Below are 144,179 nucleotides of genomic sequence, written 5' to 3'. Positions count from 1 at the left end.
ACCCTGATTGGTCCATCAGAGTCATTTTGAGTATTTAACATAGCCCTGTTTTAGCTCCATGACACAGTCATGACACAGTTACATGTGTGCAAGTTCCTGATGCTGAACTCTCTTCTGGACTAAAGGTGAAGTATAAATAAATAGATGGATAGATAGATGGATAGATGGATAGATGGATAGATAGATAGATAGATAGATAGATAGATAGATAGATAGATAGATAGTAGGTTGATGCACCAATTGATGCAGGTTAGAGTTGTCCTATCTAAAAAAGAAGGTAACATTTGAATTCCCCATCAAAAAATACATACAATAGACATCCAATTTGTTTTTGAGATGGATAGGGTACAATTGGCAATTATAAAATACCAATTGATGCAGGTTAGAGTTGTCCTATCCCAAAAAGAAGGTAATATTTGAATTCTCCATCAAAAAATACATACAATAGACATCCAATTTGTTTTTCAGATGGATAGGGTACAATTGGCAATTATAAAATACCAATTGATGCAGGTTAGAGTTGTCCTATGCAAAAAAGAAGGTCATATTTGAATTCTCCATCAAAAAATACATACAATAGACACCTTTTTTTTCTTTTTTCGCTGCCTTTTTTTCGCGGCCTCGTCCATGGACTCGTCCACGGCCGGCCGTTTGCGTCCACGTCCGCGGCCTCGTCCACGGCCGCGTCCCCGGCCGTCTGCGTCCACGGCCTCGTCCACGGCCGCGTCCACGGCCGGGACGGCCGGCCGTTTGCGTCCGTGGACGCGGCCTCGCGTCCACGGACGTTTTTTTCGCGTCCGCGTCCATGGACGCGTCCACGGCCGCGTCCATGGACGTGGACGCGGCGGCCAACGGCTCTTGCTGACTTGACTATTGTAACTCTCTCCTCACTGGTCTCCCGGCATGTGCACTTAAACCTCTCCAACTGATCCAAAATGCCGCGGCACGACTGGTCTTCAACCAGCCTAAGTTCTCACATGTCTCTCCCCTTCTCCTTAGCCTCCACTGGCTCCCGGTTGCGGCCCGCACCGAATACAAAAGACTGATGCTGACCTTCAAAGCAGCCAAAGGTATGGCTCCTCCATACCTCCAAAACCTGATGAACCCCTACACCCCCACCCGTTCACTTAGATCAGCCAACACAGGGATGCTGACAGAACCCTCGCTAAAAACTCCAGGGCAAAAATCCACTCGTCCGAGACAGTTTGCCCTCCTAGCTCCCAAGTTGTGGAATAAACTCCCTGTCGCAACAACTGACTCACTCGCTAGCTTTCGCCGTGGACTGAAGACTCACCTTTTCAGACTCCACCTAAACCCTTAGCACTACTGGAAAATCAATGACCATACATGAAGCTAGTTAGCATTTGTTTTTTTAGTTTTTTTTTTAAACTTTGATTATATTGTGTTTTTCTCTAGATAGATATCCATTTACATTGTTATATTGCTGTTAATGTACTGACATATTATCTTGTTTATTATTGTGATGTTTTTTATCTGCTTATTGTAAGTCGCTTTGGATTAAAATCGTCTGCTAAATGCCTAAACTGTAAACTGTAAACTGTAACTGTACCTACTGTAACTGTACCTTACTGTACTGTACTGTACTGTACTGTACTGTACCGTACTGTACTGTACTGTACCTTACTGTACTGTACCTAACTACCTTACTGTACTGTACTGTACCCAGTGGCGTAACAACATTGTGATAGGCCCTGGTGCAGATATTTGTTGTGGGCCCCCCAACCCACCCCACCCACCCCTATATACACAAGCGCAAGTGACATTTGAAATGTTTATTTATGTCCACATAAGCAGAAGTACAAGAATGTACAAAGGACATAAACAATATCATTGCAGTAAGCACTGGTGCCTAACTCTGTCCCCACTAGGGGGAGCACAAAGCTAGGAGACATTTGGCCGAAAAATTGTGTATTTCCGGTTATAAGGTCGGCCAAAATGGGTATTTTTGGGTATAATGTCAACTAAAGCGGGTTTCCTTTATTAAGTCATTTTCGGGTGTCTTTGGGGCTTCAGGGGAGGACCTGGATATGTTGCTTGGTGCGCACCTTTTTTTTAAATAGGCCTATAAACATGACCAGGGCTCTGACATGACCAAATAAATAGAACACTAGGTCTACAATGCAAGCCTTTCAGTGCTGCACATTAAATAGACACGACCCATCCTGACTGATTGACACACAGCTGACAGGTCTCAAAGGCTGATTGGACAAATTATCATTCACTCGGCACTCCACCAGCTAGGGCCTAGCCTAGGCAGCTACTCAGCACCTAAACCCATTACCGTAATACTTGTTGCGGCCGCGCAGATGCATTCCACCGCCGAACGTCATTACCGTATTACCAAGTGTGGTCGCGCAGACAGATTTTTTTTTCTTTTTTTTTCCTCTTCCTTCATGGGCCCCTGTGTGTGTGGGCCCTGGTGCGGCTGTACCAGCTGCACCTCCATATTGTGTGACCAGTGTGGGAAAAGATTTGTTCAAAAGGGGATTTTAAAAGAACACCAGAGAATTCACACTAGAGAGAAGCCCTATTGCTGTGACCAGTGTGGGAAAAGCTTTACTCGATTGTCTTATCTCAAAATACATGAACGAATTCACACAGGAGAGAAACCATACAGCTGTGTCCAATGTGGGGAAAAGTTCAGTTTAATGGCTGCTCTGAAAGTACACCAGAGATTTCACACCGAAGAAAAGCCTTACTGCTGTGAACACTGTGGCAAACGTTTCACTGTAAAATCTAGCCTCGTACAACACAAGAAGATTCACACTTGAGAGAGACCTTACTGCTGTCACCAATGTGGGAAAAGGTTCACTCTGAAGACGGCTCTGAAAAGACACCTGAAAATCCACACTGGTGAGAAGCCATATACTGCTGTGTCCAGTGTGAGAAAAGGTTCAGTGATATGCATCATCTCAAAGCACACCAGAAAAATCACACTGGAAAGAAACCTTATTGCTGTGACCAGTGTGGAAAGAGCTTTCCTAGACTGGAACATATCAAAATACACCAACAAATTCACACCGGAGAGAAACCTTATATCTGTAACCAATGTGGGGAAAGCTCTGTCAGGTACACGTCTACCGTTAGAGGACACTGGCATGAGTGCCTCTTTAGCTCCGGTGGGGCTTTGTGAATGTACTCTCTGTTGTTGTTTTTTTAAATTATTATCTTTGTAATGTATTGTCTTCTTACCCTGTGGGCCTTGAGCCTGTAATAAAGTTTATATATTGCTGTGCAGTGTGAGTGTCTGATTGCATGTGATCAGATAAAGACACAACAGAGGCCTTTTTTGCTCTGTCCTGTTATTTTACTATTTATAATGAATGTCACTAATACAATACAGGAGAAGGCAGATTTCTGTATGTATGTAATGTATTTATTTTTAATTGGACATGATAGAAGCAATGCATCCAAACTAATCATTGTAGTATTTAGGACCACAATAACAAGGAGTAGTCAGGACTTTATGTTATCATTCTAGCCGAGATGTGATTGTACATTTGTGCTGTTTACATTTTTGTCTCATAAATTATTATACTTGAACCTTGAACCAAACTAACCTGACATGATTTAACATAGGTGAATCCACTGAGCCTACTAAGTTTTATACTGTGTGATGTGGTGGACATTTCTGTAGATTACGAGTTGATTGGGCAATATCCATGTCTAGGCCACATATATTGTTATGTTAATATGGTTAACTACTTAGAAACTGGCACCCATTGGTCATTATCAATTGAATAGGCTGATATAATGCTCTATTTCCCATAGAGCAGCTACATAGTCTCAAATAGATAAAACAAATGATAATTGTCTGTTCTGTGAAAGATAAGAGTAGGCCTATGTTGTAACTGTCTGTCCAATGGCAGCGAGTTAGGTCATGTTTTGTGTTCCTTTAACTTAACTCTTTGAATTAGCTTGGCTCTCTTTTTAACTCATGAATGCAAAAGCAGTCTTCTAAAGTAACCATAACAATGAATTTGCCTTTTAAATCATGTTAAACCACAAAGCAATAAAACACTTAGCTTCAACTCAAAATAGTAACCTTGACTTAATGTCTAGTGAACAAATGGACTCTTTAGCTACAAGAAAAGGCACACAATAACTCCACACAACTGAGTTTTATATAGAAATAAATATTTATAGAAAATGTAAACAGTAAGTATAAATAAATAGATGGATAGATGGATAGATAGATAGATAGATAGATAGATAGATAGATAGATAGATAGAGTCACTTAATGACAATTATAATAATTTGTGAGCCTACACACTCACACACAGACCCTAAAAGCCAGCAAAATGAAATACTACCTAAGTTAACCTTAACTTGTGTCAGACTTGAATTCAAATGCAAGAGCAGCTTTATATAAATGTAGTAGTAGTGTTATGAGAGGGAAGGTGATGTTTGTTCAGACTAGCAGGGACTTAGGTGGGACAGTTAACAAAGCATTATCCAGTTTCTGTCTATTGTTGATCCCTCCCCCCACCACCACCCTGATTGGTCCATCAGAGTCATTTTGAGTATTTAACATAGCCCTGTTTTAGCTCCATGACACAGTCATGACACAGTTACATGTGTGCAAGTTCCTGATGCTGAACTCTCTTCTGGACTAAAGGTGAAGTATAAATAAATAGATGGATAGATAGATGGATAGATGGATAGATGGATAGATAGATAGATAGATAGATAGATAGATAGATAGATAGATAGTAGGTTGATGCACCAATTGATGCAGGTTAGAGTTGTCCTATCTAAAAAAGAAGGTAACATTTGAATTCCCCATCAAAAAATACATACAATAGACATCCAATTTGTTTTTGAGATGGATAGGGTACAATTGGCAATTATAAAATACCAATTGATGCAGGTTAGAGTTGTCCTATCCCAAAAAGAAGGTAATATTTGAATTCTCCATCAAAAAATACATACAATAGACATCCAATTTGTTTTTCAGATGGATAGGGTACAATTGGCAATTATAAAATACCAATTGATGCAGGTTAGAGTTGTCCTATGCAAAAAAGAAGGTCATATTTGAATTCTCCATCAAAAAATACATACAATAGACACCTTTTTTTTCTTTTTTCGCTGCCTTTTTTTCGCGGCCTCGTCCATGGACTCGTCCACGGCCGGCCGTTTGCGTCCACGTCCGCGGCCTCGTCCACGGCCGCGTCCCCGGCCGTCTGCGTCCACGGCCTCGTCCACGGCCGCGTCCACGGCCGGGACGGCCGGCCGTTTGCGTCCGTGGACGCGGCCTCGCGTCCACGGACGTTTTTTTCGCGTCCGCGTCCATGGACGCGTCCACGGCCGCGTCCATGGACGTGGACGCGGCGGCCAACGGCTCTTGCTGACTTGACTATTGTAACTCTCTCCTCACTGGTCTCCCGGCATGTGCACTTAAACCTCTCCAACTGATCCAAAATGCCGCGGCACGACTGGTCTTCAACCAGCCTAAGTTCTCACATGTCTCTCCCCTTCTCCTTAGCCTCCACTGGCTCCCGGTTGCGGCCCGCACCGAATACAAAAGACTGATGCTGACCTTCAAAGCAGCCAAAGGTATGGCTCCTCCATACCTCCAAAACCTGATGAACCCCTACACCCCCACCCGTTCACTTAGATCAGCCAACACAGGGATGCTGACAGAACCCTCGCTAAAAACTCCAGGGCAAAAATCCACTCGTCCGAGACAGTTTGCCCTCCTAGCTCCCAAGTTGTGGAATAAACTCCCTGTCGCAACAACTGACTCACTCGCTAGCTTTCGCCGTGGACTGAAGACTCACCTTTTCAGACTCCACCTAAACCCTTAGCACTACTGGAAAATCAATGACCATACATGAAGCTAGTTAGCATTTGTTTTTTTAGTTTTTTTTTTAAACTTTGATTATATTGTGTTTTTCTCTAGATAGATATCCATTTACATTGTTATATTGCTGTTAATGTACTGACATATTATCTTGTTTATTATTGTGATGTTTTTTATCTGCTTATTGTAAGTCGCTTTGGATTAAAATCGTCTGCTAAATGCCTAAACTGTAAACTGTAAACTGTAACTGTACCTACTGTAACTGTACCTTACTGTACTGTACTGTACTGTACTGTACCGTACTGTACTGTACTGTACCTTACTGTACTGTACCTAACTACCTTACTGTACTGTACTGTACCCAGTGGCGTAACAACATTGTGATAGGCCCTGGTGCAGATATTTGTTGTGGGCCCCCCAACCCACCCCACCCACCCCTATATACACAAGCGCAAGTGACATTTGAAATGTTTATTTATGTCCACATAAGCAGAAGTACAAGAATGTACAAAGGACATAAACAATATCATTGCAGTAAGCACTGGTGCCTAACTCTGTCCCCACTAGGGGGAGCACAAAGCTAGGAGACATTTGGCCGAAAAATTGTGTATTTCCGGTTATAAGGTCGGCCAAAATGGGTATTTTTGGGTATAATGTCAACTAAAGCGGGTTTCCTTTATTAAGTCATTTTCGGGTGTCTTTGGGGCTTCAGGGGAGGACCTGGATATGTTGCTTGGTGCGCACCTTTTTTTTAAATAGGCCTATAAACATGACCAGGGCTCTGACATGACCAAATAAATAGAACACTAGGTCTACAATGCAAGCCTTTCAGTGCTGCACATTAAATAGACACGACCCATCCTGACTGATTGACACACAGCTGACAGGTCTCAAAGGCTGATTGGACAAATTATCATTCACTCGGCACTCCACCAGCTAGGGCCTAGCCTAGGCAGCTACTCAGCACCTAAACCCATTACCGTAATACTTGTTGCGGCCGCGCAGATGCATTCCACCGCCGAACGTCATTACCGTATTACCAAGTGTGGTCGCGCAGACAGATTTTTTTTTCTTTTTTTTTCCTCTTCCTTCATGGGCCCCTGTGTGTGTGGGCCCTGGTGCGGCTGTACCAGCTGCACCTCCATATTTACGCCACTGACTGTACCTTACTGTACTGTACTGTACTGTACCTTACTGCACTGTACTGCACTGTACCTAACTACCTTACTGTACTGTACCTTACTGTACTGTACCTTACTGTACTGTACCTTGACTCACTTGCTCTGACTCTTTGCTGACAGGAGATACATTAGGAAGATACAGACAATGTCACAGATTAAAACATATATATATATATCTGTGACAGATATCTTTTTTATCTGTATCTTATCATCCACTTGAATGGAGAAAGAGATGTTTTTATCTGTTATCTGGCCCAGTGGGAATGGGCCTTTACGGTTTGTTTCAGTTTCACTATGAACAGCATGCTGCTCATAGTGAAACTGAAACTGAAATATCCCATATATAAAAGGGTGTAGCCCTGAAATGTAGCCAGAGGGGATTTTGCCTTGCTTGTGAGACAGCAGCAGCAGCTTTCATTATTAAAGGTAGGGCTATTTTTGGGGGGGTAACCACTTAAACCACATGCATTTGTAGCTTACAACGTGTCGCATTGCAACACATTGTACGTTTGTAGATCAGCTATTCTCAGCAAAGATATTTATTGTTGAGTGAAAACAGAAAATCATTATTTAGTTTAACCTGCATGTATCCCGACTGCATTTTATGTTTAATAAAGAGCTGGAGAGACAGGGAGACTACTATCATCAGACTACATGGCTACTATCAGAATATAGGGCTACTGTATTTCATTCTTACTTTAACAAAGCATCACTTTCCTTATTACCTTGTCCTTTAATTGTTTTGTTTAACTTACAGTATGTCCATTCTCTTGTCATTGAGGAAGGAGTGGCTGAGCGGAGAGCAGAGACAGACCACAGACAGCAGGAGTGCACAGTCATCAGACTCAGTAGAGGATCCTCATGGCGAGGTATTGAGGATTATCATTATTGTTGTTATAAAATAATGTATTATTATTATTATTATTATTATATCATCTAAGTCAGTGTTTCTCAACCTGTGTGCCGCGGACCTTTGGTGTGCTGATGAAAAGAGACGGGTCTGTCTGCAGACCACAGATTAGGGGGCGGATTGTGGGGGGGATGCTATTGGATAGTATGAGAATGAATCAATCCGCCCCCTGGAATCTCAATCCACCCCCTATGACGTTGCACGGACGAGTCCAGCTGGACTTAGAAGAAAAAACGACAAGCCGTTTTTTCTTCTAAGTCCAGTTGGACTTAGAAGAAAAAGTGGTCCCCAGGCCGGTTTTTGGGGCCTGCGGCCGGCCCTGGGGGTCCGCGGGGGTCCCTAGTGGTGGTCCCCGGGCGGCGGTGCTCGGAGGCCCGCCAGGGACCTCCGGGGACCCCCGCTGGTGGTCCCCGGTGGTCCCTGGAGGTCGCCAGGCCCGGTTTTCGGGGCCTGGCGTCGGCCCTGGGGGTCCGCGGGTGTCCGCGATGGCACCATCGTGTGCGGGGCGGCGAGCCGGTTCCAACGGTACCAGGCTCGAGCGCGAGGCCCAAAGGGCGGTAGAATAGGAGCCTAAAGCGTTTGGCGAGCTTGGGTATCCGCTATGGATTTCTTTTTTTTCGGGCTCCAGGGGGTCCGTGGGTGGTCCCTCGGCCGAGGCCGAGGCCCCCAGGTCGGCCTCGAGCAGTGAGGGGCCGGCCCCTGGGCCCTGGAGCTCCGAGCTCCAGGCTCCCAGGCTCTCTCCCCCCTTCCTTCCTTTGTAAAACTCTCCTGAGCAAAGTGGGAACTTCCTCCATCACGGAGGTATAGAGGCCGGCTCTGGGTGGAAAGTGGCCGAGGAGGGAGCCCCGAGTCGGGCTAGAGGGTGTGGAGAGTCGGCCCTGGTGCTCTGGAGGTACCAGAGCCTGGGCAAATCTCCCCTGCCCCTGTCCTTTGAAAAATCCTCCCGCACAAAGTGAGCACACCCTCCATCACGGAGGTGAAGAGGGTGGTGCTGGGTGGAAAGTGGCCCAGATGGGTGTCTTAACTCGGGTTTGGGGTGGGGAGGGTGGTCCCTGGTTCTCTTGGGGGTCCGGGGACCCCCTGGGCTCATTTCCGCCCCGTCCGTGCAACGTCATAGGGGGTGGATTGAGATTCCAGGGGGCGGATTGATTCAGGGGGCGGATTGATTCATTCTCATACTATCCAATAGCATCCCCCCCACAATCCGCCCCCTAATCTTTGGTCTGCAGACACACCCACTTGGATGAAAAGGCTGTTGTGTGCCGATTGAAACTGCATTGAAAGCAACCCCCTTCGTCCCTCCCCTGACAGAACAAGCGATACGTGTGCCGTGAGCCATTTGCCCATCATGCACACTGCAGCGAACCTTGCCATAGAAATGTGTCTCCACCTCAGCGGCACGATCCCTGCTGAGCAACCGCTGTCCGTCTGTCGGGCTCTCTCTCTCTCTGTCGCCAGCATGACTTGTGTGTTGTGTAGATGGGGAGAGAGGGGAGGGGCTGCATTCACTGCGCTGAGAAAAAGGTTGAGTAACACTGATCTAAGTCTGCAACGTTACTGGTAACAAATTTATTGTAAATAACTTTCTCCATAATACCTCCTCTGAGGTAACATAATAGTCTACCTCCTCTGAGGTATTATAGAGAAAATCGACTTTGATGCTTTCCTCCACTGTCACTCACCATGGCATACTTGATTACAAATAAACACACCTTAATATCGTCACTGTCGGGCAGAAACATCGTAGGCCTATCTCCAAGTTTCAAATGTGTATGTTTTTTTTCGCGAAGTAAAGCCCTGCTTCATCATACAAGGCTGTCGCACAAAAGTAGTGAACACAGCTGATCTAGATCAGCTGTTTTCACTAGTTTAGTTTCTTTTTATAATTATAAATACAAAACGGTTTGGACATACAAAACGGTTTTGGACATACAAGGTTTCCACCCGACAACGACGATATACTTCTTCAAGCTCATTTGCATATCAGTGGCTCATTGTGTAATTATTTTGTCTTTTTGTCTTTTGTCTTTTTTCAGAGGAGAAGATATTAGAAATATCGTCCGGGTGGTAGCTGAATGTACAAATAGTCAAGAAGCCCTTGAGCTGCTTGAGAGCTGCAGCACCTCCTGCATAGCTTCAGGTGCTATTTTCCAGGATCTAATGGAACCTGTGTCAATCAGAGTGCAGACTCAGTTTAGCTCATATGAGTCTGTCTTTGAACAGATCGAACAGGATTTAAGGGCAGGTAAACATGTCATTGTAGAAGCCGCACTTCCACTGCAGAGCGCACAGCATGTGTTTACTGTCGAGCCCATGCCCGTAGGAAACTCTCAGAAAGCACGCATTGTACATAGTTGGCAAGATCGCCACCCTCTCCGAGCTGAAAATGAGATGTTTATGGATGAGATGTCAGAACTTTTGAAAAAGGTTTTTACATTGGATTGGGTTACTGCAAGACATGAGCTTAAAGATGTCTTTCACAAACTCTTTGGAGCAGATAATGCGGAGCACATAATGGCAGGGATCAGTGAAATTGAGGTGTCGGCAGGTAGAAGAAGAAAGGCCATTTTTAAAATGGTTGTCAGTGGCAAGCAAAAAAACCCATTGGGTAACAACACTTGGTGCCAGTGGCTAGAAGGTTTCATCGGTGATGTACATAGTGGCGTTTCTGCCGGAGCTGCTCTGGGGCTTTTGTTTGGGTTAGGTGGCGTACTGATATCTGGAGAGAGAGACCCCATAGAAGCAGCATTGGCTGTAGCTAAGTCAACAACGGTCTTTGGGGCTGAAGCGGCCGCAATGAAATTCATGACGACAAACTGGGAAAGTTCTATAGTTCGTGACAATGCTGTGTCAGGATTAGCATTTTTTGCTGTATTTGCAATTTGGGACGTGACTGAATGGGAACTGGATAGAATCACTGGAGTAGAGCTGCGTCACCGTGCGATAGAAGGTTTGGCGGGGACGACGGGTGGTGTTGCAGGTGGTGTTGCAGGCGGTGCAGCTTATGGGGAAGTCATGGGTGCAGGACCTGTTGGTGCTTTACTAGGAGCATTGGCAGGAGGTCTTGTGGGTGCAGTTTTAGGGGCATGGGCTGGCCAGGCAATTGAGGCAAAGATATGGGATAAAAGTGAAGATTCGGTAATGAACAGCTACGAATTCTTTGGATGGCACGATGTAGAGCGAAATACGCGACCAGTGAAAACTGCTGATGAATGGGAGAAAGCATACGATAAGAAGCTGGAACGAAAGCCGTCCGACATAAAGGAGGAGGACTGGGCTAAAGTCTGCATGGTAAACCTCATGGTGCTGTTGCCAGAAATGTATCCTGTGTTCATCGAGATCATGAGAATGGCTAATCGCCTGCGCGTGAACAGAAGTGTTGGAGCGTCTGTCATCGCAACAATGATGTATAACTCAGTAGTACTTGGTGAAGAGTCCCGCTGGAACTGGGTTCCAATTGTGTCACCCGTCGTGTGGTGTGGAGAATTGTGTGGTGAGGAGAAGGATGATGATGATCATCATTACCCTTTGCTAGCACACCGCCGTGCATGGGATGATGATGATGATTTGTAAAAAGGAATCTTGTTTTATTTGTCATGCTCATACAAGTGATTTTCAATATATTCTTCTTTATAGTTTTTATGTTCTTACCGGTATGTGCAAAAATAAAGTGTCTGTGATTGAATTTATATCAAGTAGACATTCCGATGTGGTGATAATTAAAATATGAGAAGTTCTAGGTCTTTATTTGTAAATAACACAAGATGATTGTGTACATTATTATTTATTTGTTTCTTTTTCTTTTCACATAATACATTTAATTAACATTTTAGACGCTTGTTTTATAGTTGATCATAAACAAATATTTAAATATTTATAATATTTATGTCCTGTTTCATATTTAACACTTTATTTCAGTTTAGTTCAAGTGGTATTGTTGTAGCTCAAACTCTCTGGGCCATATGGAATGATGTATGTATGTATTCACTGTAAGATTAATACTGTTCCAATCATATGTACTACAGTACTAGCCTGAATGACATCAATCAGTCAGTCAGTGAGGTTGCATTAATCCTTGGCCTGATCTATGCTGATAATCTAAATTGCTGGCCATTGGGAAACGCGGGACAACTCAGGGTTGTCAACATTGGACTGTCAGAATCCAGGAGATTTATTTTTTTGGGGGTGCGCGGAACTCCCCAACCAGGGTTTGGGGGGTGCTCTCCCCAAAACGTATTAATAGATATATTTTCCTGTGTTCTGTTGAATTTTGTGCATGTTTGATACATTTATCAGGATTACTTTACTAGCATGGGTACAATTTCAGCCTAAAATGCCAAATGTAGGTGTACAGATTTGATGACTGCAGCAAAGTAAGACATCTTTAATAATGATGTCTCATCTGTAAGTCATTACTTAAGTGAATATCTGTATGATCTTTCTTGCATGCATTGCCCCCACCCCTAAAGCGGGGGGTCTGGGGGTCCTCCCCCATAAAAAAATAACATAGTAGATGTAATTTACTGTGTTCTGGTGAATTTTGGGAGTTTGATACAAAATCCAGGAGAAATCCAGGAGATTTGCCAATCCAGGAGCATGCCAGGAGATGGGGTCAAAATCCAGGAGACTCCTGGGAGATCCAGGAGAGTTGACAAGCCTGGGGACAACTCCCAAAAGGCCGGTCGATTCCTGGCCGGTCCAGTCCGGCCATTAAAAGAAATGGCCGGCCCACAAAGTAAATATAACTCATGTAATTGGCCCACTGGCTTGTCTCTCATGATCTGAAATGGCCAATCTTTGAGTAGCAGCAGCGCTATAGAGAGGTGCTGAGTAGCAGCAGCGTTATAGACAGAGATCTCTCTCTATAGCGCTGAGTAGCAGCAGCCCCCACAGAGCCATCACATTGGCCCCACTGGCTTGTCTACCATCTTTATCAGTTAGTATTTGGGGCCTCGCGGTGTGTCCGGAAGGTTGAAACAATCTGGTGCGCGGCCAATGCCCGCGCGCAATGAAGGCCTCTCCAACTCCTTTTCCCGGGCTGAATCCCAGTACGTCCCTGGAATAAATAATCATAAACTTCAGGCTAGCCTGGTATTTATTACATACATAGACCTTGTGAGTGACTATGACACATCGTCTGGTTTCTCTTTTGAAAGAATCCCTCATGACAACTAGGGTTGGGTATCGTTAGGATTTTTACGGTTCCGGTTCCGGTTCCGGTTCTGCTTATCGGTACCGGTTCCTAACGGTTCTTTTTTCGGTTCCATAATTGTAAAAATAAGAGGTTAACATTTTTTTTTTTAAACACAAGTTACTTTATTCTTTTTAACTTGTACTGAATAGAGTAACATGACAATGATGACATCCTCTCTCCTTTATGCCAACAGTATTCCATTTGTGGATAATACAGTGTACTCAGCTTCTCCTTTTTTAAAGATATAGGCCTACTACCCAGGGCAACTGTGTTGTTGTACTTCTTTCCACAACAATTGACAATGACAATAACAACACATGTAAAAGCCTGACTGAGCAGCATTGGGCCAAATAATACTAAACTGTAAACTGCATGACAGCAAATAATAAAATTCCCTTAAATTAACAATTCAAGGAGGATAAATAAAACAAAGTGCGGTAGGTACTAGGTGCATAAGAAAGATAACAGCTGCTTACTGTACATTCAAATAAACATCCCTGAGAGAAGAGAAACAGAATAAATAACTAAATAAAGTACACTCTTGAACAAGTCAATGTCATGTCTGTGCAGCAATAAGTGTAGATGCATCTTGTGCATTCAGTGCATACTGTAACAGGTAGCTCACTGCAACAACAAAAGACAACATAAAACTCAAGTTTTAATTGGACAGTTCTTTTTGAGAAAAATCAGCATATCAGCCTTTTCTGGTAGTATGCGTGATCTTTCTGTGGAAATAGTGTCTCCAGCTGTGGAGAAGACTCTCTCACTAGGGGTTGAGGAGGCCTGCACGGACAAATAAGAAAAGGCCACCTCCGATAGTGCAGGATATGTGGTTCTGTTTTCCCACCACCATTTAGCAGGGTTGTCAGACGACAGCAGTGGTCCCATCTGTTTGTACATCTTAAGCTCTGCCTCAATTTGCTGTTTGGGGGAAGTGGTTCTGTTTTGTTGGACTTTAATTTTCTGTTTGTCTTCATCAGCAAAAAGCTCCTCTAGTGGAGACAAGGCAGCCTTCTTGCAGGGAGGTGGCCGATTCTCCTCTTCCTCACTCTGCTCTCCTTCCTCTTCACTCTCTCTTTCTTCCTCCTCCTCTGGCTCTGACTGTGGCACACCATATTCTCCCTGGTCATCTGCTGGCTGCTCAGACTCCATCTGCTTTCCTTCCATCATCTTCTCCTTGACCCGATCCCATACAGCGCTGCTCTCCTCCACAGTGTTTTTAAAACGAGGGTCTAATGCAGTGGCCTCTTCAAGAAAGCTTCTGATGTCAGCAAAGGTGTTGACATCAGAACCTTTAGCACTTTGGTACCGCTTTGACAAGTTTCCCCATACAGCCTGCTTAACATTAATTGCAAAGAGTGTGTCTCCCTCTTGAACAGTGTAAAGCTCCTCCAGCTTGCTAAGAATTGGCAAGATCTGACCACACGTAGGGCTCTTTTCTGAGGACACACAGAGTGTGGAAGTGTACAGCTTTCTCATCAGATGAATGAACTGCTCTGCCTTTTGGAAATCATCGTCTGTCAGCCTAGCAAGCCGGTCCCTCTCCATTGGCTTTCTCACACGAGGATCAAAGCTGGCTGCCTGAATGGCCGGATACTGCTCGACAAATCGTTCCACCATCAGGTAGAGGGAATTCCAGCGGGTCCTCACGTCAAGGATGAGAGCGTGGTCAGGCAGATCTACAGTATGACAAGACAACAACAAAAATAACAGGAAATTAGAATGCACATGTGTATTGTCAAAGCTCAAAGGTGAACTTCTTTAGCTTTCTTTACAGACTCGGTTTAGTGTAGTTTTGTACAGTACTGTACTGTACAGTTTTGTACAGTACATGACATGTACTGTATGTAGCAACACATTTGTTTTTGTAATTTTTTAATAATGAAAAATGTCAGAAAACCTACGTCAGGCCTAAATGGCTTAAGTAATTCAATAATAAATATAAGATCAACTTTTTATATTCTGTAAAAGTTTTTAACCCCTGGGGAGTATGAGATGTTATATTATTGTATTTATTATATTTATATTTTTATTTATTGCATTTATTATTTATTATAGTATTGAGATAGAGAGAGAAAGATTCATTTGTGCATACATTTTATGAAGTAAATTGAGCATAACACATTATTTAGTTGAAGTTGACTGACTGAGGGAATCGGGATACTTACTTAGGATTTTCTGTTTCTCCTTAAGCACCACTTTTGCCATAGATGACCTCTTCATCCACACGACTATTTCCCTGATCCTGGATGTCCATTTGGCCACTTGGCCAACAGCATAGACACTCTGTGCGCCGAGATTAAGAGTGTGTGCAAAGCAACCTAGCTTTGTGAATTCTAGTTTTTTTATGGCTACATCCATATTTGCTGCATTATCTACAGTGACAGCAACAACCTTATCATCACTGATGCCGAATTCTTGCAAAATGTCACCAATCTCTTCCGCCACTACTGGTCCAGTTTGTGCCTCATAGACAGCTTTTGTTTTCAGTACTTTTTGTTGCATCTCACCCTCTTTCACATAATGTCCTGTCACTGTAATATAATGGTCTTGGGTCAAGCCTGTCCACCCATCACTGGTTAAGGACACTTTTGGGACTTCACTGAGCTCAGATATGAGGTTTGACTTCTCAACATTGTACCAGGCTGGAATCAGATGGTTTGACAGCAGATCTCTGGAGGGAGGTGTGTAGCTGGGATTTAGGGCCTTGCACATATCCCTGAAAATAAAGATAAAACAACATGAGTATGATTGATTAAATACTTTATTAGTAGTTTCCATAGGAAAAAACAAAGGTCTACACAATTAATATAACAGGATTTAAACCCAAGAAAGCACTATGGCTTGTATTAAATTGGGTTCCTTTGTACTGAATTCATTGAGATTAAATTACAGACACATCTACAACAATGCTATGCAACTATATAACAGTCAGAAAAGTACATTAAACAGGTCGGGAGGGGGGGACGTTTTATTTATATTTAGGATGGAAAACGACGTGTCTTTTACATACCTGAATGCCTTAGACTCAACAATTGAGAAGGGTAGTAATTCAGTGACCACAAACTTCGTGACCGCTCTGTGGCATTCCTCCGTTTGTTCTTTTGTAATGGTAATTTTGTTCTTTTTCGCTAATGTGAACGGCGTCTCCACCTCACGTCTCTCAGCCGCGGTGTCATGCTCTGCTGTGGGCTTGGCTGCTACTGGTGGTGGGGACCGTGGGCTGCTAATGTTGCTACTTGTAGCAGCATTTACGGCCGGCGTTGTTGACTGGCGGGCCGCAGTAGCAGTGCTTGGAGACCGGAGCGAATCAAACACAGTGCATTCCTTCACCCGAACTCCATGCTGCAGTAAATGTTTCGCCAAACCAGACGTACAACCTTTCTTAGCGCCAATTAACTTTCCACACGTATTACACTTTGCCGTGTCATTGGGTCCTCTGCTAAAATGAAGCCACACTTTAGAACGTTTTCCTCTGTCCATTTTGCATGTCTGCCTGGCTGTTGTTCGCATCAATGTGTCGCTCGCCCCAACAACACAACACACGTGGGTGGGTGTGTCTCACTCATCATCTGTCGTGTCGTGTGTGTGTGTGTGTGTGTGCCGGGGGGAGGCACGACAGGTCCTGACAGATAGTCAAATACATCTTTGAAGATCTATTATGTAATTTAATCATGACGCATTTTCCCCGTAGCGCGTCTAGGAACCGATAAGCAGTACCGAAATTAAACATTTTTTTTGGGTACCCAAGAACCGTCATGTCCTTATCGGTTCTGTCCCGGTACCGAATTTCGGTACCCAACCCTAATGACAACTGACTAATGTGATTCTTGTGGATGGAAATGAGGTCCATGTTAATAAGCCATGGTATCATCTTCAGTTGATTGTTTTTAAGTTCATGTATTGAATATTCATTAACATGCATGGCCCTCATTGTACAAATAAAATAAAAGTCCTCCTCCAGTGAATTATTGCAATGAACTTTCATCTTAGACTCACTCAAGGCTATCTTTGTATTATTAACCCCAATGGGGGTGGGTGTCCATTCAGAAACACCCTCATTTAGAAACAAAGAATAGCAGATCAACGAGTAAAACAAACTGGGGCACATTGGGAGCTTTTACATCTGCTATTTTAAAAAATCAGCTATGGATTATGGTGTTAAGCCAAGTCACATGAGCATGCAGAGTTTGTTTTACTCTTTGACTTGCTATTCTTTGCCATTTTCGTTGTTTTTTTGAAGCCATGAGAGCCTCAGGGCCACCTTAGCGATGCTGCCAGGCCAGCTTCTGTGTTCAAGATTTGTTTTTAGGCTTTTATGCCTTTATAGGACAGTAGAGACAACCCCTTGCAAACGCGAGGTGTTGTGTAGATCTGCTATTTTCACAATTCCTGCCTCCATTGACAATTTGTCCAATGTTTAATCTTTCATTTTAGAGGCATTGAAAAGAAATTTGCAGTTACCCCCTATACACTTAAACGTTATGTTGGTTTGTTTACTGTTGAGTGAGAAAACAATGTTGCACATTAAGTTAATCATCTGGGGACCACTCAAAATAATTTGGGGACCCCAAATCCAGTGGTTGAGAACCACTGGATTAGAGCACTTTGCCGAATTATAAAAAATCATATAATCAAATTAAAGTTGGCCCTGTCCTGTATTGCCACAGGGAGCATTATGTGAGAAGCATTATGCTTCTGCTCTTCAGACTTCAGTATTATACTAGGGCTCTATTTTCACCCATGCCTTACACCTTTACTCATTTGAAAAAACGTTTAAATTAGTGCTGTCCAACGATTAAATATTTTAATCGTGATTAGTTAATCTAGTTAATCGTGGAATTAATCACAAATAAGTCATATGTTTTTATCTGTTCACAATGTACCTTAGAGGGATATTTCTCAAGTCTTGTATAACCCTATTAACATGAGCGTGGAAAAATATGCTGGCTTTATGCAAAAGTATGTTAATCTTTTATTGGAAATCAATTAAAACCCCAATTCTACCACTTTCGGTGGTAAATCAGCCAACAACCCACTCCCTCTCATGGTAAATGGCTTACATAAATCATAATGGTACTGCATCAAACAGGCGGCAGATGGGTATAACCATCTGTTAAATTTACTTAGTAATATGAGTACTGTAGTGAACATTTTTAAAGTATAGTTTGTTGATTATCATTTGGGGACCTCCCAAAGTAATTGCTGTAATAATAATAATGTTGAGAACCACTGTCCTAAACCACGGGTAGGCCAAATGGCTAAAATAAATAAATATGTGATTAATTGCGATTAAAATAATGAATCGTGATTAACATAACGGTGAGTTAACTTCGATTAAATGAGTTGAGAACAGCTCTTGTTTAAATATTTCAAATAGCTGATCTTCAAACTCACAACGTGTCAGCTATTTGAAGTATTTTAAAATGTTTTTTTGAAATAGTAAAACAAAGGCAAAGAAGTGTATGGTGTATAACACAGCATGTAATAGGTCCTACGCATACTCATGGGCATACATTGGACTTAGTTTTTACCTTGGGCCTAAACCTCAGTGCCATATGTACCCATGAACTGTTTGTGTCAGATCATAAAGCCATCATTTTTGATATAGTTTTTAATGTTAACTTACAATCCACAAAACGCTCAATCAGATCCCGTTCTATCAATAGCCACTCTGCAGAAGAATTTAGCAACATGTTTACTCAATTTATTACTGCTGTGACACTGCCCACTCAGACAAATGATTTAGTTGTTGGTTTTAATCAGGTGTGTTCAGCGGCCATTGATTTAGTTGCTCCATTTAAAATCAAATCTATGTCTGCATTCAATACATCCCCCTGGATGAATGAAAGTATACGTGGCCTGAAAAGAGACTGCAGGAGGATAGAGCGGCTGTGGAAGAAAAATAGACTTGAGGTTCATCATGCACACATGAAAGAACTTCTTTTAATGTATAATCAGACAGTCAAAGAAGCAAGAGATGCTTATTTCTCTGACCTTATTTATAGAAATAGGAACAATGCACGAGCTCTGTTCTCTACAATAGATAGACTTGTTAACCCTGCCCCTGTCCCGGTTCCAGTTGCATCTAACGATGACTGTGAAATGTTTTTATCGTTCTTTTTAGACAAGATAACTAATATACGTAACACAATTCTCCCTCCTTCTACTCCTACAGTTACTTGTCCCAGCCTTTTACCCCTTTTAACTGAGTTTAATCTAATCTCCCTTGAACACCTTAGTGAAATTGTTTCTAAAATGCAGACGTCTTCCAGCCCACTCGATTTTATTCCAACCACTATTTTTAAAGATGCTTTTAACTCTATAGGTCCACACGTTTTAGCGATTTTAAATAGCTCCCTTGCGTCTGGATGTGTCCCCGATTATTTTAAACATGCCGTTATCCAGCCACTTTTAAAAAAACCTAACCTTGATCCATTACTTCCCATTAATTATAGACCTATATCCAAACTGCCCTTTATTTCTAAAATTCTAGAGAAAGTGGTCTGTGAACAGTTGCTTGGAATAATAGAAAACAATGAGATCTTTGATAAGTTCCAATCTGGTTTCCGTCCTAAGCACAGCACCGAAACAGCACTCCTCAGGGTCTCAAATGACATCCTGATGCGTGCAGACTCTGGGGAGTGCTCGGTGCTGTTGCTCCTGGACCTAAGTGCCGCGTTCGACACGATAGATCACGCTATTTTAATCGATAGGCTTGAACATTGGGTGGGTATACGTGGAACCGCTCTACAGTGGTTTGTCTCCTACTTAGCAAATAGGACTGTTGCTGTGGCCATTAATGACCACGTCTCCACCTCTGCCCCTTTAAATTGTGGTGTCCCCCAGGGCTCAATTCTTGGCCCTATTTTATTCTCACTTTATATGCTACCTCTTGGTGTTTTAATTCGTCGTTTTAATTTAGTTTCTTATCATTGTTATGCTGACGACACCCAGCTGTATGTTTCTTTTAAATCATCTGACCATAATAAATTGTCTGTTTTAAAAGAATGCTTAGCATGCATCAAGGATTGGATGTCCCAAAATTTCCTTCAACTGAACCCTGACAAGACCGAAGTCCTAATCATAGGTCCTGAAAACATTCAGGAGGACATACGTCAGTTTATGGGTACATCCACTGCAAATTTTACTAAGAAGTCAAAAAACCTAGGAGTGCTATTTGATCAGCAATTGAACTTTGAACTCCATGTCAAGAAAGTAGTGCAGACATGCTTCTTTCAACTAAGAAACATTGCCAAAATAAAATCACTTCTATCATTACAGGATTTAGAAAAACTTATACACGCTTTTATTTCATCCCGCGTGGACTATTGCAATTCCCTCTTCACCACTCTGAGTTGCTCCTCCATACACCGTCTCCAACTGGTACAAAACGCAGCAGCTAGACTATTAACAAATACACATAGAAGGTCTCACATTACTCCGGTGCTTAAAGCACTACACTGGCTGCCAATAGACTGTAGAATTGTTTTTAAGATTTTACTAATTACTTTTAAAGCCCTTCGTGGACTGAGTCCAAGATACATTTCAGAACTATTGCACCCAAAGGTTAATAGAAGAGCACTCAGGTCATCCAACAAAGGCCTCCTTGACATCCCTGTTACCAAGCTGATAACAAAGGGTGATCGTGCGTTTAAAAAAGTTGCACCTACTCTATGGAATGACCTACCACTATCTTTAAAAAATGCAGAGTCTGTTGATGCCTTCAAAAAGCTGCTAAAAACGCATTTGTTCCGCAAACATTTTTGTTGTTAGTAACCACTGCTGATTTGTTTGTGTTTATTTATATGTACATTTGTGTATTCTATATTTATTTGAATTGTGGTTTTAGTTCACTGTGTCATGTTTTATTATTGCTTGTTTATTGTACAGCACTTTGTAACAGTTGTTTTGAAAAGTGCTCTATAAATAAAGTTACCTTACCTTACCTATGGATAAGGTGTAAGTAAGGCATGGACGAAAATATAGCCTTTAGTCTTCCAGCCTGAGCTAATGTGACCCTCCAACTAGACTGACCAATTCTGGGTCTGGCCTGTTGCTCCAGGGCTAGAGTATTCTTTACATTTGAGTTGGGTGTCTTGCTGTTTGATCAAGAGGACCAGGGTTGTCGCACCAAATTCTGGGCCCTGGGTACTTTAACTATTGAAAAATAGCAGATATACAAGCTCACAGCGCGGCACCGAGTGCCGCGCTGCGAGCTTGTAGATCTGCTATTTTTGAAAAATCTTGAAAATGTGTGCAAATCTTTGAATGTTTCAAATCTTTCTAAGGTTTTTTGAAAAAACTGTTTCTATGTCAGTGGTGCTCAATCCTTTTCATGTGAAGGACCCCCAAAATGATGTATTTAGCCACGGACCCCCATCTCAAAATATTTAGTTCCAGGGACCCCTCCAGAAGCAAAATTTGAGTTACAAATGTTCGCTTAAAAAATAGGCTATATTCAAAGATTTGCAAGATTTTGACTTTTCAATAGTACCTTTCAATAGTTACTCAGTCCCACTCCCCCCCCCCCCCCTTGTGACATCCCTGAAGAGGACACGCACGCACGCACGCACGCACGCACGCACATGCACGCACGCACACACACACACACACACACACACACACACACACACACACACACACACACACACACACACACACACACACACACACACACACACACACACATCCGTGCGCCCCAACACTAATACACACATCACATACCTGTCTGTGGCAGCAGTCGTTCAGGAGGACCTATGCTCATGTAAATGGACATTAAAATAACTAAATGCATATTAAACTAAATAAATAAATTGACACAAAAAACACAGGCCCACAAGACAAGGACCTGATATAAGATTGCAATGGGCTGATAACAAATCATATCTCTGCCCCTTTCAATACTTTTACTTCTACTCCAACACATCTCAGAGGCAAATATTGAACTTTTATTCCACTACAATTATTTGAAATAATTTAATTTCCAGTTTGTAGATCTTAATTATTATTACAAAACATTGACCTCTTCAGCTCCATTTACACTTTGGCTATTTGAAAATAGTCGATCTACAAGTGCTTGTAGATCTGCTATTTTCAAAAGATATCTGAAGAGTGGTAGATGTTTGGTATCCCATGGGAGTATGGTTCAAAACGTACCCCAAATAGGATATCAAACTTAATGGAGATATGACTTCAAAGTGTAGTTTCATGCTGTTCCCACTGGAGGGCGCAGTACTCTTCCTATATATTCAGATACTGCATCCAGCTCTGTAAAGTGCTGTGTGTTCACTTCCTGTGAGGTTGTCTTGCTGAGGAAAAAGCTGTGAAGAACTACTGGTATGAAAGATATCACATAATACTCTTATATGGTTGGTTATTTCCATAGTACATATATATACTTCTTATTGGAGTGCTGACCAAAGAGAATTCAGTCAAGTTTAGTGTTGTTGTGAAACCACAATAGGCCCAAACAAAGCCTGTCATGTCATGTCATGTCATGTCATGTCATGTCATGTCATGTCATGTCATGTCATGTCATAACATAACATAGGCCTACTTGGGACAGGGAATGGCAGAATGCTACTTTATTTGTGTGCCTTTGGGGAGAAAGGGGTAAAAGATATGAGCCTTTGGGTAAGTTGAACCACGTATCTTTAAAACTATACACAGGAGTTGGCATATAAACTTGGTTAAAATAAGGACACAAATCATCTCCACCTGGCTGTGAAGTTGAGACACATGGGCAAAGTGGCAAGCATATTTCTACACTTTATTTCTTTAACTTTTCAAAGAGAATTCAGTCAAGTTTAGTGTTGTTGTGACACCAGACTAGGCCCAAACAAAGCCAGTTGCTAATGCTATAGGCCTACTGCTAAAATGTGCACTACCTACCAAAGGCCTTAAAGGAGTGTAAATCCCTAACCTCCTTTAAAACCGCTCTGAAAATCCACTTGCTACTCAAAACTGTAAACTTAGCCTGACCTTACCTCTCCATGACCTTTCTATTTTATATACCATTTATTTTTGCATTGTGTTTTTCACTTTTTTTTCCTGCATAGTAGGCCTACTGTGAATGTCTGTCATTCATTGATACAAGTTAAAAAGGGATCTCAATGTGCTTTCCTGAGTGTGTCCTTTTAGCTGACTTTGTACAAGTGAACTGTACTGTCATGAAACTCTACCTTTTGGAATTTTTACTCCATTGAACTGTACTGTCATGAAACTGTACCTTTTGGGATTTTTACCCCGGTGAACTGTACTGTCATGAAACTGTAGCTTTTGGGATTTTTTACTCCAGTTGTGACCCATAAACATTGGTCTGTGAACCACAAATGGGTCCCGACCCAGTGTTTGGGAACCAGTGTTCTAGAGCAGGGGTCTTCAACGGGGTTGGGAACCCCTACGGGGTCCTCAGAGTTACTACAGGGGGGGGGGGGGGGGGGGGCGCCAAATCTTTGTGTGATAGGATAGATATTTTAAATTAACAACTTGGACCCTCGCATCCCTATACTCTGAGGAGAACTTTAGACAAAATTAGCAGATCTACAAGCTCTCATCGCCTCGCACTGCGAGGCGTTGAGAACTTGTAGAGAACTCGTTGAGAACTTGTAGAACTTGTACAATTCAAAAGAAGCAACGATGCAAATCTTTGTGTGATAGGATAGATATTTTAAATTAACAACTTGGACCCTCGCATCCCTATACTCTGAGGAGAACTTTAGACAAAATTAGCAGATCTACAAGCTCTCATCGCCTCGCACTGCGAGGCGTTGAGAACTTGTAGATCGGCTATTTTTGGCAAATAGATTTGGTGTTGAGGTAAAAAGTTTTATCAACAAGTTAACATTTTTAAGTGGTTAAGTGTCAAACAAGTCTATGAATTTATCTATGAAATCGATGAGAATCTGCATCACACATTTATACAAAATGTGGTCCCTGGGTTAATACCGGAATACTAATATATTATTGATTTCAGCTGTTACAATTCCAAACATGACCTGCTTTAATTCCGTCAGTCTATCTTAGTTGCTTAATGACTAGTATAGTATAGTAGAGTAGAGTATGTATGTGTGTATATATACCGGTATATATATATATATATATATATATATATATATATATATATATATATATATATATATATATATATATACCTGTGTGTGTGTGTGTGTGTATGTATGTGTATATATATATATATATATATATATATATATATATATATATATATATATATATATATATATATACATATATATATATACACACACATATACATATACATATATATATATATATATATATATATATATATATATATATATATGTATATTAAAATGTATTTTCTATGTCCAAAGTATTTGTATTTAGGTTCATAAAGTTAACATGAGTATATAACTAAATGCGTTTGAAATTAAATCAAAATGTTATGTTCAGGATTACAATTCAAAAGAAGCAAAAATAGCCGATCTACAAGCTCAAAACGCATCGCAACACGATGCATTTTGAGCTTGTAGATCTGTTATTTTTGCTTCTTTTGTATAAGATACTAGGATGACAAAGTAGGACGTAGCAATATGCAATGTGGCCCTCTGGAGTGAAGGTGGAAATATAGTTGCCCACCCCTGGTCTATGGGCTCTATTTTCCTCCATGCCTTACCACTTATCCCTAAACCATTTTTTTGCTATTTTTTAATATTTTGAAAAACATTTTTAGAAATGTTCAAATAGCTCACAATGTGTCGATGTAAATCTTCTATTTGAAGTAGGGTATCTGGAATGATGTTTTTACAGACATTTTATACATTTATACATTGCTGTCTTTTAGCGACCGTCTGTATGTCTGTCTGGGTAACGCTTGGTTTGATCTTATTATAAGACATCGATCTGAGATCACTGTGATTTCAGGGGAACCACACTAACAGAATCCTTTTTATGCCCATATATGATGTCATCAAAGTTAAGCCTATATCTGTGAATGCCATTATATACTGTATATACACATGTCAGTCTAAACCAGGGGTCTTCAACGTTTTCTGGCCAAGGACCCCTTAGTTGAGAGAGAGATGAAGCAGGGGCCCCCCACAACCTTTTCATAGATTCCATATAGTTTCATTGTTTGACAGCACAATCATCAGTGTATTCTGGATTCATGTCAATTTGTGTTTTCAGATATTTAACCACTTGAACTGTCAATACCTAATAAACTTGACCTTTCACTCTGTACTTAGTCTGCTCTTTTTCCCCTCAACACCAAACCTCTTTGCCAAAAATAGACGATCTACAAGCTCACAATGCCTCACAGCGCGAGGCGTTGTGAGCTTGGAGATCTTCTATTTTTGGTAAAGTGGTTAAGATAAAAAGGAAGAAAAATGTTTCTATCAAAGATTTGGAGGACCCCCTGTAGTAACTCTGAGGACCCCCTAGGGGTCCCGGAACCCCTGTTGAAGACCCTTGGTCTAAACTATAGACTATACATGCCGGTGACTGCTCTCCATTCCGACATGTCGCCACTCCGACAGTGACTTCTTATTGTCGGAGTGGCGACACCTCCATAGAGGTTAAGTTTAGGGTAAGGGTCGGAATGGAGACATGTCGGAAAGGAGTCATGTCTGAGTGGTGGGGTGTAACCATACATGCCAGTCTAACCAGTGTGGCTGGTTTACCGACATGGATCTCCATATGTGGGCATAAAAGGGATTCTGTTAGCGTGGTTTCCCTAACAGGACTTTATATGGGATTGCTGAGGTCGCTTTTTGCCCTTAGGCGTCTTACTATTATATTATGTGCCGTCTTCTTTTATATGGGCCCATGAGTCTGAAATAAAGATGAGGTCTTATAAGAACAAAGAAAGACAACAGTATAATTTAATATTCTTTCACTTTAATTTCAGATTGTGTTTTTGACGAACCAGGGAGTGTGAACAGTATGGATGGTGGTGGAAAGGGGTGTGGCCAGCCGTAGGACCCTCCCTCAGAGGATCATGTGACCTGATGTTTCATCCATAAAGGTAAGACCCTGAGTAGCGGTTTCCCCACCTCCACACACACTCACACAACAAACAGACATAGAAAGGTAGACGCCTCCTCCAGCTCTGGTCAGTGGCGTCAGTTCAGAAAAAGGTAAGGTATGGCAACATGACTGGTGTCTTGTCACGCGTGCAAGACACCAGTCATGTTGCCATACCTTAGCAACAGGCATGATACATTTATTTTAAGAAGTACATTCTATTTTTTTGGGTTATTGGGCTGGATATGGCAGTCTGGAACTGTTGTTCAAGTGCAGCTAAACTAACTTGACATAATAAACAATTAACAATAATGAATTGCACCTGTGCAGCTGACCTGCGGAACCTGGGAATATACCATTCTGTCAAGATGGGGAGAATAAAAGTGTGGAGAATATAATTATAATACCTTGTTAAATTTTGCATTTGTAGTTATTTTAATGTAATTTAACAACATAACCAGCACAGATAGACAATGAGACATTCATGGATTTATATTTTAAAGTAACTTGTATTCTCCCCCCTGGACCCAGGGTATGGCAGCTGCATACCCCTGCCATACCCAATTGACGCCCCTGGCGTTGGTATAAAAGGACAGGCAATTTTTAAGGCAGGCTTCTGGAATTCTGAACACACTTCCCATGTGCGTTGCTGTCATAGAAGGGGAGGTTTGGTAGGCCAATCAGACTCCCTCTTTCCCAGAGGCACTTGCTTTGGCAATGTAAACGTTTGTCTCCTCATGCCAATAAAGCTCTTCGGTTTAATTGAATTCAAGTCCCGTAAAAGATGTGCTGTGATTGAGCAGTAGTCACTATCTGTCTGTCATTCAATGTTGTGAGTTAAAAAAGCATCTCAATGAGCCATGTGCTTTCCTGAGTGTATCCTTTTAGCTGACTTTGTACGAGTGAACTGTACTGTCATGAAACTGTACCTTTTGGGATTTTTACTCCAGTGAACTGTAATGTCATGAAACTGTACCTTTTTTTTACTCCAATTGTGACGCATAAATATTGGTCTGTGACCCACAGACCAATGTTCTAGAGCATTTGATATATATTTAATCAGGCTTAGTTATTTATGATTGATAGATGTGTTCCAAAATACTTGGTTAGATTAAATACTGGTCTCTTTTGTTATGACCAGCAGATGCTTCAGGTCAAATGGGGGAAATAAATTGCATTTCTGAAGCATTCCCTGTCAGTAATACGGTCCGCCAGAGTTGGCTTTTATACTCTACATATGTTGTTTAACCCCAGACAAGGATCTCCATATATGGGCATAAAAGGGATTCTGTTTGTGTGGTTTCCCAAAGTGGACTTCATATGGGAATGCTCATTTGTACTTCTATATTATGTGCCGTTTTCTTTTTATATGGGCCCATGAGTCTGAAATAAAGATGAGGTCTTATAAGAACAAAGAAAGAGAACAGTATAATTTAATATTCTTTCACTTTGTTTCAGATTGTGTTTTTGACGACCCAGGGAGTGTGAACGGTGTGGATGGTGGTGGAAGGGGTGTGGCCAGTCGTAGGTCCCTCCCTCAGAGGATCATTTGACCTGATGTTTCATTCATACAGGTAAGACCCTGGCAATTCATGAACACATGGGAGGGTAAGGGAAGTCGGCAAGTCAGATTCGTAACTTCGGGAACATATTCCACGGAGTCATTGCGGTTTGACTGACTCCCTGCCCTAGATTATCGACCCCGTCTCCGGGCGGGGTCAACAACTTGGTCGGCCGGTCGGCCTGAGGTTCTGATGAAGGGGAATCAGAACCTTCCCATGCTCTGATGGCTTAGCCCTGTCGGCCGGATGTTGCCTTTCCGTGTTTGGAGCCCTTTCGGGTCATGTGATGTGAGCGCGGAGCTCGCATCGCATCATTTGTGTCCTAAGCCGTGTGGTAATGGTGCTTTGGAGGGAATCCTCCAGCCTCCCACTCGTGCCGAGCGGAGGGGGGTTGGAGGGTTGAGGAGTATGGCTGGTGGAGTGGTTGAGGCGCTGACACTCGAAGTGCACATTGAACTAGGGTCCTCCCGTCCCCTTCTGGGGGCGGGGGATCTCAGGTTTCGTTTGTGCCGTATCCCTTTGCGGGCAGAGTGAGGCATAACGTCCCCTGACGACTTCCGGGTCAGACGGGGAGCCGCATCCACAAAGCCAGCCATGCGAGTTCCCCTCACATGGCATGCGCCATGTGTCGGGCATTCCCTCTCTTCGTCCAAGTTTCTTGTTCCCCTCTTGCAACAGTGACGCACGGGAAGAGTCCCTTGGCCTCCTGTTTCGCGTGGAGCGGTCTACGTGGATTTGGGATGGGGGTCATGGGACTGAGGAGTACGGCTGATGGGAGGAACGAGGTACCAAGCACTCAAAGTGCGCATTGCGTTAGGGTCCGCCGTCCCTGAGGCGGGGGATCTCAGACGTCGTTTGTGCCGTGCCCCCTCTGGTGGGCAAGAGTGTGGCCTAATGTTCCCCGTAAAGCCCTCGGGCCAGGGTGAAGGTTCCGCCCAAACGGGACGCCGCGTTCACAAGTCAGCCGTGCGAGGACCCCCTTCTGGGGGCAACCTCTCCTCGAACGGTGCAACCTTCGGGTCGCACAGGGGCCTATGGCCTTATCTGAGGGATTGTCTATAGCTTCGCTATCTTACTGTGGGGGAGGTGTCTCAGGGACCAACTCAAAGTTGGTTCCAGGAGGCGGTTCCAAACTGAAGAGGCTAACAATCCATTTGTATACTCAGCCTTCAAATTAAAATGTTTAGGAACCACTGTTATACACAGACCATGATACTGATATGTTACTGACCACGATAATAATGACATGATGCTGACCATGATAAAATACTGACATAATCTGAGAAGAACTGACCAGCTCAATTAGTCTGGCAAAACAGACAAACCAGAACACCCGTGGCCAGATTTCAACTCAATTTTGGGGATGAGAAAGGGTTCATATATTTTCAAATGTTTACTACATACACATTACTGTGTTTTCCGTTTGGCTGATTTGATTGCATTTCTATGTTTTCATAGGTGTTTCTATCGGCTCTGTACTGTATAGGCCTATAGTGTAATGGTTCTACAAGCACGCACATCAGTGCATGCAGTACTGTGGTTTCAGAGAGTTACATGGTTCTATAAAATCATTGTGACAAGTATTTTTAAAAGCGTGTACTTTTGAATACTTTATATATATTTAAAGGTAATTACTTTTGTACTTTAACTTGAGTAAAAATTTGACTGAGCAACATTGACTTGGTAGTGGAAATATTTGACCAGTTGTGTCTGTACTTTGAGCACTGGAGTTGAGTACTTTGTCTACCACTGTATATAGAATGTTGACACTAATGAGTTGTTAAGGTCAGTGCCCCCATTCACTGCCCCAGACCTCAACCCTTTCCTGTGTCTGGCCACCCCTTCTCATTTTGACACCATGGACCCCATTTTTGTCCATGCCTTACTAAACTTCTTTACTATAGTACCAGAGTTGTCATATTCAAATATAAATAAATAAAGGAATTAAGAAATACATTTAGAAATAGTACCTTGAGTACCTTGAGTCCCTGGTGTCTGGCTTATTGGGTGATTTTTACCCAACGTTAGTGATAGAGAGTAAAACAAACTGAACTTTTGCTCATTAAAACAATAGAATAATAAATTCCCTCCACATGGACTCTGCCTTGTCGTGGCGTGGAGGCTTGTGTGCTTCTGTGATCCTTTGGGCTCACCAGAGGATTGCAGAGGCCAGACCAAAGAGTCCTACTTCATAACAGCACTGCATTGTGATCTAGTGGCTATAGACTGGTCCCAAATGCCAAAAGAAAACCTTCAGAAAATGGCACAGTAAGCATTTTTGAGGAAAAGTTTCTATATGATTTTTATGCTCTGAATCCAATTCTGCCGTATGCTGAGTGATATGAGTCACCGTTTTGTCATAAATTGAGATAATGCACAAATGTAATATCACTTAAACCCAAAGAAACTTATACAAGCACTTGATGTGTTGTTTCTATATGATTTTTATGTGCTGAATCCATTTCTGCCTTATGCCGAGTGATACAAGTCACCGTTTTGTCATAAATTTAAAAAAATAGCATAATGAGCAAATATAAAGAAACTGATACAAGCACTTATAATGTGTTGTTTCTATATGATTGCTTTTTTGTTTTAGGACATGTCAGAGGAATCATAAAAACAAAAACTGGACCCTTTTTTTCACCGACATAAAGTGGATTCTTATTCAAGACAAAATTAACTTTCAAAAAATGCTGAATGCCGACTTTTCCTCAAAAAAGCCTACACAATTCACCTTTTGGGCATTTAGGGACTTGTCTACTAGCTTAGTCCATTCTCCACCTCTCCAGGTTAGAGTTAGCAGCAGTGTGAGTTGATTGTATATCTAGTAGCTATCTTAGTCCATTCTTCACATCTACAGGTTATAATTGGACCACTGAACTACTAAACTGTTAATTGCCGTATTAAATTGCCGTCTCTCGTACTCGTCTCAGTTTCCCATGATGCCTCGGGAGATGATGTCATCTGCATATGTGTTCAGGCCAATGGTAGAGAATTCAGAAACATTGATTTATCTAGGATTCTACTCCCAGATTGTGTAGATCGCCAAAAGGCGCTTTTTTCAACATACCATAACTAAACAATGGACCGTCGAGGTAACAATTTTCAGCCATCCATGCTTTCGTTATGGTCCATAGAGAAGGGCTTGTTTAAAACAAGAACGCAATCTGGAGATGGATTACAAGATAAATCACAGCAATCCATTGCAGTAAACTGAGGTTTTCATTTCCGGATGACTACATCTCCCGAAGGATTATGGGTACCACAGACCGCATGCCACGGTTTACAATAGGAAAAGCACCCGACAGTCAGATTTGAAATCCCAACTTTAGTCGGGATAGGCATAGGCACCCTGTGTGTTAATACCTGACCATCATTGTGTTAATAATATCTGCGACGCGACGTGAGCTTGTATGTCAACCGCTGTTAACCGGAAGTGTCCTACAGATAATGCTACAGTAAATTCTCGTGGAAACAGGTGGATAGAAGAATTTTAAACACTTCTATAACTGATCAATGTATTTTACTCCATTAATACGTAAGATAGGAATCCATAAGCTTTCAGCTTCAGCCTATTCCTTTTGATTACCTGTAACAATGACTATGTAGATGTATGACTTGTATACATAATAGTTATTATTTTGTAAAAGAAGGGTTAATAGCTATAATTTTGTAAAATAAGTGTTAAATAACAATACATTAAATAACAATACATTCTGATAGTAACAAGGACACCTGTTACTGAACAAACACTCCATAGAAATGATTACTATCACAATATAAGAGCTACTGTATTTAACACTTATCCTCTAATTAATAGAAACAGAACACAAACAACGATGAGACAACCTGATAAAGAGACTGGTATGGAACTCCTGGTTTACTGGGATGGGGTTCAATTCCCCACGGTGTCCTATCTGTCATCATCTATCACCTACTAAATCTTTACTACTGATATCATGTTAACTACTGATAAATCTCATCTATTGCATTGAAAATCCCACCCCTTTCTTTCTTTCTCCAGCTCCACCCCTTCATTTCCTTGGCTCCTCCCCTTCCTCTCTCCGGCTCCTCCCCTTCCTCTCTCTGGCCCCTCCCCTTCCTCTCTCTGGCCCCTCCCCTTCCTCTCTCTGGCCCCTCCCCTTCCTCTCTCCGACTCCACCCCTTCCTCTCCTTAACTCTTCCCCTTCCTCTCTCCAGCTCCTCCCCTTCCTCTCTCTGGCCCCTCCCCTTCCTCTCTCTGGCTCCGCCCCTTCATTTCCTTGGCTCCTCCCTTTCCTCTCTCTGGCCCCTCCCCTTCCTCTCTCCGACTCCACCCCTTCCTTTCCTTAACTCCTCCCCTTCCTTTCTCCGGCTCCTCCCCTTCCTCTCTGCCTCTCTCAAGATTCCAGCCGGTTGTGTATGTTTTTGCTATAACCGCTGCGCTGTATTGTCTGGAAACCACGTGGAGGACACGGCCCCCCACGCGCGCATTGATGGGTAATTTTCAGGACCCGACACGGGATTTGAACCAAGTGGTGAAGCCTGTTGCTACACACGTCAAGGTATCCTGCGACACTAGTCTCTAAGACTAGTCCGCTGCGCCATTGGTCCCGGCCAATTTACACTGCTTTCAGTGCTGCTTTTGAAGTTGTTCTTCTGGAAATCAGTATTCAAAGTAAAGAGTTGAGTGGGACTTGAACCCATAACCTCTTGGTCATTTACCCAGTGCTCTAACCCACTGAGCTATTCATTGACTTCTGGAACATGGTTTTCCATCCTATTAGAGGAACTCTGGAAATCAGTATTCAAAGTAAAGAATTGAGTGGGATTTGAACCCATAGCCTCTTGGTCATCTACCAAGTGCTCTAACCCACTGAGCTATTTGTTGGTTTCTAGAACATGGTTTTCCATCCTATTAGAGGAACAACAAACAATGATACAAAAGAAAAAAAAGAAAAGGAAAAGAAGACTTTTAACAGCATATTTTTCTGTCATTTGTTGTGCTTTCTGTGCTGCTTTCTAAGTTGTTCTTCTCTATTTGCCTGTCGTTTGTTGTGCTGTTGCTTGCCTTGTCTAGATGTTTGAATATTTAGGAACCACAATTTTAGTGTCATTATCCATATACAAATAGTAAAGCACAGTGGCTTACTGGATTAAGAGCCTGCCTGTAAAACAGAAGGTTGCAGGTTTAATTCTTAGCCTTGTCAAAATGTCCTCTGATTGTTTTAAATATAAATCTTTTTACATGGGGTCTGTGGCCAAATACGTCAATTTGTGGGTCATTGACCTGCCATGTTAGAAGCAGGCCACATGTTCAAAACTTTTCCTAGGTGTCCTCAACACCTTTAAAAAAAATACAAATATTTCTTATGGGGCTCCCTGGCACAAATTCTTGTCACATGGGGGTCTGCATACACATTGGTATCAATTTGTGGGTCCTTGACATGAACATGTTTGAGGATCACTCTGATTCCAGAAGGGACAGTCATGGCGCTGGCGCAATGGATAGAGTGACAGTCTGGTAACCAAATGGCCAGGGGTTTAAGCCCCAGCTGGGGAATGACAGCATAGACATTATTTACAGTTCATGTGAAGTAAACAATAATGGCTGTCATGGTGATACTTTACTTGATGTAAAATGTAACTTTCCACAGCCGAAGGTAGATACAAAATTCTCTTATCTCAATGTTTTATCTTCCTAAATTAACAGCCTACTTACTTAAGTAGGACTCTTGCAATCTGCAATCCTCTGGTGAGCCCAAAGGATCACAAACAAGCCTTCTGAGCCCCACCCCGGCATAGGACTGAACTTGGTTCCCTCCTTTTTCTTTCTTTGCCTCTGTACAAGATCGCTGTGTTTGAAAATGCAAGTGTCACAATGCACATTGCTGCACAATGCTAACCTGACTCTGCCAGATGGGGAGTCAGGTTAGCACAATTTGAGCTTGTATATTAAAGGGATCCCTGGCTAATATGACAAATATGCCTTAATACATTATAATTGTCCTCTATAAATGAAAAACACCTTGATTATTTTATTTCTTCTAGAAATAGCTAATCTTTCACTCAATAGGGGAAATGCCCGTCGCAAGTTGATGATGTCATTGTAGTTATAGAGGACAATTATAATGTATTAAGGCATATTTGTCGTATTAGACAGGGATCCTTTTACAGGAGTAGTTCAACCGGAAAAAGTTGTAGTGCATATGAATACTGAATATGCAATATTCTTTTATCATGCTATTGTTTAAAAGCGGGAGTTCTTGGCAGAGTTGCAATAAATGTTCATTACTGTGCATACATACTGTAAAATATGAATATTTACGACAAATTACCTTATTTAAGAATTCTCATTTATTAAAAATCAAACCTCGGTTCGAAGTGAAGCGGTGAAGCATTAGTTGTGGATGCAGTAGGTGAGAACTATTGCATGTACAGGACAGATAAAACCTGAAGGCCAAATTATCATGTGAAGCTTGACCAATCCTCAAAGTATCCATTCATCAGACCGGGAGGGACACTACACACATATTCTGGACGTACAGGACAGATAAAACCTATTCATTCTGAACTATGGACATGGGACACACATTTTGCTTTTTGAAAAAGCCTATTCATTCTGGACTGATATTCTGGACGTACGGGACAGAAAAAACCTGTTCATTCTGGACTGGAATGACCATATATGGACATGAGGTGACATACATTTTGTTTTTGAAAAAACCTGTTCATTCTGGACTGAAATGACCATATATGGGCGTGGGACACACAAAGCCACTCATTGGAAGCGGTTTTCACCGCTTCAAAAAGGAAAAAGTGTACATTATGAATTATTAATACATACATCATACTTCTGTTGTCCATATCTGGTCCACGATAGTCATTACAAAGTCATATGGGGGGGTGAACTAATCCTTCAATGTCGGCTATTTTACGCGAGTGTTCGCTTAATTATGGTGAATTTCTGGCTATGACATGCTCAGAATAGTGAGGCCTAGGTCATGTGGTTGTCTATAGTCATGGAACAGCAAGCACCGTGTCAATGAAGGCGCTCCAGATCCCTGTTGTTTTATTGCACTCATTTATCCTATCATGTCCGACGCCAGCAGCGTTTTTTGGTCAGCCCAACACACAGTAATGCAATTATGGGAACTGACAAGTCACACAGAAACTGATACACAGACAGGAACAAAAAGCGCTCTTGAAAACAAACAATGGAGGCCACATACACATGCCACACTAACAGAATCCATATATGGAGGAAGACAGCCCATATCTGTATGGCTGGTTCTACAGACAGGGATCTCCATATATGGGCATAAAAGGGATTGTATGTATGATGTCAGATGTCATAGACGTCATAGGACTCACCCACTCATATCATTCATTTCTATGTACTATTTAAATAACTGTTCATATCATTAATGTCAATGGTTCATGAACTATTTAAATAACCATAGCTACATTTTAACAGATTTTCAAACGTGTTGCTTTGTTATAAAATTCTGATATGTAGTTCTGACACTGCATACTTATAATTTAGAATATTTATAATCATGGACTTTCATATGAAAATAGCATTAAACAGATAAAAACACACACACACACACACACACACACACACACACACACACACACACACACACACACACACACACACACACACACACACACACACACACACACACACACACACACACACACACACACACACACACACACACACATTCCTTTAGGCTGCTATTTATTTAATCTATCTATAAATGCGACAAATCTCTGTCTGTTTGTTTGTAATCCGCGTATCTCGAGAACCGTTCGTCCCACCGGCTTCAGATTCGGCACGCGCGTTCCCCGCCGCCGCGCGGAGTGCAGTGCCAGGCCTCGACCCGACCCGACTCGCGGTTTTCCGAAACCGGCGCGAAACGTTCGGAATCTCCTTATGCGGAGCTGATTGTTGACATCAGGCTGTTCCGGAGGAAATCGGCGCAAGCGCTGAGTCATTGTGACATCACTTCATAAAAGGCTCTGACATCACGTACGCCACATGAGTCAACACAAAATCTCTGTGAATGTGTATGTATGTATGTAATCCGCGTATCTCGAGAACCCTTCTTCCCACCGGCACGCGCGTTCTCCAGATATGGGCATAAAGTCTGACATCAGAGTTTTCCGCAACCGGTACTGTGTGTGCAGAGATCTTCATATATGGGCATAAGTGGACAAAGACAAACAGATGGTCAAAACGGGTCCTATGACAACAGGTATATTGGGGTTTGCATTAAAGGGTGGGGCATTCATGGGGTTTGCATTAAAGGGTGGGGCATTCATTCCCTATTTCAAATTCGGCACGTGCGTTCCCCACCGCAGCAGGTAGTGCAGTGCTCGGCCTCAACCCGACCCGACCCACGATTGTTTGAAAAAGCGACAGAAATCTCATATATGGGCATAAAATGGACGCAGATAAACAGATATCTCCATATATGGCATATATGGGCATACAATGGATGCAGAATCACAAAGATCTCCATATACGGGCATAAAAGGGACACAGACAGACAGATACAGAGATCTCCATATATGGGCATAAAATGGATGCAGATAGACAGATATCTCCATATATGGGCATATATGGGCATAAAATGGACCCAGAACTATAACTGCAGTGATCTCCATATATGGACATAAAATGGACACCGACAGACAGATACAGATATCTCCATATATGGGCAAAAATGGACACAGGCAGACAAATGGTCAAAACGGGTCCTATGAAAACAGGTATAATAATATAATATAATGGGGTTTGCATTAAAGGGCGGGGCATTCATTCCCTATTTACATTGTTCCGAGTTGGCCAGGTCGCCGACTAGACGCTGGGCCGCCCGAAGCTTCTAGTAGTTTAAATGGAATAAAGGATGAAATACTCTCTGTTAAATAAACAGAACCTTAAAGGCACACTAGGTAGAATTGCATATAATAATAGCAGCATCCTCATTGCCATCATTATAAGCAACATTGAGTTTTTGCATACCACTCTTTCTGTAGCGCTGCCACAAGAGGGCAGTATACATACGCAAAAAGTGCCACGCTGCAAGCTTGCATATGTGCTATTTTACACACACTATTTTACGCCACACACACACACACACACACACACACACACACACACACACACACACACACACACACACACACACACACACACACACACACACACACACACACACACACACACACACACACACACACACACACACACACACACACACACACACACACACATTTCACTAGCCCTTTAGAGAGTTGGATTTGTACTTTACTTGAGTATTTCCAATAGTTTTACTTCTACTATACCACATACAGTATACCTCAACCTCTGTATATACCTCAAGGTGCGCACACGGGTGTGATTTCTTTTAATAGTTAAAGCGTAACATAATTGAAGTGGTTCAAATCTAAAAATGACACAGATTTGCGTTCAGGCCTAAATGAGGTTAAGGTGTAACTTTAGTTCACATTCGTTGTGAAGTGAGTGGTGCCTTTTATGTATTCATTCCATAGGCGTCCCGCAAAGCTTGGCCATTGAGTCAAAGAGAGGAACATACGTACATACAGCTCATGGTACTCCAACATCAAAAATCAAACCTCGGTTCGAAGTGAAGCGGTGGACAGATAAAACCTCTATTCTGAATGTATTTTTCATCTGTTTTGATAATCTGCAATAGATACTGCATGTACAAGACAGATAAACCCTGAAGGCCAAATTATCATGTGAAGCTTGACCAATCCTCAAAGTATCCATTCATCTAACCGGGAGGGACACCACACATTTTGCTTTTTGAAAAAGCCTATTCATTCTGGACTGATATTTTACACGTACGGGACAGGAAAAACCTGTTCATTCTGGCCTGGAGTGACCATATATGGACATAAGGTAACATACTTTGTGTTTTTGAAAAACCCTGTTCATTCTGGACTGACATCACCATATATGGTAATTAAACGGACATTCTGTTTTTGAAAAAGCCTGTTCATTCTGGACTGAAATGACCATATATGGGCGTGATACACACAAAGCCATTCATTGGAAGCGGTTTTCACCGCTTCAAAAAGACACTAAAGACTAAGCTCCAAACCTCCCAAAACAAAATGATTCGGCCCATGACAGATGTTTCTCCCACACATTTTGCTATAGCTTAAGTTGGCTCAGCGTTGAATACAGGGTTAAACAACTAAAAAATGGGATTGACTTTCAAAATAGTCAACGCAAATTTTGTCTAATAAAATAATTAATAATCAATCAATCAATCAATCAATCAATCAATCACAGCACATACATACATAGCCAGATGTAGGAACGGTTGGCACCGCTCAAAATGTAATAGGAAAATATACATTTGAATCTTTTTAAATATATAATAACAAAATAGTATATAGTGCCTAGGACCCCACTTTGAGAACCATTCGCCGTATGAACGATGGTGGTTGCTTGGGAACACCTGGACTAAATAGTACAGTGGTTCTCAACCTGAGTCCCTCCCCCCAGGTGATTAACTTAATGTGCAATGTTGGTTTCTCACTCAAACCAACATAAGGTGTATAGAGGGTATCTGCACATTTTTAAAATGCCAATTTAAGGACTTTTTAATACCTCTAAAATGGCAAATTAAGCATTGGCCAAATTGTTGTGACAATAGCCGATCTATATGCTCACAACGCCGTTGTGAGCATGTAGATCTGCTATTTTCACAATAGAACCGTGTTATATAAAATGTGATGCCTCGACAGGGAGAACCACTGAAATAGCACGTCAAGATCTCTCCCCCAGGACGTCCAAGGAATAAACGATAACTCTCCCAAAAAGGTCGGCGCTCTCCTCAAACACTACTCTCAGTCTGTGCGCTGCCGGGGCCTCCTCCAGTACAAGAAAGCTCTGAAGGGAGTTATCGTCCTCTGGGTAAAAACGAGAGATCAGCGTAAAGTCTCCTCCGTCTCTTTGGCACCCTTCCAGCCGGCACGTCTTCCCGGCGAACCCCCCGTGGAACTGCACCCTGAGCTGGGACACGCTGACGAGCTGCGGGAACTCCACGGTGAGCCACTGGCCCGAGCCCTGGTCCGAGCTCCAGCAGGTCTCCTCGCGGCCGTCGAACATGTGCTCCTTCCCGAACTGCTTGGCGTCCCGGTTCAGCACCGAGCTCACCCTGCTCCGCGTTCCACTGCAGATCAGCGAGGAGGAAGCCATGTTGGACGCCAGTGAAGAAGCCATGTTGGATGGCAGTGAAGAAGCCATGTTGGAAGCCTGTGAAGAAGCCATGTTCGACGCCAGTGAAGATGCCATGTTGGACGGACTCACCGTGCTCCACGCTTCACTGCAAGTCAGTGAAGATGCCATGTTGGAGGTTTGCTGTGAACACAGAACCAGCAATTAATTGATTGAATACAGTTTGCAATTTGTAGAGTTAACAATAAAAGGATTAACACAAAAAGCCGTAGTCGCTGGTTTCCATTGCGGTCCAGTGTACTGTAGGCAGGTGGGTTGATATAGATGACAGTTTCAGTTGGATTGCCAGGTTGCTGTTTAAGTGAAAGACCTTTGGTTCATTCATCAATGACTATCATACTGGATTATTATATGGTTTGTTATTAAGTCTGATATACGTCATGCTTGCATCATACGACCCGTGATGAGGTCATCGTGGCTACAGTACATCATGGTCAATAATACTGACGTCGAAGTCACGGGGGGCCTAGTCGAGAGCCCTGTGGGACTCCATTCTTGCAGTCGGGTTTCAGAAACCTCATCTCCATAGTTTAACTTTTTGTGATTTTCCGTGAAACTAACGACCCAGCTTGACCGGTCTACTGTGTCACACAAAAGCATCAAAAGTAGAAGATCTTCAAGCGTGAAGTGTGGTGCGAATCGACACGCTTTACGCTTGTAGATCTGTTACTTTTGAATTTGAATCCTGGTAAACAAACCAACATAAAGTTTAATGAGGGTATCTGCACATTTCTAAAGTTAAAATGTAAAGACTTTTTAAAACCTCTAAAATTACAAATTGTCAAATATTAAAGCCACAAATTGTGAAAATTGCCGACCAATATGCACACAACGCCTCGCAACACAAGGCGTTGTGAGCATGTAGATCTGCTATTTTCACAATAGAACCATGTTATACAAAATGTAATTCCTCAACTCTTAGTGCTGGTTAGGGCGAGGTTCACCAGTTAAAATATGATTATTTTGGGGGTTGCGGCCTGAAAAGTGTAGGGATTCAATGGCTAAACCAGCCATCTCCCATCCCACAAAGGGTCTATGTCTAAAAGGATGTCTTTGCATGCACTAAGATTTTGGTTAAAGGTTTAGTGAAAGTCATCATTTTTGTTAAAACAAAAGGTGTTAAATATAAAGTCCCTTGCACAACTACAAAAGCGACTGGTCCGTAGGAGAAGACCAACGCACTAAAACAATTTTGGACCAACGCACTAGAGGAAACTCTCGGAAACTCTCGCAAACTCTAGTCGTCAGATGCAAATATTTAAAATTCTATTTCTTTTAAGGTTCCAAAGATAACCTGATGAAGGTCTAAACAGACAGAAACATTGTCTTGAAAGCGTGAGAACTACTGATTTAGAAGGCATTTGTAGAATGAGCCTTGGGTCTTAACACACACACACACACACACACACACACACACACACACACACACACACACACACACACACACACACACACACACACACACACACACACACACACACACACACACACACACACACACACACACACACACCTTCACTACAGCGTCAAAGTTGACTGATGTCCTCAGGGGTGACATCATTCATAGACTAGGCAGGATGATCAGCTGCTTGTAAAAACTGTGATCCCGCCTCTGTCCCTTGCTCAAGGTGTGTGAGCACCAAGGACGTGCAGAGAATGTTAGAGAGGCAGGGTCTGACATTTCCGAAAGGGCCTTTTAGAGAAAATATAGAAAATAGCAGACCTCCAAGCTCGCGACGCGTTGTGAGCTTGGAGGTCGTCTATTTTCGGTACTTGATACCACACTGAACTAACTTTTGAATGTTGCCTTCAGGTATGGCACGGAAAGATGGCATTTACATTACATTTCTTTCAACATTGTAAAAACTGCATTCATGGTCTGGAGAGGGCAATTTTTACAGACGGCTAAGGGGAAATCTCGCTCTTTCGACGAGTCATTCTTTCGACTATGAGCGTTGGCAGGTTAGCTATTCACCCGCGTCATAGTTACTGCGTTTAGGGTTAGGGACCCACGTCGGCCAATTAGCTACTCACCCGCGTCGGCAGGTTAGCATTTCACCAGGTTAACATTCACCTGTGTCGAAAGAATGAACCGTCGAACAGATGCTATGTTGCAATATCGACACGCTCCCTTTGATGACGATGTGTGCACGTGCCTGAATCACACACATACACACCCACACACACAGGCCTATACACACCCACATGCAAAACGTGTGCTCTTCATTCATTTGTTGTGAGTAAACAGGAAACTCTGCACCTGCGGACCCGAGACAGAGAGACTTATGGAGATTGACAACATAGTTGCAAACAGTGCTCTTATCCGAGCCAGAGAAGGTAAAAAAACAACGACAACAACTCTATTTTTACTTACTATTTAGTGTGTAATGTTTGCAAAAATATACATATTTTAGTTTGATGCTTTTGCTCTCTTAACGTCTTTAAAAACCTTTACACACCCGTAACACTGCATGTATTAGGCATTCCAAGTTTTTGAGATTTCTTTGAAAAATGTTTTGCATGTTGTTGAAAACAGGGCGTTAAGAGGTTGAAACGATTGTTCCTCATTCTGATATTTAGTGAGGATTGGTTAAATTAGGTAAACACTAATGCTACTATTCATGTGTGATACAATCCTAACTTTATGGATTTGGTTGCAGTCACACTGAAATGCTTCTCCATCAGCTGACACTGTTAAAGCAAATAGCTTGTTCATTTTGTAAAATGATATATTATGATATAATAAAATATAATAGGTCAAGACTGCAGGTGCAGTGTATCTTTTGTATCCTATCAGTCGATCAGGAATGTACCAGGAGAGGAATAAGGAAATGATTGGTACTTTCCCTTGCATTTCTTCTGCTGTTTCCTCAATGCAGGCAACATTCCATCTTTACTTAAGACTACTGTGTGTCACCATGAACCGAGTGCACTGCAAATGTATGCTGAATGTGCTCAAAATTGGGTGTTTCAGTAGAAAGCAAAAACGTGCGAGGATGACTGCTTTGAGTCATTGGCAGAAGAAATACTCAGTCATTTACTGCAAACAACTCACGGGCGTCATAAGGGGGAGAAAAGTGGGACTGGGTTACTAGGGCCCAATGTGGAGGGGCCTTAATTATTTTATACTTTAGCTATTAAAAAATTGCAGATATACAAGCTCACAGCGCGGCACCAAGTGCCGCGCTGCGAGCTTGTAGATCGGCTATTTTTGAAAAGTCGTGAAAATGTGTGCAAATCTTTGAATATATGTAAGCGAACATTTGTAACTCAAATTTTGCTTCTGGGGGGTCCCTGGAACTAAATATTTTGAGATGGGGGTCCGTGGCCAAATACATATAATTGTGTGGGTCCGCGCTGTGAGCTTGTATATCTGCTATTTTTTAAAAGTTAAAGCACAAAATAACTCATATAATAACTAAATTCATGAGGAGGCCCCGCATTGAATCCTTGTACACAGGGCCCAGAATTTGGTGCGACACCCCTGAACATACTTATTGTTGCATTCCACCACCGCTGTCTCGTGCCCTCATGTGCATGCGAGTGTGTGTGTGTCTAAGTAAGTTGAGAGTAATGTAGTCCCACAGGCTCTGGCTGCTGCTTAGCTATTAATAGCTCATTGTAGTACAGCCACTACCAGTGAACCGAGACGTGGAACCAGATAGGCGAGCCAAACACACACACACACACACACACACACACACACACACACACACACACACACACACACACACACACACACACACACACACACACACACACACACACACACACACACACACACACACACGTTAGCCTCGGTGACACAGACACGCTAGGTTAGAGTGTGAGAGACAGGTGAGAGACATATCTGACAACAAATTAACAACTCTGCTAGAGCAACTCTGATTTGTCGCACGACGGTGTGCTAGCTGGTGTGACCCGACTTGGTCCACGATTCGGAGGAGTACCTACCTATAGGGGCCCTATTTTCATTCATACCTTACCCCTAATCCCTAAACTGCTTTGCCCTTTTTTAATATTTTGAAGATGTAACTTATGGGGGCTGGTGTAAATAGTAACAAAGAAATTGCCTGCTTTTTGTGTCTAAAAATACATATTTAGCCACTTGTACGCAAACTACGCATGCCCCCATGCCCCCACTGAATCAAAAACACTAAAATCGCTAAAACAATAGAAAGCAGTAAATGAATACATTTTAACACTCATCTTTTCTTTTCTCTAATTACAATCTAAAATATTAACCCTTTTTGTAAAAAAAAAATGAGTTGTCCTTTAGACAATTTTAAATGTTATTCAAAATAGTAAAAAAAAAAGGCAAAGAAGTTCAGGGATAAGGGAGGCATGGACAAAAATAGAGCTCCTAGTCTCTTGCACGACAAAAACAGCCACGAGAGACATGGTATGTGAAGAGTCTTATTTGATGGTTTGTCGAGCCAATCCAATCCACATAATTCAAATAGCACATTTAACAACAGTTTTACTAAGTGCTGCACTGAAAATCAGAAGCAAAATACTCGGTATAAGCTAAAAAACTACAGAAACATCACTCAGTAAAACAAACAAAAATAAACAGCAAAGAAAACATCACTTAAAAATTCAAGACTGTGAAACAAAACATAGACCACAGAAACTCTCAAGCGGGATTAAAAACCAAGGTATTAAGGTGGGCAAGACTTAAACCAAGGTGTAGACCTTGTAGATCTATAAAATAGATCCACAAGCCACAAGAGAATTGGAGCCTGTGGCTTGTGGGGGCCCCCGACTGACCGTGGCCCCTGGTGTAACTATTTGTTATGCCAGGTTTGGTGTAGAGTCCAGATGTTGTGACACCCACCATCGATTGTCGACTCACTGGGCAATTTAAATATACTATCTTTAAAAAAAAAACACAAATCAATGACATAATACATTTGAATAAACATACAGATCCATTTTGAAAAATGTGAATATTGTGTAAAAGTAAGTTTTCTTGAAACTTTCATATATTCTATCTAGATACATAGCACATTCAATTATTCCAAACCTTTTTTTGTTAAAATAGATTTTTCTTAATGGCATACAGCTCATGAATATGAAAACTACTCAAAACAAGGATTTATAGAGAAATGTCAACCTTCTGTGGTTGACATTGGGAAATTTCCGAAGTCAGTTATGATTTGGGGTGTTATGGCATCTGCAATGCTTTTTCACACAATATTCAATTTTTTTCTAGATGGATCTGTATATACACCACTTTCTTGAAAATTGAAATTGTTTTGCCCATGACAAGTAACACGCCCAACACACAGATGCCATGGGTTGTACAGTAAGTGGTTCAATGCTGTCTTTATAAAGGGTTTGATTTCTGTTTCACCCTCAAAAGCAAAAAAAAAAGAAAAGAAAATCCTAAGTGATGTTTGCATGGTTTAAAGTCACCACCACTGATTTGTCTTTTGGATTCCATAGAAGCCAGCATGGTTTCTAGGAAGCAGGTTGCGCAGCTAAAAATAGCCTGCACAATCTATAAACTCGATCTACAGGCACAAGCTCCATCTGCAAACACAATCTAAGATCAATCTACAAGCTTAATCGTGACCGCCAGGTCATGGGGAAATCTCGCTCTTTCGAATGACAAAGGAGCGTCGGGAGGCTTATAGCGACTCAACCCACGGAGGTTAGGTTTTGGGTAAGGGTTAGAGTTGGGTGTCGAAAAGATGACATTTAGTAACAGCGAAACGCTCCCCAGGTCGCAAGTTACTATGAAAAGCTCCATCGGCTGGCTGTTAGTCAGTCTGTCTGTCATGTCACGTCACGTCACGTCACGTCACGTCACGTCAAACTTTAGGCCCTACTCTTATCTCCGGCACCGTTGCCCCTATCTATGCCAAACTTTGCACACACACTCTCCTTGGCTGGCAAACCACAACCTCCACCCCTGATATCTCACATGCCCCTCTTCTAGCGCCACCACGAGGTTGCTGGCGGTCACTTATCTTCCGATTAGGGAGTCTTACTGGTTTAGCTTTATTATTGTGTTTGTTTGTCTGTGGATTCATGTCTGCAGGTGGAGGAGGAAAAGGCCGGAGCTGGAAATGGAAAGAGATGCTTCGTTTCCCGCATATCAGCCAGTGTATGGAGCTAGCCAATGAAATCGGTGTGTACTGTGTGTGTGACTATTGTCACAAAGTTTTTTTATGACAATTAAAAATATACCTTCACCATAACGCGATATTACGATATCCCAAATCCCAAACGATGTCTAGCCTCATATCACATGTCATATACTGTAAATATGATATATAGAAATATTGCCCAGGCCTGATGTTTCATGTTTGCAGTGGTGTAAGTGCAGTTTTTAGGTATTTTTTATTTTATTGACAGTTTTCAGTACTTTTACTTCTACTATATTCCACTACATCTCAGAGGCAAATATTATACTTTTACTGCTCTAAAATTATTTGAAAACTTTAGTAATTAGTAACTTTGTAGATTTTGATTATTATTACATAGCATACTGTACATAATAGCCCAATATACATTTTGGCCATTTGAAAATAGCCGACCTACAAGCTTGTACATCTGCCATTTTCAAAACATTTTTTATACATTTGAAAACTTGTGAAATGGGACATTCTGCATAATGAGTACCTTCTAATTTTGGTTCTTAGATACCAATACTTTTGCTCAAGTAAACGTTGAATTTCCGGACTTTTACATGTTTGCAGTATCGACACTTTTACTTTAGTAAAACATTGGAGTACTTTTTCCACCACTGCATGTTTGTGTGTTTTATTTTTCCGTCAGAACGAGACTACTTCAGTCTGTGTGTTTTATCTTCCTGTTCAGAACGAGACTACTTCAGTCTGTGTGTTTTATCTTCCTATCAGAACGAGACTACTTCAGTCTGTGTTTTATCTTCCTGTTCAGAACGAGACTACTTCAGTCTGTGTGTTTTATCTTCCTGTTCAGAGCGAGACTACTTCAGTCTGTGTGTTTTATCTTCCTATCAGAGCGAGACTACTAGTCTGTGTGTGTTTTATCTTCCTGTTCAGAGCGAGACTACTTCAGTCTGTGTGTGTTTTATCTTCCTATCAGAACGAGACTACTTCAGTCTGTGTGTTTTATCTTCCTATCAGAACGAGACTACTTCAGTCTGTGTGTTTTATCTTCCTATCAGAACGAGACTACTTCAGTCTGTGTGTTTTATCTTCCTGTTCAGAGCGAGACTACTTCAGTCTGTGTGTGTTTTATCTTCCTGTTCAGAGCGAGACTACTTCAGTCTGTGTGTGTTTTATCTTCCTGTTCAGAGCGAGACTACTTCAGTCTGTGTGTGTTTTATTTTTCCGTCAGAGCGACACTACTTCAGTCTGTGTGTTTTATTTCTCCGTCAGAACGAGACTACTTCAGTATGTGTGTGTTTTATTTCTCCGTCAGAACGAGACTACTTCAGTATGTGTGTGTTTTATTTCTCCGTCAGAACGAGACTACTTCAGTATGTGTGTGAAGCAGCCTATCGGCAGAGATCTCTTCTACCAGTTCTGTCGCGGCAGTCCTGATTTACGCAACTGCATCTGCCTGCTGGAGGCAATGGTACAGTACGCTAATCTAAACCTAAATTCCTTTTTAATTCCTGTTTCAGTCACACTTTAGTTATAGGCCTATAGGGGGGAAACCTCATTGTGACCAAAACCGTTGCTTTTCAGGATTCAAATTATGAAAGCTTCAAAAGTAGCAGATCCACAAGCTCAAGCTTACGAAAAAACACAAAAGGTTACGCTAGGCATGTCACAATTCACTCAACTCACCATACGATTCGAATCACGATTCAAGGTTCAAGATATCACAATTTCTTTCACACAAATGAAAAAAGAAAAACTACATGACATAACTAATGCCAACAACTGTAAACATGCTTTGTTGTTTAGAACCTGGCTACTAGGGTTAACATGTAAAAAAAAGCTTTGATGCTCTTATGGAGTAGATGTAGACCTATTTGAAAGTTCAGAAACGATGACACGTCCATAATACCTCCTAATATGTTTCTACGGCTTCATCAGGATATCTTTGACACCAAGCCAGACGAGGAGAGGAGGGACTACGGCGCGCACATCATTCAATCATATCTCAGAAGCCAGGTCAGGCCCGTCACTATCGTTATTCTTTTTGAGATGTTTGTGAATTATTGTTGCATAAGTTGAAAAAGGTTGAAAAATGTTCACTCATTTTCAAAAAAGAGGAGGCCCAGCCTCAGCCTCCTACGCTGGAACTCAAGGCCCAAGGCATGTTTTTCGTGCAAAACAAATGCTTGCAATGGATTCAGAATAATTAAAAACACCTAGTTAGACCCCTCACATCCCACTTAAAGTTTTTTTTTTGGGAGTGATTTGTTCCCTTATAGTACAGTGAATGAGTAAGTGAATACTCATACTGAATGAGACCCAGAATTACCCTAGCTGTCAAACATTTTGCTAGGGATGTTGACTTTCAATCTTTGTTAGATATGTTACTAGACACCTTTACGAACACATCGGTGAAGACATTGTTTGGTAAGGAATTTATTCCCAGGTTTGACAGGTATTCTGCAAATTTTCCCTGACTATAATGGTATACAGTGAATGTATGCTCTGTCTACACAGTGTATGGTAGTATATGGTATATAACAGTATTATGGTATGTATGCTCAGTCTACACAGTGTTTGGTAGTATATGGTATATAACAGTATTATGGTATGTATGCTCAGTCTACACAGTGTTTGGTAGTATATGGTATATAACAGTATTATGGTATGTATGCTCAGTCTACACAGTGTGTGGAGGCATTACAGAGCTATGAACAGAGCTGCAGACAGAGCCTGGAGGCCGATCCCTGTGGAGACGTGTTTTACCGCTGCAGACGGTAAATAAAAAAAAAACATTTAGGCCTAGAATTATTGAATGCTTTAACCAGTGAAAAATAGCAGATATACAAGCTCACAGCGCGGCACCGAGTGCCGCGCTGCGAGCTTGTAGATCTGCTATTTTTGAAAAAGTCGTGAACATACGTGAAAATCTTTGAATATATTATGTATTTTCAAAGCAAACGTTTCTTAACTCAAATTTAGCTTCTGGGTGGTCCCTGGAACTAGATATTTTGAGATGCGGGTCCGTGGCCAAATACATGTCATTTTGGGGGTCCTTCACAAGAAAAGGTTTGAGAACCACTGACATAGTAGTCTCTCAAGAACAGACTAACTGAGCTCCAGTTAAGTGAAAAGGACCTTTTCTTTGACGATGGCTGGCCAGATTGCTGACATAGAAACATAGGTTTTTAAAACCGGAATCGGGTCAAAATTCTAATTTTCCCGATTTTTCTAAAATAGCAGATCTACAAGCTTGTATATCTGCTATTTTTCAATAGTTAAAGCATATAATAATGAATTAATGATACACAATAATGTGTACCCGTTCTAAATGGGTTAAACACTGTGACACGGTGTGTGTGTGTGTGTGTGTGTGTGTGTGTGTGTGTGCGCGCGCGCGTGAGTGCGTGCTAAGGCTGGGCAATATATTGAACATTTATAGATATCGAGGTATCAACATGCAAAGTATACATATCGACGAAAAGACGGCTTGAAATGAAGTATTGGTGTATGTGTCAAATCAATTAACAGACACACTACTATGCATGCACTTATTAGTACATGCAAAAAAAAGCAGTCCATCTGTAACCAGGCGTGGTTATTTCAATAAAACTATTGTTTAAAAATGGAAATAAGGCATTTAATTCTCTTTATCCTATGTGTACTGTGCAGTGTGCGTGCATGGATATGCTATTAATTAACTGGGTTAGGCAGGCAGTGGACCTAAAGCAGAAAAACATTAAAAAATATATGTTTTTACTTATATATTGATATTGAGGTATTGAGGTATTCAACAACGGTATCGAATATTGAAGGTTTTCCAAATTTCGCCCAGCCTTAGTGCGTGCGTTACACGTACAGAATCTGTGTTGATGTGTGTGCGTTTATTTACACATACAGAATCTGTCTGTATAGACATGACATTCAGTAAAGTGTAAGTGTGTGTGTGTGTGTGTGTGTGTGTGTGTGTGCATGTGTTGTAATCAGGAAGCTTAATGCCCACCTAAGTGGGACCCCCTTCCAGCAGTACCAGGAGAGCATGTACTTTGATCGCTTTCTACAATGGAAGATGTTGGAGAGGTCAGTGTGTGTCTGTATCATAGACTGTAAAAGCCATTGGTTTCTATGCTGCGCAAATGAAGCTTTTTTGGCCATTGTATGGGTGACGCCATCATTGTAGGAATCAACGTTCATTGGTAGAAATGATACCAACTCGAATGCTATTGGCTGCCAACGGTCACATGCAACCGCAGGGATACATGGGACATTGTCTTGAGCTTGCCGAAAATAAAGCACACGAAGAATCATCACAAGCCTATGATCACAAGCCCCTCCTACAGCATAACCTGCTATAACATCCAATATAACATAAAGTGGGCCATATTTTCACAAAACGCATATCATGGTGATTGAAACGAGGCTTTAAACTAGCGACAGGGAGTATTTATGACAATGTTTATTACGGTAAGAAAATCAAATGTAAAAGTTCGGGGGAAATGGATGGAATCCTATGGAGAACATGTTGCTTTTGGTGCCAGAAAGCGCAACTAGTGGCCAATCATAGGAACTTTCAGTTCCTTGTTGCTTCATTTTAAATCGGGACAACTGGCCCCCTGGTCTGTATCACTGTTTCTACAATGGAAGGTGTTGGAGAGGTCAGCATGTTTGTCTGTATCACTGTTTCTACAATGGAAGATGTTAGAGAGGTCAGTATGGTTGTCTGTATCACTGTTTCTACAATGGAAGGTGTTAGAGAGGTCAGTATGGTTGTCTGTATCACTGTTTCTACAATGGAAGGTGTTAGAGAGGTCAGTATGGTTGTCTGTATCACTGTTTCTACAATGGAAGATGTTAGAGAGGTCAGTATGGTTGTCTGTATCACTGTTTCTACAATGGAAGGTGTTAGAGAGGTCAGTATGGTTGTCTGTATCACTGTTTCTACAATGGAAGATGTTAGAGAGGTCAGTATGGTTGTCTGTATCACTGTTTCTACAATGGAAGGTGTTAGAGAGGTCAGTATGGTTGTCTGTATCACTGTTTCTACAATGGAAGGTGTTAGAGAGGTCAGTATGGTTGTCTGTATCACTGTTTCTACAATGGAAGGTGTTAGAGATGGTGGTCATCAATATGTTTGTACACGGACAATGTGTCCGTGGCAAAGACTTGGTCTTGTCCACTACACTGTTTTACACACCATTATAATGTCCTTATTTTGATCATGAGACCCAATTACTGAATGCCAAGTCTCAGGTTTTCTTCAGAATATGACACTGATTTCCCACTTCTATGGCCCATCAGGAGTCCACTAGTAAGAGTCGTTCTCACTAGTGGCGTCGTAATGGCGGTTTTATACTTCAATCAGTTAGTCAGTCAGGGCTGGATTAACCATTGGGCTGGTGGGGTTGTTGCCAGGGGCCCTTTGGGGGAACTGGGCTGTGTGGTCATTGACAATTTACTCAAATTAAATGTATAGGTTAATTAACTAGACCAGGTCAACCTGGTTGTGCCAGACCCCCTGTCTGTCATCATCATTTATGACATCATGCCTTTTGTAGGCATGTCATCATCATGTCATCATCATATATACCCTTTATATAGAAAACCCGGACAGACATTTGCTTATGTAGGCCTACCCATTTCATGGGTCTGGCAAAAATCAAATGTGTGGGCCCCCTCCTCTACAGGTGCTTTCTTGGCCCACAGATGATCATCATGGCTTAAAATCCAAGCTGGGTAGTGGACGTCGGAAAGGGGGGGGGGGGGGGGGGTTATGGAGGAGGGTCCTAAAAAAATATCGGCCAGGGGCGCTCGCGGGGGTTAATCCGTTCATTCAGTCAGTCAGTCATTATTTGTATGCACAATTCAGACAACAGGTGTAGTTCAATGTGCTTCACAGGGGGGAAAAAACTTTACAAGAAGTCAAAACAAAAAGTACATACCATAAATACTGCACATAGAAATGTATTTAAAAATTAATGGCAATAAAAAAGGAAGTAAAACAAGAAGGGAAATGCAGCGATTTTAAGTAAAAGCAATGCTGTTTTAAGACTTCTTTTAAAAATGTCCACAGATTCAGAGACCCGCGCAGATCCCCTGGCAGGCTGTTCCAAAGCGTGGGACCATAATAGCTAAAAGTTGCTTCTCTCTATACATTTTTGTATTAGTCTCTGCAGGGACCTCTAGGACAGTGGTTCTCAACCTGTGGGTCCGGACCCCCAGGGTGTCCCCAAATTATTTTGGGGGGTCCCCAGATGATTAGCTTAATGTGGAACATTGTTTTCTCTCCCAACAGTAAACAAACCAACATAAAGTTTAAGTGTATAGAGGGTATCTGCACATTTCTAAAGTGACAATTTAAGGATCTTTAAGACCTTTTTTTAATACCTCTAAAATGAAAAATTAAACATTGGCCAAATTGTAAAATATTAGAGGCAGAAATTTTCACAATAGGACGTGTTAAACAAAATGCAATGCCTCAACTCTTCCAACTCCAAGTAGTGCTCGTCAGGATGGGGGTCCCCAGTTCAAATATGAGTATTTTGGGGGTCGCGGCCTGAAAAGGTTGAGAACCACTGCTCTAGGAGACCAGCGCTAGAGGATCTGAGGGCCCTGCCAGGCACGTAGTCAGGACATTTTGCTGACAAGTAGGCTGGTGTATTCCCATTAAAAAAAACAAAACAGTAAAAGCATCTTAAAATCGATACTGAAACTGACAGACACTATTTTCACTAGTTTGGGTCCTGGGAAGACATACAATTTCTCTTTTGGGTATCGAGCTAAAAGGCTTGGAAACCACTGCTCTACAGTATAATATCAGTCGTCATGCCCATGAGTGCCTAAACTACATGTCATGTGGTTGTCTTCCAGGCAGCCTGTCAGCAAGCAGACGTTCAGACAGTACCGTCTGCTGGGGAAGGGTGGCTTTGGAGAGGTAAGAGACTGCAATTTCTCTTTTGGGTCTTGAGCCACTGACCTAGATAACGGCCTTCAAATCAATAACAGTCTGGAAACACCCTCTCCATAGCTGGTTCTTTATATAATGACACCCTCAATCTCTCAATCAGCTTGTACAGTAGATCGGCTATTTTCTTTTAAAGGTTTTGATGGGTAAAAAAACTAAAAAGATCAGCATAATGTGTGTAGAAAAGAACAGACCCCCGCGGTATTTGAGTTGGTCCAGGCCACCACGCCTGAAATTCCAGAGGTACTTTTACTCTGGTGGTGCTGTTGGCTAGAATACGTGTCCTCAATTACTTCCAGCAAGTCACCTAGACCTAGAAGTTGATGATGTCGCCGGACCAAAATCAGCATTTCCATTTATTAAGGACAAAAAAGTAAAAATATGGAAGTGGATGGGGTGAGTGGTGGAAAAGAACACTAAATAGCAGTGCACGGAGTGCAGTGCAGCAGACATTCCGTTGCAACAGTGGAGCAGGCTTTCCATCGCAACCGGTGTCCAAGTTGAATGTGCGGCGTGATGACGTCATCACATTACGACCACCGCGGAGGGCATTATCACAGAGCAGACACCACCTCAGCAAGGCTAGTCCACAAGGCGCAAGCTGTTATAAAAGGACTGTTGTCATTTCTTGTTTCTCAATATCATTATTGATCAGTCTTCCAGCATGGGGGTAAACATAATCATCACATTGCATCGCCCTCAATATGCCAACTCCTCAAATCTGTGCGTGTCTGTCTGTGTCCAAATGTGGAGATGAGTGATGTCATATTGACTAAGCCCTGCAGTAGTTTAGTGATCAATGCAACAGCAGTGACACTCCCTCACTAACTGTAGGGCGGCGAGTTCACATCCCACCTTGAGCGGCCTTCCAAATGATGTTTTTGAGCGGTGCTAACCCCTCCTACATCTGTCTGGCTTTGTGTGTGTATATGTCTGTATATCTGTCCAGCGCAGAGCTTGGCATTGGCCAAGCTTCGCGGGATGCTTAATGAAATGAACACATAAAAAGCACGCTCACGTCGCTCACTGGGTGTGATTTGTTTTATTGTTCCTTCTTCATCTGTATCTTCTCTTGGAAGTAATCATCTTTGTCTTCATCATCTTCCTCTTCATCATCTTCCTCTTCCTCGTCTCAAAAGAAGTGTCAGTCATGGCTGCCAGTTCCCACCTGATGTCCTGTAGGAGTTCCGACCGCTCCAAATCGCACTGAATAACTGCTAGCTTGCACAGTGTCTTCAGACTAGGACTCAGGTCTAAGATGTGCGTGGATTTGGCCCATCCTCCACAGAAGATGACACAGTCTCCCACCAGGCAACAGCGCAACCCAGCGTGAGACTTCTTCTGAGGCAGGCCACTCCCCTTGGGCTCAACCTTCTTCCAGGAGAAGTTCTCTGGATTGAATTTCATGAACGTTTGCTCCTGATAGAGGTCGCAGCCACGAAATATGTACAGCTCTCCATTGTAGGCAAAGGCTGAATGACTGTGCCAGAACCGCCGTCGATCCGGAATCTGTGCAGAAGGCGTGCTCAGCCAGCAGTTGGTCTCTGTGTCAAACACACTGATGTTGCCGTAGTGGTTCCGCGGGCCCCCAAATACAAACATCTTTGTGCCAATGATGGTGGCAGAGTGACATGACGAAACAAGCGGTGGAGTGCCTCTGGTATTAACTAAGGACCAGACCATTGTGCTGGTGTCCAGCTTGTAGATGTCATTAGAGTATCTAGTCAGAATGTTGTATCCTCCATGGATGTACATGACCTTCCCCACGACACAGGCTGAGTGCTCCGACCTCAACTCTGGAACGGTTCCAGTCACCTCAGGTTTTAACCATCTGTGGGTGTTGACATCAAATGCATGAAGCACGTTGTTGGAATTAGAAAGCCCTCCCCAGATGTAGATTAAATCTTCTATCAGCACAGCTGTGTTGTTCCTGTGCAAGGGGGGAACGTCAGGGGCGCGATCTGCTCTTTCATTTGTCATTGAGGGAAACGCCCTCCAGCGCAATGATACCGTGTTGAAGACGAGCACTTCAGTCTGTACATCTAGACTATAATCATGACTTCTGGTCATCAAGTATCCTCCAAAGGTGTAAATCTTGTGCCCGACTACCACAGCATTATGGAGGTAATGATTCACCCCTCTCAGATGTATTGCCCAGCGCAACATGACGGTACAGGTTGTTAAATTATGTTTTGTTTCTTGGAAAACTCGTTTTAATAGGACAATTACATGGTTGTGATGTCATTTGCACGATGACGTCCTTATACAGAATAGCTTATTGAATCTGTTAGTTTACGATCTGTTTTGTCAGTACCAGTAAAAGCCATCTATCATTGAATGCAACATCCACTTATACCCAAGTTGGAATCACATGTTGGAGGTGCACTCTACAGCAGGGACGTGCTGGCCATTGGGAAAAGCGGGACAACTCCCAAGCGGCCGGTTCATTCCCGGCCGGTCCAGGCCGGCCATTAGGAAAAAAATAAAAATAAAATGTCGGCCTTCGTTCCATTTTGGGGGCTGGGCGGCCAACAAAGTAAATCGTCACTGTCGGGCAGAAAGCTTGTATCTCCAAGTTTCAAATGTGTACATTTTTTCGCAAAGCAAAGCCCTGCTTCATCATACAAGGCTGTTGCACAAAAGTAGTGAAAACAGCAGATCTACAACTTGTGTTGTGTGCTTGTAGATCGGCTGTTTTGACTAGTATAATTCATTTTTTAAATTATAAATACAAAACAAAACGGTTTTTACCTGACAACGACAAAACCAATTCCAACCTCCCTGTGCAGGTGTGGGCGTGTCAGGTGCGTGCGTCAGGGAAGATGTACGCCTGCAAGAAGCTGCAGAAGACCCACGTGAAGAAGATGAAAGGAGAGTTTCTGGCTCTCAACGAGAAACAGATACTGGAAAGTCTTCACAGTAGGTTTGTGGTAAGACCGTTAGACTATAAAAACATATATACTGTACGTCAAGGGAACAGTGGCGTCTCTCCAGACATGTTCTGGAGCCACCTTTTTCGGCAAATGTAAACAATGAGTCTACTATTGCTGCCATGGACATTATTTTTCAACACATGGACTTGACATGAAGACAGAGATTACACATATTTATCGATAGACCAAGAGTAGCTATATAACTAGCTATATGGAATGGAAAAGTAATTAGACCACTCTTATTCATTTTTCTTCTTAAAATTGCTAAATACAAGGCACAAATACTTATTTTCCAAACAATCAATTATTTGCCTCGCAAAACGATTCGATGCCGATTATCTGCATTGTAAAACGATACGATACAAAGCCAGACGATACAATATCTTGCCGTTTGCATATCGATATGGTAGATCGTGGCAAATAAAAATCCATTTTTCGATTCAGTTAGGGCAGGGGTGGGCAACTTTGATGATGGTGAGGGCCACTATATTTCCACCTTCACTCCAGAGCGCCACACTGTATATTGCTACGTCCTACTTTGTCATTCTAGTATCTCATACAAAAGAAGCAAAAATAGCAGATCTACGAGCTTGTAGATTGGCTATTTTTGCTTCTTTTGAATTGGAATCCTGAATATATATATATATATATATATATATTTAATTGGAATCCTGAAATGTAACATTTTGATTTAATTTCAAATGCATTTAGTTATATACTCATGTTAACTTTATGAACCTAAATATAAATACATTGTACATAAAAAAATAAAAAATGAACATTTTATGACTACTATACTAGTCATTAAGCTACTAATATAGACTGACAGAATTAAAGCAGGTCATGTTTGGAATTGTAACAGCTGATATCAATAATATATCAGTAATCCGGTATTGACCCGCGGGCCGCATTAAGTGAAGGTGGGGGCCGCATGTGGCCCCCGGGCCGCCAGTTGCCCATGTATGAGTTAGGCCTACTATAAGATGTAAATGACATCTTCTCCCTGTGGCCTTGGTCCAGGTGAGCCTGGCGTACGCCTACCAGAGCAGGCATTCCCTGTGCATGGTGATGACCATCATGAACGGAGGAGACCTGAGGTTCCACATCTACAAGATGGGCTCCCCGGGGCTGGACGGAGAGCGGGTGTGTTTCTACGCTGCCGAGGTGTGCTGCGGCCTGGCCCACCTGCACCAGCAGGGCATCGTTTACAGGTACAGTGCAGGTCAGGCCAGGGGTCATCTATAGGGCAGTGGTTCTCAACCTGGGGGTCCCCACATTATTACTGGGGTCCCAAGATGATTGGTTTAATGTGCAACATTGTTTTCTCACTCAACAGTAAACAAACCAACATAAAGTTTAAGTGTATATAGAGCAGGGATTCCCAAACTTTTTTGTCTCAGGGCACCCCATAAATATTCTTTTCATCCGAGGCACCCCTACATTATATCATCGTTGTCGGGTGTAAACCTTGTATGTCCAAAACCTTCTCTTTTTGTATTATATTAAAAACGATTTAAAATAGTGAAAAGAGCAGATCTACAAGAATCGCGAGGCATTGTGTGCTTGTAGATCTGCTATTTTCACTACTTGTGTGAGACTTTTGTATGATTAAGTAGGGCTTTTATTTTACCAAAAAACATAATTTGAAACTTGGAGATACAAGGTTTTTGCCTGACAGTGATGATATTGATCATTTTCACTCCCAGCACCTTATATTTATATTATTATTATATTATATTTATTTTAGCGATTATGTTGCGAGGAAAACATTGAGATAACAGCCATTTTGTTTAGAACTGACTGAAAATAACTTTGTACTTCAAGTTTAAAATTATACTAAATATTTTTTTAATTGTCCAAATAAATTCCAAATATTATCAAATTATCCCACGGCACCCCTGGACTGCCATCGCGGCACCCCAGGGTGCCCCGTCACCCACTTTGAAAACCCCTGATATAGAGGTATATGCACATTTCTAAAGTGACAATTTCAGGACTTTTTAATGCCTCTAAAATGACAAATTAAACATTGGCCAAATTGTCAAATATTAGACGCAGAAATTGTGACAATAGCAGATCTACATGGGCGTTGTGAGCATGAAGATCAGCAATTTTCACAATAGAACTGTAGTATATACAAAATGTAATGCCTCAACTCGTCAGGGTGGGGCGACCCCAGTTAAAATATGATTATTTTGGGGGTACCGGACTGAAAAGGTTGATAACCACTGATCTAGGGCTGCATCTCAGGTCCTTACATGAAATCCTATTTCCTACACTTGTATCCTCTAATATTTGACAATTTGGCCAATGTTTAACTTGTCATTTTAGAGGTCCTTCAATTGTAACTTTAGAAATGTGCATGTACCCTCTATACACTTAAACTTTACGTAGGTTTGTTTACTGTTGAGTGAGAAAACAATGTTGCACATTAGGTTAATCATCTGGGGACCCCCAAAATAATATGGGGATCCCCCTGGGGGTCCCGACCCACAGGTTGAGAACCACTGGTATAAATTAACCCATTTAGGCCTAGAATTATTGAATGCTTTAACCAGTGAAAAATAACAGATATACAAAAAATAGTAGATCTGCTATTTTTGAAAAAGTCGTGAAAATGTGTGCAAATCTTTGAATATATGTATATTCTAAGCAAACGTTTGTAACTAAAATTTTGCTTCTGGGTGGTCCCTTGAACCAAATAGTTTGAGATGGGGGTCCGTGGCCAAATAAATATCATTTGGGGGGTCCTTGACATGAAAAAGTTTGAGAACCACTGACATAGTAGTCTCTCAAGAACAGACTAACTGAGCTCCATTTACGTGAAAAGGACCTTTTCTTTGACGATGGCTAAAGCCAGATTGCTGACATAGAAACATAGGTTTTTCAAAAAACCTTAGAAGGAATCAAAAGACACTTATAGAATCGGGTCAAAATTCAAATTTTCACGATTTTTCAAAAATAGCAGATCTACAAGCTTCTTGTATATCTGCTATTTTTCAATAGTTAAAAGCATAAAATAATGATACACAATGATGTGTACCCGTTCTGAATGGGTGAATGTGAACTGACCAGATCTGTGTTATGGTGTTGTAGGGACCTGAAGCCAGAGAACATTCTCCTGGATGACAATGGTAAGGGAAACAGTAATGACACTACACACACATCAAAATAGCAGATCTACAAGCTAACGACGTGAATCTGCCTCTTTTCACAACGTTTTGTGCAACACAGTATGTGTGACAAAGGAGGGGAATTGATTTATGAAGCGTAAAAAGTTGAAATATTTTCTGCCTAACACAGACCATTTGCTCTAAATGGTAAATGGTGCATTAACTGCATTTACAGAAGAATATATTGTGTTTTTTTTATATAAAGTGCTTTACATAGATTTGCATTACATTCACCCATTCACACACATTCTTTACACTGATGGGGAAGGACACCATGCAAGGCACCAACCTGCTCACTGGGAGCAACTAGGGGTTCAGAGTCGGGGCAAGATAGAACTGGGAACCTCATGGTTCCCACGGTTAATTTGATTTTGATATCTGGTGAAAATGTAACTAATTCGGCGACAGTAACATTAGCCCTTTCTCACCATCCCCCAGGGGGTCCCCACCAGATTTTGGGGGGTCCTCAGATGATTAACTTAAAGGACAACTTTTGTTGTTTTTTTTGCAACAAGGGTTCATATTTTAGATTGTAATTAGAGCAAAGAAAAGATGAGTGTTAAAATGTTTTAATTTACTGCTGTCTATTGTTTTTTGCGATTTTAGTATTTTGATTTCAGTGGGTGGGGGCATGCGTACGAGTGGCAAAATGTCTTTTTAGACACAATAAGCCGGCAATGTATTTATTACTATTTACACAAGCCCCCATAAGTCACTTCTGCACATGAAAGATTGCGGTGCATCTTGGGAATGGGCTTATTGTGTCTAAAAAGACACAAAGTTAAAATCACTAAAACAATAGAAAGAAGTAAATGAAAACATTTTAACACTCATCTTTTCTTTTCTCTGATGACTATCTAAAATATGAACCCTTACTTAAAAAAAAAGTTGTCCTTTAAAGGAGTAGTTCACCCCCAAAATGACTTTTTTTCTATTGATTAGTCACGTCATGGAGACTTGAGTTCAATAATATTTTTTGTTTTTTGTTGCATTCCTAAGACAAAAATGTGATAACAATACATTTACCCCCATTTATTCCAGATGGGGACCCAAATCGATTTGGGTCCCCATCCGTAATGCCCATTAGGAAGGCGACAAAAAACAACAAAATATTATTGAACTCTAGTCTCCATGGCGTGACTAATCAATAGAAGAAAAAGAAAAAACATTTTGGGGGTGAACTACTCCTTTAATGGGCAACATTGTTTTCTTTCTCAACAGTAAACAAAGCAACATAAAGTGTAAGTGTAAAGATAGGGTGTCTGCACATTTCTAAAGTGACAATTTAAGGACATGTTAATTCCTCTGAAATGACAAATTAAACATTGGCCAAATTGTCAAATATTAAAGGTTGAAAACCACGTATTAACTCACACAACATTCAAACTGATCAACCATTGCAGTGCACGGATGTCATGTTGTTGGTTGCACAAATACTGTAGCTGAAGCAGAGTAAATAAGGGCCTCTCGTGCATGCATGGTTGTGGTGACGGGTCGGGTCGTAAATTACCGGATTGTCAGACACAGACCAAAAAAATCATTGTCTTGAGCACCAGCAGCTATGTGGGACGGCCCTATAGTGCCAAAGGGTTGCTTGCATTTGACCTTTTCTCAGTATAGCCTACTGTCACAGTTTCTCAATCTCAATAACTAATAAACAAATGATTGATTGCTTAACGTGACAGTGCAACCCTTTGTCAAACTTTTGGCAGGCGTTTGCGAGCAGGCATCTCCAGCAGGGGTGTCACACCACATTCTGGGCCCTGGGTACAAGGATTCACTGCGGGCCCCCCATGAATGTTCTTCACGGGGGGAGGGGTTTAACCCACTTAGACTGGGAACACTTTATTTTGTGCTTTAACTATTGAAAAATAGCAGATATACAAGCGGCACTCGGTGCCGCGCTGCAAGCTTGTAGATCTGCTATTTTTGAAAAATCTGGATATTTTTTTGTCAGTGGTGCTCAAACCTTTTCAGGTGAAGGACCCCCAAAATTATATGTATTTGGCCACGGACCCCCATCTCAAAATATTTAGTTTCAGGGATCCCCCAGAAGCAAAATTTGAGTTACAAAATGTTCGCTTAAAAAAAGATTTGCACACATTTTCACAACTTTAAAAAAAGATAGCAGATCTAGATCTTGCAGAGCGGCACTCGGCCGCGCTGTGAGCTTGTATATCTGCTATTTTTCAATTAGCTAAAGTATAAAATAATTAAGGCCCCTCCACCTTGGGCCCTAGTAACTCAGTCCCACTCCCCCTTGTGACACCCCTGATCTCCAGACTAAGGTGGATGGTTGCGGAGAATCAGGAAGTAATGATGATATTTTGACATGTCATAAACACAGACGAGTAGAATTACAGGAAGTTAAACGTGTGGGAAACGTGTGGGGGGAGAAACGCGCGGCGCTCTGCGTGTTCTATTTTAAGAGGAGCGGTGCGCTGCATTCCTTGGTAAAGCCTCTTAGTGGTGAGGTAATCTGTGAACCAATCAGCAAAAAAGAAAAAAACAAAACTAAGAGCTGCTGAATCTGTCAGAAAATTCCATACACTGTTAACTGTTGGAGTGGTTTTCTACCTTTTCTGGATCACGGCCAGTGGTGGAAAAAGTACTAAAATGTTTTACTTAAAGGACAACATTTTTACAACAAGGGTTCATATTTTAGATTGTAATTTAGAGAAAAGAAAAGATGAGTGTTAAAATGTTTTCATTTACTTCTATTGTTTTTCGCGATTTTAATTACTTTGATTTCAGTGTATGGGGGCATGCGTGCAAGTGCCTAAATGTGTCTTTTTAGACACAATAAGCCGTCAATTTCTTTATTACTATTTACAGTAACACTACTACAGTAGCCCCCATAAGTCACATCTACCCATGAAAGATTGTGGTGCATCTTGGGAATGGGCTTGTTGTGTCTAAAAATACACATTTAGCCACTTGCACCCATGCCCCCAACCACTGAAATCAATGTCATTAAAATCACTAAAACGATCTAAATCTCTAATTACAATCTAAAATATGAACCCTTGTTGTAAAAAAACTAAAGTTGTCCTTTAAGTAAAAGTATCAATACTGCAATGTGGAAACACTCTGTTACAAGTATTACAAGAATTCTAAATTTAATTGAGTAAAGCTACAAATATTGGCATCAAAATATAGTTAAAGTACCTAAAGTAATTGTGCAGAATGTCCCATTTCACAAGTTACAAAACGTACAAGAATCTTTTGAAAATAGCAGATCTACAAGCTCACAATGCGTCGCATGACGACACATTGTGAGCTTGTAGATCTGCTATTTTCAAAATTGAACATGACATAAAGAGTACTTTCTTATTCAATTTAAGTACATTTTGATGCCAACACTTTTGTACTTTTACTCAAGTAAATGTTTAATTTCCGGACTTTTACTTGCATCAGAGTATTTCTACATTGCAATATTGATACTTTTACAAAATGTGAATAGATTTTTCCACCACCACCGTGTAATCCAATCATCTGAAAGCTGTCAAGCATGAGGGCACCCTGAGGGAGGGAGATAAGATAGACGATACCTTGATTATCTGGCGGGGGAAAATCACAGGAGGAAGTAGAACATGTTGTCTTAAACACGCTTAACCACTTTAAGTCCTATTATTAGTGCATAATATGCACTTAGTTGACCCGGGGTCTCCCAGGGCTGTGAACTAGTCCCCCTCCTGTTTTTGTTCTACGTTTCGCAGAAACCTCTTATCTCACATATTTCACATTTTTGTGTTTTAGTTTTCTTTTGTGTTTAGTTTTCGATTGATTAATTTCATTTGAAAAGCAGTAAAAACACATACAGCAATTCAAGGATTACACATGAAAGTCGTGAGACTTATTTCCGCTGAGGTCCTCATACAATTAACAGTTAATACGTAAAAAACTATACAAATTACGGTACAAACACATACAGTACAAACATAACACGCACTCCCTTGTCTTTCCTAAACTATAGGAGTACCCTTTCTAAAAGACCTGCTTTTGTCATCTGCTTAAAAGCCCTTAAATTGGTTGTCAGTTTAACATTCGTTTCTAGGTTGTTCCACTGTGTGGCTCCTAGGTATGTAAAAGAACCCCTTACCCACTTTTCCTTTAAAAACTATTTGATCATACTACAGCGTCACACAAAAGTTTCAAAAGTAGCAGATCCACAAGCTCGAAACGCTGTGCTTTTTAAAATAAATTATCCCACTATTTTGTAACCCATTTTTCACCCAGTGCCAGTTGCCTAAGCTTTAATCCTGGGCACCGCTCTCCCCATGTCAACTACGCAGTGCTTTTTTTTGCTTGGAAAGTATAACCGTTTTGGAGATAATGAGGTTCCCACGCAACATCTACAACTTTACGTGTTTATTAGGCCAAATGTTCTTCTAAGTCTGCAGAGTATTAACCTATTACGATCCGGTATTTCCAGAATAGGGACACAAGGGTTCATGAGGTCAAAATGCATCTTTCTGTATCAGTTACGTTTTTTTTTTCTGGTCCTTCCAGGACACGTCCGCATTTCTGACCTGGGCTTGGCTGTACGACTCCCAGACAAGAATCTGGTGAAAGGGAGGGTGGGAACTGTGGGCTACATGGGTAAGTAAGCAGCCCCATGTCTATGTCTACAGTAAAAGAAAAAAAATATATATATGTTTTTTATTTAGAGTAGCCAATTATTGCCAGGCCGGACTATGGATGAAACTACAGATGAATATGGTACCGACTACGATACAAACTATGATGACTATGGTACTGTCACTTTAGCATGTTAATAAACGTACTTTGTGCTTTTTAGATGCCTCTATACAATTATACGGTATACACATCGAAAAGAGTATTGTATAAAGCTCTCAACCGTTCAGAAATAATGATCATTTATAAGCTGCAGTTTGCCACGCAGTGCGACAAATCTGCCAGCTGTAATTGCTGGGTAGAGAAACTGGCCTTAACTCGATTCACTTTCAAAATATTAAACACAAGGGGACCAATCCTGACAAATCACCTCTTACTAATTTGAAATGCAAGATGTTAATGTGTCAAGTCTAATGAATCAATTTTTCTTCATCTTCTTTTAAACTCTCTCTCTCTCTCTCTCTCTCTCTCTCTCTATACTCATTTATGATCATTTATTGTCTCCGCCAGGCCGACGGGGCGGCTTGTGAGCTTGTATCTATTTTCGGTATTTCATTTTAGAAACATTTGACAATGTTGCTGTATGTGAAGTTATGGACACTGGTGAAGATGATTGAAATAAACAAAAGTAAACGAAAAGTATAAAAAACACTAACAATGGGGCGCCCACTGGCCTAGTGGTCAAGGCGCATACCAGGCTATGATGCCTGCTGGCGTCGCCGGTTCGATTCCCGATCCGGACAAACTTTGCCACATGTCATTACCCATCTCTCTCCCCATTTCCTGTCAGTCTACTGTCCTGTCAAATAAAGGCATAAAATGCCCAAAAACTAAATCTAAAAAAAAAAACTAAAAAAAAACACTAACAATAACAATAATAAAAAAGAAACGTTTTTGGTCACATTTCCCACCCGACTTTAACCAACAATGACTTTATCAACCCCAGCTCCAGAGGTGATTGGTCAGGAGTATTACGGGGTCAGTCCTGATTGGTGGGGCCTGGGCTGCCTGGTATACGAGATGACGGCGGGGAGGCCGCCGTTCCGGCAGCGAGACGAGCGGCCCAAGCCTCCGGAGATGGAGAGGAGGATCTGCAAGGCGCACCCAGGCTACGGGAAGGCCTTTAGCAACGAGGCCAAGGACCTGTGTAGCTCGGTGAGTGATGCAAGGACCTGTGTAGCTCGGTGAGTGATACAAGGACCTGTGTAGCTCGGTGAGTGATACAAGGACCTGTGTAGCTCGGTGAGTGATACAAGGACCTGTGTAGCTCGGTGAGTGATACAAGGACCTGTGTAGCTCAGTGAGTGATAAGGACCTGTGTAGCACGGTGAGTGATACAAGGACCTGTGTAGCTCGGTGAGCGCTGCCTCAAAGATCACCAGGTTTCCTTCACCTCTAAACCAGGGGTTCGGGTTCTCAAAGTAGTGTGCCATGGCACCCTAGGGTGCTTGTGACGCCAGTCCAGGGGTGCCACGGAATACTTATACTTGTACGTATACTTGGTAAAACTGACCTGAATTGCACTGTACTTGGCACGATCTTTAGTCTAGTTACTTCCAAGTCTCTTCACCAAAAGTAGCAGTTATGAACTTGTACATTGTTTTTGTTTTGTTTTGTTTTTTATGTTCCCCCCAGAATAGGGATGCTGGGGTTTAATTGTTTAAACGTGTGACATATTGTATCAATGTAAAGTACTGTAACAATATAATTCAGGGAGGCCCGTGGATGAAAAATGATATTTACAGGGGTGACCTGAGCCAGAAATGTTTGAGAGCCACAGGTCTAAACCAGTGATTCTTACAGAACCGCCGCTGCTTACGGAACTCGGCTCCGCCTTTTTCCCGTAGTGACGCTGTCGTGCCGATAATCACGGCGAAGCAGGCCCTCTCGTGTAACATAGGCACAGAGTGCCGCACTGCCAGCTTGTACATCTGCTATTTTTGAAAAAATAAAAATGAAAATGCGGCTAAAGACCTATAATTTTGGGGGTCCTTGATATGAACCATGATAGAAACACGAGTAAAAGAAAAAAGAAAAAAAAAACATTTAGAAGACATTTATAGGGTCAATATATTCAAAGACTTGCACGCATTTTCATGATTTTAAAAAAAAGAACGAAAAAAAAAGCAGATCTATAAGCTCACAGCGTGGCACTCGGTGCCGCACTGTGAGCTTGTAGATCTGCTGTAGTTAAAAGCATAATAAAGTTAAAGCAGCTAAATGGGTTAATTCAAGGGTCTTTAACAGGGGGTCCGGGACCCCTAGGGGATCCTCAGAGTTACTACAGGGGGTCCTCCAAATCTTTGTGTGACAGAAAGAAATAAAGACAATCTCCTTTTTAGCCAGGTTCTTAACCTCGTTGCGAGGCGTTGTGAGCTTGTAGATCAGCTATTTTTGGCAAAGAGGTTTGGTGTAGAGGGGAGAAATATTGAATGTTCAAGTGGTTCAATATCTGAAAACTAAATTGACATGAATCCAAAATACACTGATTGTGCTGTCAAACAATGAAACTACGTATATGGAATCTATCAAAAGGTTGTGGGGGTCCCTGCTTCATCTCTCTCTCAACTAAGGGGTCCTTGGCCTGAAAACGTTGAAGACCCCTGGGTTAATCAGGGTTCCCACGGTCATGAAATTCCTGGACATATTTTGAAATTAGAAAAATATTTTTCCAGTACTGGAAAAGTTTCGGAATTGATCAAGGGTCCTGGAAGGTCCTGGAAAAAATAACTATGCATTGTCTTTCGTTATTGATTTTGTTAATACTGAAATGACAAATTAAACATTTGCCAAATTGTCAAATATTAGAGGCAGAAATTGTGAAAATAGCAGATCTACATGCTCGTTGCGAGGCGTTGTGAGCATGTAGATCGGCTATTTTCACCGTGTTATACAAAATTCCTCAACTCTCTTCAAATATGATTAAAGGCCCATTCCCACTGGGCCAGATAACAGATAAAAAAATCTCTTTCTCCAGATATTTTTCCATTCAAAGTGGATGGTAGATACAGATAAAAAAATATCTACCACAGATATTTGCAACAGATACTTTTATCTGTGGCAAATATTTTTTTTATCTGTATCTACCATCCACTTTGAATGGAAAAATATCTGGAGAAAGAGATTTTTTTTATTGCGACCGTCAGGGAGCAGTTTACTATGAAAACCTCCACCGGCCGTCCGTCCGTCTGTCCGTCACACGTCACACGTCACACCTTTGCCCTGCTCATATCTCCGCATCAGTATGACATCACACCACATGTGTACACAAACCTTTGTGTACGTTGCTGTGGCAACAGTCTGTTGTTGCTGGTTTGTTAGTGTACGTTAGCAACCACCTTAGCAACCATGGTTTTACCCTAGCAACCAACTGTTTACCCTAGCAACCAACTGTTTACCATAGCAACCATGTTTTTTTACCCTAGCAACCAACTGTTTACCATAGCAACCAGATACGCAGAGCAGGGATCTCCATATATGGGCATAAACAGGTGACATCACACTGATGTCAGATACTCAGAGCAGGGATTTCTCCATAATATATGGGCATAAAAGGGATTCTGTTAGGGATCTCCATATATGGGCATAAAAGGGATTCTGTTAGGGATCTCCATATATGGGCATACAAGGGATTCTGTTAGGGATCTCCATATATGGGCATAAAAGGGATTCTGTTAGGGATCTCCATATATGGGCATAAAAGGGATTCTGTTAGGGATCTCCATATATGGGCATAAAAGGGATTCTGTTAGGGATCTCCATATATGGGCATAAAAGGGATTCTGTTAGGGATCTCCATATATGGGCATAAAAGGGATTCTGTTAGCTGTTAGTGATCTCCATATATGGGCATAAAAGGGATGCTGTTAGGGATCTCCATATATGGGCATAAAAGGGATTCTGTTAGGGATCTCCATATATGGGCATGAAAGGGATTCTGTTAGGGATCTCCATATATGGGCATAAAAGGGATTGTATCCCAGATGATGCCCTGTTAGGAGATCCACACTAACAGAATCCATATATGGTCCTACCGACAGCTGCTATAAGCCAACCCTGGCGATAAGGTCTGAGTCGAAGAAATGCTTCTTTCCTGGCAAGAATTGCCCCTTTATACTGTAGGGCTCGTTTGTGTATTGTATGACATCACGCCCATCATCGGCTGAGGACTGTGTGATGTCATCATATCTCCATATATGGAGACATAAGTTGCTCATGCCCAAATATGGGCTGGTGAGGTCAGACTTAGTGTGATGCGTAGGTTATCTCCATATATGGAGATTCAACTTCAATGAGTAACCATGGCAAACTGTCAACTGCCCGTATGTCTTGATAATTGGTAAAACAAACTTTTGGCCTATTTGTGGAGATAAGCGACCAACGGTCGCTTATCTCCCGATTAGGGAGTCTTACTGGTCTGTTATCTGGCCCAGTGGGAATGGGCCTTATTTCGGGGGTCACGGCCTGAAAAGGTTGAGAACCACTGGCATACACTACCTGTCTTTGGGCAATGCGCATAGGAGTAAGCGACTCGTCATTGAGCTGAATTATTGTTATATAGTCCTGGAAATCGGGTTAAATATTCTGGAAAAGTTTTGGAAATGAATTGGTAAAGATTTGTGGGAACCCTGGTTAATTCATTACCTTGCCTTTGATTGGTTTCTCTGCAGCTGCTGACCAAAGACGCCAGAGAGCGTCTGGGATGCCAGGCGTCGGGGGTGTCGGGTGTCCGCTCGCATCCCTTCTTCAGCTCCGTCCACTTCAGGACGCTGGAGGCGGGACTCCTGAACCCGCCGTACAAACCTGACGTAGGAACGCACACCTCTCAGAAACAGAAACACATCTACGCAGATCTGTGGTCATTTCAGGAGGAAAGACGTATATCGTCGTTGTCGGGTGGAAACCTTGCATGTCCAAAAACGTTTGTTTTGTATTCATCATTTTAAAAATGATTTAAAATAGTGAAAATAGCCGATCTACAAGCACACAATGCCTCGCACCGCGAGGCATTGTGTGCTTGTAGATCTGCTGTTTTCACTACTTTTGTGCGACAGCCTTGTATGATGAAGCAGGGCTTTACTTTGCGAAAAAATGTACAAATTTGAAACTTGGAGATACGAGGTTTCTGCCCGACAGTGACGATATGGGAGGTGGCAAAAGCCTGTATTGTGGGAAAAGCTTTAGCAGAAACATAGGCGATCGTCAAGCTCACAACGCATCGCGCTGTCCCCACGGTAATAGAAAAAGACATCCTTCATCCACCTCGAAAACAAAAAAATCATTCACAACTAGAGGCTCCTTGAATATTATTGTCATAATAGCTTACATAATTATACATTACATTTTTCCCTCTTCTGTAATTTTTCTTTTTTTTCATATTTTTTATAGATCACTATTTTCTTCTTCCCTCAGGGCTGGTGCATTGGTGGGAGGAGTCTTGTATATTAAAATGGGAAAAATCCAATTAAGAAAAATATATATAAAGAAAATGCACTCCACTTAAACATAATAGGGTTTGAGTGTTTAAAGACCCAGTGAAATAAAAAATACGTTTTTCACACTTTTATAGCTTATCCGTGGTAATCATATGGGCATTCCTAACACTAGATGCCAAAAAATAGAAATGAAACACTTTTTGTGTATTTTTATATCTAAGGTCCCTAAATAGGCCATTCTTAATTATTTCCAGTGAACAGAAACGTTCTGCGTGATGACATCGACAGGTCCGCTTGCATATAAATGAACCTTTGATTACATTCACCTGTTTGTGGCTCCCATTACTCAGATTTGACATCCCATCGCCTGAAGGGCTGGTCCCTTCAGATTGGTTCAGAAACACACAGGCTTCCTTTTCAGGCTGAAACTTCAAAATAAAATACCCAAAATAGCCATTTCATTGGGTCTTTAAGCCCCTTCTCTGCAGCCTGACACGTTATGAGCTTGTAGATCTACTATTTCCGCTTTATTTTAGAGACACCAAAATAGCTTTAACTAAAATGTTTCATTGTTCCAATTCCAGTTTTCGTTATTTCGATATTTTTCGTTTAATGTACGTTAATAACCCAGATTTTGCGTTGTCTTGTGCTTGCTCCTCTTACGCCCCCCCCCTCAGCCCAGACTGGTGTACTGCAACGACGTGGACGAGATCGAGGAGTTCTCCACCGTCAAAGGAGTCAGTCTGGACCAGACGGACGACGACTTCCACTCCAAATTCAACACAGGCAGCATAGCCATCAGCTGGCAGAATGAGGTAAGATAAAAAACACATCAACACATGTTCATTTTTACTCTACATTTAGCTTTAAAATTCTAGCCTTTTGAATCAAATTGCACTTAGTCTTATAATAATTTAGTCATCTGAAATGTTTTAGTCCAGTCTTAGTAGAGTATAAATATCATAAGATTTTAGTCAACTAAGTCTAAAGTTGATTTAGTTACGGTGCTTACTATTGTGCTTCTTACCCGTTTGCTACGGTACTTACCTTAGACCTGTAATATGGTGCTTACCTTTCTTCTATGGTGTTTACTATTGTCCCTACTTTTTTCCTATGGTGCTTACTTTACTTTGGTTAGTTACCTGTTTTTTTTTTTTTTGTGCTTACCTGTCATCTATGGTGGTTACTATGGTGCTTACCTGTTTTCTATGGTGGTTACTATGGTGCTTACCTGTTTTCTATGGCGGTTACTATGGTGCTTACCTGTTTTCTATGGTGGTTACTATGGTGCATACCTGTTTTCTATGGTGGTTACTATGGTGCTTACCTGTTTTCTATGGTGGTTACTATGGTGCATACCTGTTTTCTATGGTGGTTACTATGGTGCTTACCTGTTTTCTATGGTGGTTACTATGGTGCTTACCTGTTTTCTATGGTGGTTACTATGGTGCTTACCTGTTTTCTATGGTGGTTACTATGGTGCTTACCTGTTTTCGGTGCTTAACTGTTTTCTATGGTGGTTACTATGGTGCTTACCTGTTTTCTATGGTGGTTACTATGGTGCTTACTTGTCATCTATGGTGCTTAACTGTTTTCTATGGGAGCACCAAATAAATCACCAGAGAAGATGATGGAGACGAGCTGTTACTAGGGCTGTCACAATTATGACATTTTATGACGATTAATTGTCACTCAAATAATTGCGATAAACAGTTTCATTGTTTTTCCGTTGACAATTACATTTCTGTTTGGCTTGTTGGCTTTGAAGTTGCACATGGCAGATATGACACATAACCTAAATATACAAAGCAATGACTGACATATTTGACAACTTTATACTTCACAACGTGTCCATTTCCACCATTTCTGAAAATGTTTGAAAATATATTCATATTTTTCAACATCATGTAAATGATTATGTCAAATAATTGCGATTAGACAGGCCTAGCTGTTACACTGACTAATCCATGAAATTCCGAGATTCCTGGAAATATTTTGAAATTAGAAAAATATTTTTCCAGTACTGGAAAAGTTTTGAAATTGATCAAGGGTCCTGGAAGGTCCTGGAAAAAATTAATACCTCTGAAATGACAAATTAAACATTGGCCAAATTGTCAAATATTAGAGGGAGAAAGTGTGAAAAGTAGCCGAACTACATGCTCACGTGTTATACAAAATTCCTCAACTCTTAGTGCTCGTCAGGGTGCCGGGTCCCCAGTTCAAAAATGATTATTTCGGTGGTCAAGGCCTGAAAAGGTTGAGAACCACTGGCATACACTACCTGTCTTTGGGCATTGCGCACAGGACTCGTTATTGAGCTGAATTATAGTTATATAGTCTTGGAAATTGGGTTAAATATTCTGGAAAAGTTTTGGAAATGAATTGGTAAAAATGTGTGGGAACCCTGTCCTGTGTGTGTGTGTGTGTGTGTGTGTGTGTGTGTGTGTGTGTGTGTGTGGGTGTGTGTGTAGATGATAGAGACAGGCTGTTACAAGGAGCTGAACGTCTTCGGCCCCCAGGGCTCCCAGCCCCCGGACCTGGACTGGTCTCAGACCCCTCGCCCTGCCAGCCCCAAGCGCAGCCTGCTGGACCGCATTCTCCGCAGAAACGTGAGGATGGCGTCATTATGTTTATGTTACGTTTACATACCCAGATGTTGTTTGTGTGCTTTCATTGAGTCATGGTCTCATGGTCAGTATCATATGCAGTATCATGGTCACTATGATGGTCAGTATCATGGTCACTATGATGGTCAGTATCATGGTCAGTATCATGGTCAGTATCATGGTCAGTATCATATGCAGTATCATGGTCACTATGATGGTCAGTATCATGGTCAGTATCATGGTCAGTATCATATGCAGTATCATGGTCAGTATCATGGTCAGTATCATATGCAGTATCATGGTCAGTATCATGGTCAGTATCATGGTCAGTATCATATGCAGTATCATGGTCAGTATCATGGTCAGTATCATGGTCAGTATCATATGCAGTATCATGGTCACTATGATGGTCAGTATCTAGTCAGTATCATGGTCAGTATCACGGTCAGTATCATGGTCAGTATCTAGTCAGTATGATGGTCAGTATCATAATCACTATGATGGTCAGTATCATAGTCAGTAAGATGGTCAGTATCATATTCAGTATCATGTCAGTATGATGGTCAGTATCATGTCAGTATGATGGTCAGTATCATATTCAGTATCATGTCAGTATGATGGTCAGTATCATGTCAGCATCATGGTCAGTATCAATCATGTTAGTGTCATGGTCAGTCATGTCAGTATCATGGATGGTCAGTATCATGTCAGCACCATGGTCAATATCATGGATGGTCAGTATTATGTTAGTGTCATGGTCACTCATGTCAATCTGACCTACAACATAAGTTGAAAATAGAAGTTTTGTGAGCCTGTAGATCTGCTATTTTCACTATACGTATATGTTTTAAATGGCTGTGGTGATGGATTGATACTGTAATTTTGTATGTTTGGGTTATGGGGGAGACAGACATACAGACAGACAGACGCCCAGGGATCCCACACATCTTTACCAATTAATTTCCAAAAAATGTCCAGAATATTTAACACGATTTCCAGGACTATATAACAATAATTCAGCTCAATAACGAGTCGCTTACTCCTATGTGCAATGCCCAAAGATGCCAGTGGTTCTCAACCTTTTCAGGCTGTGACCCCCCGAAATAATGATATTTGAAGAGAGTTGAGGAATTTTGTATAGCACGGTTTTATTGTGAAAATAGCAGATCTACATGCTCACAATTTCTGCCTCACAATCTCTGCCTCTAATATTTGGCAATTTGGCCAATGTTTAATTTGTCATTTCAGAGGTATTAACAAAACCAAAGACAATGCATAGCTATTTTTTCCAGGACCTTCCAGGACCCTTGATAAATTCCAAAACTTTTCCAATACTGGAAAGATATTTTTCTAATTTCAAAATATTTCCAGGAATTTCATGACTGTGGGAACCCTGAATTTTGTATGTTTGTGTTATGGGGGAGACAGACATACAGACGCCACATTGTGTCCTTTGGGTCTGGATCTGAAGAGTTGTTTTGTATCCTAGTGTTCCTGAAAGCTGCTGTTTGTGTTTCTCTGCTCCCCAGCATTCATATGAAAAGATGCGCTCTGCCTCTAGCAGCCAAGGCTCCCTGGATACAGCAGGTCTACTCAGCACTGCCCTCTAGGGACAATTCCGTGCCATACACGCGACTGATCTCTCTTATTCATAAAGGAGTGAAATCAAGTTTCCTTCACATCACTTGCATACAATCTAAATATTTGTTGTAAATGTGCTAAATGAGCCAAAACAAAATGATTTTTTTTTCATGCATTTGTTGTAAATTAGTTAAATGTGGCCATGCGAAAATTGTACTTAAAGCCTCACTATGTCACTTTTTTATGAATAAAATGCTATTTTGTCCAATTTGTTAATCGAAATTATTACATGGCTTGGTTGATTCTGTGCTTGATTCTGATTGGTTCATCGCTGAATTCAGCGGTATGACATTGCACTAAAATGCTTCCATACCTTTTAGTTTTTGAGAGGGGAAAACCTCGATAGTCTGAGGTCCCATTAGTCCATTAGTAGGGTTAGGGTCAGGGTTATGGTTAGCATTCACCAGTGTCGGCAGGTTAGCCTCAAGCCCGTATCATAGTCGGGTCCGCGGTGGAAGGCTTTACACCGCGGTGTAGTCTTTTCAAGTCTTTTTGAGTCATGAAACTACAACGTTACATCATTCCTCACGGTGGAGAGCTTTCCACCGTGAGTCCCAACACATCTCTCTGTTTTTACTATCAGACAGACAGGCTCTACACCCCGTTCACTGATTGGTCAATCTAGACTAGTCAGTCACGGTGAATAGGACTCCACCGTGGCGTACTATGATGTCCTGCACTTATTTTCTGACTTGAGGTGGAAAGCTTTCCACCTCAAATTTGCGGTGGATAGCTCTCCACCGTACACTCTGATACGGCTTCAGACTACTGCAGGGTTCCCCAATTAGTTTTCCCCAAGGGCCGAATTATGTCTAGGGTACCAAGCCGAGGTCCACAACATTGCAGGGGGCAACGGCGGCGTTCCCGCTACTCCAGCGACTGCGACAGTTCAGATATCGTCGTTGTTGGGTGAAAATCTTGTATGTCCAAAACCATTCGTTTTGCATTTATCATTTTAAAAATGATTTAAACCTATTTAAACCGCGAGGCGTTGTGTGCTTGTAGATCTGCTGTTTTCACTATTTTTGTGCGACGGCCTTGTATGATTTGCGAAAGAACGTACACATTTGGAGATACAAGATTTCCACCCAACAACGACGATATACTAGTGTTGTTACTGCTCTTATACCACCATTATTACTGGGGTTGGTGTGGGCCAGACAGTAGCCCCCCGCGGGCCGCCTATTGGGGAGCTCTGGACTACTGGGACCTGGGAACAACGGGACCTGGGAACAGCGCCACGCGCCCTTTGGGAGCAGTTGGGGGTTAAATATCTTGCTCAGGGACACTGAACCATAGGGCCTAGGCTTCCCAGGCGGGCTCCCTAGCCATTCAACTAACAACAACAATGGTTGTAGCAGGTCAGTGAAGGGTCCTAGACATCACTTGCGAGGCCCTACTCACAGCAATGGTGGACAAAGTACTCTACCCCAGTACTTGAGTCATAGTATACACAGGTAGATGGTCATGGAGAAACATTACTCAATAGGGCCGCGAATCTTTGGGTATCCCACGATTCGATTCAGAATCGATTCTTCGGGTCACGATTCGTTTCTTTTCGATTCTTTCAAATCCAAACGACTCGATTCAGAAACGATTATTTCCGATTTAAAAACGATTCTCGATTCAAAACGATTCTCTATTCAATTCATAGGATATCTGCTGGCATGAAAGCAGAGTACAGACTTTTATAATTTTAAAGGTTTTATCAACTTATTGTAATAATGTAAACACACAAAGGTAAATCCAAGACAACATGTCTGATGTATTCATGCTTGCACACATTCTTTTAACTTGTACAAACACAACATATCTAATAAAAAATCGTAATAAAAAATTAGATTTTTGGAAAATGATAATCGATTCTGAATCTTACCATGTTAGAAACGCGATTCGAATCGATTTTTTCCTGCACCCCTATTACTCAACTACACATGAAAGTTGCTCAGTCAAATTAGTTTCCAGTTAATGTGTTAGAGTGGGTACTTGTTCCGTTGCCAAAAGAAGATAAGTGTTAGCTAGTTAGTTACCAAACACATGCCCTCAAACACATACTGCTAAAGTAAGGTGAAGGCATCCACCTTTTGTAATGATGATAAAAATGAATAAACACACAACTTCTCCCATGTACAGCATGAACTTTTATTTAACCAGAAATATAAACCAATTGAAAACTTTACAACTGAACAGCATTGTATAAAAAAAAAGAGGTCAAAATTCACAAAGACAAACACTTCTCATCAGACGTCAAAGAGTCAACTCTATGTTCAGAACAGGACAGACAGCATCTTAACCCTTTCAAGCATCGGTGCCATTTTAGATAAAAAATAAAATAAAAAATCTTGTACATGTGATAATAAAATCTTGAAAGTTTTGAATTATGACAACTGATTTAGACAGCATTTGTAGAAATCAGCCTCAGGTCTTAAACAACTGTGAACTCCAAAATCCATTATATTTCGGCCGGGTAAGAAAACAGCCAGATCAATAAGCTCACATCTAGCTAAGACATTTAACGAAGAGGAAGGAAAACAGAAAAGACAAGCATAGAGCCCAGAGGGACTCCGCTCAACGTATGGAGGTTTAAGTTCAAAGACAGGCCTGTCTTTGAACTGAAGGAACAAGGGTCTTCAATATGGACCTGAACGCAAATCTGTGTCGCTTTAGATTTGAATCACTTTAAACATTATTTATGCTCTAACCAAAAATAGCAGATATACAAGCTCACAGCGCGGCACCGAGTGCCGTGCTGTGAGCTTGTAGATCTGCTATCTTTCAATAGTTAAAGCATTAAATAATTCTAGCCCTAAAAGCAACGATGGCTACGGCAGTCTGCTCCGGCAACCGGAAATGGACCAGTGCTCGATAAGATAAACCTGCTTGCCGTCGCAGACCATCCTACTCCGGCAAAAGCTACCTTTCCACGCAGTGTCTAACTACGTCTGCTGCATAGACGCGTCACCATGGGAACCCAAGAGTTCAGTGAAAGGGGTGGGAACCCGTCGCCGACGGCTGTTTGCTTAACGTTTTTGACTGTTACTGCGATCACGTCATAGCAGCTGTACTTCCACGGAGCCGTACTGAAAACCGTCTCGGCCTAAAGTCCCTAATATGTTGTTAAGCGGACTGAAGTGTCGGTGGCAAATTTAGATTAAATGTTTTACGCACCATGTTCTTATTTTGATCATAAGAACCAATAACCAAATGTCAAGGTGTCCAGGTTTTCCTCAGAATACGTACGACACTGATTTACGACAACCCTATGGCACATTAGGAGTCTAACTAGTACTAGTGGTTCTCAAATGTTTTATTTGCAAGGACCCCCATAACTCTGAAGTAGGGGTGGGCGATATGGTGATAAATATCGTTGAGACGACACAATGTCTCCACGATATGCCTTTTCAGAGATATCGTATATATATTGTGATACAGGGGGGAGCCTTATAAAACATTGCAGACATTGCATTTAACCCTGCATTTTGGTCTAAATCAGTAGTTCTCAAACCTTAAAACGTCAAGGTCTCCCCTTAACGTTGACAGAATACAAATGAAACCAAATGGTTTCATTTGTATACTGTCAAGAGTTACATACTGGTAAGGGTCAATTTAGACATCCCAAGGAAACCAGTGTCCCTGGATCCCACTTTGAGGACCACTGGTCTAAATGGTCTGTGACACCTTTTTCTTTTAGTTTTTGTTACCGTGTAGGCGGTTTTACTGTTAAGTAACTTGACAAATAACCATAAAAACCAACATGAAAAAGAATTGCGATAAGATTGTGTATCGTGACAGCTTGGAAAAGATATTGTGATAGATTCCATATCGCCCACCCCTACTCTGAAGAGTACATTCTCAGAGTTACAGACCAGTTATGGTCATTCAGGGCCATCTCTGTGTTTCTGTACACACTCACACGTCTGTAACCCTGACCAAACCAAATGGACCCCATGTGTACACTTGCCATTATTTCAAACTTTTGACTCAACTACTATTGATGAATTATCATTTTATTGTTATTATTTGTGCAAATAGCAGATCTACAAACTTGTGCTTGTAGGTCGGCTCAACAAAATACAAAATATAACACAGGGTTAAGTGGTTAATCAGACAAATCGATTTAGTCTGTAAAAAAAAAGAAGAAAAAAAAGGTTAATCAGTTAGAATTTTAAGGAAACACTTTTTTTTGCATAATTCTACAATTCGACAATCAGGAGAGAGGACTCGTACAGTACAGTACATGGATAAAAAAACAAGTAAAACAAACACAAGAATGAACAGTGATAATTGGCACTGGAGCGCTGTAAAATTGAGGCTGCTAAAATCATCTCTCTCCTGATTGGATAAAATTGGTATCCCGACCCCGGAAATGTTATTTCAACCCATTAAAACCAGGTAAGTGTCCGTGTTTTCAAATTCAAAAATAGCAGATGTACAAGCTCAGGTTAGGAGTTGGGGAGATGTTTGTTACTGAACAAACATTCATTACAATAATTACCATTATCATAATCAATATCTGCAGTTTTGAACTTTTAAAAACATATTTTCATTTCCAACAAAAATCACTTTAAAACCACTTAAACCCCATCATACTAAAGGCCCGTCTCTCCGAAACGAAACGAAAATGTTCGGTGAGTTGGGACTTTCCGACGTGCAAATTTCCAAACTCTAATTCCGTGTAATGCTTTTCAGAAGTCGCGAGTAACGTCAATTTGTAGTCGAATCGGACCTTTCCACCGATAAGTTCGGTTTGGAGAGGGTATGGACAGGCCTTTAGTTGACCGGGGTACCCCAGGGCTCGATACTAGGACTCCCTTTTTTCCTTGTACACCAAATGTCGTTGGAGAAAAGCACAGTGAGCTTATAGATCGTCTATTTGCACCAGAACAGAGACTCTAGAGTTCACATGCTTCTACTGTGTATATTATGTCGAATAATAATTAAAGAAAAGAAAGAAGTCTGCTTCCATAATTATAGCTGGCTTGTGCCAGGCCACAGATGTTGACCCCAGGTTTGTGTGGGTGGTTGATCCCTCCACAGATGTTGACCCCAGGTGAGTGTGGGTTGATCCCTCCATAGATGTTGACACCCATCTGTGTGTGTGTGGGCTTATCCCTCTACAGCAAGGGTCTTCAACAGAGGGTCCGGGACCCCTAGGGGGTCCTCAGAGTTACTACAGGGGGTCCTCCAAATCTTTGTGTGATACAATTTATTTCTATTTTTTTATATTAACCACTTGAACCCTAGTGTCCATATTCTGAGAACTTTGGCCGAAAATAGCAGATCTACAAGCTCGCCGATCTACAAGCCCACAACGCCTCGCAGAGCGCTTGTAGATCGGCTATTTTCGGCAAAGAGGTTTGGTGTGGAGGGGAAAAAGAGCAGACTAAGTACAGAGTGAAAAGTCAAGTTTATTAAGTATTGACGGTTCAAGTGGTTAAATATCAAATTGGTCATAAATCCAAATTACACTGATGATTGTGCTGTCAAACAATGGAACGATATGGAATCTATGACAAGGTTGTGGGGGTCCCTGCTTCATCTCTCTCTCAACTAAGGGGTCCCTGACCTGAAAATGTTGAAGACCCCTGCTCTACAGATCTTGACACCCAGGTTTGTGTGTGGGGAGGGGGTGGGGGGGGCAGGGCTCACCCCTCCCAGGGGGGGCTGCGTCTCCCGTCCACATCCGTCTCCACGTGGTACAGCATGTCGGCCAGCGTGTGTTCGATCACCGCTCCCCAGCCCATGTCGCTCATCTAAACCACGAGAAAACACACACAATGACATGTCAGTCCTCTTCTACTGATTTAGAAGAGATCTTAACACTTTAAATGCGTTATATATAATTAACTATTTAGATACCTTCTGCTGGGGTTTTTCCATTGATTGTATGTTATTTTGAAGACCCACAGAAGCCACGATCGTGTCCATGTTGTTGGAAATTCACTATGTTGTAATATCGATCGAGATGTTTTCTTGGCACACCACCAACAAACGAACGCTTGTGCGTTTCGGCTATGAGCCTTCAGAGCGTTCACGTCACATAGAACTGTTCCGCTGAACCGTCCCTACAGTACAACTGAAGCAGTGATCCGTTGGTCAATGCACGCGGTACCACGCCGTCCGCACAGAGACTTTTCAGGAGCACATGCATCGATTAAAAACAAACCTCTATTTCACACCTAAACAAAGTTTACAAAGGCTGCTGACTGTTGGGTGTCACACCCGCATGAATTAACAGTAACATAGGAATGAGCCTAGATTAGGGGTCAGCTAACTTTTTCAAATGAAGTACCATGTTTTTATTTTCTAGATATTCAGTGTGTCATGTTAACACATCTGGTGACAACCCCGAGTTTCCCGAGTTTGAAAAGGTACTACCGCTGTGCCAACCCTGAGTTTCCCGAGTTTGGGCCGTTTTTGAAAAAAAAATTAATACATTTTGGACCTCCAGAAATGTATTAGGCATGATCGCGATCGCGAAATTGCATGTTTAACCCCCATACCAACCCATTCTTTCAAACATGGCAGCCATGTTTGTTTACATCTGAAGAAAACATAATGACTGATAAATCATGAATGCCTGAACGGATTTCCAAGCGGATTTTTTTGTTTGAAAGCTGTGAACAGTGTGCACACACGTGGTGCATCATCTAGGCATGGGGGTGCACTTTTTACACAATTGCGCAATTACATGGAAGTCTATGGTAACCATGGCAACGTGGGACATTGAAGAGAAAAAATCATAGCAACATAAGTGTTAACATACATTTTAATGACACGCCATCAAACATTCTGACATATTTTGATTGGCAGGATATAACGATCATTAGACCCAGAGCAATAATCCACCTATCTCCCCGATGCCCTCCCCAGTCAGAGTTCAGACGACCCAACGCCACAACTAGCTGGGGCGTTTGGGCCCAAACCGGCCATATCTATGGGATAATGTGCTGCTGATTTCATCCCAATCTATGGGATGATAACTTGGGGATCGGGTGGTTTTAATGAATGTAGAATTATGTGCAGGATGTAATTTGCTGTTTATTAGGTGAATTCATTTAATTGACTACATTAAAAAAAAAAACTCTCACACTTCTGCCAGGTTGCCAGTGATCTTCCTCCTCTGTGCCAACGTTGGCACCCGTGCCTAAGGTTGCCCACCCCTGGCATAGATGCATATCAACAGTCCATTGGCATTATGCCAGTGGTTCTCAACCTTTTCAGGCCGCGACCCCCCAAATAATCATATTTTAACTGGGGACCCCCCCCCCCCCCCCCCACCCTGACGAAAAAGAACAAGAGTTGAGGCATAACATTTTGTATAACACTGTTCTATTGTGAAAATAGCAGATCTACATGCTCACAACGCCTTGTGAGCATGTAGGTCGGCTATTTTCACAATTTCTCCCTCTAATATTTGACAATTCTGCTAAGGTTTAATTTGTCATTTTAGAGGTATTAAAAACGTCCTCAAATTGTCACTTTAGAAATGTGCATTCACTTGAACTTTGTGTGTTTACTGTTGAGGTAGAAAACAATGTTGAGCATTAAGTTAATCTAACCCCCCCCGGGGGTCCCAACCCACAGGTTGAGAACCACAAGCTTTTTTGTCCCTTGTACGGGTGCTGCCATCATTGTAGAAATGGTACCATCTCGAATGCTATTGGCTGCCAACGGTCACATGCAACCGCAGGGATACTTGGGAGAATGCGGTGTTGAGCTTGCCAAATAAAGCACACAAAGAAGAACCATCACAAGGCCCTCCTACAGCATACCCTGCTTTAACATCAAATATAACATAAATTGGACCATATTATCACAAAACGCATATGGTGATTGAAACGAGGCTTTGGACTAGCGAAAGGAACCTTAAAGTACTTACTTGTTTATGGTTCGAAAATCAAATGTAAAAGTTAGGGGAAAATGAATGGATGGAATCCTATGGAGAACATGTTGCTTCTGGCACCAGAACAGCACAACTAGCGGCCAATCATAGGAGCTTTCAGTTCCGTGTTTGCCTCATTATAAATCCTGAAGCCTGCCCCCCTGTTGAGCACGGTACAGAAGCAGCATTCCACAAGCAGTGTTTCATGGGGGGAATGTGTATGTAATGTATGTGTGTAAGGTATGTAATGAGCTACTGTACTCACCGGCTGGTACTTGATATCCTTGGGAGGGTGCTTGAAATGTGGGCCAAAGTTAACAGACACCTGTCAACAAAACAAAGGATTTATTAGTCTGCCGTTATGCTAAAACAACATAATTGTATTAAATTATTACTAATTATTATTACCATTACTACAAATGTATTTAGAATAGCCGATTAATCCTCCCCACACATTTCTGTGTGATCACTGCTGTTGTATTCTACTGGCTCACCTGCCAGTGAGGAGCCCCTGGGAGATCATTTAAAACAAGAATGCACTCAGCAGAGTGAATCTTTAGAGGTTTGACTTGGTGAAAAGGTTGTGGGGGTCACCAATATCGTTAGGTTTCTTCCTTGTTAGGGTGATTAGGGTGACTTGTACAGTACGTCTGTACAGTACAAGTACGTACAAAAACATACCATAGTTGTTGGTAATAATACTTGTTGTTTAAAGGTATGAAGTGCATTACCGTGCAGCCCTTGTAGAGGGAGATGGCAGGAAAGTAAAGGCCCTCGAAGAGGTTTTCATAGGCCACGCCTTGGCTCGCCCCGTTCTTATAGAAGATCATCTGAAAGGAAAGCAGCACAAAGTGAACACCTCACACATAGTATGATCAACTGCCCGGGACCCCTAAGGGGTCCTCAGAGATACCGGATTAACCACTTGAATACATTGCATCTCTATTCTAGATATTCTCAAATTGAGCCGAAAATAGCTAATCTACAAGCTTGTAGGTGTACAGTAAAAATAAAAAATAAAATAAAAAGAATAGTCCAAGTACCAATCCAAAGGTCAGGATTAAAAGTATTGAGGGTTTAAGTCGACACACATTTAACATGAATACAATATGTAGAGTGTGTGTGTGTGTGTGGGGGGGGGGGGGGTCCCCCTGCTTCATCTCTCTTTCAGCTAAGGGGTCCTTGGCCTGACTACAGATTGTAGTTAGTCTTTCTACTGACCTTGCTGGGAGTGACGACCTTGAGGCCTTTCTCTGCCTTGTCCAGGTAGTCCTTCTCCTCAAAGTACAGGTAGCTCTTGAACTTAATCAGTGCCTGAAATCACAACAACACATCGTCAGGACAGGTATGTCTGCAAATACATAGGGGCTGTCACTGTCACCATGATGAAATTGCAGCAGTGGTTGTAGCTTGTCTTTCTAAGTGTTTGCTACGCCCCCTAGGGTGTACCTTGTCTTTGTAAGCATCAGCTACATCCCCTAGCTCAGGGGTTTTCAAAGTGGGGCACCCTGGGGTGCCGTGACGGCAGTCCAGGGGTGCCGCGAGATCATTTGATAATATTTGGAATGTATTTCGACACTTGAAAAAAACATTTAGTATCATTTTAAACTTGAAGTACAAAGTTATTTTCACTCAGTTCTAACCAAAATGGCTATTATCTCAACTTTTTCCTCGCAACATAATCACTAAAATATCGTCACTGTCGGGCAGAAACCTTGTATCTCCAAGTTTCAAATGTGTACGTCTTTTGGTTAAGCCAAAGCCCTGCTTCATTATACAAGACTGTCGCACAAAACTAGTGAAAACAGCTGATCTACAAGCACACAAATAGTTTAGTACATTTTATAGATGATAAATACAAGGTTTCCACCCGACAACGACGATATGCTATAAATATAAGGTGCTAGGAGTTAAAATTATAATGTAGGCCTATGGGGTGCCTCGGATTAAAAAGATATTTATGGGGTGCCCTGAGACAAAAACGTTTGGGAACCCCTGCCCTAGGTACCTTGTCTTTGTAAGTGTCAGGCAGAGCCTTGGCGGTCTCCGTGCCGTCGGGCAGCTCTATGAAGAAGCCCAGCGTGTCTCCCTGGCCGTAGGCAGAGGAGTAGTGCTTCCCTATGGACTGGTGGAACTTGGTGCCCTTCTTGCTGCGCCACGAGTAGCTGAACTTGTCGTAGCCCAGAGGAGCCTGCAGGTTACCTGTCACCCAGAGAACACACGTCACTCTATTAGGGCTGCTACGATTATGACATTTTATGTGGGGATTAATTGTCACACAAATAATGGAGGTTAACAATTTAATTGTGTTTTTGTCGCTTCAAAACTTTATGCTGAGCGAAACAAGTAGCGATTTAGTCCATTTCATCTTTCGGTGCCCCAATGCCCACTGTAAAATCCTTACTGTTAACTCTATATAACAGGGGTAGGCAACCTTAGGCACAGGTACCAACATTGGCACAGGGGAGGGTGATCACTGGCACTCTGTGTGAGAGAGAGGATTTATATTTTAAAATCAAATGTTGTTTTAAACGCGGTCAATTCAAATTAAGTAATTTCCTGCAAATGACATTCTGCATATAATTCTACATTCATCAAGATCCTGAACTTTGACTGGGGAGGGAGTCGGGAGACAGATGGGTTATTGCTCCGAGTCTAATGAGCATTATAACAATGTCCTGACAATCAAAATATGTCAGAATGGGGGTGGGGGTCATTAAAATGTATGTTGACACACTGACTATCTAGAAAATTAAAACATGGCACTTCATTTCAAAAGGGTTGCTGACCCCTGCTATATAATGTAATCTATCAGTGTGTCATACAGTAACTATCAATCATTTAGCTGGGGAACACCCTGGAACCCCCTCATCAAGGACCAACTGGGTGTCCCCGGACCCTCATTGGAGAACCATTGATTTAAGAAGCTTGAGTTGAAATAGTAAACACATCAAGCACCCTCTAGTGGATATAAAATAGCATTGCACGTTGAATGCTTACAGAACTCCCTGTGTCAGATGGTGTGGCTGTGTAAGCAAAGGAATCTAGAACAAGGGTTGTCTCCTTGTTAAGTCTGACCATCTGTCTGTCTTAAAGATTAAATCTAGCTTATAATTGCATGTAGATCAGCTATTTTGAAAACATTTGAACCAAAAATCGATTATATTTGTTTATAATTGATTAAATCCATTAGTTCGATAGACCTAAGTGCGATGTGGGATGATCACCTGCCGTGGTCCGGCCAGATCCTGTGTGTGTGTGTGTGTGTGTGTGTGTGTGTTTGTGTGTGTGTGTGTGTGTGTGTGTGTAGTAAGGATGGGACGATATGAACATTTCATTTTACGATCATTGTGAGCAAAGAAATCTCGATTTATGATATTACCGTGATAATCAAAATATCCCCAACATCCATTATCCTGGGGCGGAACATTTGCCCAAAAATAGCAGAACTACAAGCTTGCGACACGTTGTGAGCATGTAGATTGGCTATTGTTTAGCAAAGAGATTTGTTAAAGAGTGAAAAAAAGTACCTTTTACCAATAGAGGGTTTAAGTGGTACCGGATATGCAGCTCGGCAAATAAAAGGTGAATTGATCCCAGTGCATGACGGAGGACAATATCACGACGAATTAAATCTCTGGGTTACGATCATCGTGAGTGTTTTTTTAATATGACGATAAACGATAAAATCGCTTAACGTCCCATCCCTATGTGTGTGTGTGTGTGTAGTACCTAGTGGCTGGGACCAGCCCAGCCGGGCTGCGGTGTCAGGAGGCATCTCGTCCACAGACACCTCAAAGAACCAGGAGCCCTTGCGGACGCCGTGCGACGCTCTGACCATGGAGTAGCCCTTCTCCCCCGTCACCGTCAGCCGGTCGTCCGAGATCTTCAACTGGGGCGCTGGAGGAAGACCATGTCAGTATTATACTGTATAGGAGAACATCTGATGCAGAAATAGACTCTGTACCATATCTGCGGACTATGCAGTCAAACTCAACAAGCGCTCACTCTGCACCTTAACGTCCACGTCATGTACACATTAAAGATCTGCTGCTATGCTCATACACCTTGTTTAACTCATTTACTGCCTCACCCCGATAATCCAGAGAAAAAGCCTATATTTCTCTCCGCCAGGCCCGATAAACCAGAGAATTTAATATGCTTTAATCACTATAAAACATTTGAAATTATAATCGCTGTTTATCGCTAAGTGGTCTCTCCCGCGAAAAAATGCTTACGGTCTCATTTCCGGCTTCCGCCAGATCAGGTTTCTGTATCATGGTCGGGGGCAGGAACAGAGTGCAGCTAACGCTAGCCATCATGTAAACACTGCTAGACGGAGCTCAGCGATGGAAGTGTCTTTTTCAATAGGATTTTTTTGTTTGAAAGCTGGGATCGGTGTACACACGCCTGGTGATCTGTGCACAATGTGCACGCAGGCGCCCACGTTAAAAGGTAAGGACAACATAGCAGTCAACCCCGAAAGTTAATGTTTTTTAATAGCAGTAAATGAGTTAACCTCAGGTACACATTGCACCGGATATAGATATACCCCATATATGTAAATATGTAGATATGTTGTTGTTTGAAGCTTGAAACGTAGCACCAAGTGATGCATTTTGAGCTTGTAGATCTCCTACTTTTGCTAATTTCCAAAACATTTGATTAATTCTTTCTCCTTATCCATGAATTCCTTTACCAAGGCATGTAAAACAGTTTTTTTCTAATTTCATGACCGTGGGAGAGCCCCTGGTAGTACCTCTGTCATGTAGTGCCAGCAGCACCCTCTCGTACAGACAGGCCCAGTACAGGTCCCCTTACCTCTGTCATGTAGAGCCAGAAGCACCCTCTCGTACAGGCAGGCCCAGTACAGGTCCCCTTACCTCTGTCGTGTAGAGCCAGCAGCACCCTCTCGTACAGACAGGCCCGGTACAGGTCCCCTTACCTCTGTCATGTAGAGCCAGCAGCACCCTCTCGTACAGACAGGCCCGGTACAGGTCCTCTTAATACCTCTGTCATGTAGAGCCAGCAGCACCCTCTCGTACAGACAGGCCCGGTACAGGTCCTCTTACCTCTGTCATGTAGAGCCAGCAGCACCCTCTCGTACAGACAGGCCCGGTACAGGTCCCCTTACCTCTGTCATGTAAGGCCAGCAGCACCCTCTCGTACAGACAGGCCTGGTACAGGTCCCCTTACCTCTGTCATGTAGAGCCAGCAGCACCCTCTCGTACAGACAGGCCCGGTACAGGTCCCCTTACCTCTGTCATGTAGAGCCAGCAGCACCCTCTCGTACAGACAGGCCCGGTACAGGTCCCCTTACCTCTGTCATGTAGAGCCAGCAGCACCCTCTCGTACAGACAGGCCCGGTACAGGTCCCCCGGGATGGGCTTCCCGGCCCAGCAGTCCAGCTCCAGCTTCTCGGGGTCCGGGGCGTGGGGATCCGGCTCGGCCAGGATGTAGCGGTAGCCGTCCTTGTTGAAGGGGTGCTCCAGGGGGTATCCGTGGGGGGGCAGGCGCTGGGCCGAGAACAGAGGGTCACTGCAGAGATGACAGGACAAAGAGAAGGGGGGAGACTGTTGTGAAAAGTGTTGGTCTTCAACCGGCCAGAAATTTCACTAACTACCAAAACTTCCACCTCAATCTGAAGACTCACCTCTTCAGACTCCACCTTAACCTGATGCCCTAGCCACGATGCCCGTGCAGGCTTATGCAAAGGCTAAAATGTAACTAGATAGCATGTTATGTAGACCGTTTCCAGGTCATTGTTGACCTGGCATCCTATAGTGAGTATAGTTTCAATGTACTGATTATTACCGCGCACAAGTACTAAGATCGGCTGGGTATGTATGTCGTTGTGCTTGTTTGTTTAAGCCCGTAGTTCAATCAGGGACCAGCATTTCTGGCAACGTCATCAACAGCCAATGAGGGACCAGCATTCCTGGTGATGCCAGCAGGGATGTCACACTGGCATTACCAGTGGTGAGTGCACCTCATGGCATGCTCTGCTGGCGCACAGCTCATACATGGCCTATGGCCTACTTGTGCGCAAGACGCGAGTTGGCACCTCGACAAACTGTAATTCGAATTGATTTCTTTGGTTATTCTGCTGTTAGACTGATGAGAGGTTCTTGGCTTACTTACGATCCTAGAGAAAAATTAAAATGATTTGATGTATTATTACCTTGTGCTGTCCTTGCTTATTGTTGTCTGCTAAATGCCTAAATTGTAAATTGTCAAGTCAGTGATTCGTTTAAACCTTCTTCGACATGGCACAAAACAAAGGTAACAGTAATTTGACTGCGACATGTGTCATTTGGGGTCCCAGGGGACGGCAATTGCCACCCCCTAGCATTAGCATTTATCCACCTCAAATGAGGTTATTTTATGCATAGTTTCTCCACAAAGACTTCTTTTGCAGATTAATCAGATTTTTTTGTTAGACGCATGTTTTCTTGTGTTCAATTAGAATTAACCACTTCCAGCGTCCCTACTTGGCATGATAGGTGAACAACCTTATGTCAGCCATCACTTTACAGCTTCACGTCGCTGGCTTCACAACACTAGCTTCACAACGCCCCGCAATGCGAGCCGCTGTGAGCTTGTAGTTCGGCTATTGTCACTGTGGAACCCAGTCAAAATAAATGTTGCACCTACAAAGTGTTTGTCAGGGTGAGGGGGGTCCCCAGTTCAAATGATTATTTCCCGGGGGATCCCCAGTTCCTATATAGGGTATGCGCGTGACATCATCATCATCATCATACACGGATTTTATGCGGGAACGCCTACTGAGTGGCAAAAAAATACTTTCTGGCTTTGACAGCCCATACATCCAAACAGAAAAGTCCTATCTGATTGCATTAAACAACGTTAAACACCGTTAAACTCACTTTGCCACTCGATTTGCCACCCACTTTATGCATGCGCATACCCTCTATATGAATGAGGGGTCACGGCTTGAGGACCTTGGGAACCCTTGGTATAAAGGATGTACCTGCGTGTTCTCTTGGCAGCTCCAGCCGTCGCTCCCTCTTGTTGCTGCTGTTGCTTACGCTTGGCTCCTCTGCCTTTTCCTGGAGCAGCAGCCAGAGCCCCTTCAGACAGACACAACCATGTTATGCTGCTGTACAATAAAACTAAAGCACACAGTGGACGCATGCACATTGTGCGTGTGCTGTGAGCGCAAACACACACACATGCATATACACAGTGACAGCACCTAATTGATTGTGGCGTGTGCACGTCGGTAGACAGCGGACTCGAAGGAATTAGTCTAGATCGCATTTGGCAATTAAATGCAAAGATCAGCCACACCAAGAGTAATGACTATAATGACAAATATAAAGGCACTGTTTTAAAAGATCGTGGACTATTACAGCAGCGCTGAACGATATCGTTGCCATCACTTTCAGAGCGATTTGATGAACGATGAAACTGAAGGCCAATCTAACCTCCATCCCAATTTACAGGACGTCATGTTCAACACTCCCGTCACGTTTGTTTACAGAACTTATGGTTCATGAGTGTGGATGCTCATTATAGCCATCAGGGTTAGGGTATCTATCACTATAGTTATCTTCATAGTAATCATTCATGGTGTGGAAGGTGCTTTAGAACGCCTCTTCTTTGTGGCCCTCCATCTTCGTACTGTACATACATACAGGTGGAGTGAAATAAATTGTGAAATTCAACCACCATCGTTCAACAGGTAGACCTCCATTGAAAAGCTTCACCAGAAAACACAGATTAAATGTGCTGCCTTCAATCATCAGTGATGCCATTTTCAGCTTCATATAGATTTGAGTAAACCTTTAGTAAATGTCGTCCGATAACTATATGAACGCCTGTGCGTCCCTAAAAATAGCCGATCTAAAAGGTTGTATTGCTTGTAGCCCTGCTCTTCTCATCATATAACAGACAATAGCGTCTGCGTGTGAGAAAATGTTTGAGGAGGCTAAAAACCCACAAAGAAGAGGATGAAGCAAAGCCCATACACTCCCCAGTTTAAATTAGTATGAGGCCAGAGGGACACGTTTTCAACTGGGTTACATTTGTCACTTTCTCACCAAAGCATGAATGAAACTTAAAGCTCCCTTCACAGGTTATAATAAGCAACAACCAAAAACATAATGATATCATAATTTATGCAGCAGTCATTATTTGGAATGACACCAAAGCTAATCTTTAGAACAAGACTCCTGCACATACCAAAGGAGAAAGATACTAAAATCGTCTAATATTATTTAAATATAATATACAATATTTATTGTATTACATCTTTTAGCCGTCGCTAAAAGCCAAGCAGGAGTAGTAAAATAAAACCAGAAAACAAGAGCTAAGACAATAAAGGAGTTCTGATAAGCAATAGTAGCGGTTTTAAAAACATTTCAGCACCGGAACCCAAGCTCACAGAAACACACTAGGGTTCGGTGATTAAGGATCACACATGTACTTTCCCAAATTACAACAGTTTATTAAAGGCTAGATTATTTGTCAGGCGCTTTGTTTCAGATTTCAATGGATTTTCGAAGCATGGAAACCAGGGTACAATACGGGTACATAAGGATGGAAACCAGGGTACAATACGGGTACATAAGGATGGGGAGAAGGAGCAAGATGAGGACTAATTAGTATTGGATGAAAGCCAACAGGAAAATCCAAAATGGCACCCAACTCTCACACGTGTATGTTAACACATGGGAGTACAGGGCGCCATTTGAGACGGCAGACTTTAGGGTTTCCCAGAACCAATCAGCAACAAGCCAGAGGATGAGGCGCACACATATAAATCCACCAATAGGAGGGGAGAAAGCTTTGGGAGGCCACCAATCATAATGCAGAGCAGCGCAGACAGGGGAAGTTACAACTGGACCTGGATGAAGTTGACCGTTAATAGAACCTTTATTTAACACTTTTCATGCGGTGAAAACAGATGCTGTTTTTTTATTTAATGTTCTCATAAAATGACATGCCCAAAGTGATTAAGATGTAGCATGCCCATAATGAATTCCAAATTGGGCTAGGGCTGCGTAATATATTGATATTACATCGATATTGTGGTATCAGACTAGCTTTTGCATGTCGTAATAACATGATATTTCTTAATTGTTGTCTTTTCTTGGTTGTAATCACTTAAGCCTTTTTTATACTTGTTTTTTTTTCTTTTTTTTAAATAGCCAAAAAGAGAGAGCTACAAAAGCAACAATAGAGCTACAAGCTCTTGCTTGTGAGCTTCTATTTTTTAAAGTTTTCTATGAAAACTTCTATCCCAATGCGATATTGTCATCACAGTATCGATACCGTAGCCTGGTAAAACGTCTAGGGCGAGTGCATTCACATTATCACGTGTCTTCTACAGTCTGGACCCAAGTGCTAGGTGGGCGATTTGCAGAAACCAAAGCGTGTAAGAGCCAATAAGCGTCTACACTTGACAGACAACGATTGCTTCCACTTTTTGGTTTCTGCTAAAAGCCCACTCTGGGTCCAGACCGGTCTGTAGAAGACACACGATCATTTTACGATGTTTCACCAGGCTACAATATCGAGGCATTTTATTTGGTAAAAGAAATATATATATATAATATATATTATTATAAATATTTTTATTTTGTTCATATCGCCCAACCATAAACCTGGCTAAGTTGGGGAAAAAAGAAAAAAAAAATTAGGCGTTTGTTTTTAAGCCAACTTCGTCTACTATCCAGAGGGTTACAGGAAGCGCACACACACACAAACACACACAGTTCAAAATGCTACACATATTCACCTGAGAAGGTTGATCCACCTGGAACACAATGCACAACACTTAGGACCACAGTCACCTTTAACATTGTTTTAAAGTTCTTACACACCAGGGGTCTGGTCTCTCTGTATTGTCTGGCTGCATGTGTGTCTCAAACCAAACCGCTGGACTGCTCAGCATTCTTGCACACACCGCCACTAGGCTAATGTAGAACCACAATGATTTCTGTTCAAATTATGTTCTATAATTTTTGAAATATTTGGATCACTTACAGTTGAAGCCAAAGGGGCTTGGTTTGCCCAACTGTGAGCATGAACTGGGTTGAAACCATGCCCAAATACGTTGTCAAACATCATACTGTAGATGAGTGATGTCTGAGATCCATGTGAAGCCACGTCATTGGACCCCAAGTCTTGTTAAATCGCCCCAAAAATACATAGTTTCAAACAGTTGTTTGTGTCGTGAACGTTAAGTGCTGATGAAGTAACATAATTTTTACTCAGAACAAGGTCGATTCTTGGAGTTTCCGCAACACCAATAAAGACATCAACCTACATGAATGAGGCATCGACTACAGGTATATGAGAATATTTTTGATGAAAAATATTTACCGGTGAGTGAGTATTCATTATTTTCATAATCATTCATTTGTCAGGCCTTGGTGCAAAGGCCTTTGGGGGAATAACACTGCCGGTGTCATTTTGACCCACCGAAAAAGGGTGGCAGTGCCAACATGAAAAAGCCAGCCGTTATCAGCAGGAAATGTTTCCCTCCCATCGGCCTCTGGAGATAAAACATCAATCAATCGAGATAAACCAGTTCCAGTGGTTGTCCTAAGATATCTGCACCATCAATTCCTGGCACTGCTTTGTTGCACCTACTGCATATTACATTGTTAATGACAATTATTACGACGACTCACCATTGAGTCCTCCAACCGCAGGGGCAGCGGTGGTCTGTTTCTGCGTATCGTATGAGGGCCCGATGTTCCCCAGGTCCTGTAGAAGAAGAACAACACATTCACACACAGCTCAGTTATATTTCATCCATTTGTACCTCCCATGGGGGCCCCCCACCCAAATTACTGATAGTTAGGAATGACCACTTGACACCTCATATACGCACACTCACAGCTCCAACACAGTCAGAGAAAGCAGCAACACGAGTCTGAGGCACACAAACTGATTTAGCAGGTCATAAACGATTTACTCAGGAATCACGTTCAATATGAGCGGGTGGCTTAAAAAGAGCAATCTTTGGTTTTTGTTACTCAAGAGAGCGAAAAGCTTAATAATAATAATAATATCTGGGACTTATATAGCGCTTTCCTGAGTACAAAAGAGATAAAACATACAACAATAAAAACGAGTTCAAAAATGTCAATTGGGGAAGGCGATTTTGAACAGATGGGTTTTCAAGGCGGTTTTGAAGGTAGGGAGGGAGGGAGCATCTCTGATGGGCTTGGGTAGTTCATTCCAGAGGGTGAGGGCGGCTACTGAGAAGGCCCTCTTTGTCGCCCCTTACAAATACATGGACCACGGGTCCATTTGGTTCCATCTTCTGTACCCTCATGGAGTATTTAGATTACGATGTAACATTATCAAGCGGGGAGAGCATTCTCACAGACGCATCGCCTCATAGACAGACAACCAGACCAGCTTCCAGCAGCTCCCACGACGTCGAAAAACGCCATGGTCCGTGGCCAAAGATAAAAACAAGAGCTAGAACAAAAACTCTGGTGGTTCTAGCAACATATTTTGGCTAAATGCTGCAGTTTACAAATGTGTGCACACAACCACCTCCACAGCTTTTATTGATATTGTAGCGTTTTATTGGCTGGCAGGTGAGCCGGTACGATGCGACAGCAGAATGTATAGATTGGCACAACGACTTCAGTTGGGGAGAAAAGGGGGCAGAAGAAAAAACATTACCTGATCCAAAAGTCCAAACTTTGGATAATCCTCCTCTGGGTCCTTGCTGCCGGGGTCTGGGTGTTCTTTCACCAGAAATACATCTCGTTCTTTGCTCTGGAACAAAGACACAGGGGAATGAGTGCGCACAAGTACTGATAAAGTAGATTAAAACAAAGGAATTATAACTTAAATTATAACTTCTTCCAGTTATATTGCAATAATATTCAGTTGATACAAAATCCCAATTGCACCCCTGGACTTGTCTCACGGCAGACCAGTGTGCCTTGACACATTGTTTGAAAACCACTGGCAATTTGTTTCCCTGAGAATTAAACTCATTGATCATAGTTCAGTGAGTTTTACACAAATAGTTCCCATTTTCCCAAACCATGAAAAGGCGACATTACCATGGTTTTCACAATGTTGTTGGGCCATGTGAGTTTCCCTGGTCTCTGACGAGTGGTCATGCACTCCCAGTGCTTATCAATGAACGGAATGATGTCCTGCAATGTAGAGGGAAAGAAATACATTAGAAGAAGTACCAAGATTTAGGTTTAACCCATTAAAACTGGGAAAGCATCAGTCATTTTAAATTGTTTGTTATATTTTAACAATTTTAACCATTAACCATCTTTAAGGGGAACATTTTTTAACTAAAAAAGGAATCTGGAACAAGATATTTTGAAAAGGTAGTCTGTGGCCAAATACATATGATTTTAGGGGTCCTTGACCCTGAATAAGTTTGACCACCACTGATGTAGCAACGTACGTATTTTCGTTTTCAACTGTTTTTTAAATGATTCAAACCCATCATAATCAAAGTGGTTAATACTTGTGTTGAACATAATGACATTTAAACCCAGACTGTTTGGTGGCTGGACAGGACACCTTGTCTTTGGAGAACATGGTATTTGGGTGTTCTTCTACCTTGTCTTTGGAGAACATGGTATTTGGGTGTTCTTCTACCTTGTCTTTGGAGAACATGGTATTTGGGTGTTCTTCTACCTTGTCTTTGGAGAACATGGTCTTTGGGTGTTCCTCTTGTGTCCGGGACCTCCATGTCAGGTTAGCTAGGGCTGTCAGGCACATCTCTTTAAGGTCTGAAAACAAGCACAATAAAGTAACTCTTAATCAATAAGCTAAATAAAGTGTATCTGGAAAGATGGATGGAAGAAGTAAGTCTGACAAGTACTATAGTCTGGTTGCCCTGTTAGGTAGGGTGACCATATATTCAGCCGCTCAAACCGGGGCGCGAACCACTGTTCCCTAAAACCAGGACCCTCAAAGCAATGTGCACGTTCACCGCGCAAGCACACGCCCATTCTCTAACGTTCATGCACGCGCACATACGCACTGTAGGCCTACAGAGGGGTTGTATACAGGCAGCGAATGATTGACAGGCAAACAGGCAATGGAATTGTTCACATTTTCTGATTGGTTAGGTGAGCATGTTTTCATGAAAAGAACATGATAAACGTCTATTCAACCACTGAAAACAGCTACTATTATTTTAATTCTGGCAAAAACCGGGACAATTTCATAGTGAATGTTGAAACAACGGACATATTAAGTGTTTTAGAGATATTTGTCGGGACTCGGGACATGCAGCTTGAAACCGGGACAATCCCAGCCAAACCGGGAGGTCTGGTCACCCTACAGTTAGGGCAACTACACTAATGACACGGTTTACCCCGATAGTACTGGTATAAGTACAACCGTCCGAATCATCCCCAGATAAAGCTGAACACCTACTGGCTTGCTTCCTGAGGAAGTATGTGTTTCCGCTGTGATGGCACACGTTGCAATGGAACACGTAGTTGGTCATGAAGGGAAGACAGGTTCTATAATGGAGAGAAAAGTCAGGGAACAAAATGATAAAAATATTAAAACAAAAAACATTAATTTGCTTAAAGGAAACTTCATCCCCCCTGGGCATGCGTGTGTGGTTCAACATGAGCTGTGATCGCATGTATGTAAGTGTTTTGAAAAGTAAAGTTGTTGAGAGAAAATGTGGTGTTTTGGAAGTAATACGGACACAGACTGGATACATGACACTTTGAGAGATGTTTGAGTTCATAAACAGATTTATGATATAGTTTTGAGCAGTTAATCCTTTCCCACATTTTCTTCAAAAAAAAACGGGATGAGTTATTTGACAGCAAAAAAGGTCATGTTGTGGGTGTTACTTTAAGTAATGCTAAGTACAAGCTTGTAGATTGGCTATTTTCAGTGCCAAAAAAATCAGCTGCTGACATAGTCAAAGCTTCATAAGCGACTGAAAGGAGAAATGTTGCAGAGTAAACAGACGTACGCTGTGTCGATGGCGAAGGTGTCCGCAGTGAACCACTTCATACACAGAGCACACTGCAGCTCCACCTCTCCCAGCTGCCGGCCGCTCTCCTCGTCCCCCGACCCCGTCAGGGTGTCGGCAGCCTCCGAGCCTTCGCCCACCGTTTCCTGCAACACCGTTTTGTAGCTTTTAGAAACAGTTTGCGTCGTTTGTACACATTGACCACTGTATAATCCATAAGGAGATAAGCATGGCATACAATACTGTTGCTGTCAGGCAGACACCTTGTGTCTCTAGCCTCGGATCAAGACTATAAGATGCATTTTAACGAGTCTGACTTTTGCTTCCCGGGACAATGATCCACATGTCCTAGACTAGGGGTTCCCAAACTTTTCTGTCTCAGGGCACCCTATAAATATATATTTATTTAATCCGAGGCACCCCTACATTATAATTTTCACTCCCAGCACCTTATATTTATAGCATATCGTCGTTGTCAGGTGGAAACCTTGTATGTCCAAAACTGTTCGTTTTGTATTTATCATCTATTAAATGTACTAAACTAGTGAAAACAGCAGATCTACAAGCACACAAGATCTACAAGTGCTTGTAGATCGGCTGTTTTCACTAGTTTTGTGCGACGGTCTTGTATGATGAAGCAGGGCAAAAGACATGACGAGATACAAGGTTTCTGCCCGACAGTGACGATATTTTAGTGATTATGTTGCAAGGAAAACGTTGAGCTAATAGCCATTTTGGTTAAAAAATGACTGAAATAACTTTGGACTGCTGTCACGGCACCCCAGGGTGCCCCGTCACCCACTTTGAAAACCCCTGTCCTAGACTCTTCTCCCTTCTGGCCCCCAAACTGTTGAACGATCTTCCCATTGCAGTTAGAACTGCAGACTCACTCCCAATCTTCCGCCGTAATCTGAAGACTCACCTCTTCAGACTCCACTGTACCCTGTAGCACTTGCCCAGGCCTCGACAACCTTGCGGGCTAAAATGTAATTTAGATGCATATTATGTATGCCACCAAGGTCATTGTTGACCTGGCATCCTTTAGTGAGTATCTTTCAATGCACAGATTATAGATTCTTTGAGGATATTCTACTGTTAGACTGAGGATAGGTTCTTGATTTACCTAAGATTACTATTGCTATGCATTTGATGCATTACCTTGTGCTGTCCTTGCTTATTGTAAGTCACTCTGGATTAAGAAGATCAGATCGTCTGCTAAATGTATCTGTGATAGTATTGGTGTCTATAGCCCTATTGTCAATGGAAATCCGCGAGCAACTAATACAGTACAAACAGGATCCTAAGTAACGTCAAGTTCACATCAGTGAATAAACAGGATACAGGGTCAACAACACTTTATACATTTTGTTTGTACGCGTACAGTGAAGTTCAGGCTTTGCGCACATATTTCCAGTGACTATAGGGCGATAATAGACCAAGGGCTCTATTATGATCCAGGTCTTATGCCTTAACTTCTTTGCCTTTTTTGACAAACATTTTTAAATACTTCAAATAGGGCTGTCACAATTATTACATAATCGTCTAATCGTGATTATTTGACATAATCGTGATTATTTTTCATAATCGTCATAATCGTTTCCATGTCAAAAATAGTGGAAATAGCAGATCTACAATCAAAGTTATTTTTTAAGTAGTAAGTTGTCAAATATGTCAGTAATTTCTTTGTATATTTAGGTTATGTGTCATATCTACCATGTACAACTTCAAAGCCTAAAAGCCAAACAGAAATGTAATTATCAATGACAAAAACACAATTGTATCGTTAATCGCCAATTATTTGAGTGACAATTAATCGTCATGTAAAATGTCATATCGTGACAGCCCTAACTTCAAATGCTGATCTACATCTCTATGTTGTGAGCTTGCAGATCAGCTATTTGAAATATTAAATGAAATATGTATATATAGTAAAAAAAGGCAAAGAAGTTAAGGCATAAGGCATAAGACCTGGATCATAATAGAGCCCCAAGACTATCAAGACTCGAAAAATACATCTATGATTAGTCTTGATCCATTCAAGAATATTTTTTCCCCATATGTTAGCTCATCTGCAAGCTCACAACGCCTGTGACGCATTGTGAGCTTGTAGATCAGCCATTTTCAATTACCATTAATGGTTTAAAATTTTACTTGAAAAATAACATTGATGGATATACTAGGTTTCCGCCCGACAGCAACAATATGTACAGTGTCAAAGCTAGATGTTATGGGAATGAAATGCAGAGCATCAGACATTAAACAAGGTGAGAATGGAAAGCTACATTATGTATAAAAATATTACCGTTCCCTCTTTTCCATTGGATGACTCAGTGTCCATGTTAGTTGCTAGTTCACCAAATCCAGCATCACTGAAATTAAAACATAATATTATATAAAAAAAGTCATGAGATCGAATTAAAGCATTGTGTGTGTGTGTGTGTGTGTGTGTGTGTTCGCGCGCGCGTGTGGGTGCCATTAGGATATTAATGACACAATTAAGAGAATGTATCGATTTTCAATTCATCTGTTGAAGATCATCAAGAATATTCAGCTAGATTCAAAAAGGGAGTTATAAATGCCGATATATTTGGTTGGAATGTAAAAAGGGAGGCGCCTACAATATCCTCTGCATATTTCATGTATTTATAATTCATTAAATTCAGGCTATAGGCTTGGATCAAGACGGCCAGTCTTGTATCAATGCTCATTTTGAACTCAACTCCAAGACTGTCATATAAAATGACAGTCAGTCAGTCTTGTATCAAGGCTAAGTGGATGTTTTAGTGCAGTGGTTCTCAACCTTTTAAGGCTGTGACACCCCAACTGGGGATCCCCCCCACCCCGTCCCCGACCAGCACTAAGAGTTGAGATATTACATGTTGTATAAAACAGTTCTATTGTGAAAATAACAGATCTACATGCTCACTATTTTCACAATTTCTGCCTCTAATATTTGTCAATTTGGCCAACATGTGTCATTTTAGGGGTATTGAAAAGTCCTTAAATTGTCACTTTACAAATGTGCAGATACCCTCTATACACTTAAACCTTATGTCAGTTTGTTTACTGTTGAGTGAGAAAACAATGTTGCACATTAAGCTGATCATCTGGGGACCCCCCAAAACAATTTGGGGACCTCCCGACCCACACGTTGAGAACCACTGGTTTAATGAACCTTTATAAGCAAAAAAGCCACTCGTTTTGCCACATTACATTGCGAGCAGTACTCATATTACTAAATTGTGTTTAAATCTAGCTGCGAGCTGGCTTTTTAAGCCAATGCAGTTCCATTTGAGGGTTTCTGGGCAATATTTGCTATTTGCATGCATGATGATGCATCTTCATTCATGAATCCAGGTTGATATTGCTAGCCTAGCCGAGGTGCTACTATACTATACTGCTATGTCTGACTCGTGGGAGGCCAGCTTCATACAAACAGTTTATTATCCAACACGCAGAGATAGTTAATGTGTCCAAAAGTGCGTCGCTACGACAATAAAACGTGTTAAATAAGTGTTAAATGTGTTAAACCTCTCTGCAGGCTCCGGGTCCACAGCTGCAGCCTCCGCTCCGGACGCCATGTTTAGTTCTGTGTCAATAACAAAAGGAAAATACCGCGAGACGCGAGAGACCGTTGGGACGTTGTGCTTCCGGGGTCGCAGCAACCTTCTTGAGACATGTCTGGCTGCAGACCACAGATTAGGGGGGCGGATTGTGTGAGGGATGCTATTGGATAGTATGAGAATGACTCAATCCGCCCCCTGGAATCTCAATCCACCCCCTATGACGTTGCACGGACGGGGCGGAAGTCTGGTGAGGGAAATGTTTCAGAGTCCTGCTGGACTTAGAAGAAAAACTGATAAGCCGTTTTTCTTCTGAGTCCTGCTGGACTTAGAAGAAAAACGGCTTGTGAGGGAAATGTTTCAGAGTCCTGCTGGACTTAGAAGAAAAACGGCTGGTGGGCCCGGGGGGTCCCTGGAGGGGGTCCCCGGGCGGCGGTGCTCGGAGGCCCGCCAGGGACCACCGGGGACCGCCGCTGGTGGTCCCCGGTGGTCCCTGGAGGTCGCCAGGCCCGGTTTTCGGGGCCTGGCGCCGGCCCTGGGGGTCCGCGGGGGTCCGCGATGGCACCATCGTGTGCGGGGCGGCGAGCCGGTTCCGACGGTACCAGGCTCGAGCGCGAGGCCCAAAGGGCGGTTGAATAGGAGCCTAAAGCGTTTGGCGAGCTTGGGTATCTGCTATAGATGCGAGATTTTTTCTAAGTCCAGAATATCCACAGGTCCCCATGGAGCTTGCTGGTATAGAGGCCGGCGCTGGGTGGAGTGTGGCCGAGGAGGGAGCTCCTAGTCGGCCTAGAGGGTGTGGAGGGTCGGCCCTGGTGCTCTGGAGCTCCGAGCTCCAGGCTCCCTGGCTCAGTGCCCACTTTAAGCACTGACTAACACTAAAAGGCAGGGGCAGGGGAGACAAGCTCAGGGGGTCCCCGGGACCTCCAGAGAACCAGGGACCACCTTTTGCATCCCAAACCCGAGTAGAGACACCCATCTGGGCCACTTTCCGCCCAGCACCAGCATACTCGACCACCTCCGGAGCTCCAGGGCCGGGGGGGCAGCGCCGTCGCCGGCCTGCCCCACCGAGAGTGCCCCCCAGGTCGGCCTCGAGCGGCGAGGGGCCGGCCCCTGGGCCCTGGAGCTCCGAGCTCCAGGCTCCCTGGCTCTCTCCCCCCCTCCCTCCTTTGAAAAACTCTCCAGAGCAAAGTGGGAACTTCCTCCATCAGGAGGGTGCCCCGTCCGTGCAACGTCATAGGGGGCGGATTGAGTCATTCTCATACTATCCAATAGCATCCCTCACACAATCCGCCCCCTAACATACTATCCAATAGCATCCCTCACACAATCCGCCCCTAATCTGCTGTGGTCTGCAGCCAAACCCACTTGACCTTCTTTGGGTAGGGTCGCAGCAGATCTGCAAGCTCACAAAGTGCTGCGCCGGCGACGTGGTGTGATCTTGCAGATCTGCTGTTTTCCTAACGTGCCGGAAAATACATAGATAGCCTATGAAAAAGGCATAAATCTATGAGAAAATTTAGAGAAAAAGGGGAAACAAATACAGGAAATAAATAATAATAATAATAATAATAATATAAATAATAATAATAAATGCATAAATAAAAACGCAGAAAGGAGAAAACTGCTCACATAAATCCGGTAAAATCCTTGAATTATGCATAATCTGGTTCGTACCAGGTCATGTGGAATTTTAGGAAAGTGCCCCATCTAGTGGCCAACAGAGGTATCAGCTGGCCTACAGTACCTCTATTCTAGATCTAGAATGAATGAATAAATCAATGAATGAATGAACGAACTAAGACTTTATTAGGTTACATAGGAAAAGATACAGTTTCATGACAGTACAGTTCACTGGTACACGGTCAACTAAAGGAGATCCCAGTTTTAATAAAGCTTATTTACACAGGAACCCCTTATGTAGGCTATCTCATATAAAATAGGCTATAGTAGGCCTACTATGCATATATTATATTATTATTCTTGACCCTCCTGAAAACTGTAGCTTGTACAAACACACAAGAATTTCACCCACTTTTTTACACCTTTAAACCTGCAATGATGTGACAATAAAGCTGAAGTTCATGTTTAACTGCTGTGAATACTAAAAAAAATCAAACCTCGGTTCGAAGTGAAGCGTGAATTTTTATTCTATGTGGTCTAGAGCTATGAAATCTGTGTTCTAGATCTATACATTCTGTGTTCTAGATCTATACTTACTATGTGCTTTAGTTCTACATTTTTTGTGTCCTGAATGAATGAATGATTTTGTCTGGAGAGCCAAATTGTCATGTGAAGCTTGACCAATCCTCAATTCTTCATTTTGGACTGGACATGCACAGGACATGTACGGGACAGACAAAGCTATGCAAAGTTATGCACGGGACATGTACGGGACAGACAAAGCTATACCTTGGAAGCGGTTTTCACCGCTTCAAAAACAGACAATGAAAATGTAGTATTGCTAAAGAATACATTTATTGTATAAAATAAATAGAAAAGTGGATTATAAAGGGCAGGAAACTTTAGAGTCAAATAAGAAGGCACTCTTCAAAAAATGCTTTAAAGAGCAAATATGAAAAAAGCAGCACTTCAAGGTCAGAGTTGATGACAGTAATCTATACCTAAGAAGAGATTACCTATTTAAAACATTAAAAAAAAATACACTCACCAAAACAAAGACGATTTTAAGGAAGACATATGCAAAATGTATATTTATTTGAAATGTGTGTAAATAATAATTAAAAACTAAATCTAGGAAATAAAAAATAAAGGGGTATTTCACATAACAATACAAAGAACAATAAACACATTTTCCAAAAGGCTCAGTGACTCTTCAGTGCGGACTGAATACATATTGGTCCCAACAATGGCTTAGATAACCTGATGTGAACAAATGAACTGAAATGATCAAACACCAAACTGAGAAACAAAAACTGATGAATTGTTCTTCAAAGCTGTCATATACTTGACATTACTGTTGAACATTTTTTACAAAACATAAGAAGCACATTAGAAAATATCAATTTACAAATTTTATTCAAATGTAACAATTTATTAACAGTTCAATTACTTTGTGTTGGGCCAACATCGACTCAATTGTTCTGGTAAATTTAGTAACATTTGACAAACTTTTTATTTTATTTTTAGAAATATTAGAAAAAAAGGCCACTGTGGTCAATGTTATGATAACATATATATGACCAAAACTGTGAATAGCAAGTGAAAATCCTCCATCTATCCAGTCTTAGAAAGGCAAGTCTTCACTGGCAAAGCCAGTAATCATAGCCTACTTTATCATTAATTTACTAAACACTAATGCATCGATGAATATCATGATGATTAAAAAATATACACTTTAAACTATAGCCATTAAAAACAAAGTGTTTATCAGAAGGTTTACTATAGTATAGATAATAAAATCATGTGTAAAGTTTGCCAAATCCTCATAGACTTGAGTTAAAGGTTTCTTGACACCAGTAGAAGGTGAAATAGCAACATTTGCTGGACCATTAATAGGAACAGCAGCTTCAAGGAGAACCTGGCTTAATTTCCTGCAAACAAAACTTGCACCTTGGAACAAACTATTGGTGATAGTATTGTCCTCTAATGGCTCATCCACATTGGCAGCGCTGATTTGTATTTTGTTTTTAGAATGTCTATGTTCTGTCGAATTACGGGTGGACCCCGTCACGTCACTCTGTAGGTCTCTCTCACTCATCAGAAGGAGCAACGCAGAAAGAAAGGTCTCCTGAGAAGAAATGGAGGCAAACGAAGAAAAGCAAGAGCATCGGCAAAGACAGTCGCACTGACTCAACCTCATGAGGAGCTAAGTTTAAGGTAAATTTAATCCACTTTCTGGTGAGAGGATTTCAAGCATCAATCCAGGACTTGATTTAATGAATAAAAATGTTGTTCTTCACCAATCTGTAAGGTAGAGTGTAGGTTAATACAATATAACTAACAAATCAGCAGTGATTGGAGGAGGTCTTCCTACTCAGAAATGTAGACTCTGGTGTCAGGCGGGACACAGAGTTATTGTCAATGTCAGTAAACTTATTTGAATCCGAATAATCTTTATTGTAGTTTGGACATCATTGCCATTATACAGTACATCTCTCCTTTGGGAGAGATCATGGAACATAAAACATGTGGATTGTGGCTTTAAGTCCAGGTACTGAGAGTTATTCATCTCAGTCAACCTGGATCTCAACCAAAACGTGTGCCGGATTCTGCGGGCTGGTGTCTCGTTGTGATGCAGTCCAAGTAGGAGCGGTGAATTGGGCTGTTGGTGGTTCCGTGGGCCATGGTTCGTCAAGGCGGACGGGACGCGGTGTGGATCAGTATTGTTATTTGATTTTAATTGTTGAATATTTCTAAAAGTTACGATTTACAAACAATGCAAAATAAAGTCACAGCTGTTTCCGAAAATTAACATTTCAAAGTATGAATGAAGCTTTAGATCAAGGGTCTTCAACAGGGGGTCCGGGACCCCTAGGGGGTCCTCCAAATCTTTGTGCGATAGAAACTTTTTTTCTTGTTTTTTTATATTAACCACTTAAACCCTAGAGTCCATATTCTGAGAACTTTAACCTAAAATAGCATATCTACAAGCTCACAACGCTTTGCGCTGCGAGGCGTTGTGAGCTTGTAGATCGGCTATTTTCAGCAAAGTGGTTTGGTGTAGAGGGGAAAAAAGAGCACACTAAGTACAGAGTGAAAGGTCAAGTTTATTAAGTATTGACAGTTCAAGTGGCTAAATATCTGAAAACATAAATTGACATGAATCCAAAATACACTGATGATTGTGCTGTCAAACGATTAAACTATATGGAATCGAACATGTTCTGGGGGTCCCTGCTTCATCTCTCTCTCAGCTAAGGGGTCCTTGGCCTGAAAACGTTGAAGACCCCCTGCTTTAGATGAAACTGTGGTGGAGCTAGACAGCGTGCCAACATATTGAGGCCAATAAAAACAATGAATAAAGAATAGTGAACATAAGTGGGCTCTCTCAAGTGATTGAGTCCACTATACAATAATAAAAGTGGGAGTAACCACTGAGTAAGTAAAAGGCCTGGCCCCAGTTCGAATACCGAAGGCCTTTTGCTGCATGTCATGTAGAATATAGCGCGCCTTCACTTATTTGTTACATCACAAGTTAAAGATTATTAAAGGTTTTATAGTGGGGGATTATTGTTTTTTGTACAAGCTACCCACAGGTTAGTTACAATTAAATAAGAGTGGGGGAAACTAATATTGAAACAAAACTAAAAAACTACAAACGTACAAAAGGCAAAGCATACACCTCACTCTCTGGCACAAATACAAGACATCATGGAGAAACAGAAATCAAAAGCAGTGCTTGCACACTCTGCTCTACTTGTGAGCCAGCAGAGCACGCGAGTACTGTGATGGGTGCTGTTCGGTGCTGTCTGTATGTAGGTGGTTGGCCAAGTTGGCACTCTAAGTTGTCGAGGTGCGATTTGTTATTTATATCAGGTCGCACTTGTTGGTGGTGACGTCACCAAGAACGCTGATCCCTCATTGGCTAAAGACCCTGCCTTTGTTCTGTCAATCGGAAACAGACAGCTGGAAACAGTACCGAAACGCTAATTGCGCGGGCCTATTAGTATGTATGAAATGTGAGGGTCTGGAGTGCATAAGGTGAGAGTGCCAATGTAATGAGAGCATGTCAGACTGGCATGGCGATTTGGCTCAGCACCCGTTCAGAAGTTTGATGACCTGCAGTGGAAAGTGTCCCTTTGGTCTGTTCCTTCAGCATTTGACACTAAGGCAGGGGTCTTCAACAGGGGGTCCTCAGAGTTACTACAGGGGGTCCTCCAAAATCTGTGTGATAGAAACCTTTTTTCCTCCTTTTTTGTAATAACCACTTAAACCCTAGCGTCCATATTCTGAGAACTTTAGCCAAAAATAGCACCTCGTACTGCGAGGCGTAGTTAGCTATTTTCGGCAAAGAGGTTTGGTGTAGAGGGGGCAAAAAGAGCAGACCAAGTACAGAGTGAAAGGTCAAGTTTATTAGGCCTAAGTATTGATGGTTCAAGTGGTTAAATATCTGAAAACACAAATTGACACGAATCCAAAATACACTGATGATTGTGCTGTCAAATGATGAAACTATATAGCATCTATGAACAGGTTGTGGGGGTCCCTGCTTCATCTCTCTCTCAACTAAGGGGTCCTTGGCCTGAAAACATTGAAGACCCCTGTACTAAGGTATCAACATAATGTGGCAGGGGTTGTAAGCGTCTTTGATGATCCATGAAAACCATGCAGGATTTCACCTGGCACATAGCGGCCTGATGGTGGTAAACCATAGACTGTATACAGTATTATAGACATTATTTAGAGCTGGCCACATGCGAGGAAAAAGGACTACTAATGCTGCAGATTCTCACCACCTCTTCTCGTTCTCGTAAAAACGCTTCCAAGCGCCCAGAGTTGAAGATTTTTCAACTTTCGGCGCTGGAATGTGAAAGTATAGTGCAGAATAGAGGCTCAGTGCCTTGTCACAGTGGTGATTCCAGCATAGAGTAAATGCAGACCGCTCCAATTAAAAACAAATTTACAAAACAAGGAAAAATGCCTTCAGTCCGAAAAATTATGATCTAATGTGTTTGCCTATCGTGCGTGTGTGTGTGTGTGTGTGTGTGTGTGTGTGTGTGTGTGTGTGTGTGTGTGTGTGTGTGTGTGTGTGTGTGTGTGTGTGTGTGCAGTGACTGTGCAGCTAATGTGTAAAAAAAAAAAAAAATATGAAGAGTACAATAAACAAAAAAGAACTGTCTCTCTCTTCACTGTATGCATCTCAAATCAAACTTTATTTATAAAGCACATTTAAAATGACTGTAAAAAGACAAAAGACAAAGGAAAATGTTAAAAATGAGAGTTTTGCACAAAAGGGCCACAGATACACACTGATTTAGAGTTTAAGGCCAAGGGAAAAAATACGTCTTAGTGACTGGGCATCACGATTCCACCACAAAGGGATAAGCCATCCCGTAAATAATGGTTGCACTTCTAGTGCCAGCAGGAGCTTTTGAAGTCCTTTGACAGACCAGCGCTCAACCTTTATCCGAACTACTTTACAATGGGCGTCACCCGCTCACACGCCGACCGTGCAAGGCACAGCCTGCTCATTACGAACACTGGTCTTGCAGGCAGCCCAAAGACACTGGTCTTGCTTCGACATGAGGCCAGGAGGAGCAGGGGGATCAAGCCGGGAACCTTCCGGTTGCCAGGCTGTTGCTTTACCTCCTGAGACACTGCCGGCCAAAGTAGTCAGCCTTCTTGCTCTCCTCGCCTTCGTCACGCCGTCGTTTATTCATAGACCAGGCAGGACGAGAGTCACTGCACTGCGACATGGGGAACATGATAGTGCCTGTCTCACTCTGAGCAGAGGAGGGAACCTGTGGCTTGAAGCAGGGGGTGCCGTGGTGCTCAGGGAACCTCCTCACCATGGGGCTTCCCAGACTCTTGCTGGGCCCGGGCAGGGGCTTGAGCTGCTGGTGGTACAGCCAGGGGTGCCTGAGCGCCTGGCTGGGCGTGAGGCGTCTCGAGGGGTCCCAGTCCAGACACTTCTTTATGAAGTCAATGAAGGTGGGGTCCTCGCAGCCCTTGAGCGCAACGCTCCACCCCTTGCTCCCGGGGGGGCCCCTTACCTTGCCCTGGCGGGAGCGGGTCCCCGCGAGCACGGTGTTCCCCGTGGACAGCGTGTTGACACTGCAGTAGCGCGGGTAGCCCTTGGAGTTGATGAATCTCCTGGCCCACTTGGCCTGCTCCAGGAGCTTCTGCGGAGGCATGCCCAGCAGCTCCATGACGCAGGCCAGCTGGTCGCCCTCGTCCTCGCCGGCGAACAGAGGGTAGCCCGTCAGCAGCTCGGCCAGGATGCAGCCGAAGCTCCACATGTCGATGGGCAGGCCGTAGCACGAGCCCAGGATCACCTCCGGGGCGCGGTAGTAGCGAGACTGGATGTAGCAGTAGACCGGCTGGTTTTCAAAACAGCTGGAGCCAAAGTCAATCACCTTGATGCCGCTGTGTCCCTGCTGCTTGAGCTGGATGTTGTCAGGCTTCAGGTCACAATGGATGATCCTGTGTTTGCCCAGCGCCTCCAGACACTGCAGGATGGAGTGGGCAAACTTCTTGACCACCGGCAGGCTGAAGCCCTGGAACTTGACCGACTTGATGAGCTCGTACAGGTTCATGCTCAGCAGCTCGAATGTCATGCAGATGTGGTTGCGGAACACAAAGGTCTCCAGAAGACACACCACGTTCAAGGTGCCGTTGGGGTCCTGCTTGCGCAGGAACTCCAGGATGCGGATCTCCTCCTGTGCCTGCCGGTGGAAGTGCTTCTTGTTGCGGACCATCTTCAGGGCCACGTACTGATGCAGCTTGTGGTCATAGACCTTGGCCACCTGACTGAAGCTGCCCTTGCCGATCACCTTGAGGAACTCATAGCGGTAGGCCAGGTGGTCATGCGTGACATGGACGTAGTGGGCGTCTTCGTCATCGTAGCCACAGTTGTTATTTCCGCCGGCGACAGCGGGCCTCTTCTTGGCGTTGATCCCCAGGAAGTAGACGTCTGGGTAGGACTGCACCTCCGTCTGCTCCAGGGGAGTCATCTGGGAACGGAACCGCCTCAGAGCCTGCTCGGGAGTCAGAGGATTGACGTACTTGTTGAGGGTGACACCCATGCGCGCGCCGCCGCCTCCATTCCCAGTTCCCTGGGAGCCGGATGAGTCGTCGGAGCCCTTGCTGTAGCCTGCGCTGTCCCTGCTGGACTCCTTGGACTGGCTGGACACGGGCGCAGGTTTGCTCTGCGACTGACCAATGGTGCCGGTGTTGTGGGCGGTCGCTACGGTTACGGGTTTGATGCTGTGGCTGTAACTGTGGTCTACGTAGACGTGCTTCAACTGCAGCTGAGCACCTTGAACCAGTACCTGATCCCTCATAATGTGCTTACTTGCTCACCGGGATACGTGTCACGGAGACACGCGGCTTGTATCTGCATCCTCCCCGAGGATGTGGTCTGTTCTCATGTATAAGGTCATGACGTCAGACCGCCGGTGACGCCGCCTGCCCCAGATCGGCGTGATTGGCTGTCGTCGGGCGACGTTGATTCAGCCTATCTATGGGGTTCTGTGCCTAATCACCACAGAGGTACGCATGCACGTCCAGTTGGAGGGGCGGCTTGCATGTGATCGCGTACCGCTCCACCACGACCACCTGTTCATTGCCTTCGTTGACCCCATTGCAGTTAGAAGTGCAGACTCACTCCTAATTTTCCACCGTAGTCTGAAGTCTCACCTCTTCAAACTTCACCTTAGCTTAGCCCGTGGCCCTTGACCTTGCAGGCTTATGCAAAGGCTAAAATGTAATTGAGACAGCATGTTATGTAGACTGGTGTCAGGTTCATTTGAAGACGTGGCATGCTATAGTGTGTATAGTTTCGAAGTACAGATGATAGATTTTCTTTGATATTTTACTGTTTAGACCTATGGTTCTAGATTACCATTTCTATGCAAATGATGTATTTGTATACTGTATATATTGTATGTATATGTGTTTTTGTTGCTTACTGTAAGTCGCTCCTGATTAAGAGCTTCTGCTAAATAGTTACATTTTAAACAGACAAGGAGAGAGTGGAACAAACTAATTATTCTCCAACATAAATATTTTTGTAAATCTCTATGGGGAGAAATGAATGGGTGATTTATTTTAGTGGCACCAGTAAACCACGCTCACTGCTATCACCTATACATTTTCATATCAATTATTTTAAGCCCAGAATCAAGCCGTCCAGGATCCTGGTGAATCATGACTATAAAACCTTTGATTCTTTAAAATAATAATAATAATAATAATATTTAACTACTGTTTCACAGTTCCTATGAAACAGTGTGGGCTCGTTGCCCCCTCATTGGCTAAAGGCCCTGCCTTTGTACTGTCGGTCATTTCTTGAGAAAAATAGAGATCTGAGAATAAACTTGACCTAAGAAACAAAGTTCAGAATGAAATAAATGATGTCCACCACCCCCTGAACAAATGCTGTGAGAATGCTGCTGAAAAGTGCTGATTGTGTGTTAACCCATTTAGTGCTCCAGACATGAACGGGTTAAATGTCCAGCGCGCCTTTCGCCTGCTCCGTCCGCGGCCAGTCTCTTATTTTGAAGGCCAGAAGTCGATTGCGCAAACATTTCCTTTTTGATGTCATGACGTCATTCACCGGAAGTGATCATCGTCCCATGCGGTTGCAGTAATGGCGGATCGTTCCCTTTCAGCTTGTGTTATTATAGCGAATGCCATCCTTGGCTTCAAAGTGTTTTTTGCAGAAAATGGACATTAAAGATGAGATAGACCGTCGGCTTCCATGTTAAGGAATCACTATTGTGTGCACGTGGATCCGCGATGATGATGAATCGGCGAGTTCAATCGTGCCAGCACTTTCCAACGGACCGTACGGTAAGCTTGCCAGCTTTATAGCGCGAGTATACTCGGGATCGGCACGCTGAGTACTCGAGTATTTTTCGCGAGTATACTCGGGATCAGCTACAAATTAGTTAAGTACAATGTACAATATTTCATTAAAGTCAAGTCAACTGAGTAAAACTCTGCCGGGCAGCCGGCTGTGGCAACTGCTGCTGCAGATGTTATATTGGACCTACATGCCTGCCAGTAAGCCACACTCACTGCTACGCCCTATAGATTGAGAGGCTACTGAATGCTTCAAAATATCCTGTTTTCATGCCTGCATAGACTCAACTACTGAACCGCCCGCACGCACGCACGCACGCACGCACGCACGCACGCACGCACGCACGCACGCACACACACACACACACACACACACACACACACACACACACACACACACACACACACACACACACACGTGCCCACAAATACAATAAGACCTCTTACATAAGAAATACAATACAAGGACACAAATATTTACAAAGGTCAGCTAATCTTGGACAAATACCTGCCAAAGATATAAACACAATTAGATTGCACCTATAACCCAGCTCTTTGATATGGCTCTGGTATATATTTAGCCTACTTTGGTCATAAAAGTATAACAAGAACTCAAAGGTGCAGGACACTTCAAGGGGCATAAAGTACTGGTGAGTTAGCCGTGGGCGTATAGAGGATCATAATCTCTCGAGACAGAATGAGTTCCCACATTGGGAAGATTGAGAAGATGTCTGGGCCAGTAAAAGCGAAATATCTTGACACGCTGAAAGATGAACTGAAGAGCAGTCCTCTGGCGCAAAATGTGGCCTGCGGCTTAATCCTCACCGTGCTGGAGAAGCTAACGGAGACAGAGTTTGAGTGTCCTTGTAAGGCTCATTGGATGAATGCATTGTTTTCATCGCTCTTCTTCATCATTCCTGCCCTCTTGTCCTTTTTCCTGATGCTGGCCATCAAAGGGTGGAATCAACCAACAATCTCCTGCGTCGTCCCCTCCGTCATTTGGCTGCTTTTAATGTTCATCGATGGTCGCTACTTAGCTTGTGCCAAGACAGACTGGCAAGGTAGATATGTGGTCCTCGATTCAGCTCCGCAGAAATGGTGTGAGCCACTTGCAAATACTTCCTGTGTCTACAAAAATCAAACGGGCACAGGTCAACAATGTATGCTCAAATCGCAAGAGTTCTATACTACATCTCAGGTAAGTTAATACTGCAATACAGGTAGTTCCGACAAAACAATCTGATTGGTTGATATAGCTTTCTACCTGTGCGAATAATGAGCACTGCCACATGGGTCTCATCAAACAAAGAAATCAGCTGATTGCGGAAGAGCTGCTGGGCTCCCTCTTCCAACACTACGCAAGATAGGGGCTACTAATCTTAATTACAATGACATTAAGTTGACATGTTTTTCTTTAGGGTAACTGTTGTATAATCACAATATTACACTTGAGGGTGGGGGTTATCATGATTATTGGTACTTCTGTGTTGCCTACGGAACTCGCCTTCGGCTGGTTCATGTAGCACACCCTCTTGTGTAATATTGCTTAATTACTTAAGAGTCAGGGATGAAGGACCTCTATGCCATTACAATATGCCAACATGCAAATCCCTTACTTATTGCTGATACCTTAGTACTAATTTATCATTTCCTTAATTTGATTTTGATTTGTCAAATATTTATTTCTGGTAATATTTGCTAATACGTACCACCGTCTAACCCATTTAGACCTGAGCGGCCGATTCCAAAAATGCCTTCTGAACTCCTGACCTAGGTTTTCTGAAAAAGGAATTGATGCACTGTACATAGCAGCAACTACCCCAGAAGAGGTTCCCATCCTAACTGTCCATCTTGTGTCCCAGTGGATAGGCCTTGGCATTATGGCGGTCATCAGTGTGGGATTCGGAGTATATGCACTCAGACGATACTTGAACTCTGAAAGGAAATCCGACCAAGATGAAATAGAAATGGCCTCCGCAGGACCGACGGAGCTATGCAGGACGGTGGGTAACATCCTGGGCCCATTTCCTGCCTCACATTTTAAAAACAAATTCTTCTAATCACTCATGAACAATGAGGTGTATTGTTAGCATTCTGTACATTTAGAACTGAAATCCTAAAATACAAGACGCAGTTATTCTTGTTTTTTCGTGGCGTAACAGTCATTTGTACCAGTGGTTCCTAAACCTTTTAGCTCGAGACCCATAAAGACCAATTTGATGTCACCCCGCCCCCCAGGACCCAAAATAGTGAAAATAACCAAACTACAAGCTGAGCTGTCCAAGCTCAAAACCTTTCGCGATGCAATGCGTTGTGAGGTTGTGGATCTGCTATTTTCACTTCTTCTCAAAAGTTATTTACGCATTTATGGAATAGAAATTCCTTTGTATTTATTTATTAGAAAAGTAGGCACCTGTCATTAACCTCAAAGGTTAATAACAGGTGCATAGACAAAAAGGCAGACAGTATATGTATTTGAATGTATAATGCAGGGGTCTTCAATGTTTTCAGGCCAAGGACCCCTTAGCTGAAAGAGAGATGAAGCAGGGACCCCCTCTACATATTGTATAAATGTGTGATGCAGATTTTCATTCATTTCACAGATAGATTCATAGATGTGTTTGACAGCCCTGTCCTCAGTCCATGTTGGATTTAACTACTTAAATTGTCGATACTAAGTAAACTTGACCTTTCACTCTGTACTTGGTCTGCTCTTTTTCTTACCTCTACATCAAACCTACCGGAATCAATGGGGGTACATTTACTATAATAATTTTTATTTCTTAGGAATGCAACAAATAGGCTGCAAATAAATATTATTGAACTCAAATCTCCATGGCGTGAGTAATCAATAGAAAGAAAGACATTTTGGGGGTGAACTACTCCTTTAAGAACAGCCCAAACCCAAGATCCAAACCCAGCCCATTAAAAAGTGTTTTTGGACTGACTGAACTCGCTAGCTATAGAAGTAAGAACTGGGTCAATATCTTCTTTGCTTTTGTCTTGGTTGTGTTTGTGTAGGAGGAGATGAAGCAGAAGAATATTAGCCTGGATGACGTCTATGACTTTATGTTGCTCATGTCAGGTATGTTCTCGTAAGCTAGCCCCTCCGATAGTGATGCATAGTCTGCCAGGTTGAAAGTGGTAAATCAAGCCGTTGATTTGTTTATTTCTCATCAGGGTCAAAACTGCTTTACACAAAATGTATAGTCTTGTAGAAGCTAGCAGGTTTTCAAAATAGAGGGTATGCGTGTAACATTATCGTACCCGGAATGCAGGAACGCCTACTGAGTGGCAAAAAACACAAGTCATGAGGAGTCAGTAGGACTCGTTCCGCTTCCAGACTCCAATGCTTCATGCTGCTTTATGTTTTGCCACTTAGTCTAGACGAGTGGCATATGATGCATACCCTCTATAAGACACGCTTTGATCAATACCATATGAAACTAGTCGACACAGGTTTTATTTTCAGGAGCGGCTATCGGGAAGTCTCTGTTTAATTTGAAACTAATTTGACATCTGAACTATTCAATGAAAAGAAAAAGTAATTACTTGAATTTGTTGAGGTGCTTTTTAGGTTGGTTAGCCTAAAAAATAATTAACCGACACAATTTCTTCAACAGAAAAAAGCGTAAAGTCTATCTACGACAGGAGGATCTCAGCTGTCTGAGGGCTCTCCACCTACTGTACTTCCAGCGCCACAGCCTGGCACTGCCATCCTACCCAGTATACATACAGTATACTGACTCCCATACAGTGGCATAGCACAGTAACCACTAATACTGTACATTATTACATTTTTGATAAGTCTATGAACAGTGTGCTTTATGCTGATTTGCTGCCACACTTGTCTTTTAATTCCATGTCTCGTGCTTATTAATGGAAGCTAAATTTGATTGTCATGGGCTCTAAGGATTGCAGCAGACAGTATAATGCTTGGGCTTTTGGTTATTTAAATGGTACTGTGAGTTGACATTTAACCTATTATGCTATTATTTTTAAGTTTGAATAAACAATATGGACTGTAGAATCTAGAACACTAATCTTTCTGTATCAGTTTTGATAATGCCACAGATATCCACACACATTTTAAAATGTTCTGTTTGCTTGCGATGTGTAATTATTGTATGAATTCACAATAAACCAAATGACCGTGGGACATCTACATACTGTATGTGATGTAAAATATTCACTTTAAAAACATAAATGTGTTAATAATGTGTTAATAATGGTGCTGTATGCTGATTTTGCATGCAAGCCATGATCACAGTAAGAGGTACTTTTTTCAATACTTTTACTTCTACTCCACTACTTCTCAGAGGCCAATATTGTTCTTTTACTTTCGTTACTAGTTACTGTAGATTTTGATTATTACAAAACATACATTAACCACATCAGCCCTGTATATATTTTGGCCATTTGAAATTAGAGTATCTACAATATACTGTTCCCACCACTGCTGGGGACCCCCAGGAGGCAATATAACACAGTTCCAGGGGGTCCCTAGCAAAAGTACTTTAACCACTTTAACCCTACTCCATCAACTATATGTGAAAATAGCCGATCTACTGTAAGCTCACAGTGCTTTGTGACGCGAGGCGGCGTGTTGTGAAACCCTGGGGTCCCTGGCACATAATATTTTCAGATGGGGGTCCGTGACCTAATCAATTTGGGTGGTCCTTGCACGGTTATTATTGTTAACAAAAACTAACAAAATAACTAAAACTAAAATTGAAAAAGCATTTTTGTTAACTGAACTAAATAAAAACTATAATTAAAATAAACAAATGATCACTAACTGAAATTATAGACAAAATGCAGTTTGTTTTACAGAACACTTCGTTTTACAGAACCGTTCGTTTTAAAATAGAGATTTAAGTTTTCAATGTTAATGCGTTATAAGGATGAATGTTTGAAGCAGTATTAGGATTAGTCTTTATTACTTGCGCCAGCAGAGTGCTCGAGTACTACTTTCCTTCCGTGATGATGTCATCACGTGTACTTTGCAAGCCAAACCCCCAAATCAATCAACACACAGAACCACACTGTGAGCTTGTAGATCAATGTAAAAACGGTGGCAGATTTTCAACACATGCTGTTGTTATTTTTCAACAGAGCACATGAGCGTAGTGGAGCGAGGAGAAAAGCCGCTCCTCGCTCCAGAGGGCTGTGGTCCCGCTCGCTATTCGCTCTGGTCGGCCACCGTGCCGCTCCGCTCCCCCCTCCCACCTTAATTTGGCCATCTCTCGCTCCACACTCATTCCGTACTCCGATCAGGTTCGTCGATCAGATTCAACGGACAAGATAAAAAAGTATTTTCTCCAGTGTTCACAACACAACTGCCTGTGGTGAGCCTCGACTCGATGGAGAGCTATAATAGCCTTCTATATATATGTTACAAAAGATGCCATCTAAGTTTACGTTTTATGTATAGGCATTGTATTTTTTTATTTTGATCAGAGGAATTCTTCTGCTCTTTTCTCTGCGGTGCCGGGTGCACTCTGCCTACGTGTGCGTTCATGTACAGAGATTTGGTTCGCGGCCCCAACAGGATCGGCTTGTAGCGGAGGAGGGTTGGCGCTCCAAGGAGCGGAGGAAATTCCTCGCTCCAATGCCGCTCAGACCCATTTTAAAACTTGCTTGCTCACGCTCAACTAAAAAAAGCCCCGCGCCGATCGTGCTCCTCTCCCCGCGACGCTCGCGCTCCACTCCGCTCACATGCTCTAGCTGGCACAGAACACCATTACATTTATTTACTGGGTAATTTGGGGGGTCCTTTCATGGTTATTATAGTTAATGAAAATTAAGAAAATAACTAAAACTACAATTTTAAAAACATTTGCTGTAAGTACTGTAAGTAAAGATATATTAAAAAAAAGATAGCTGAAACTGTTTACAAAACTAACTGAAATTATAGACAAAATGCCCTTCGTTTTAAATACTGTTTTATTGCCCCTATTAACATTAGGAAGTATTACACACAACTATCCCTAAATCAGCCGCTGACACCGGAGCCTTCACCACTCAGATGAGACGACCAGACGGACCGGAGGAAGGTGTCTGGACCGAGCAGTCTAAGGGCCTTTGTTGAGGGATGACATCAACACAACCTTTTATTTATTTACATTTTCAACGTAGCCGAGATAACAACACAGAACACATCAATCAACAAGGCAGAGTTGTTCAAATAACAGCAACTTCAAATAAGAGAATCTGAAGATCAAAAAACACTCAAGACGGAAATATTCAAAACGAAAAATGGATAAACAAAATAAAAATAAAGCTGTTAAATACAATCTTGTTTGTGTTGGAAATGCCCTGAATCAGTGGTGTAAAGTAACTTTTAAGTACAGTTTTGAGGTATCTGTACTTTACTTGAGTATTTCCAGTTTTCAGTACTTCTACTCCACTACTTCTCAGAGGCAAACATTGTACTTTTACTCCACTACATTTATTTGAAAACTTTAGTTACTAGTTACTTAGAGATATAAATTATAATTTTATAAAACATACATTAATCCACTTTAGCCCTATTTTATCCCTTGGCTATATCGCGACGCGTTGTGAGCTTGAAGATCTGCTATTTTCAAACATTTTGTACTTTTACTTTAGGTACCTTAAGTACATTTTGATGCCAATACTTTCGTAATTTTACTCAATCAAGTGCATTTTGAATTCCAGACTTTTACTTGTAATGAAGTATTTATATTGCATTATTGATACTTTTACTTAAGTAAAAAATATGAGTACTTTTTCGACCTCTGCCCTGAATTGACCCAAAGAAGGAAGTGAGCTGTTTTTTTTAAAGACATCTGGATTTCATTTCAAGCAGATGGAGTGCTGATAGAGAATGCTGCCTTGCCCGGCGCTAGTATCACTGGAAAGGAACACTAATTCCAATGGGACAGTGTGGTTGCGGGTCATCAATTTTATTTCTAATTTACACATGCATCATTAATGTTCTTATTTTGATCATAAGACCCAAGTAATGAATGCCAGACTCCAGATTTCCTTCAAAAATATGCATGACACTTATAGCCTATTCACTATGACACTATGGCAGGTGTTTTCAAAGTGGGTGCTGGGGCACCTTGGGGTGCCGTGACGGCAGTCAGGGGTGCCCTGAGATAATTTGATAATATTTGGAACGCTTAAAGAAAATATTTAGTATCATTTTAAACTTGAAGTACAAAGTTATTTTCAGTCAGTTCTAACCAAAATGGCTATTATCTCAACGATTTCCTCACAACATAATCGCTAGAATATGCCATAAATACATGCTGGGAGTGAAAATCATCAATATAATGTAGGGGTGCCTTGGATGAAAAAAAAAGTTTTGGGACCCCTGCACTATGGCATACTAGGAGTCCGACTAGTACTAGAGGTTATAAAATGTTTTATTTGCAAGGACCCACTTAACTCTGAGAGTGTACGAATGGAACCAAATTATTTGTACACACTCTCAGAGTTACAGACATGTTATGGCCATTGAGGGCTCTAACTCTTTCTGTGTTTCTGGTAATATCATTTTATTTTTGTATGTCAGTGGGAAACATTGGATTTTAAAAAGAAATGTCCACCACAAGCCAGAATGGCGATGACCCCTGTGTGTTTGCCTTCAGGCGGTGTGGCAGGCCTGATCCATTGGCCAGACCTTTTCTTTGTGTCTCTGCCAGGCCTGGAATTTAGTCCTTCTAGGGGCAAGGCCACTTGGCCTTTGATGCTGTCCAATTTGTTGAGGGCTCAAAGTCCAAATGCCAGGGCAGGAAGGCCATGAAATAAAACACGATTTTAGTCCATTGAAAGAATGAATTGATTTTAAGTGTCAAGGATAAAATTGAACATGTAGACTATCTGCAGTGAAATAAATAAATGATGGTATTTACATACAATCTGATCCATGCTCAGCCAGCCCTGCATCAATCCAATCACTGGACTGGTTTAAAGATGGGGACTCGGGGAAGTTAAGAATTCAGAACTCTCAACAAAAGACACTGGTTTCTACATGACAAGAGACACCATCTGAGATGATGGTTGAACCACACATTCTCCAGTCTCTTGTCACCCCCCCCCCCCTCTCTCCTCCTTCTCATCTTCCTCTGTTTCCCATCATTCACACCCCGCTCATCTCATGTCCAGGCGTTCAGCCCCCTGCCCACTCTGAGACACAGAAGAACCTCCCCCACCCAGGCGTTCAGCCCCCTGCCCACTCTGAAACACACAAGAACCTCCCCCACCCAGGGGGGAAAGTGGCTTGAAGTTCTTGTCGGGACTGCCAGAGATTAAAACCAGTAAGACTCCCTAATCGGGAGGTAAGGGCCCGTCGCGTCGCATACACAAACTTTAGAAGGCAATCGTAGCCAATCAGGAGGGAAAATGGGAAATGGGACAGATCCATGTTGATGTCAGGACTTTAGAGATACTGTGTACCGCTTTGAGTGATTTTAGGCCAAAATCTGTAGGAGCAGTGTCCAAAAATATGTTTTGCTAAATAAAACGGCCTGATGGTGACGCTAGAAGAGGGCCATGTGAGAAATCAGGGCTGGAAGTTGTGATTTGCCATCCAAGGGGTGTGTGTGCAAATTTTTGCATCGATAGGGCCAACGGTGGCAGAGATAAGACTAGGGCCTAGGGGCAAAAGTGTGACACAAAAGTGTGACGTGACAGACGGACAGGCGGACGGACAGACAGACAGACAGCCGGTGAAGCTTTTCATAGTAAATGTCGCAATCAGGGACACTGGGGGTCAAATTCCCTCCGAAGTGCATCAAAAACTGCATTTTGGCTCAGTTATTGCGACCGTCAGGGAGCAGTTTACTATGAAAACCTCCACCGGCCGTCCGTCCGTCGGTCGGTCGGTCGGTCACACGTCACACGTCACACCTTTGCCCTGCTCATATCTCCGCATCAGTATATAGGGCTTGTTTGTTTATTGTATGACATCACGCCACATCATCAGCTGTGGACTCTGTGATGTCATCGTATCGCATCAGTATATAGGGCTTGTTTGTTTATTGTATGACATCACGCCACATCATCAGCTGTGGACTCTGTGATGTCATCGTATCTCCATATATGGCCATCTCCGTATATGGAGATATAAGTCGTCCATGCCCAAGTATGGGCTGGTGAGGTCAGACTTTGTGTGATGCGTAGGTTATCTCCATATATGGAGATTCAACATTCCAGGCAATGCTCTCTTCCCTGGTGAGAATTGCCCCTTTATATAGGGCTTGTTTGTGTATTGTATGACATCACGCCACATCATCAGCTGTGGACTCTGTGATGTCATCGTATCTCCATATATGGCCATCTCCGTATATGGAGATATAAGTCGTCCATGCCCAAGTATGGGCTGGTGAGGTCAGACTTTGTGTGATGCGTAGGTTATCTCCATATATGGAGATTCAACATTCCAGGTGTAACTATGGCTACCCGTATGACGTGAGAGGTGGAGGTTGTGATATTTGTGGAGATAAGCGACCAACGGTCGCTTATCTCCCGATTAGGGAGTCTTACTGGTAGTACACACAATACAAACACAACAGGTCTTACACTTGCATTAGGCTCAGTTATAGTAACACACAATACAAACACAACAGGTCTTACACTTGCATTAGGCTAAACTGCATTACACTTAATTACTGTGACATGATCATAACAAATCTAACTCAACAGTTAAATGTTGTTAATAACTCCAGATTGTGATCAGTACTAGTAAGACACCTCAGGGTGACTTGCAACCTCAGGGTGACATGCGACCCATCTGGCCAGTGATGTATATGGGACCAGTTACTCATATATGGAGACCCCTTCATGATAGTTATGTTATGTCAAAACATGCCCATATATGGACATTACCAAATATGGGCATTCCCATATTTGTCCTTAATATTTATAACATAATTAATAATATTGATTGATATCATATTAATGTCCTTAATATTGACAATATAGGAATCTCCATATATGGGCATAAAACGTATGTTAATTAGTAATGCCAAGCAGGGCCTTGGTGAGTTAGGGCATTGGTTTGATGCCTGTGGATCTCCATATATGGGCATAATGGGGTACCCTAACATTCTCATTTTCGGTCTGGGATTTATGACATCAGAAATCTCCATGTATGGGCATAAAAGGTTTTTTCTTTTTCTGGGAATGACCATATATGGACTTTTATACCCTGAGAAATCTCGTAGCTTGTCTGTCAGTACAGGAAGTGATGTCATATATTTTATGCCCATATATGAGTCATCCTGTACCACATGACATCACACTGACATCACTTCCTGTACAGACAGACAGACAGACAGACAGACAGACAGACAGACAGACAGACAGACAGACAGACAAGCTACGAGGTTTTTCACGGTATAATGCGACCTTTGGTCGCAACAAATAAAACGAACGAAGGAACAAAATGCTAACGAAGAGGACAACAAAGCAATGTTGGCCTATCCTATTAAGGGTACTACATTTGATCTAAAAGATCACATAGGAAGCGCCATTGCCCCGTAGGGTGAAGCTCACACTCATTAAAGAGCTCCAGAGCTCAAATCACTGACATACAGGAAAACAGCTCTGGTAGTGGCGTAGGTGCAGCCACAGAGGGTGGCTCAACTGGAGACACTGGGAGTTAATTCAATTCAATTCAAAGATCAATTCAAAGATCAATTCAAAGATCAATTCAAGATCTTTGAAACAAATAGCATCTTTTACGGTTGCTTTGGGACAAATGACAGTATTTCTTTCTCAAAACGATGTTAAATATATACTAAAAAGCAGTTTAGAAGGCGTTTAAATGTAGAAGCTCTGTTTATTGTGCAGTAGGTCAAAAGGTCACTCAGTGGAGAGTGACCTCTAGACCTGTAGTTCTCAACATGTGGGTCGGGACCCCCAGGGGGTCCCCAAATTATTTCGGGGGCTCCCCAGATGATTAACTTAATGTGCAACATTGTTTTCTCACTCAACAGTAAACAAACCAACATAAAGTGTACGTGTATAGTGGGTATCTGCACGTTTCTAAAGTCACAATTTAAGGACTTTTTAATACCTCTAAAATGACAAATTAAACATTGGCCAAATTGTCAAAAATTAGAGGCAGCATAAATTGTGAAAATACCCAATCTACTACAGTATTTTCACAATAGAACCGTGTTATACAAAATGTACCTCAACTCTTAGTGCTCGTCAGGGTGGGGGGGGGGGGGGGTCCCAGTTAAAATATGATTATTTTGGGGGTCGCGGCCAGAAAAGGTTGAGAACCACTGCTCTAGTCTAGACCTACTGCACATAAAAAGTAGAGTCAGGGGCTGTATGCTGGTTTGTTTACTGTTGAGTGAGAAAACACTGTTGCACATTAGCTTATCATCTGGGGAGTGCATCATCTGGGGACTATCTTTTTTTTCACTGACGAAAACTAAATAAAAACTAAGCTACAATGACTAAAACAAAGAAATATATTGAGAATTTTGTCAACAAATAAAACTAGACTAAAATGTTAGGGAGGGACTAGTGGAGAAGAGATCCAGTCTAAAAGACTAAAAGTCATTTTATGTTTGATTGCGCTCGGGTGTTGCGCTCTGAAAATAGGCAGCAGATCAAATAGGCATGCAGATCATGTTCAGCATGCAACCAAGTGTAAAATCAGCCAATCATGCCATCAAGGCTTGCCAAAATACATTTTGTAGACAACTGTAGATTTGTTCGACTAAAATCTTATGATATTTAGTCGTTTACAACTAGACCAAAACTACAACTTCACAGATAACTAAAATATGACAATAATGACAACACTGCTACCGATCTATGCATGTGTTCATGTTGCAGAAGAATTGCTGGTCTGTCACGGCTCTTTACTCCACTCCACTCCCCCCTGTTTTTCTGTTCAAAAGGAAACCTCCATCTGGAACCACTCATGAACCGAGCCGCTAAAAGTCATAACAGGCGACAGGACCCTCCTCGTTTTGTGGCACCAGTTGGATTCCAACCCAGAGAGATCGCAGTCGCAGAAGGTCGCAGACAGGCTGGCCAGGCATACAGGCAGGACCATTATCTCTAAAAGTCCAAGACATCATATATTCTCTTCTTTCTTTTCTCTCTCTCTCTCTTTTTAACAGAATGGGTTCCGAGATAGGGAAGCTGTTTGGTAGCAATGGTGAAGAAGAAAAAGAGGGAAAAAAAGCATCGGGAGCAGAATGGATTTCCAAGGTGGCAGAGGGACTGATCAAGAGTCCCGTGGTGACAAACGTGTCTTTTGGCTTCATCTTGATTGCGCTGGAGAGGCTGTTGGAGATGCAGTTTGAGTGTCCCTGCAAGACGCTCCTGAGGAACAAGCTGTCGGCGTGGGCCTTCTTCGCCATCCCCGCCTTCCTGTCCTTCCTCCTGATGCTGGTCATGAAGATCCAGGAGTGCAAGTGCGGCGACATGGCGTCCATGTTCGAACACACCATCTCCAGCGTCGTCCCCGCCATCATCTGGCTGATTCTGATGTTCCTCAACGGCCAGTACTTCACCTGCGCCATGACGGCCTGGGAGGGCCGCTTCGTGGAGCTCGACGGCGCGTCTTCGCAGAAGTGGTGCGAGCCGTTTGCCAACGCCACCTGCGACCACAGAGGGAGGCCGCGCACGCGCCAACAGTGCATGATCAAGTCGCAAGAATACTTCGTCACGTCTCAGGTGAGGACCTCTGTCCCGTTAGAAGATGCATTAATAAAAACCCTGACATATTGTAATGATGATGCCTTATGCCTATACTAACTTGTAGTGATGCACAATATTATTGGTAGCATGGTATTTTATATAAAAAAAACAACATTGACCAATGTTTCACAGAAAACCAAAAACAAATAAATTAGCAATGAATAAATATCTAATCTAACTATTCATTTAATAACGTAATGAATTGGTGTCCACCGATTTGACCCTGCATATCGGGCAGAAACCTTGTATCTCAAAGTTTCAAATGTGTACGCTGTTTACGTAAAGTAAAGCCCTGATTCATCTGACAAGACTGTCGCACACAAATAGTGAAAATAGCAGATCTACAAGCATACAACGTTGTGTGCTTGTAGATCTGCTATTTTCACCATTTTATTAAAAGAAAATTAAACAACAAAATGGTTTTGGACATTCAAGGTTTCCACCCGACAACAACGACATTATCGGATATTTATATCGGCCAAAATGTCAATATTGTGCATCTGTACTAACTTGACATTTTCATAACTCAGTTTTGTCAAATAGCTTTGTCCTAATAACATGTACCAGATTGTACCACTGCTTAACTGTCTACTTTGTGCTCTGCAGTGTGTTGGCATTGGCCTTCTGGGATTCATGTGTTTGGCACTCATATATTATCTAATTGGAAAGCACTGGAGGAAAAAATACAGAAACGACACCCCTGCACAGGGAACTGGCACAGACGGAATACCACTGGGAGAGACTAACCAGGAAGGTGGGTATACCAGCAGAACAATGCTTTTATTGTGTATTTATTTTAAAGGGAATGGCTCCATTGCTGCATGTGATACATACTTTATGTCTAACTTTAGTTTGGATATAGTTTACTAAGGGGGCATACTCTACATCAGGGTTTCCCAAAGTGGCTGCTTCAGAGGAATAATTTGACAATATTTGAAATCAATATCACTTTACTATACTTAGTAAAACAGACCAGATTTGCACTGTATACTTGAGTTCTTGTTACTGATCTACGTTCAACTCTCCTTCGCCAAAAATAACAGATCTACAAGTTCACAACACTTCAACACTAGAGCTGGGCTAATGTCTTCTCTCTGTCGTTGTGTTTGTGTGCAGGAGGAGGACCCCCCGGGTCCACCACAAACGTAGAGACTGCCTGAGCAGTGCCATGGCACGTGTTACATCACTTCTACTGCTGGTGGCGAGCTCTATAGCACTGCCGTGCCACCTGGTATCACTTCTACTGCTGGTTGGAGAGTCCTGTACTGTAACACTGCCACCTCGGGGGAGCCTACTTTTAATTTTACTCCACTACATCACAGAGGCAAATATTGTACGTTTTGTCCACTACAATTATTTTAGTTAGTTACAAATATTATTACAATTTTGGCCAATTTAAAAATCCTTTGAAAATAGCTGATCTACAAACTCACAATGCTTCGCGATGGGACATTCTGCATAATGCATACTTGTATTTACTTTAAGAACAGGTTTATTGTGGAAATAGCTGATGTACAAGCTCAAAGCGTGTCACGCTGTGACGCGCTTTAAGCTTGTAGATCTGCTAGTTCCAAAATTGATTTTTTAAACGTGGAAACGATTACGACGATTATGCACAAAATGTATAATAATAACACTCCTAGTAGCACATGCAAGTTGTGAGTTTATACATCTGCTATTTTCAATTAAATTAAAACAAAATAAAAATTAATAAATGTCCTAGCATCTTTTACTTGAGAACAGAATGGAGGATGTTTAAACTGTGGGGTCACAAACAGAGAGGGCAGACCCACACCAACCTCTCCAAAACAACTTTTTATCCTGGCCACAAGAATGCCAAGTTGAACAGCATGTTTTCAATATCGCCCTGCAAATCTTTCCCATGCCGTCCGTCTCTCTCTCTCTCTCCCCCTCTCCCTCTCTCTCTCTCTCTCTCTCTCTCAGACATTGATGTCATTAATTATCTCACATGTGGGTCGCAGACGAGTACAAATACTGTACTGTATGTGGTTTCATATTCATCCATCGAGTGCTTGTCATGTCGTGTGGTGTTCAGCAGGTGCCAGACTTTGTGAGAGAAACAAGCGACCAGGTCTATATGAAACCCAGCCTTTAAGTCGCTTAAAATAAGACACTTTATATGGCAACACTGGTGGCGGTGTGCCTTGATGTGCCTTCGGTGTGTGACGGAGCCAGCATATTCCTCCACACGCAGACATCAAAGGGGGCTTGCTTGACACCCCCCCTCCACACCCTTTTACATGTTCTGTAAAAAGTGCCCTCTCTCCAGAACATCTAAGGTCTCCATGAGTCCTTGGCTTCATGGGATGCAGAACAGAACTCCTATTGAACCTCACATAACCCATGACCATTAACCAGATTGACCTTTACTCCGACCTAGGGCACACACACACATTCCATCTAATTAACTGGACATGTGGAACAAGACCATGAGCATCTGTTCCTGATTACCATAGGTCATTGTTTCTCCCTCGAGGGAGTTCCGGGGGGTCCCCAACTAGATGATAGTTAGGAACCAAATGGACCCTTACTGGGTATGTAACTCAGAGAGTGTACAAATGGGTCCATTTGGTTCCATTTGTACAGTCTCTGAGTTAAATTAACATTGATTTTACATTCTACCACTTTTTCGAGTCACGTGTTCAAATACTGGATTCTGATTGGCTAAATTCCGGAGGTTATGAGAGGACAACTGGCCGCAAAGTTGTGTGTCCGAGATCAATGCGCCTCAGTGTACATCCGGGGACTTTCCCCCAACCAACAAATGAAGGTCGCAGCGGTCCTATGTTTACTAACGTGCGTACTACCGTCGCCGATTTATTTGGATCCAATGCAATCCGCCAACTTTAAAGCCCCTTTTCTCTGAACCTATGCCTTTCTGGAAGCGAACAGCCTCTATTTACGGCCGGAACGGTCCTTCTAACTGACGTTAGCTTAGCTGTATGCTAGACATCTTTCTCTGCATGGAGTTGGCGTCATCTGGTGGTGAGTAGAAGATGTTGTTTGTGGAACTATTTGCTGTCGTCGCGGAAGTTTTATAGGCAATAATGATTGTAACTTAAGATCCTTGCAAGTTACAACTATGTGTTTTCTTTCATGTATACGGGAAAAAGTGGTAGAAAAGCTATTTACCACTCGGGGTCGGACATTATGCTCTCATAATGTCCTGAGTGCGGGTGTTATCGGACTCGGCTGCGCCTCGTCCGATAACACCCGCACTCAGGACATTATGAGAGCATAATGTCCTCTCACTCGGGGTAAATTGCTTACATATACGTACATTGGGGTTCCAAAAATAGAAATGCCATCAAATGGGGGTCTTTAGCCTAATATGCATGTCAAACTGGGGGTCGTAAAAATCTTTTCCGAAGCCGAAGATGTGACTTATGGGGCTAGTAGTGTTACTGTAAATGGTAATAACGAAATCGCCGGCTTTTGAGCAAACAGCATTGTTTTATTTTCTTTTGTCTAAAAAGACAGATTTAGCCACTTGTACGCATGCCCCCACCCACTGAAATAAAAATCTAAAATAAGAAAGAAAAAACAAAGGCAGGAGTGGAGCCTGCAACTTAATTTGACTTAATAAAAAAAAACTACCTCAGGAAAATGTTAAAGAAAATAGCAGATCTACAAGCTCACAACGTGCAACAGCGCTATGCGCTGCTATGAGCTATTTTCAGCTATTTTCAGCAAAGATTTTTATTGTTTAAGTGATTAATGTGTCTATTTTAATTGTATTACTTTTTTTTTTAACTTTATATAAATCTCAGAGGCAATGTGGTCCTTTTTAATGCCACTACATTTATCTGTAAACTTTAGTTACAAGTTACTTGGTAGATTTTGATTATTAGTACGAAACATACATTAAGAAAATAAGCCCCATTTTATAGATAGCTAATATACAAACTCACAACGCCGTGTTGTGATGGGACCCTTTGTGAGCTTATAGATCTGCTATTTTGAAAGTTTTGAAATGATGATGAATACTTGGTACTTTAAGTAAAAATGTTTTGCCAATGCTTTTGTACTTGAATAAAGGACTTTTGTGTTTTTATTTTGTGTTATTGCTACTTTGTTAACAATCTGAGCACTTCTGTCAGTTGGTGCGAGGATGTGTATACAGAGGCTACAAATGGTAGGTCCGCCCACCAGTGTCAACTTTGACTAAAACTAACACTAAAATAAATTTTGATTTAGTTTTATTCATAGCCTTTTTGATGTTTTAGTCAACTAAATATCATATGTTTTTGTCGACTAAATTGATTTTGTCGAGACAAATGTATATTGGCAGGCCTTGATGGTGTTGTAATGGCTGATGAAAAACTAAACTAAAATCTTTTGAGGTATACTTTTACTTTACCAAAGTATTTCCAGTTTTCAGTAGTTTTACTCCACTTTTACTCCACTACAACTATTAGAAAAAATGTGTTACTAGATTTTGATTATTATTACAAACATACATTAACCACTTAATCCCTAAATACATTACAGCCATTTGAAAATAGTAGATCTACAAGCTCACAATGCGTCACAATGCGAGCTTGTAGATCTGCTATTTTCAAAAGGTTTTTTAGACATTTTATGCATCTGAAAACTTGTGATCTGAGATATTTCTTTTGTGGACTAAATCAACTGTAGACGTAGACATTTAGTCATAGCCGTGGGAACTAATTTGAGGCAGGAGGGGCTGTCGATCGTGTCACGCACGCGCGCGAAGCGAAAAATTGCGGTTATTTGCGGATTTTAATTGTGTTTTATAACCTTTTTTGCATGTTTTATTCGGGTTTCCGCGGTTTATTTTTTAGCTAAATGTAACACAATTGGGAACTGCACACTAAACTTTCCCTTTGCCTCTCCAAACGGGCTGTGGACAGTGCGGAGACATATAAAAAATGCGCACACAGTGGCCATATGCCACTGATCTGATTGCAGCCAGCAGGATATTATTAGATGCTATATTGTCCGCCGCATCGGTCCAGACCCCAGTGTTAGGAAACAGCTGGTCAACTTCTGGTACACCATAGCCATTAGCCACTAGCTAGCCCAAACATTAGCCTAGCCAGGCAGCACAGCAGCATAACATAGCATTCATCATTACAAGTCTTTAGCCACGACTCACCAGTGAGGACGCCAGGGCTAGCAGAGGGCGATGTTTAATGCCTTCATAGCCTAGGTTGTGTTGTCTTGGTGTTCTGTATATTCCTTTTATGCCCGTATTGTTATAATTCACCCGAGTCCATGACGCATATGTTACGCACGGAGAGACAGACGCTTAGACAAGTTAAAAGGGAAGTCCTTTGAAAGCCATTTCCTGTCTAAACAGTGCCCAGAAGCACATTTCAAAACAAGAGCCTTTCTTTTTTTTTTTGTCTATACAATCGATCATTCAACACATGTTTATTTTGAAATTGTACTGGAAATAGAAGTAGCCAAATAGCTCCTACTTCACGCCACTGATGTCAGAGCCTCTACTTGCCGATCGGCAATATTTTTCCCCCAACCCCCCTTTAGGGGGTGCGGTGGGGGGTGCGGTGGGACGTGGGGGAGGGGGTGCGGCCGCACCCCCAGCACCCCTACTTCCCTCGGCACTGCATTTAGTCAACTCAAACTAAATTATAACTAAAACATATCAGATGACAAGAATTGCCCTCTCTATGTAGAAATCCATGCCGTACACCACATCTCCAGTATTGACTTGATTATGCTTAGTTCAGTGTGGTATCAAGCACCGCAAATAGCAGTGACACGTAGTGAGCTTGGAGGTCAGCTAATTTCAGCCCCTGTCTCTCTAAGGGCAGGGTTTCCCAAAGTGGGCACCATAGGGTGCCAGTCTAGGGATGCTGCAGAAAGAATTGATGATATTTGGAATTCATCAATATCACTTCATCAATATCTCTTCACTATGCTTAGTAAAACAGACCTGATTTGCACGGTACTTGATGAGTTCTTTTTCCATCTACGGCCAACTCGCTTCACCAAAAATTGCAGATATACAAGCTCACAATGCGCTGCAACATGACGCGTTGTGAGCTTGTAGATCAGGTATATCTCTGGGGAACCTTCCCCCAAGAATAGGGATGTAGGGGTTCAAGGGGATAAATGTCAAATATAAAGTTATTTTCAGTCAGTTCTGATGGAAACAGATATTATTCTGTGACATAGGCTACACCTGAAGTGGAAAGATGTGCATATTCATGTCAAGTAATAGGATGTAAGATTCTAAAATTGAGCTATATTTTTGAAAAATCGTGAACATTTGTGCAAGTCTTTGAATATTTCAAATCCTTCAAATTTTCTTTTCTTTTTTTTTTAAACCTATGTTTCAATGCCAGTGGTGCTCAAACCTTTTCATGTGAAGGACCCCTGAAATGATATGTATTTGGCCATGGACCGCCATCTCAAAATATTTTGTTCCAGGAACCCCCAGAAGCTAAATTTGAGTTACAAATGTTCGCTTAAATACATTCAAAAAGATTTGCACACATTTTCACGACCTTTCTAAAATAGCAGATATACAAGCTTGCAGTGCTGTGAGCTAAAGTATAAGTATAAGGCCCCTCCACCTTGGGCCCTAGTAACTCAGTCCCACTCCTCCCTCATTCTAGCACACAGTGGGAAGGGAACAGATTAAAAGGGAATACTCTGAAAGCTGTGAAAGACTGCCAGGGAATTAAAACAAAAGCAAGTGGATTACAGCGGACACCCTGAAGCTTGTGGAAGCCGAGACAGAAGGGTTCAAACTAAAAAATAAACTATACGGTACAGAGAAGCTGAAGAAGTAGGGTTGCTCGATGGGCAGAGCGCTATCCATCCATCCATCCATCCATCTTCAATATTCATCACACAGCGGTCATCTTGCCATTAATTTACGCAACAAGTCTAATGAATTGCCACCCCAGTTGCCACTCAATGCAAATTTCAAACATGGCCGCCAGGTGAATAATGGTCAATGGTTTACCCGGAATCGGGGGTAACAGTTCCAACAAGGATTTCCAGAGTTCTCCATCCTGAGCAACTTCCTGTACTCCCTACGATTGTACAGGACAAACCCATCAGGAGAAATAAAAGGTGGAGACTCCACGTTGTTACGCCACCAAAGGAAATCATTTCAACCATCAGATCCTTATAACAATATTTTTGGCAAATAGGTTTGGTGTAGAGGTAAAAATCAAACCTTGGTTCGAAGTGAAGCGGTGAATTTTTATTCTATGTGTTCTAGAGCTATGAAATCTGTGTTCTAGATCTATACATTTTGTGTTCTAGATCTACACTTTCTATGTGTTTTAGTTATGAATTCTTAATGAATGAATGATTTTGTCTGGAGGGCCAAATTGTCATGTGAAGCTTGGCCAATCCTCAATTCTGCATGCACGGGACATGACACGGACACGGGACTCCTTGGAAGCCTATGGGACAGACTGTACGGGACAGACAAAGCCACTCCTTGGAAGCGACTTTCACCGCTTCAAAAAAGAGCAGACCAAGTACAAAGTGACCTGATTTGCACGGTACTTGATGAGTTCTTTTTCCATCTACGGCCAACTCGCTTCACCAAAAATTGCAGATATACAAGCTCACAATGCGCCGCAACATGACGCGTTGTGAGCTTGTAGATCAGGTATATCTCTGGGGAACCTTCCCCCAAGAATAGGGATGTAGGGGTTCAAGGGGATAAATGTCAAATATAAAGTTATTTTCAGTCAGTTCTGATGGAAACAGATATTATTCTGTGACATAGGCTACACCTGAAGTGGAAAGATGTGCATATTCATGTCAAGTAATAGGATGTAAGATTCTAAAATTGAGCTATATTTTTGAAAAATCGTGAACATTTGTGCAAGTCTTTGAATATTTCAAATCCTTCAAATTTTCTTTTCTTTTTTTTTAAACCTATGTTTCAATGCCAGTGGTGCTCAAACCTTTTCATGTGAAGGACCCCTGAAATGATATGTATTTGGCCATGGACCGCCATCTCAAAATATTTTGTTCCAGGAACCCCCAGAAGCTAAATTTGAGTTACAAATGTTCGCTTAAATACATTCAAAAAGATTTGCACACATTTTCACGACCTTTCTAAAATAGCAGATATACAAGCTTGCAGTGCTGTGAGCTAAAGTATAAGTATAAGGCCCCTCCACCTTGGGCCCTAGTAACTCAGTCCCACTCCTCCCTCATTCTAGCACACAGTGGGAAGGGAACAGATTAAAAGGGAATACTCTGAAAGCTGTGAAAGACTGCCAGGGAATTAAAACAAAAGCAAGTGGATTACAGCGGACACCCTGAAGCTTGTGGAAGCCGAGACAGAAGGGTTCAAACTAAAAAATAAACTATACGGTACAGAGAAGCTGAAGAAGTAGGGTTGCTCGATGGGCAGAGCGCTATCCATCCATCCATCCATCCAGCTTCAATATTCATCACACAGCGGTCATCTTGCCATTAATTTACGCAACAAGTCTAATGAATTGCCACCCTAGTTGCCACTCAATGCAAATTTCAAACATGGCCGCCAGGTGAATAATGGTCAATGGTTTACCCGGAATCGGGGGTAACAGTTCCAACAAGGATTTCCAGAGTTCTCCATCCTGAGCAACTTCCTGTACTCCCTACGATTGTACAGGACAAACCCATCAGGAGAAATAAAAGGTGGAGACTCCACGTTGTTACGCCACCAAAGGAAATCATTTCAACCATCAGATCCTTATAACAATATTTTTGGCAAATAGGTTTGGTGTAGCGGTAAAAATCAAACCTTGGTTCGAAGTGAAGCGGTGAATTTTTATTCTATGTGTTCTAGAGCTATGAAATCTGTGTTCTAGATCTATACATTTTGTGTTCTAGATCTACACTTTCTATGTGTTTTAGTTATGAATTCTTAATGAATGAATGATTTTGTCTGGAGGGCCAAATTGTCATGTGAAGCTTGGCCAATCCTCAATTCTGCATGCACGGGACATGACACGGACACGGGACTCCTTGGAAGCCTATGGGACAGACTGTACGGGACAGACAAAGCCACTCCTTGGAAGCGACTTTCACCGCTTCAAAAAAGAGCAGACCAAGTACAAAGTGACCTGATTTGCACGGTACTTGATGAGTTCTTTTTCCATCTACGGCCAACTCGCTTCACCAAAAATTGCAGATATACAAGCTCACAATGCGCCGCAACATGACGCGTTGTGAGCTTGTAGATCAGGTATATCTCTGGGGAACCTTCCCCCAAGAATAGGGATGTAGGGGTTCAAGGGGATAAATGTCAAATATAAAGTTATTTTCAGTCAGTTCTGATGGAAACAGATATTATTCTGTGACATAGGCTACACCTGAAGTGGAAAGATGTGCATATTCATGTCAAGTAATAGGATGTAAGATTCTAAAATTGAGCTATATTTTTGAAAAATCGTGAACATTTGTGCAAGTCTTTGAATATTTCAAATCCTTCAAATTTTCTTTTCTTTTTTTTTAAACCTATGTTTCAATGCCAGTGGTGCTCAAACCTTTTCATGTGAAGGACCCCTGAAATGATATGTATTTGGCCATGGACCGCCATCTCAAAATATTTTGTTCCAGGAACCCCCAGAAGCTAAATTTGAGTTACAAATGTTCGCTTAAATACATTCAAAAAGATTTGCACACATTTTCACGACCTTTCTAAAATAGCAGATATACAAGCTTGCAGTGCTGTGAGCTAAAGTATAAGTATAAGGCCCCTCCACCTTGGGCCCTAGTAACTCAGTCCCACTCCTCCCTCATTCTAGCACACAGTGGGAAGGGAACAGATTAAAAGGGAATACTCTGAAAGCTGTGAAAGACTGCCAGGGAATTAAAACAAAAGCAAGTGGATTACAGCGGACACCCTGAAGCTTGTGGAAGCCGAGACAGAAGGGTTCAAACTAAAAAATAAACTATACGGTACAGAGAAGCTGAAGAAGTAGGGTTGCTCGATGGGCAGAGCGCTATCCATCCATCCATCCATCCATCTTCAATATTCATCACACAGCGGTCATCTTGCCATTAATTTACGCAACAAGTCTAATGAATTGCCACCCCAGTTGCCACTCAATGCAAATTTCAAACATGGCCGCCAGGTGAATAATGGTCAATGGTTTACCCGGAATCGGGGGTAACAGTTCCAACAAGGATTTCCAGAGTTCTCCATCCTGAGCAACTTCCTGTACTCCCTACGATTGTACAGGACAAACCCATCAGGAGAAATAAAAGGTGGAGACTCCACGTTGTTACGCCACCAAAGGAAATCATTTCAACCATCAGATCCTTATAACAATATTTTTGGCAAATAGGTTTGGTGTAGAGGTAAAAATCAAACCTTGGTTCGAAGTGAAGCGGTGAATTTTTATTCTATGTGTTCTAGAGCTATGAAATCTGTGTTCTAGATCTATACATTTTGTGTTCTAGATCTACACTTTCTATGTGTTTTAGTTATGAATTCTTAATGAATGAATGATTTTGTCTGGAGGGCCAAATTGTCATGTGAAGCTTGGCCAATCCTCAATTCTGCATGCACGGGACATGACACGGACACGGGACTCCTTGGAAGCCTATGGGACAGACTGTACGGGACAGACAAAGCCACTCCTTGGAAGCGACTTTCACCGCTTCAAAAAAGAGCAGACCAAGTACAAAGTGAAAAGAGTGAAAGGTCAAGTTTACTAAGTATCGCCAATTTAAGATTTTAAAAGTGTCAAACAAGTCTATGAATTTAGCTATGAAATCGATGAGAATCTCCATCACACATTTATACAATATGTAGAGGGGGTCCCTGCTTCATCTCCCTCTCAGCTAAGGGGTCCTTGGCCTGAAAACATTGAAGACCCCTGATGCCCGGAACGACCTGCAGCCAAACGGCTTCAGACACTCTTCTCACGTAGCCTGATCTCAGACTCAGCTCACGCTTTAGTCTGAAACTGTGCTCTATTCTAAGCGATTTACAGGGAGGGACTTTTTTGCGAGCGTGCGCGCGCGCGCGAGTGATCGCGATGCACGGTGATCGAGACGCACGGTGGACGCGACGCACGGTCGCGGACTGTGTGTGTGATTGTGTGTGTGTCTCTGTCTGTGCCAGTGACAGAACTGCGACCAGAAACATGTGATCAACATAAACAGCTTGGTGAACTCAGCGCGTGCGTGTGTGTGTGCCTTCCTCAGCCTGCCTGTGTGTGAACTTCGTTTGAATCGTTTCAACTGCTGCGCGGATTGGATATTCGTTAGACCCACCCCCCACCCCCCGCGCTCATTGGAGCAGCCGAAAATAAAAAGTGATTCCTGTACTCAGCTCCAGACCAGAGAAAGAGTCCACTCTGAGAGTGGGCGGGGTCTCTGGTCTGGAAGCAGGCTACTTCTCACGTGGGAGGGGGAGGACATATCGGAGCAATGGACACAAGGGTGTAATTGTGAAGATGAGAAATACAGAATAAAGAATACTAGAAAAATGCAATTGGAAATTGCAAGTGTGGTTGCCATGCAAATGAGTCACACTCTCAAATGAATTCCGTCTTACGATTTGAATTTAACCCCAACCCTAACTCTGGGGATAATGAATTCACTAATAAATGAATGGCCATGTATGGAATATCTCTGAAGCCGGTCGATTTGACATATGGCCCAAGTGCCACCAAAAAAGTGTGGGAGGAGCAGGAGGAAAAATAACGTTTATCAGGAAAGATGGATGAATGGAAAGAATAAAGTCAGAAAGTAGTGCAGTGGTTGCCTAGCCTGGCGGAGCCCGACGTCATACTGCGTTCACTCACTCATTCCTTCCACAGTATAACGTCTGGACTTCCGGGGATTGGCAGCTACTTTTTCCCTGCTTATATCTCCGCACCCGTTGACCCGATCCATGCCAGATTTTACACACACACTCCTTGCCTGCCAAACTACAACCTCCAAGGACCCCCGGAGCCCCAGGGACCCCCAGGTCCCTGGGGGACCCCCAGATGTAAAAAATGACCAAATGTGCAAAAATGACCAAATGACCACCCCAACGGGGCTGCTCACGGGGAATTCCCGGGGACCACCGACTCCTGGTGCTCCAGAACGGATGCAAAAGTGGTGGCGCCCCCAGTGGAGGACCCCCTGCCACTGCAGCGCACATAAAATGTCGTAACTCGGGCTAGGAGCGTCCGGGAGAGCCGGGGCCGGTACCTATTCGTCCGCCAAGGCAACGCGGAGACCCCACCCCTCATTTCTCACATGGCCCTATTCTAGCGCCACCTTCAGGCCGATTTTTAAAACACATTTTTGGACACTGCTCCTACAGTTTTTGCCCTAAAATCACGACACAGCATGTCTACACTCATGTCATCAACATGGATCAGGAAGATTTTGGAAAAACACATTTTTGCCCTATTTGTGGAGATAAGCCACCTACGGTCGCTTATCTCCCGATTAGGGAGTCTTACTGGTTATTCTCTGATCGGGGCCAATCAGTGACTGCTTCCGCACAACAAACGTAGTCTTTCCTGACAACAAGTGAAAAGCTTTCCCTGATTGGTCCATGTGTAGACGGTGACGTATGCATGCTGCAGCATTTTCAAAACAACAACGATAAAACAAGCAATAAGTGCAGTTATTTCAGAGTTGGGGGGTGCACTAGCGGGGTTCATCGGCCGAAAAGACGTTTTTGTTAGCCGTTCTTCCGACTGGCTGAGAGATGTATTGCTACGCTGATTGGTTAGAGGATTCTGTCTGTCAAGGCAAGTACCCCCGCCCACTTTTCAAGCTGCCAATAGGCCGAAGGCCAGACGTTATACTGTGGAAGGAATGAGTGAGTGAACGCAGTATGACGTCGGGCTCCGCCAGGCTAGTGGTTGCCCTGTGTATACAGAAAAAAACATACAGCACATACATTGATACAAAACAAAAAAGAAAAAAAGAAAAATGCTTTATTGTGAGTAGTTCACCCCCCAAGCCCAAACAATATTTTCCATCGGTCAGGGTCTCTCAGCCATTTTGCTATCAAGTAAAAGAAATACCACCCGAGGTGGAATTTTGTCCCCTCCCGCAAATACTGTATGACGCAAGAGCAAAAGGGCGAATATGGTCGATCGAGTGGTTCAACATAAGAAACACAGGCATGTGCACACATAGACAGCAAAGGGGGCTTGAGCCCCTGCCCTTGTATCTGTCTGTAAAAAGTGCCCTCTCCAGACCAGGAATGCAGTTTTATATCCATGCCATACCTGAAGGTAGCATTCAAGAGAATTGCCTTGTCCAAACTCTCCTGAACTTGAATGCAGCATCTTATGTTGAAAGAATTGCCCTCTGTGTAAAAATCCAGGCTGTTACGCCACATCTCCAGTATTTACTTGATAATCCTCGGTTCAGTGTGGCATCAAGCACTCAATGATATGTTCACAAAAAGGCCCTTTTAGAAATGTCAGCCCCTGCCTCTCTAACATTCTCTGCACGTCCCTGCACGAATGTGTTGCTGCCGGTCCCAGTTGTTCTCTGGCGCTTATAGTCGGCCTCCTCCACAGCCTCCTTATCTTCATCGCGGCAACGTTTACTCATTGGACAGGAAGGACGCGCCATGGGAAACGCGTCGGCGCGCTCTTCGTCCTGACCTGAGGAGGAGGCCACCTGTGGCTTGAAGCAGGAGGTGCTGTGGTGGTGCTCCGGGAACCTTTTCACCGCGGGGAGCCCCAGGCTCTTGTCGGCCCCGGCGGGCAGGGGATTGGGCGGGCGGCGGTACAGAGCCGCCTGCAAGGGCTTGCCCGCCAGCCACGGGTGTTCCAGGGCTTGGCTGGGCTTGAGGCGCTCCGAAGGGTCCCAGTCCAGACACTTCTTTATGAAGTCAATAAAGGTGGGGTCCTCGCAGCCCTTGAGAGCAGCGCTCCACTCCTTGCTCCCCGGGGGGCCCCTCATCTTGCCCTGGCGGGAGTAAGACCCGGTCAGCACGGTGTTCCCGGTGGACAGCGTGGTGACGCTGCAGTAGCGCGGGTAGCCCTTGGAGTTGATGAAGTTCTTCGTCCGCTTGGCCTGCTCCAGGAGCTTCTGCGGAGGCATGCCCAGCAGCTCCATGACGCAGGCCAGCTGGTCGCCCTCGTCCTCGCCGGCGAACAGAGGGTAGCCTGTCAGCAGCTCGGCCAGGATGCAGCCGAAGCTCCACATGTCGATGGGCAGGCCGTAGCGCGAGCCCAGGATCACCTCCGGGGCGCGGTAGAAACGAGACTGGATGTAGGCCGTCTGGAACAGGTTACATCCGGGCTGCTCGAAACAACTGGAACCAAAGTCGATCACTTTGATGCAGCTGCGTCCCTCCTGCTCCAGCTGGATGTTGTCGGGTTTGAGGTCACAGTGGATGATGCCGTGGCTGCTCAGCGCGGCCAGACACTGCAGGATGGAGTGGGCGTACTTCCGGACCACCGGCAGACTGAAGCCCTTGGACTTGTTCCTCTTGATGAGCTCGTTCAGGTTCATGCTCAGCAGCTCGAACGTCATGCAGATGTGGTTGCGGAACATGAAGGTCTCCAGCATGTGCACCACGTTCATGGTGCCGTTGAGGTCCTGCTCGCGCAGGTACTCCAGGATGCGGATCTCCTCCTGCGCCTGCCGGTGGAAGTACTTGGTGTTGCGCACCATCTTCAGGGCCACCTCCTGCTGAAGCTTGTGGTCGTAGACCTTGGCCACCTGGCTGAAGCTGCCCTTGCCGATCACCTTGATGAACTTGTAGCGGTAGGCCAGGTGGTCCTCCGGGACGTGGATGTAGTGCGACTCGTCGTCGTCGTAGCCGCAGTTCTTGCCGCCGGCAACGGTAGGCCTCTTCTTGGCGTTGATGCCCAGGTAGTAGACGTCCGGGTAGGAGTGGATCTCCGTCTGCTCCAGGGCGGTCAGCTGGGAGCCAAACTGCCTCAGAGCCTGCTCGGGAGTCCACGTTTTGACGTACAGCTTGGGACCTGCGTGCGCACTGACGTTGCCTCCGTTCCCAGCTCCCTGGGGTGCAGACAAGTAACCGGAGGCCTTGCCGGAGCTCACACTGTCCACGCCGCATTCCTTGGATGTGCTGGACACAGGGGTATGTTTATCCAGTGCCTGGAGGGCGGTCCAGTCCAGTGTCTGAGCGCCAGCGGTCCATTTGTTCTTGGACGTCTTGAGCTGACTACCTTGTACCGCCACCTGATCCCTCGTTACGCCTTTGTTCATCACCACCACCGCCGCCGCCGCATGTTTAGGCGCTGGGGCCGGCTGCAAAGGCGGGCTTTTTGTATCCGCGTCTTCTTTGAGGAGGTGCTCCGTTTTCATGTACGAGTCGTCATACAGTCCTTTTAGGTTCGTCTTAATAGTGCTCTCCGAGTTGGCCTTTTGTTTAAACGTGCTGTTCAAATAAGCAATTTGCTTGCCTTGCCTTACCTTGAGACCCATTGTGATTGGCCACGTTGTTGTTTTATACCCTACAGCTAAGCCGGTACCGCTTGACGGATATCAATGAGCTCCCTCTTTCCTTTTAGTTCGGCTGAATGGGCTCCTCCCATCAAACAGCAGCTTGTGGCAACGTAAGCTAACCTGATCCGCTTATCTCATCGGGACGCACTAAATCATCTGCAATGTGTCATGTGGAACTGAAACTAGCTCAGCTGTACAAGCTTATATTGGCGGTATGACATCAGATGTAGTTCCGACCTCGCGGTATGATTGGCTGTCATCTAACTAGATGTTCAGGCCTTCACACCTTTGTCAGGCTACTTTGGTCTGACAAATCCAGTTTCAAGTAGTTCCCATATACAAGCATGTAGCGTTTGTAAATGCATAATGACGTAACACACACACACACACACACACACACACACACACACACACACACACACACACACACACACACACACACACACACACACACACACCAACTATTATTAATGATCATGTTGATACTTTCGGAGCGGTGCCAACTGCTACAATATGGGTGGGAGGCTCTCTCCATTCCAACATGTCGCCACTCCGAAATTGACTTCTTATTGTCGTATTGGCGACACTCCCATAGGGGTTAGGTTTAGGGTTAGGGTTAGGGTTAGAGATAGGGTTAGTGTCGGAATGGAGACATGTCGGAAAGGAGACATGTCAGAGTGGAGAGATGCACCCAATATGGGTTTTCCCATGGTATCACATACTGATATTGATATGATATGTCCCTATCATGTGACGTTATGTGGGGCTGTCATCATCATCATCAGCAGCACCGCTCACTTCACACTTGTATGATTTTCTTGTATTCCATTATATTTTAATTGCTTTGCACACCGACACTTGACTGCAAGTGTTACTGTTTCCGCAGGTTGATAGGCATGGCCAAGGTTATGTTCTGCTTGTAGCCTTGCGTAGCCAGACTACACTATGCTATATCACTGTGTGGATATGATTCTGGTACTTCTATATGGACGTTTTCTTTCCCCCAAGGGGCGGGTTAAAAAATGGCTCTGGAGTCTGGACACAATTGGGTAGACCAGACCAATACTGGGCCCTGATTGGTCACCCAACTCTTTGGGGTGAGAAAATGAATACACAATAGAGGGGACAGACCCAAATCCACCAAGGGCAATTATTTTGCACAGACGGATTTGTTTGATTCCAGGCTAATTCTTTTTAAAGTTTTGCACCATGTCTGTCCGTCCGTGTGTCTGTGTGTCTTCCGTCTGTGGACAGCTAAACCGAGTGCTCCGTTTTGAACAAAATGCTCCAAATCATGAACACAAGATTCGATTGAGGTGAAACTTTAGCAGGCATATTCGCACTAAGCTGAGGAACAAATGGCATTTTTTTTAATGGCCCTACTATAGCTCCACCAGGAGGCCGAACATTGCCTGCCCATAATAATCGACTGGAGACTTGTGCTCTGACGGTTGTGACTTACAAATTGAAGCTCCCACTAGTCCCACAAAAACAGTTTTGCATGGGTGCATCTCTCCATTCCGACATGTCTCCTTTCCGTCAGACACTAACCCTATCTCTTACCCTAACCCTAACCTTAACCTCTATGGAAGTGTTGCCACTCCGACAATAAGAAGTCACTGTCGGAGTGGCGACATCATGTCGGAATGGAGAGAGCCCCCCGTTTTGCATTATTTTCACACTAACAGAGCAGAGGTATAGGCTATAGTTGTAAGCTGTGTCGGTAATATTACAAAATAAGTTATTGTACTATAGCCTATATTTGAGGGTCACCCATAAACCTTAGGGACATCTGTAACCTGTGTTGCTTTCTGTCTGCAGGTTTAGCCATTCTTCTGACAGTGTCATTTACATGCATGCATGTTGATGTTGTTGTTCTTTGGAGTTTTACTGCTATGGTGCTGCCATCTTCTGGAACAAGTGGATTACTTCTATTTGTTATTAATTCAGTTGTTTTGTTTAGTTGACATTATTTTCAATTTTTTAGTTTGAATTTTAGTCTTATAGTTAGTTATTAGTATAGCTAAAAAACGAAGAGCTCTCTTTGACCGCAGTTTAACCGTTAACCTTTGCAGAGAGACTGAAGACCATTTATTCTTTCAAAATGTTCTCCCTTAAAGGAGTAGTTCACCCAAGATTTTCTATCGATTGCTCACCCCATCGAGAGTAAAAAATAAATAAAAATAATAATTTGTCGCATTCGTAAGCCAATGATTTGAGGTGACATTTTGTAGGCCAATGTCAATGGGGTCAATGTATAATAATCAAATTATTGGCTTATTAGGAATGCGACCAAACAAAAACAAAATATTATTGAACTCAAGTCTCCATGGGGTGAGTAATCAATAGAACATCTCTCATTTTGGGGGTGAACTACTCCTTTAAAAGGACCACTTCACCCATTTTCACCTTCATATGCTTGGTCCTCTTAATATGGTACCATTGTTGTTCTGTTGTTGTGTTGTTGTATTGTTGTGTACTAATGCTGATTCAAGCTGTTGCTGTGTCGTGGTCATGTTAGGACCCAATGACTGTGTCTGGCTCTGGAATTGAAGGCTGTTGTGAATCTACAGTTTGTCTGCTGTCTTGTGTTGTGTTGCTGAACCTAGGGAGTTGTGATTTATGCCTTAGGTATAAAAAAAAGAAGATATACAAGCTCACAGTGCCGCGCTACGAGCTTGTAAATCTATAGAAAAATGTAAGTCTTTGAATATTTTTGACACAATGCTATGAATGTGTTTTAAATCCTTCTAACGTTTTTTGTATGTTTCTATGTCAGTGGTTCTCAAGGACCCCTAGGATTATATTAGACACCGACCCCCATCTCGACATATTATGTATCAGGGACCCCCCAGAAGCAAATAATTGTGTTACAAATGTTTGCTTTAAAAGTAATTTGTGTTGTTGTTTTTTTTTAATGTAATGTGGAAAATAAAATAAAATGTAATGATAAAAAAAAGTATATACTGTATATTAAAGGATTTGCACAAAGCAGATCTACAAAGCAGATATACAAGCGTGCAGCACGGCACAGTACACTGTGAGCTTGTATCTGCTATTTGTTTTATAGTTAAAGCATAAATAAAGCACAACAGTGTCAGTTCTCAAAGCATTTTACTACCAGTAAACAGCAGCCAGGGATATACTTTGGCAAGTAGCACTACATTTTTGTTGGATACAGCCACAATTGAATGTATCAACTATTTACAAAAGTTTTTTTTTTCACTGGACCAAGACACTCCTCGATCCAAATATTATTGACAGCAAGTGTACTTCCATGGACCACCAGTGGTCTGCGGACCACCGGATGAAAAGCCATGATCTACGCCAAACCTCTTTTCTGAAAGTAGCAGTGCCACGAAGCGTTGTGAGCTTGTAGATCGGCTATTTTTGCTAATGTTCTCCTCCGAATAGGGGGGTAAAAAGTTGCAATCACAAAAGATTTGGTGGCCCCTCTGTAGTAACTCTGGGGACCCCCTTACGGACCGGGTCCCAGGCCCCCTGCTGAAGACCCCTGGACTAGAGTGTAACATGCAGCTGTGCGTGAATCTGCCTGGTTTCAGTGGTGCATGGACATAGTGACACTCATAATATGACAAACTGTCACAGTATAGTGTACTGACAAAACCTGACCTTGAATTCAGAAGAATTCAGGACAATAAAGGAGGACGCAATACACATTAAATGTGTATACATACATACACAAATTTAATATAGGGTTACACAAACTGATACAACATATACAACAATGCAAGGCAACAAGCACGTACTGTATGTAAGTAATCATGTCTATGTAAATCATATTGAAACAATATCAATTGGTAACCTCGAATATGCCTGGCTGTATGTCATAATCAGCCATATACTGTGCATATATTCTGCACAATGAAAGGTAAAATGTAAGCAATTATTGAAAACAATTTAAGAGTCAATAGTATTGTTTTCTTTGATTGAGCAACACACAAATTTCAAACAATCACTAATACTGTAAAACTTACTGTACACTTACTGTGTATTTAGACTCACTTTTAACACACATTTCACTCAACATCTTCATTCTCTCTGTCCCGGCTCGGCCAAATTTTGCGAAAAGAAAAGGCATAGAGAAATGGGTCTATGACGGCACTGAACAAGGGCAAAAGCTCAACCACTCTCGCTTTATCTGTGAACTGTTCCAGTTTTTGCGCCACGTCGGATTGTGATGTACGAAGTGAAGTTCCCACTATTCCCACGATACTGACGATGTGGATTGGAAACCAGAGAACAAGGAAGGTTGTGATAATTCTTGAGATCAGCTGGCTTGTTCGCTTATTGCTGGACAGAGCTGTCTCTTTCACTTTCCGGTGAAGGCAGACGTAGAAAGATGTCATGACAGAGAAGGGCACGAGGAAATAAAACACCAGCTCGAGTACTGCGACAGCCAGAGTTTGCCCTTCTAGCCGGGTTGGTCTTCGGCAGACAAAATGTCCATCCTTCATCGTGCCAGTGGAGGCAACCGATGGCAAGGTCATGAAGCAAGACACCCCCCACAGTCCCGCCAGCAGAGCTCTCTCGCCCCTTGGGCCTAGCTGTGCCCACCGGTGACCGTGCAGCACCTTCACAAAGCGCTGGATGCTCATCAGAGTGACGGTGAAAATGTTGGCATAGAGGCTGCAACAGAGCAGGAACGAGAGGAACTTGCAAAGTCTGTAGTTCATGTCCCGCAGCCGTAGTATGTCAAACATCCACACGGGCAGGCTGCTCAGACATAGCAGGTCGCAGCACGCCAGGTTCAGCATCAAGAGTTGGGTGAAGTTGTTCTTCTCCAGTTTGCGCAGCAGAACCGCCAGCACAGCACCGTTCCCAAGAATGCCCAGGATACAACACAGGCCTAAAACAACCACAAACAACCACTGTGGATTTGGGCTAAATTCCACGTGAGTTAGGCTGGTTGGTGACGTGAGGAGACTTGAGTTGTCCATTTCGTTGTGTTGTGGAATCGAAGAGTCTCTATGTCTGTGCATGAGGTGAGAGCAGATGGGCTGGTGTTCTGCGTCAAATCGTGTGGTTTATATACCACAGCAGGGTTTATTTTTATCTATAACATCACACTCTCCTCCCCTTCCTTTAAATTCAAATCAAGTGAAATCCATTTAATATATTATTATTATATTAAATGGATTTCACTTGAATTGATTATTATGTTGCTAAACCACAGTAGAAGTTACTTAAAGGAGTAGTTCACCCCCAAAATGACTTTTTTTCTATTGATTACTCAGGCCATGGAGAGTAGAGTTCAATAATATTTTTTTGGTTTTTGTCACATTCCTAAGACAACATTTTTATTCGAGTAAATTTACCCCCCGGTGACCCGTTTCGAAACGGGTCACCATCCGGAATCAATGGGGGTAAATTTACTGTTATCACATTTTTGTCTTAGGAATGTGACAAAAACCAAAAAATATTATTGAACTCTACTCTCCATGGCCTGAGTAATCAATAGAAAAAAAAGTCATTTTTGGGGTGAACTACTCCTTTAAGGGCTATTTTCATAAAGACTAGGTATAAACCAAACGGTTTAATATTACTTCTGTGTTCATTTAACAATGATTCATTTAATGAAAGCTGCCTAAAAAAATTACATCATCAATGTGGTATTTCAACTACAGCCGTCTCTTCCTGGCAAGTTTGCAAACTGAAATAGATGCCATTAATCTTGCATTACATTGTCCAGGCTTTGCATCCCGGAAATAGCCATGATGTTGGAGCTGAGACAGCTCCTTCCAGGAGCACCGCTCAAAAATAAACAATAATTATAATAATAAAAGTTTGAAATGACCAAGACATAGACAAAAATGGTACCCTATTATAATGACCGTTAGTGAGTACCAATGAAGTTAGGTTGAACATGGTCAAAGTGGTCTTTTAATGGAGGATGTGAAAGAGGAAGTGGTTTTTCAGAGACGATCTCTCTGCAAAGGTGTTTGCCAAATTCAGCAGCATGCAGAGAAATGCAGCCCCCACACACAAGCGCACGCACGCATACACACACACACGCACACACACACGGCTGAAATGATGCAGTTGGTACTTCTGTTGAAGTCTTTCAGGGGGGCATTCCCATAGTGACGCACGCACACACACACACACACACACACACACACACACACACACACACACACACACACACACACACACACACACACACACACACACACACACACACACACACACACACACACACACACACAGATTGATTGAAGACTTTATTAGAAGTTTGCATAGGAAAAGGTACAGTTTCATGACGGTACAGTTCACTGGTACAAGGTCGGTGTCAGGCATATTTGCCTATAGCTTATTTGCCTTAACGCATTTGGTCCTTTCGCCTGGCACTTTCGCTGTGAAGGAGAGTGTTTGTAAGCCATAGTTACATCGCTCACAAGACTGCAAACCCTTTCACTGCAACTCAAAAACACTGCATCGTTTCACCCGCATTGCAAGCTTGTGGATCTCCTATTTTCACTACACTACGAAATGTTATTTTTATTTTATTTCATGGAAAGTATTGGATTGGACAAAAATGAGTAGGCCTACACCCATTTGCATTGCACACGCATTGCACACGCATTGCATCGCATAATAGGAATGGTATGGTGATGGCTTATCCGTTTTTATATCAGTATTAACAGCAAACATGTGCAAACTGTGTCACAATTCAAACACTCATGGACACACACTTTGCAAGCTAGTGAAGACAAACTAAAAAAATCGACATTCAAGATTTTATTGTTACATCTTGCAAACAAGTATAAACAAGTAAACAGTTTTGGTTCCTCACACATTTTAGTAGCAATAATAAACAGTGTCAAAGAAATAAACGTAACAGAAGGGCAAAAATGGCAATGGTTTCTACTACCAAGTGACCAATGACTTCAAACAAGCACAATTACACACTTCAAAACAACAATTACATTCCAATGCAAAATCACACTATGCAACTATAACGTTTGTGTTTAAAAATACAGAACGTCATCCGTGTTTAATAACCATCTACTGTTAAAGTGATAACGTCAATGAACTGTTTTAAAGATGTCTTTTAACACACAATGTGATAAAACAATTTTGCATGTGATCATCCATTTATTTTGCACATCAATTCTAGAAGTTGCCTGTTTGATTATCATATCGTCTCTGTCTGTTGGAAATCTGTAAAAAAAGAAACTGTTCAAACGAAACCAATGTAGTTATCATTTATTCACAAGCTCTTGTTAATATTTAAGGCTTTTGAAGTAATTAAATAAGCCTGCATATCTTGTATTTTTAAGTTCTGTACTATACAGTACTGACAATCCTGACCATGCAGATTCTGAGCTGCTGAGCGGTCTTTGCATCTAGTCATCCTCCTCATCATCATTATCATCAGCCTCATCATAGTAGCCAGTGTAATACATGTCTGACACGGGCAAAGGAGAAGGCTCACTGGTCTCCAAGTCCTCCATGTCAATGCCGTCTATGTCCTGAAACACCTCACCAATGACCTTTAGGATTTTCTTTGCATGGCGCTCAAAGAACACTGGGATGTTGCGCTTAATGTATGCCAGGTCGAATATCTTGTAGCTGTGTTCAACAACCGTATCAATGAGCTCTGTGCCGAACCCGGTGCAACCCACCCTCGAGGTGAACAGGTGTGCATTCGCAGGAACCAAACTTTTCTCGTACGCCTCCAGCATCTCTCTGATCCGCGCTTT

General features: G+C 42.5%; 5 protein-coding genes across 5 annotated transcripts in view; 1 reads left to right on the top strand and 4 right to left on the bottom strand.

Moving 5' to 3' along the window:
* Positions 1-38,475: 38,475 nt before the first annotated feature.
* On the bottom strand, positions 38,476-38,907 carry LOC308299841 (nuclear receptor 2C2-associated protein-like; the record flags this gene model as incomplete). Its single annotated transcript, XM_080743624.1, has 1 exon — positions 38,476-38,907. The coding sequence occupies one exon, from the start codon at positions 38,905-38,907 to the stop codon at positions 38,476-38,478; it is 432 nt and encodes a 143-aa protein (XP_080599750.1).
* A 2,324-nt stretch (positions 38,908-41,231) lies between these two features.
* LOC308299840 (G protein-coupled receptor kinase 5-like) lies at positions 41,232-72,403 on the top strand (the record flags this gene model as incomplete). Its single annotated transcript, XM_080743623.1, has 16 exons — positions 41,232-41,283; positions 44,993-45,082; positions 46,406-46,518; positions 46,986-47,063; positions 47,754-47,824; positions 49,035-49,131; positions 51,919-51,978; positions 54,798-54,938; positions 55,962-56,152; positions 58,038-58,075; positions 62,627-62,716; positions 63,699-63,907; positions 67,423-67,560; positions 68,865-69,002; positions 70,659-70,796; positions 72,323-72,403. The coding sequence occupies 16 exons, from the start codon at positions 41,232-41,234 to the stop codon at positions 72,401-72,403; spliced, it is 1,725 nt and encodes a 574-aa protein (XP_080599749.1).
* Positions 72,404-75,124: 2,721 nt separating this feature from the next.
* Positions 75,125-97,862, bottom strand: ash2l (ash2 like, histone lysine methyltransferase complex subunit). The gene is made up of 17 exons (XM_080742935.1): positions 97,814-97,862; positions 96,585-96,651; positions 94,283-94,428; positions 93,724-93,812; positions 92,977-93,071; positions 92,379-92,474; positions 91,990-92,085; positions 90,981-91,056; positions 90,083-90,100; positions 87,311-87,410; positions 85,640-85,857; positions 84,052-84,219; positions 82,328-82,521; positions 81,541-81,633; positions 81,051-81,149; positions 80,585-80,644; positions 75,125-78,187 (listed from the first exon to the last, which is right to left on the bottom strand). Exons 2-17 carry the CDS (start codon positions 96,618-96,620, stop codon positions 78,080-78,082), a joined length of 1,692 nt encoding a protein of 563 aa, XP_080599061.1. The 5' UTR covers positions 96,621-96,651; positions 97,814-97,862; the 3' UTR covers positions 75,125-78,079.
* A 7,245-nt stretch (positions 97,863-105,107) lies between these two features.
* On the bottom strand, positions 105,108-106,808 carry LOC308299839 (dual specificity tyrosine-phosphorylation-regulated kinase 2-like; the record flags this gene model as incomplete). Its single annotated transcript, XM_080743622.1, has 1 exon — positions 105,108-106,808. One exon carries the CDS (start codon positions 106,806-106,808, stop codon positions 105,108-105,110), a length of 1,701 nt encoding a protein of 566 aa, XP_080599748.1.
* Positions 106,809-133,870: 27,062 nt separating this feature from the next.
* LOC308299838 (dual specificity tyrosine-phosphorylation-regulated kinase 3-like) overlaps positions 133,871-144,179 on the bottom strand; it is a gene marked incomplete at both ends in the record, with an annotated part of 13,971 nt that continues 3,662 nt past the window's right edge. The window contains 4 exons of the mRNA XM_080743621.1: positions 133,871-133,882; positions 134,467-136,384; positions 141,031-141,322; positions 143,912-144,179. The exon at positions 143,912-144,179 is cut by the window's right edge and continues 80 nt beyond it. Of these exons, the coding sequence (XP_080599747.1) occupies positions 133,871-133,882; positions 134,467-136,384; positions 141,031-141,322; positions 143,912-144,179 (2,490 nt within the window). The remainder of the gene's footprint in view (positions 133,883-134,466; positions 136,385-141,030; positions 141,323-143,911) is intronic.

The sequence above is a fragment of the Nannobrachium achirus genome, assembly GCF_963921795.1.
Source record: "Nannobrachium achirus genome assembly, chromosome: 15".
NCBI lineage: Eukaryota > Metazoa > Chordata > Actinopteri > Myctophiformes > Myctophidae > Nannobrachium > Nannobrachium achirus.
Note: the sequence above shows the minus strand (reverse complement) of the source record. Positions and strands in the feature narration are given on the sequence as shown.

Coding starts and splice junctions, on each gene's coding strand:
- ash2l (XM_080742935.1), bottom strand. CDS start 96,620: ATGGACACTGAGTCATCCAATGGAAAAGAGGGAACG. Junction 82,522..84,051: donor GGGCTGGTCCCAGCCACTAG/GTACTACACACA, acceptor TCTGGGTGACAG/GTAACCTGCAGGCTCCTCTG. Junction 78,188..80,584: donor AGGATATCAAGTACCAGCCG/GTGAGTACAGTA, acceptor CTCGTGGTTTAG/ATGAGCGACATGGGCTGGGG.